The sequence below is a fragment of the Ailuropoda melanoleuca genome, chromosome 11 (genome assembly GCF_002007445.2).
Source record: "Ailuropoda melanoleuca isolate Jingjing chromosome 11, ASM200744v2, whole genome shotgun sequence".
Classification (NCBI taxonomy): Eukaryota; Metazoa; Chordata; class Mammalia; order Carnivora; family Ursidae; genus Ailuropoda; species Ailuropoda melanoleuca.
The window spans coordinates 78,109,865-78,239,426 of NC_048228.1; the positions used below are offsets into that span (position 1 = coordinate 78,109,865).

The following is a 129,562-nucleotide window of genomic DNA, read 5'->3' on the forward strand; positions in this document are numbered from 1 at the left end:
GTCATATAGAAATAGTTAGGTATACACAATATTATATGTGAAACATATCTCAATAAAGCTGGAAAATATAAAGAAATGGTTAGATTACTTAACTGGGGTGTTATACAGCCATTTTTAAATAATATTTAGGACCACATGAGGAGATGCTCATAGTGTAAGATTATGTGAAAATAAAAGGAACAAGAAAAACAACTTGGGATTATAAATGCACTATGATTACAACAACATTTTCAAAGACTGTCAGGAAACAAACCCAAATCGTTAAGAGGAATTGTCTTAGGGGGGATAGGATAGACAATAAATTGTGTTTATCCATTCCTCTATTTTGTAAATATTGGACTTCACAGGTTACAATTTTTACATTAGGAAATATTAAATAAAGTAACTTGTATAGACAGGCAATAAAAATCCCTGGAAGAATTAATATCAAATATAAGACTACGGTTTGCTCCCTATGGGCAGACTCAAACTCCCCAGTTTGATTGTCAAAGCCCTCTTAACATCGCTCCCGCCTATCCTTCTAGCCCGCCTCCCACCACATGTCCTGTTCCGGCCACAGCGAACACTCCTGAGTCCTCTGTGTGTGTTCTTGCCTCTGCCTGAAAAGCCTTTCCTTGTGTGCAAGATAAGCATCACTAGTTGTGCCAAGACTGATGGTTTCTCTCCAAAATCCCTTTCCTCAGTAATAGAAAATAATTTGAAAATAATTTTCAACTGAGCCCACTGCAGCCCAGGATTTAGGCTATATAGCCCAGCCTTTCTTTTGCTGGATGTGCTCATATGGGTTTATTCTGGTGACCACAGTGTGGGAGACGTTCAGGCAATCTCCAGGAATGTCCTTAGTCCTTTCCTTCTCTTTGTCCTTTCCTTCTCAGATGCTCAAGTTTGAAGAGCCAACTTGGGCCATGAGATGAAGGCCATGAGTTGAGCTTGGAGGAACGAGATAGAAGGAGGCTGGGTGCTGGTGATCGCATTGCTGCCACACCAGCCATGGAACACCTATCTCTGGGTTTCATCCGCACAGAACAGAGAGTTGGATAACTATCTTGGCCACCCCACTATTGTTTTGGGGTTTTCTGTCATACACAAACCAAATGCAAACTAACATATTAATTTGTGAGCTAAGCTAGTAGCAAAAATAGCTTTTAGAAAACGAATGACCACAGTATTACTGAATTGCTATCCAGAAGAAATGCACAGAAAGTTGGCAGTTTGGGGCTGACATGCAAAGGGAAACAGAAAGGCTGAAGAAGAGAAAGGGCTAGCAATGTGGTGAGAGGCCAGGGCCACCAATGACTATTTGGGGAGGAGATGGGGGCTAAGATTTGACCAAAGAAGTTTTAAGAATAAAGATGACTAGTGTGAAATATTAAGTCACCTATTATACTCTGCTACAACGTAGTCCCCTGATGTTACCAAATTCTCCGTAAAAATCTAATAGACACAACAGCCAGTCATGAGCAGGTTTTTTTGGAAAATCAAGAAAAAAGGGTCAAGACAGAGTAAAACAACCGCATAAGTGAAACATCAAAAGAGTGTACATTCAGGGGAAGCTGAACACAGAGCTTATAATAAGTAAAAGCTTCCCCCAATCCCCAGAAAAGTGGGTGGAAATGCAGTATTTCCAAAATGCAACAATGTTTAGAACCAATATTGTACATATATTAGCATGTTTTAATGCTATTTACATATATATGTATGTTTTACATATCATTTTTCTTTATACCAGAAACAGACTCATGTTAGACATATTCTTTTGCAACTTACTTTTGCTTTGTTTTAACCATCAATATGCCCAAGACACCTTCCCAATAAATTAACCTCATTCGTTAAGAACAGTATAGTATTCCATCATATGGAAACAGTATAATTAATTTGATGTAAATTATTGATGTAAATTTGCTTTTTTTACTATTGCAAACAGTCCATGTGCAAAATAATGTAACAACTGAATGCAATTGTGCATTAACAACAATTAAATATTCCTGGGATAAATGACTGGAAGAGACTTTCCAAGGTTTCAGAGCAGGTGTATTTTTTATTGTAGTAGCTATTACCAAATTACACTCCAGAGAAGTCTACCAGGGGTGTACGAGAATCCCTGTTCACCTGTGCTTTCACCACACTAGATGGTATAAACCTTTTCACTTTTTGTCAGCTGTAAAGTGGTCTCTTGCTAATTAATTAGTGCAGTTTAACATCTTTTCACATATTTACTGGTCATTCACATTTTTTCTCTCAAATGCATATTTATATCTTATGCCTGATTTTTTTCTATTAAATTGTTTCTTTTTGGGGGACCCCTGGGTGGCTCAGTCAGTTAAACATCTGCCTTCAGCTCAGGTCATGATCCCAGGGTCCTGGGATCGAGTCCTGCATCAGACTCCTTGCTCAGCGAGGAGCCTGCTTCTCCTTCTGCCTGCTGCTCCCCCTGCTTGTGCTCTCTCTTCCTGATAAATAAATAAATAAATAAATAAATAAATAGTTTATTTTTTTCATACTGATACAGAAAAAAAATGTATCTAAAAGATATTAATAATTGATCTATATATATTTAACAAAAATATCTCTTGGGCTCTCATTTGTCTCTTAATTTTGTCTATGGTGTCTTTTGCCATGCCCAAGATCTTAATTTTAGAAATGACTTAGAAAGATTTTGCCACTCCAAAATGTAAGCAAGATTTTCCTTTATTTTATGATGTATGACTCTACCAAAATTACATGGCAATCATAATAACTAAGAGTACAGTCTCTAGCCCCAAACTGCCCAAGTTCACGTCTTAATGATGCTGTCTAACCTCAGGAAAGTGATATAACTTCTCATGGCCTTGGTTTCCCCGTAAGGCACTTGTGAGCATTAAATGAGTCAGTACCTATTAGGTGCTCAGAACATGCTTGGCAACACGGGAAGCTTCAGGAAACATCAGCTACTATTATTTTGCCTTGTCTTAATGCCAGTAGTTTTCCTACGGGTTTTAATATCTGAAATGGCCCACAAATAAACACTCCAGAAATGCATCCAATCCTTATAATGGTCTTAACCTTCCTGCCACCTGCCTCCATCGGAAAAATGAAACTCAGCAACTGCAGACGGACAGAAAACTAAAGACAGCAAATAACAAGGGCAAGGCACCTCGCAGCAAACCAAACAGAAGTATGAGCGACAACACTCAACCAGCTCTAAGGAAATAGGAGGACGTAAGGCAGGAATTGTTTCAACTTTGAGTCTTGCCCTGATGGGTCTCTCAAGCAGCGGCGCAAACCTGTCTCATCCTATCTGGAACAAATGTGCCCTTCACATTCAAGGGAAGCCNGGGGAAGCCCATTTCCTACACATATTTTTTTAAAGATTTTATTATTTATTTGACCGAAAGAGAGACAGCCAGCGGGAGAGGGAACACAAGCAGGGGGAGTGGGAGAGGGAGAAGCAGGCTCCCAGCGGAGGAGCCTGATGTGGGGCTCGATCCCATAATGCCGGGATCACGCCCTGAGCCAAAGGCAGACGCTTAACGACTGCGCCACCCAGGCGCCCCCCATTTCCTACACATTTAGCAAAGTCTCAGGGACTACCTTGTATTCAGACATTTCCAAAGCTTTATTTAGTCCCGGGCAACTTTCTGTTGTTATTTAAGAGACCCTGATCGTTGCGGCTGGGAGACCAAGATGCGTCATTGTTTTTCGACGGCAAAGTGTGCCCACGTCTTGTTAACAATCCCGTAATCGCCACAAAGGCACATGTTGCCCACATACCGTAGTTCGTCTTTTGATTCTTGAATCCCTTCCGTCCCTGCGAGTACCTCTTTTGTGCCTAAAGCTGGTTTTTTTCTTTTCTTTTTCTTAATAAGTCAGCAAGAATCTTCTCTATAACATTTATGTATCACGAGGAACAGATTTGGTTTTATTTACCAACTCTGGTTATATTTTTATTTTCTAATTGATTTCTGATTTTATCTGTTTCATTTGTATTGACGGGGACAGGCAACAAAAAGGCAAAGACTGCCTTTTTTTTTTTTTTTTTTGAGAGAGAGAGAGTGCATGCGCAGGTCGAGGGCAGTGGGGGAGGGGCAGAGGGAGAGGGAGAGAGAGAATCTCAAGCAGACTTCATGCCCAGCACAGAGCCCCGCATGGGGCTCCATCTCACAGCCCTGAGATCATGACTTGAGCCTAAATCAAGAGTCGGTCACTTAACCAACTGAGCCACCCAGTCGCCCCAAGACTGCTTTTGAGTTGTGCTCATTTCTGAGCAAGCAAATCATTCCCCTGTTACTTTCTTTGATTTATTCTGTTGTTCGTTTTCTGGTTGCTCAAGTGAAATGTTTGGTCTTTTTCTTTTCAGTCACTCTCGTTTCCTAATAAAAGCATTTGGTTGTGGCAGTTTTATTTGAATTTCGAAGGACAGAGTGACCCCAGCAGACATCTAGGCTACAAATGATTTATAAAAATAGGGTTGTTCTCTCAAAAAAAAAGCCTGTGCGCCAGGTGAGTAAGGAGAAAATGGTAGAACGTTAGAACTGGGAACAGCCTCCGGAAGCGCTAAAGTCCTATGCCCTACAAATGGGGGCTCTGATCACAGGCAATGAGATAATTCATCTGATATTTCGAAAGTTGGATATTCTCACACTGAATCTGTGGTCTCCTTGAGCAAGAAGTCTTAAAAATCAAAGCACAGCAACCTCTTTCCCTCCCTTCTTTCCTTCTGCATGACACCAGATCACTTTTTATCCCACAAAGAACCTAGTTAACTCTTTCCTTTCATAATCAACCCATGTCCAAAATACTGTGCAGATGCTGTTTTCAACGTTGAGCTTCAGCCAGGCACTGCCCCAGGCTTCTCCTCCCCTCCAGATTGCAAACTGAAAGAGAATTCTGGAAGGCAGAAGAATAAGTCTGGTTCTCGGTGACACCTGGTTTGACTGTGAGTTTTAGAAGCAAGCACCGGGAGCTTAAATAATTAAAAGTTAACTCAGTGAAAAAAGGTATGTCACAATTATTTGGGCCTTTATTATGGTTCCTGTCCTCATATTTTCTTCCAGTCACCAGACTGACTTCATTGCCTTAATCCCGCAGTTCTTAAGCAAAGTTGGGGGACACAGGGGGTATGTCTATCGGAATCATCTTGGGAGCTTTTTTGTTAAAATTATACACTATCCGCTCCTAGAATCATAGACAATGATCTAATCAAAGAAGAAGGGAGATAACAAAAGATAAAAGGAATCTAAGAATCCAGTTTGGAAGTAATTAGAGATGAGGACAGACATTCATCACATTATTAGTGATGAAAACTGATCAGCATGAATGTCCAACAACAAGAAAATAATTTACATTACAGTAATTCACATTATGGAGTATATCTACAACTAATACTTTTAATAGCATGAGAAAGGTGCATGGTTTAACTTTCATTACAAAATGCAGGATACAAAAATACATATATAATATGATCTCAACTATTTAAATGTTTCATGTACATACGCAGCAAAAAGGTTAGACAGGACAGTCACCAAAATGCTAGTAGATTTTTGTTTTGCATGGGATTAATGGAGAGTTTTAAAATTCTTTTCTCTATACAGTTTTTGTGTTTTCAGTGTTTTTCACACCAATATTATTGCTTTTATATTCAGAAATAAATCATGAGATGTTTATAGGTAAAAACTTCCAATCTCTACCTTCTATTTCTTATAATCTGTTCTGGAGAAAGAAAATAAATAAGAAAAAGAAGGTGCGGAGGGGAGGAGAAAGTTGTAACTCAGAGAAAAGTATTGGTTTACCAGTCCTGCTAATACTCAACATACTTAATGAGAGTCTGATCCTGGCTCCACACAATGAGAACACAGGATGGCTAACTGGTCCACCCACACCGCTGTATTCTCACTGAATGTCAGCCAGTTTTCAGGCTCACTTTATAAGGGAAGGTGTTGGGAATATCCTGACCACCACTTTGAGCCTTTAAATACATTGTCTCCTTGCACAGAACATGTTTCGCTCCAGCTCCCTCTGTCAAAACCCTGCATAGGTACTTCTCTTCCATGAAGCCTTTCCTGGCTGTCCCAGTCAAAATAAAGCTTCTTTCTCTGTCTCCTGATAGCCTTTTCCCCATATCTCTAATTTATCATAAATGCCGCTTGTAGTAGAGCAATCATGTGTCCTATTGTCTTTCTGCTGTTCCACAAATGCTTGAGGGCAGGGACTGTCTCCCTAGAGTACCTAACGTGGTAAAAGTCACATTTGAGTCCTCATACAACTATATAAAAAGCAAAGCTCCTTGTCATCGTGCGGTACCTTCCAGAAAGTCCATGGGATTAGGGCAGCCAGTAGCCTTTTGCAACTTTGGGCGCAGATTTGCTCATATCCAGGATCTGAGCTATTCACTGAGGTGGGAAAACAGACAGGTTTCCAAAACCAGCCCCTGGGAGATGAGGGGAGTTGGCCGGATTATAAGAGAAGCCTCTACTGATGGTGAAAGTAGAACTAGATATATAGGTCAAGTCCTTCCTTTGTTCTGGCGGTGGGGGCGGGGTGGAATTAGGGGAGCAAATCGGCAGTATCAGAGAGGCGTCACAGGACATACTCTTGGAGATACCCGCAGGGAATACTGGGTGGTGCTTTTGCAAAAGGGCAAAACGTTCTTAGCTTTGGAACATCATGGAGTCAATATAATCATTCACTCATTTAGTCAACAAACATTAGTAGTACTGTGGTTGGGCCACGTGCTGCATATTGGGAGGTTATAACAGATGATAAATACATGCTGTGGGGAAGGGTACATGAAATGACCTCGCATACTTAAATACACACAGCTGAGCTGAACCGATTCAAACCCACTGTTCTGGTTTGCTAGGGCGGCCATAACGAAATACCACAGACTGGGTGGTTGGAAAACAGAAATGTATCGTCTCAATTCTGGAGACTGGAAGCCTTGAGATAAAGGTGCTACGGGGTTGGTTCCTTCCGCAGCCTGTGAGGGAGGGATCTGTTCCGGGCCCCTCTCTTCTTAGCTTGTGGATGGCCATCTTCGTCCTGTGTCTCTTCATATTGTTTCCCTCTATGCATATCCCTGTGTCCAAATTCCCCTTTTTTGATGAGGACACCAGTGTATTGGGTCAGAGCCCACCCCTATGATCCCATTTTAACCTAATTACCTCTGCAAAGACTGTATCTCCAAATAAGATCACGTTCTGAGGTACTGGGGATTAGGTCTTCAACATATGAATTTTGAGGGGATACAACCCAACCCATAACACCCACCCACATCTAACAGATAATCCAAAGCTAAACCTAAATGTCATCAGACACCCTTGAACTGCCTCTCTGGCCTTGCTCCATGGGGACTATCATCCAGCATTATCCCTGGGAGGAAAGGGAGCAGAGACACCAATCACAGCAGCAATAGGTAAGGTACAAGATGGCACTCTCATCCTTCCAAGGGGGCTGGCAGCCTTCTCCTGGAGCTTGGCTCCTGTTTTCCTGTCTAGTTCCTGGCAGCAGGGAAAGGCCCACAGCAAACAATGTTCATGATAGCACGTCCTGGCACTTCACTTTGGAGGGCTTTGCCAAGGGCAGAAGACAGGCTGAGAGAAGTTGAAGCCCAGTCTTTTCAAAATGCAACCCAGCCAGATAGGCTAAATATATATAAATGCCTCTCCCCCACCCCAACCTTATAAAGTCATTAAGCTGGACACCACTAATAAAATATGCCAATCTGCTTTATTAAAATGTTAAAACTGAATTCTCAAATTCCAAAAAACATTTAAATCTCTCAATTGTAAACATGTAAAAAACATATTTTATATCACTTATTCCCTAGTTTCAATAACTTTCCAATCCACCAAGGAGGAACTAAAGTAGAAAAGACATCATCGAACAACATGAGGATACTTTAAATACAGTTGCACTGTCTTCAATGGCTGATGACACCTTAACTCAGTCATTTAAGTTAATGCATTACTTGACATAGCTATTGAACAGGAAATTATCTCATTTGGTAGCATCTGGCCAAAAATATACAGCTGAAAAAATATATAGAATCAACAATTTCCAATAGAACACAAAAACAGATAAGGTCTGCTGAGCTCATGCATGTATCCTTACTAGAAGTGTTCCGTGTTAATTTTCTATTTTATTTGTAATCTTTACATATATTACCACAATGAACACTTAACGTTGGTGTGGTGTGTGCGTTGAGTGACTATGTAGGCAAAAAAATAAAAATAAAAATTTAAGGTTAATGATTGAGGGTGTATTAAAGACTCCAAGTAATCCAGTTATTAAAATTTGGTGTAAAAAAGATACAGGAGCTCCCTTTAATCCTCAAAGGTATCTGGTTAGTATTCTGAACCTCGTCAGAAGTATGAACCAAATGAAAAATACATAAAGCATTAACTACCAGCACTCCCTTGATGAAGTTATAAAGGATTCGCGGGCTAATTTCTGACCTCTAGTGGTAAAGTTGTAATAAGGTCCTCAAATATATTCTCCATCCTGAATTACTGCTACCATTCAAGAAAGAATCCATCTACAGAGAATTAAAAGGAAGACAGTCAACCACACTTTCAGAGGGCACCGATCTCTCTGGCCCTGGGTGGCTCTAGGGTATTAACGAACTCCTTGGCCGACTTCCATTTAAACGCTGATTTCAAGCAAGCCTATCCACGAACCCCAGACACAGCAATAGTTCTTCAGCTTGTGTTCAGACTCTTTTCTCTTTCTCTCCCCAACCTCTTCAGAGTACTAGTGATTAGGAAAACCCCCAAAAAAGCAAGCATGGAGAGAAAATAAAGATGTGGGTAACTGGCACCCAGATGAGTGCTAGTAAGTGCAGATACAGGACTTAATCATATACAATAAAGTGTTTTCAGAAACATAAAGTAATACTGATACACCAAGAGGAATATAAATTTAGACGTTAGAAAGCAATCCTTCCACTATCATTTATAACTAGCAAGACTTAAAATTTCGAAACCATAAAGTGATTGTAACCATTCAGACATCGACCAGACACCACTAAAGAGAAAGACTGCCAACATGATATTCTTTTTGAAATAATAGCAGAACAAATATCAAACTTGGACGGAAAACATCTTTTTCAAGAAAAACAAAACTACTTTCCCTGATGATAATAGGGTCATCATTTTGACTCAAGTCTATTTCTACTAATATAGGTGTTGAACTGGAAATTCCCCAATATCACTTACAAAAGCTCTATAGAGATGCTGTGGCTTTTTAGATCAGCGCTGAATCACAGCCCTTCCCGTCGTTCCAAATTTTGTCCTTCAGAATCTACATACACATGCAACATTGGCACACACACTCCCCATTTTTTTTATCCCTAATATTAGCACTTTCTTGTATTTGTACATATGTAGGTAGGTAGCTATGTGTGTACTTTTATCTTCTGGTCACCTCCGCCCTCCATCTAGGCCCTCAGCCAAAGTTAACTACCTGCTGTTTATCTCTACATGGCTTCCCTCCATTCATATAATCATAATATACACATATATCAGAGCTGCCATTAACTGTTACAAAAATAGAATTATAGATAGATAGATGATAGATTCTTTCTATATATATATATATATTAAAGATTTTATTTATTTGTTTGACAGAGACAGCCAGCGAGAGAGGGAACACAAGCAGAGGGAGTGGGAGAGGAAGAAGCAGGCTCATAGCGGAGGAGCCTGAAGTGGGGCTCGATCCCATAACGCCGGGATCATGCCCTGAGCCGAAGGCAGACACCCAACCGCTGTGCCACCCAGGTGCCCCAATATACATACATATATATATATATATAATTATAATTGTCTGTTTAACAATAATAAATCATGGAATACCCTCAGGTTAACTGGTATACATCTATGGCAAATTCTATTTTCCAAAAATAGCCACAACAATATATCCTGTCCCACATGTTGCTCCAGAAACTGCCCACTCACCTATAAAAAATGTGGAGTCAAAAAACCAAATAAAAATAAAATAAAAACTTGGAGTCTATTTCCCTCCTCTTGAACCTTGGTGGGCCTGCGACTGTCTTGACAAATAGAATGTGGCAGAGTGATGCTGTGTGACAGAATTCTAAGACTAGGTTAGAAAAGATGATAGAGCCTCAACCTGTTTCTATCTCTTTCTTCTTCTCCTCCCTCTCCCCCTTCCCCTCCCCTTTCTTTTTCCTCTTTCTCTTTTCCTCCCCCTCCTCCTTCTTGCCCACTCCCTCCCCCTCTGCCTCCCTCCCTCTCTCAGCTACCAAGTTGTGCAGAAGTCCAGGTTCCTCTGGGAGCCCATGTGGAGAACTTCTAGTAGACAGCTCTAGTTAAGGTTTCAGCCAACAAGCCAGACGGCCAGACATGCAAGTGAAGGAGCCTTCGGATAATTCCAGATCCCTTCCATGAAGTCCCCCTCTGCTTTCCACATGCGGCCTCAGACACCACAGAGAATAGACAAACCATCTCCACTGCGCTTGGAGTCTCTATGTGCCTCTTGCAAATCCCCGACCCACAGAATCCATGAGCGTAATAAAATTGTGGTTTTAGGTCAGTAAGTTTTGAGGGAACTTTGTTACAATATATTACTGGAAGAGAGCTGACTTGTCCATTCTAGTGGCTGTATAGTGATTTACAGCTTGCTATAATATGGCTGGTTTAACAATTACATTTGCAAAGGTGTTCACTTTGTTTCCAGTTTTTGTCACTACAAATAACCTTGCAATAAATATCCTTGAATATATATCTTGAGATTTACATTTTTATTTCCGTGACAATTGTAGAGTAGAATTGCTGTGTATTTTGATTTTTACTAGTTCTTTTCTTACCTTCTGGTTCATAAGGGGTTTATGGGGGGGGCACTTTTGATTTATTTATCTTTCTTTTCTAATGTCTTTTATGGTTCTTTTTCTAATTTATTAAGATGAACACTGAATTCCTGTATTTTTAATCTTTGCATACAACTTTTTTTTTTTTTAAGTAGGCTCCACACCCAGTGCGGAGCCCAACGCAGGGCTTGAAGTCACGACCCTGAGATCAAGACCTGAGCTGAGATCAAGAGTCAGATGCTTACCCGAAGAGCCATCCAGGCGCCCCTGCATAACGCTTTCTTTGGGTCTTGAAGGTTTGGTTATGCTGGTCTTCCTTTTTTACTTTAGAGTTTACAATTTCAATTTTAGTTTCTAATTTGATCTAAGAAATTATTTACAAGGGTAGTCTTAAGTTTCAAATAATTGGTTAAACTGTCTTTTTAAAATTTATTTCCGATTTCATTAATTTTCTTCTAATTTCATCAGAATGTGACCTGTAAAATCTCTACTTTCAAATTTCTTATTTTTTTGTGTGTGTGGAAAAGTTTATGATCAGTTTTGTAAGTAGTCAATGGCTATTTGGAAATATATATGTAATCTTTATTTAAAGAATGTAAGATTCTGAAAAAAATAAATAATGTAAGATTCTATATATATTTATTAAAGTATATGTGTTGATTATATGCCTTGGTATGATGTTACTTTTTTTCTTTTTGTCTACTAGGTCCATCTATTTCTGAAAACAGTATAGTACAAATCCACTCTAATTTCATGTTTATGAAATTATCTTTACATTACTAATAATATTTTTGTTTACATGTATTTAGCTATTATGTTGTTTGGTGCATATCTTCACTATGTTATGCCCTTCATAGGAAATGTTCTTTTTCCTGTTCATTAATAGTTCCACCTGGCTGATGTTAATACTGCCTCTCCTAGTTTTGTTTGTTTGCATTTGTGTGGTATTGCTTTTCCAATCTCTATATTTTAGAATATTTCTTTATTATGGTAAGTGTTTCCTATGGACAACGTATAGCCGGGGCTTGCTTTTAATCTAACGTGACATATCTTTGGATAGGAAAACTGAGTTCATTTACATTTAATATAATCTCTGTTATTCTTGATTTTATTTCTTCTCTCTTGCTTTTGCTTACTATTGAACATACTTTATGTATTCCCCTATTTAATTTATATTTACTAGTATGATCAAGTTATAATTTATTCCCTTTTTCCCCTCATTAATTTCAAAATTATATACTTTCCCATTCCATTAGTGGTTACCTTCCTTTTTATTTTCTGAAAAGATATGATTTCCCTACCATGTTATTCTATTTCCTGGTACTTTCCCTCCACCTCAGCAAGATAATACTTCTAGAATGCTTTTACTTTCCACTCCCTTCTCCCAACCCCACTCTTTGGGTTTTGCTGAGAAATTGTGCTACTTTTACTTCCAGGCTCTCATTAGTAGAGTCACATTTATCTTAAGAGTCTTTATTTAACACATATAGTACATATTCCCAGTCATTCCATTATTATCCACATATATTACAAGGCTCACTATTCACTCACCACTTTTTCCTTTCTACATCATGTTCTCCTTTCTTGAGATCTCTATTCTTATTAATTTGTTGTTAATTACAGCCCTCTTTTCATAGTTTTCTTGGATGGTGTATGAGTGATATATTCTTGGAATCCTTACATTTCTGCATTCCTTCCCCTCTGGCAAGTGAATGATGCTAGGCTGGAAAGAGACCTACCTCTTTGGTTACATACCTTTTCTCTTAATAGGGATAGACATTATTCCGCTGTCTGATGCCAGTCTGATTTTTCTCCCTTTGTAAATTATTTCTTCTTTCTGTCTAGAAGCTTACAAGGTTTTGCTCTTCAACCTTGGGGTTCAGGAATTCTGTCAGTGTATGTTTAAAGTGTGTGTCTTTTCTCATCAACTCTGCCTGAAACTTACAGACACTTTCAACTGCAAATACAAGTTTTCATTCAGCTCAGGAAAATTTTCATCTATTACATTTGGTTTTTCCCTTGTAATTCACTCTGGAACACCTCTGACCCACACATTAGATCTCTGGATTTGTCCTCTTTCTTCCAGCAGTTAGAGTATTCATTTAAGAATTTGAAAAGGGGGACACCTGGGTGGCTCAGTAGGTTCGGCATCTCCCTTTGGCTCCCATCATAATCCCAGCGTCCTGGGATCAAGCCCCGCATCGGGCTCCTTGCTCAGCGAGGAGCCTGCTTCTCCCTCTGCCTGCCCCTCCCCCTGCTTGTGCTCTCTCTTTCTGACAAATAAATAAAAATCTTTAAAATTTTTTAAAAAATGAAATAAAATAAAAAAGAATTTGAGAAGGTATATTAATGCTTTTCCTGATAATACTGGATCATCACCAACATAAGCTAAATTATCTGATAATAACATTTGGTACTACACTGTAGCCTAAAGTGAAATATAATAATATGCATATCATTTGCATACTAGATAACTCACTCTATCAAGGTTGGCTTTTTTCACTCTATTTTAAAATGTGCATCTAGGGGCGCCTGGGTAGTGCAGTCGTTAAGCGTCTGCCTTCGGCTCAGGGCGTGATCCCGGCGTTCCGGGATTGAGTCCCACATCAGGCTCCTCTGCTGGGAGCCTGCTTCTTCCTCTCCCACTCCCCTGCTGTTCCCTCTCTCACTGGCTGTCTCTGTGTCACATAAATAAATAAAATCTTTTAAAAATAAATAAATAAATAAAATATGCATCTATTTAGTTATGTCTATTTTTTAAAAAAATATTTTTGAAGCACTATACACACAGTCTTTTTAAGAATCTGTTCAGATAATAGAAGTAAAGTCTCCCTCTCCTGCCTCTGACACCACAGGCCCCCTAAGGCAACCTGCTCTTCAGTTTCTTACAAAACCTTTCAGAAATTCTTCATGTATAACAGGGACAACAATTATTACCATAGAAGTATCCATCTCTTCTTTCCATTCTCCTACCTACTAACAAAACATTTTGACATTTGCACACTGATCCCTTCCCACTTCCTACGTTCATACCTCCCACTGCCTTATTATGCAGATGGGACACACAGGAGTGGGGGACTTAGAAATGAAGAAGCAAAGAAATTGAGGTAGGAGATTTATAGCCAACAAGCCCAAGCCTACTCACTACAGGGAGAAGAAAAAAAAGAAAGAAAAGAAATGGAAAGAAGGGTAGAGGGGTGATAGATGAGGACTAGCACTGGCAGAAATATCGGGGGGGTTGGCAAAAGGGGGGAGACAGAGGCTTTGGGGTGTGTGCGTATAGGATTACGAGAGAGTGGGAGACAGACTAGATGGATATGCAGACTTAAAGAGGTGTTCATGCAAGTTATGTTTTATATACCTTGTGTTGTATAAAATACAAGTGTTTCACATAAACTTTTCGAGTAATACAAAGATTAGAATTACTTTCACTGTCTTATAAGTAAGCATAAGACCCTCTGAGGTTGTCATTTGAGGCCTCAAATCTATTCTGCTCATTCTATGTGTGGGTTTGCATTCACGTGTGTATGTGTATCCATATGTGTGTGTTTAGAAAGAGATGTATAGTATATAGATTTATCTACACGTATCTTTTTTTAACAAATTTTATTATTACTTTTTAAGTAAGCTCTACATCCAATGTGGGTCTTGAACTCACAACTCCGAGGTCAAGAGTCACATGCTCCACTGACTGAGCCAGCCAGCCGCCCCTACATATACGCTTTAAAAAAAAACACACACACACGAAAGTGTAAATACCTTGCTTCTTTTCCCTTTAAATATATAGATTGATTGATTTCTATCCTGCCTATGTCCTAAAAAGATTTGAGTTAGTTTACAATAAAATCATAGGCAAATTTTTAACATGACTCCAAGGACGAGAAGCAAAAAGTAAAAGGGCCAAGGGAGAAAATATATTCAGAAATTCTAGCTAATAGTTTCATTTCGTGAATGTAATAAAAAATTAATAAGGTACTTTAAAAATAGATTCCTAAGTAACCAAATCCAAATATTATTTTTGAAGAGAAGAAATTAATTTTACCTAAGAAAGACAGAACAATGAAAAGAAAAATTCAGCCCAGAGCTTAAAAAGACACTGAGAGCTTCTTACTCTGCCGTTCCATCCACATCCGAATCTTAGCAAAGAGATTCAGGAGACTGCCATCAATTCTCAGTTGTTTATACAAGCAGAGAAACTAAGATCAACCAAACTAGTGGGTAATTTCTTAAGTATATTTTATTGGGTTTTTTTTGTTGTTTTTTTGTTTTTATCCTGAGGGATAAATGATGAAAGAAGTGTGCAAACAAAACAATGAAGTCCTGCTGCAAAGAACTGTTTCGGAAAGGCCTGAGAAATTGTCATTTCCCACAATCCTCTCAGCTCCTCCTGATGACCCCATCCATCTCAACCCTCCAGTGTGTGCGAAATGGTAGATTAAAGCAGAATAATCCTTATAAATCTTTTCTCAAAGTGGAGTTGTGTTGAGTCAGATCCTATCAGTGTGAAGGATGGGGACCATGCAAATAAAGAAAACATGCTTTAATCCATCCATACTTTAGGCGGATGGCTTTCAATCTTCCCCTCCACTTCATTGCCTGTCACCTTCCTGGGCAGTACGTACCTTAAATGGATGACCCAGAAATTTGATATCACTTCTGTGACCTTCTCCACTCTGATAACCATCAACTCCATGCTCAGCCACAAATCAAACTGTGTTGGGAACAAATATCCACAGTCCTAATATCTTGAATTCTGATATTCTCTCCCTTCCTACAACCTCCTTCCACCCTCCCTCTCCCCAGTCTGTTCTTCACCTCCACAACACCTTCACTATTCACCTCCACCTCCCCACTCTATCAGCCCCTCTAGATTCCACTTGACTCCTTATCCAGTCTGTATCTCACAATCAACCATTTCAACTTTATACATACAGCACCCTGAATTCCTTCTCCCTTCCTTTCCACACTGACTCGCTGCCATACCTGTTTGACAATCACTAACCTTGCTTAACCCAAATGATGTCTGTTTTTTCCTCCCTTCTGAAAATCANCTTTCCACACTGACTCGCTGCCATACCTGTTTGACAATCACTAACCTTGCTTAACCCAAATGATGTCTGTTTCTCCTCCCTTCTGAAAATCGNCCCTTCTGAAAATCAGAGAAAAATCACTTAATTGATATAAAAAGCAAGTACCAGGTGTTGAGGATATACAGCTCTCAATCCAAAACCTGGTTCTGCTATTTATTAGCTGGGAAAGTTTGGGCATGCAACATCATCTCTCTGAACATCTGTTTCCTTACCTGTAAAATGGGATATTATCTGTTAGGACACCTACAGCCGTAACAGAAAATCCAAGCAAAAGGAGCTTATTGTCTTCCGTAATAAAGTGGTTAAAAATCAGTCCCAGGGTTAATTCAGTGGCTCTGTGATGTCATCAGGAACAAAGCTTCCTTCCTCTTCTGCTCCACCGTCCTCAGCACATTGACTTGGGCCTTAGGCCTATCTCTTCATGTCATTAAATTGGTGACTGCAATTCCAGGCATTACATACAGACACAGTCTTGCTGAAGAAGAGTGCACTTCCTCCCATGTGCCTCTCTGTATTAGTGAAGGAAACATTTCCTAGAACCCTCCTAGAATTCTCCTTGGGTCCCTTGGGCTTCGTCAAATATCCACCCTTTAGCCAATCACTGGCAAAAGGAAATGGGATCACCACGATTTCCTTCTCAACCAATCAGAATGCACCCTAGCAGGGGCTAGAGAGGGGTCGAGCTCTCCTAAGCATATTGCCATCGGATACCTAAACAAAAAAAGCTGTGATAATAAGAATATCTGTGTGTAGGCCAACAGCCTCTGCCATTTGGGCAATAATATCTGTTCCACAGGATGGTTATAAAGATTATACTGGAAACATTTGCAAAGTACCTAGGGATACCTGCCACATGGTAGACATGATGGTTTTTAAAGACGTCCACAAATTCTCTCACATTCTTTCCTTCAAAAAGTAGAGCTAATTCCCCTATCCTTGAATGTGGACTGTACCTAGTGACTGGGTTCTAACAAATAGAATCTGGCAAAAGCAACAGTGTGAGATTGCCAGCACTAGGTCATAAAAGGCACTGCAGCTCCTGTTTTGCTCTCCTGGGTTGCCCACTCTGGAAAAGCTGCCCTGTTGTAAGGACACTCAAGCAGCCGGTGGAGAAGCCCACACAGAGAGAAATTAAAGATTACCACCAACAACCGGCACCAATTTACAAGCCATGTGAAAAGCCATAACCACGGAAGTGAATTTCTCAGCCCCAGTCAAGCCTTCAATGGACAGATGCACCAAGGCACAGCTTGGTTGCAACCTCATGAAAAACTCCAACTCAGAATGACCCCAGCTAGGCCACTCCAAGAATCCTGAGAAACTGAGAATCATAATTTTCGTTGTTTTAAGCCACTAAGTTTGAGAATAGTAATTTTGTTGTTTTAAGCCACTAAATTTTGAAATGATTTTTTTACACAGCAATATATAACTAATACAGATTCTGGTAGCAAACAGGGGTTCTGCTATAATGAAAACTTTAAAATGCCAGAGTAGCTTTGTAACTTGGCAGTGGAAAGAAGCTGGAAGAACTTGGATGAGAGAATTAGTGAAGACTTAAAGGGCCCTGAAGAGACGGCCAGTGAGGGTGGGAAGGTTCATGAGTTTACTATGACAGACCAGGTAAAATGTACCTTGCTTTTCTCCTCCATAAATTTTAAGTCTGACCATTGCTGAGAGGTAGTATGAATCCTGATTAAATGCACAGGCCTTGAAGCCTGATTGCCATGATTTGAATCCTGGTTCCATCACCTCTTCTCTATATTAGGCAAGTTGCTTAACCACTTTATGCCTCAATTTCCCCCAGTAGATTTTTATGAGGATTAAATAAGTTGCCGCATGTAAACTATAAATGAATGAATGAATGAATGAATGAACGAACGAACGAACGATACAGGGTTTCTTTCTGTGTCCCATGGCAGAGTTGATTATGGTTGAGGACCTGCAAACCAGGATTGGGGTAGAAGCCAAGGAACATTACCTTGAGTAGCCAAAAAAAGAAAAAAGTCTTTGTGATCAGCTATCCCACTACAGTAGCATTTCTTTAGGTGTGGCCCACCTGCATTAGAATCATTGGGGTATTTATTTAAAATTTGGGGCCCTACCTTCAGAGATTGATTCAGGAAATCTAAAGGAGGGCAGAAATCTGTATTTTAACTGAGCCTTTGGTGGATGATTCCTGTGTTCACTGAAGTTTGAAAACCACTGTCCTGGGGAAAGGGAGTCCAGGTAAATAGTCCAAAGATTAATCTCTTTGAACCCTACTGTTTCATCTTTAAAATGAAGGCAAAATTGCCCATTCTTCTCCACAATTTATCCATTTGTGTTTTACTATACAAATAAGGTACATTAAATAATAATGCACATTATTTGCCATTGAGCGAAATTAATGCTCCTGAAAGATCCACTGTTTATCCTGGACTCATGGCAGCCCCTGGCATACATCTACATACCCTAGTTGACATACAAGCTTTTGTGATAACTGTATCAACCCATTTTTTGTGTCTGATTTGACAAGTACCATCAGTATTGTAAATATGGACATTTGATAATTCATCCTCTGCTCCGCTTTCTTCTAATGAGCCTTTTTGTACTATAAAGATGGAGAAATTTAAAACTACATTTCCTAGACCCCTCTGGCAGGTAAAAACCTGGATATAAAATAGTGTCCACCCACTAGATGTACTCTTATGAATAAACGTGGGTGGCAGAAGTAAGTTGAAGGCCCTCTATATACTGCTATGTCTCAATTCTGATAAAACATCGAGTCACGGAGAGGTGAGGGTTTTCAGCAACGGTTTTCTGGTGTCTGGTCACCAATTCTGGGTACACTGAGAGCCACGTGAGGCAACGGTGCCACGGCGGACTTTTAATTAGGGCAGAGGGAACAGGAGGTTAATTCTGCAGTGTTCTGGAAGCCATTCTGTGAGCCAAGTCTAGAGCTTACTTCTGCAGCTCTTCTGACTTTTAAAAAAATTTTTTATAATTATAGTTTTGAATACATTCAGAAGTAGAACCACAGACTAATAAACCCCAGCTTCAACATTTACCAACTTAGGTCAATCTTATTTTATAAGAACCCCCCACACCCACTTCATCTTATTTTCAAGTATACTATCCCAGACACCGTATTTTAGGTATTTCACCATGAGTCTCTTTTTCAAAAAGTAAAGACTCTAAAAAATATAATCACTCTGAGATGACAGAACATATTGGTTTCTGCGCCCAGTTCCTGGCACAGCGCTCCTGAGACCCTTGTGGTAATTTCCTAAGTGATAAAAACAGTAGGAGCATCTCTTCACTCTTTGTCTTTGACCCCATCTCTGACACCGGGCTCCTAAAACCCCTGAGTTTTCTAAGTGATAAAAGCACTAGGAGCATCTTTTCTTCTATTGAGGTGACTCTGGGGTGGGATCCTGGTTGGAGACTGGTCCCCAGAAAGACCAAACCATGATCAGAAGCTTGGAATTTTCAGTCCCAGCCTTCATCCTGAGATGGGAAAGGGGCTGGAAATGGGAGTTAATAATTGATCTTATGTGAGGAAGCCTCCATAAAATTCCAATACTATGGGGTTTGGAGAGCTTTCCAGATGGATGAACACATCCAAATAGGAAGGGAGATGCACCCCAACTCCATAGAGACAGAAGCCCCTGCACTCGGGACCCTCCCAGACCTCACCCGGTATCTCTTCATCTGGCTGTTCATCTGTGTCCTTTATCACGTCCTTTAATAATCTGGTATGCGTAAGGAAGTGTTACCCTGAGTTCTGTGAGCAACTCTAGCAAATGTATCAAACCATGAGAAGGGGGTTGTGGGAACCTCCCATTTATAGCCAAGTTGGACAGAAGTTGTGGGTCACCTGGGGACCTACTACTCGAAACTGGCGTCTGAGGTGGCAGGACAGTCTTGTGGGACTGAACCCTTAACTTGGGGATGTCATCTCCAGGTAGACAGTGTAAGAACTGAGTTGAATTGTAGACACCCAACTTAGATCAAGAGAATTGCTTGGTGTGGGGGGAAAACTCCACACATTTGGTGACCTGAGGAAGGTGTTTTGTGTGAGTAGTAAAAAGACACAGAAAAGAAACACACAGGGGGAAGAACTGCGTTTTTCCTATACAAGAAAGAGATGGGGGGGAATGAATTTTACCCTAAAATGACTACAGTATCATCATCCCTAAAATAAAGAGATAAATGGATAAAGAAATAGATCTTTAATATAATTAAGTGTCCAGTCAATGTTCACATTGCCAATCGTCTTGCTATTGTCATTAAAAAAAAGTTTTTTGCTGAACAAATGAAGTCCACAAATTGCAACTGGTTGATATGCCTCTTCCATCTTAATGTATAGGTTCCCTTTCCATCTGTGTGGTTTTTTTCCTTTGTAACTTATTCGAGGAAACTGTGCTGTTACAGCATCCCACAGTCTGTATTTTGGTGGTTACATCCCATGGTGTTGACATATTCCTCTGTCCTCTGTAATTCATATAAATTGGTTGTTAGATCTACAGGCTTGATCAGATTTAGGTTCAATTTGGTTTTGTTTCCACTGTTTTTTGAGTCCCCAATATATTAGATACCTTTTTGGGAGAGTAGAAGCTACCAAAAAAACCAAAAAACCAAAAAACCCCAAAAAGCATAATATTGTGTAGTCGATCAGATGGACAACTACAAGGCCTACCTCACGTCATTGCTTTTGCTTTACTGCCCTTCACAGATAGTGCAATTTTACAAAATGAAGGTTTGTGGCAACCCTCCATCAAGCAAGTCTAGTGGTGCCACTTTTCCAACAGCATTTGCTCATTTTTATCTGTCATATTTTGGTAATTCTCACAATATTTCAAGCTTTTTCATTATTATATTTGTTATGGTGATCTGTGATCAGTATCTTTATGTTACTACTGTAATTGTTGGGGGGGGGCACAAACCATGTTCACAGAAGATGGCAAACTTAACTGGTAAATGTTGTATGTGTTCTGACTGTCCCCGTTGGCTTCTCCCCCATCTGTCTCCCTCTCCTTAGGCCTCCCTATTCTCTGAGACACAGTAATATTGAAATTAGGCCAATTAATAACCCTACAATTGCCTCTAAGTGTTCAAGTGAAAGGAAGAGTCACATGTCACTCACTTTAAATCAAAAACTAAAAATGATTCAGCTTAGTGAGGAAGACCTGTCGAAAGCCAAGACAGGCCAAAAGCGAGACCTCTTGTCCCAGTTAGCCAAGTTGCAAATGCAAAGGGAAAGTTCTTGAAAGGAAATGAAAAGTGCTACTTCAGTGAACACATGAATAGGAGAGTGAAACAGCCTTACTGTTGATACGGAGAAAGTCTGAGTGGTCTGGAGAGAAGATCAAACCATCCACATAATTCCTTCAAGGCCAAAGCCCAATCCAGAGCAAGATCCTAACTCTCTTCAATTCTGTGAAAGCCGAGAGGTGAGGAAGCTGCAAGAAAAGCAGCAGAGGGTGGTTCATGAGGTTTGGGGAAAGAAGCTGCCTCCAGGACATCGAAGTGCCAGTAAAGCAGCAAGTGCTGATGTAGCAGCTGCAGCAAGTTACCCGGAGGATCCAGTTAAGACCACGAACAAAGGTGGTTACACTGAACAACAGGGTTTTGATGTAGACGAAACAGCCTTCCAACAGCTAATGCAGCTGGTGTCTTTAAGTTGAGGCTTTCTTTCATTTACCATTCCAAAAACCTAGGGCCCTTAACAATTACGCGAAGTTTACTCTCCCTATGCTCTATCAATAGGACAACAAAGCCCAGATGACAGCACATCTGTTATAACATGGTTTACTGAATATTTTACAGCCACAGTTGAGACCCACTGCTCAGAAAAAAAAAAGATTCCTTTCAAAATATGACTACTCATCAACAATGCACCTGGTCACCCAAGAGCTCTGATGGAGATGCACGAGATTGTTGTTTTCATGCCTGCTAACACAGTATCCATTCTGCAGCCCACGGATCAAGGAGTCATTCTGACCTTCAGGTCTTATTATTTTAAGAAATGTATTTCATAAGGCTATAGCTGCCATAGACAGTAATTCCTCTGATGGACCCGAAGAGAAAGGATTGGAGAAAGGATTCACCATTCTCAATGCCATTAAGAACACTCCTGATTCATGGGAAGAGGTCAAAATATCAGCATTAACAGGAGTCTGGGAGAAGCTGATTCCAACTCACATGGATGTAGAGGGATTCAAGACCTCAGTGGAAAAAACAACTGTAGGTACAGTGCAAACAGCAAAAGAACTAGAATGAGAAGTGGAGCCTGCAGATAGGACTATAATCTCATAAAACCTGAAGAGATGAGAAGTTGCTTCTTATGGATGAGCAAAGAAAGTGGTTTCTTGAAATGGAATCTACTCCTGGTGAAGAAGCTATGAAGATTGCTGAAATGACAACAAAGGATTTAGACTATAAAAAAAACTTTGTTGATAAAGCAGTGGCAGGGTTTGAGAGGACTGACTCCAATTCTGAAAGGTCAGCTGGGGGTAAAATGCTATCCAACACCACCACATGATACAAGGAATTCATCATAAAAGGAAGAGACAATCAATGCAGCAAACTTTTTGTCTTATTTTAAGAAATTGCTACAACCACCTCAAACCTTCAGGAACCACCACCCTAATCAGCCATGTTTGGTTAGTGATATCTTTTGAACATTTAAGTTAAAAATACATAGAACTGTGATTTCCTTTTTATTATCCCTAGCACAGGGTAATCATCAACAAAGATATGTTGAAGGAATGCATCAAGAACTGATTTTCACATTATTTGTATCCAACGATCAAAAATGATGTGGCAGAAACTGCTACGAATTCCCCTAATACACATTCTCTTTCCTCCAACAGAATGCCCTAATTTTAGCTGAACATACAGTAGACTGAAATAAAGACAATTTCTCAGCCTCTCTTGCAGCTAGATGTGACCACATGACTAAGTTCCAGCCATTAAGATGTAAATGGAAGTTTTGTATGGCAACTTCCAAAAATCTTCTACAAAAGATCACTGGCATTTGCCCATTGCTCCTTTTTTCTTTGTCCTTCCTCGAACAGAATGCAGATGTGATTATTAAAGCTCTCGCTACCCACCCTGGTTTAGGAATCGAGGACCACACGTTGGGTATGATGAGTGGTGAGCTAAAATAAAAGGATCCTCGATCTCCAAACTTCATGGAAAAGAGCACAGCCATCGGTCCTGCAGTCTCTATCTCTGGAATTTTATATGAAGAGAGAAATAAGCTTTTAGCTTTGTCATTGGGGAAAATCCCATGATACCACAGTTTCCTTTGTATAAAGGAGGAAGACACATTTATAAATGGCAGTTTTTCAAAGATATATACTGTGTAGCCACATCTCTCTTAGTTGGGGATAATAGGATATTATTTCTTTTCAAGTAACTATTCTTATCTTTATGAAAAATATAATTGCTCTATAGTGGGAGTCAGAGAACCCAGGTTCAAGTCTTACCTCTGCCCTTAATGAGCAAATGAGTCAACTTCTCTAAGGCTTTGTACACTGGGTAATAGGATTCTCTTGAGCCTTAAAATATGACATATATGGAAATGTTTCATCGTATAAACTACACACAGATAGTTGATGAGAATTATAAGATACCTGTGGATATAAACTCTGTCTCAGATTGTATCTCCAGTAACAAGTGTTCAATAAGTACTTGTTGAATAGATACTTTGAAGTCCTGCTAAATGAGTGAATTATTCTGCTTTGGAGTGAAAGTTCAACGGTCTTTAATATTAATTAAAGTATTAACTTGAGTTTCTTAGAGCCACAGTTCTTAATTTTGCCATCAGTCAAAAGATACAAAGGTATGAAAAAAATAAACCTAGCTAATCCATTTATCTAGGTCAAAACTGGACCCCGATTTGCTATAGCAAAATAACTTAAGAATACAAGTTGTGGTACAGAAATAAAATTCTTATGACGAAATTACGATGTTACTCATAAAGACATATTTTAACATTTAAACCACTAACCCTACCACATCAAATGAAGGACTTCCTCACACTGGACTGTGGCTAAAGTATTTTATTAAATTAAGTACGTAAATTGCAAATGGCTTCATAAGAAATTTTTAAAGCAAAGTTATAAAACATTTTCAATAAAAAAGTACAGAGTTAACAGCAAAATTACATATTCTTTATAGTACAAATAAAAACATTTCATTTCTGATATACTGTCTGAAAATCTTGTAATAGATTCTCCAACTGAGAGCTGCAATATTACATTTTAATGAGAAGTTTCACGGTTAATTCAATCGTTTGTTAATAACAGGTTCATCATTTGGACCATAAAAGTCAACTGCTCAACTTTAAAGAAAATAATAAAATTTGTCATTATATAATGTTACAAAAGGCTCTTCGGGATTCCAGCCTCATTTCTCTACTAAATTCCGTAGAGGCATTAAGTAATATGTAAACTTGAATTACATTTTAAAAATAAGCACCATTGACATACATTCTACATAAATTTACTTTACCTTTTAAATGACACTTTTTTGGCCACACAAACATTTAAATCTGTTTTCTTTACCATGTAAATAAAAATAAGCAATATTTAACCACTACACAGAAAATTACCAAACTTCACCTCATTGCACAATGGAAAAGCACTTAGAAAAAGCACTTGGAATAAACAGCACATATTTTCGTGTCTTTTTTATACATTTTGTCATTTTCTTAAATTGAGAGCAGTTAAAACATTGTCAGGGCAATTTCCTGAGTCTCAAAGTTTCCAATTTCCAGCTCAGAAATAACCAATCTTTCTATTATACATGTCCTTTTTCTAAGCACACAAAACACTTGAATTTAAAAAGAGAAAGACCAAAATAAAGACTGGGAGCAATCTAACAGAAGAATTGTTTAGCTCTTCTTCTCAATATGTGTTACAATGTACAAGACACTTTAAAGAATAAGTCAGAATTTCTACTATATAATAAATCCTATATCTAAAGGCCATAGAACTGCAAATAGTATGGAAACACTAATAAATTGATAAAAACTCAACTTGAAAATAATATAGAGACATATGAAGAGCCAATAAATCCAAGACAACATGCTTCCAAGTCTCATGTTGAAGTAATGAAGTGGATGAATTGAAAATACTGTTAAAGTGTCTCAAGTCCAACCCACTTCCTTTGTGGTTTCCACATTAGTTCTCTTTTTTTCTCCTGGTAGATACAGGTGAGACTACTGAAAAGATCTAACTGGTACTAAAACCTTCCAAACTACAGAAGTGTTGTACTTTTAGAAGATCAATACACTTGCAAAGAGCCATTCTAATGAATCACAAATGTATCAATACCTGAAAACTTCAAAAATCCCCACGCTGTCTTTACTTTTGACACACAGGTTTGGAAAGGAACAAGAAAAGAATTTCATAATCCCTCAACCTTTGGCATATAGGATTTAGAAATGGACAAAACAAGAAAGGAGCAACTATAAAATTTTCTTTCATAATTATGTGTTGTTTAAACTATACTAGCCAGTGGGGTGGGAGGCAGTTTAGAATTAAACAACTTCATAAAAACACGAGATGCTCAAAATTTGCCTATATACTTATAAATGATGATTAAGAAAAATACCCTAGATTTACCAAAAAATAAAGCCTAAAATTAACGCTGGTACAGCAGAAAACATAGCTTCTTTCATTTGGTTTCTGCCCACAAAATACCTCACTTCTTGTTCTTTTTGATTGCTCCCACGTTAATCATAATAACACTGAAATAAATCTAGCTGAAGTGCATAAAAGCGACACTTTTTTAAACAGGGTAAAGTAATATAAAAACATGGAAAGCAAGGATGCAGCTGCACACACTCAAATAACTACAGGTTTTAGCATTGTTATTCACATTTCTTAAATCATATTAATTTATACGTAGAAATATTTTACTTCAATAACAACTTTAGTTTTATAATAAGTTCTTGAATTGCTTTATTTTTAATGTATACAACTCTTCTAGACATTACAAAAAACATATGCTAAACTGTTGGCACTTTTTCTTTTTTTAACAAATTATTATCAAACATAAGAATAATATTTCAATACCACTCACTAAATAATAAACATATTTTTATTTTTGTGGAAATAAATGTAATGATACGGCTCTTTTAAAAGCATGCTTTCATGATATCTAAAAACGAGTTTTTGAGTTTTATTTTCATAAAAATGTCTGTTCTTTTGGGAAACCATTCTGTAATTCAGGATTCTTTCAGTAACAACTCAACCCTGTAATTTCTGATCCAAATGATTTTTAAGCTTATCAAAAAGCAACACAACCATTTGTTAAATTACATGTGTTGGAAGTATTCTCCATATCCAAAGTCAAATTTATTTAAGCCATTGTTTCATGTTGGAAAATTATACTTTACCACACTAAACTTGTGTAAATGAAATTAAAATTGACATACTAATAGGACTTTTTAGCTCGCACACAAAAAAAGAAGTCAATGACAGCTTCCCTTCAGAAAGTTGGCTCATTTTAAAAACAAAGGTAAAAAATTTGTATTGTAAAGATTCCTTTTAAGATTATATCAAAAATGTTTTATTTGCTTTAAATTAACAGAGGACTCTGACCTACTGCAGTTTAGAAATCATATGCTTCAAATATAAAATATAGCTTTTCAGTACCGTCTTAAATACCATTTACACAGACAGCTCTAGAAGCAGTTCTATATGACACCAATACTTGGTAGATTATCAAACCATTTCTCCTTCTCTAAAAACTTTTCTGCCTACAGAAGGTATAAAACTGTAATATAATCTCAGGCTCCAACTTTCCTCCTAGAAAATGCGCACACACACAACAAAAGGTAAGAGATCAAGATCATATACAAAATAGAAGAAAGTGCAAACGGCATGTCTTCCTTCCTGTAGGATATGGCAAAATGAAACGATTTTTTGTATTTAGTTTTGAAATCAAAAAGTATCCAAGTGTTTTTGTTAAATTTCTTTTATTACTACTACTACTACTACTACTACTACTACTACTACTACCTCTCCTTCTTTTAATACAAGGCTTTGATGCGTATGAACCAGGTCTCAAAGCACTTTAAAATACCTTTCAAAAATGCCTTTAGGATTTTACTAAATGTTAAACAACAATTAATACAAAGGTAACGTTTTCTCTCTGAGAAAGAATCAGAGCACTTCAAACTTTAAAACTGCAGCTGATACTTTTCTTAGACAATTTATAATCAATAAAAATTCTCATTAATATTTTTAACAGACAACATATTTGCCATTTGATTCAGTAAAAAATTAAATTTCTCTTGAATTCTGAAAAACATCATCATAATGTTTTTATTTAACTGGACATTTCTAATAAACACAAGTTTACAGTAAAATTGACTAAATTTACCACAAATAAAACTAATTTTAACCTACAAACCTTCACACTTCTAAGTCAAAGACGTTTATTTTACTTTAGCATGACTTTCAAGCACCCTGGTTTAATTTCAGAGAACCTACAGAAATGAGAAAAGAGTTATTTTAGGTAAAAATTTCAAACTGGTTAAGGAATATATCATGCATGTAATCAATTCCAAGTGTCTACGCTAAATATTTACTATCAAAGTATTCTTTATTAAGACAATCATCCAGGACTAATATCTATGCTTATGTACCTTTTAATCCATTGTAAAAATAAACAATCCTAAGGCTAGGGGTTACTACTCCTAACTTAGTAGTTATTTAAGATTTTTCAAAACTCTCCAGCCTGAATTTGACCTTCATGAAGAAGAGCACGCTGTATGAAGGATAAGATGATGTCTACATTACATTGTTTCTATGCACTGAGTACTAAAAAGAAATCTCTAATATAATCCGTAAGTCTGATTCATCAGGCCATGAAATGCTTCCCAAGTCCTTCGGTGTGAAATTTAAAAAACACTAGCCTCTACAATAGACCATTAATCCTAAAATGATAATGTTCTAGTCCAACTACTCCTTTTGTAACAGAAACTCTAAAATGTCATCTGTTTTCATGGTCAGAATTAATGCTACCATTTTCTATAATGTAGCCAAACAACATTTTATTACATGGCATAAAATATGCTACACTAACTAAAAGTAGAAGTAGGGGGAGGTTGGTACCTAATGATAAACATCCTCAGGGAATCTATCCATCAACAGATCTTTATTCTTGGACTTTTCTTGTCATTTCCTGTTATTGAATAATAATCACTTAATGAAAAAGGACATTTCATGTTTGTCAGTTAAGATCATTAACGGCACTTGACTTATGAAGATGTATAAATTCATATTGACTGGAGTGCTTCTGCTCAAGTTTAAAAAATTCAAATTATAATCATATTTTAGCAGAAACCCCCAATTCCTTCCAAAATCCACAAATGAATAATTAAATAGTAACTTTATGATACATATAATCTAATTATCTTGGATAATACATTATCAAAGAAACACAAATTATACTTACTTTCTGTTAGATTTTAAATTTATGATAGAAATAGTTTTGTCAGGTGATTACTTCAACAAAAAACATATTTGTCTTTCCTTTCTGGTTTTCTGAACATCATAAATCCAGCAGGGAATGTTGTATCATAATTTAAGCATGAATTTGTGGCTAATATCAGATGGCTAAATTTAGTTAACTATTTTAATAAATCATCTGAGCATACTATTAGTGTTTACTATCTGTATATGGGCAACTGCCATTATCAATAACAGAAACCTATACTCACCTGAAGCTATGGCTTGTGAGGTATTTAATGACGGCTGGTTTAATGCGAGCAACTCCTCCTTGGCTGTGGTTTCCTCTCCCCGTTATCACAGAGAGATAGGACTTACCACCATTCTGCTTAAATTCTGTTACAACAGGAATTGGAACGGTTAAAATTCATTTATCTTACATTCTCAATAGAAAACAAACCTGAACTACTCAAACACACACGAAATTACTTTCATGGGGATTTAGAGATTTATAAATTCAAAAAGCCCCAAAATTGAGGTTCTTAAATCTATGTTTCATCTCTACTGTTGAAGTATGGAAGCCTCAAAGCAGCTCATCCACCGAAACACAAGTGAAACTTCCTCCCTGTGGGAAAGGAGATTTCGTGTGCTACCAGAATTTCTCTCTAAAATAATGGTAATGACAACAATATTAATGGTATCTAACAATTATTACATACTTGGAGTCAGGCATTGCTTTAAGCAACTTAATTTACTAACTAAGAATCTTCACAATGACCCTTTTAATTTAATACTCTGAAGCCAGCCAGCTTTGGTCTGATTAGCAGCTCTGCCACCAAATGGCTGTATGGTATGAGCATGGACAAGTTACTTAGCCTATGGGATACAGTCTTACTAAGAAACTCTTCCAAGAGCACCCAGCTGGCTGAGTCAGAAAAGCATGAGACTCTTGATCTCAGGGTTGTGAGTTCAAGCCCTATGTTGGGTATAGAGATCACTAAAAAAATAAATAAACTTTAAAAAAAAAAAAAAAGAAAAGAAAAAAAACACTTCCAGAGAGATGATTTTTAAATATTAAATGAGCCTAGGCCTCTTATAAGAATACAACTCCTGCTCTGGATATGACTGTGTGAAAATCAAGTGTAGAAACCCAAAAAGTTAGTTAACAGCGGCAATAAAATAACAAAAACAGTGTTAAATAAGAGTTGATTTAATGAATTTAATAAATATTCGTTCCTCAGTCATAAATAGCACAAATTTGACCTTTAGCGTAAAATACATATACACATAATATATTCTATACTCTGCTCATTAAGTTGCCCTGAGACTCCAGTAGATCCACAAAGTTTTTCAAGTCTCCTATCTCCAAAGCAATATTTAGCCTCAAATTTAAAGAGGATATGTTGCTCTTGCATTTCTAATTCCTTCTTTGCTTAACATCTCCATTTTTCTTTCTTTCTTTCTTTCAAGATTTTATTTATTTATTTGAGAGACTGTAAGCAAGGCAGAGAGGGAAGGGCAGAGGGAGACATAGAGGGAGAAGCTGACTCCCCGCTAAGCAGGGAGTCCAACACAGGGCTTGATCCCAGGACCCTGGGATCATGACCTGAGCCAAAGGCACATGCTTAACCAACTTAGCCACCCAGGCACCCCAAGATCTCCATTTCTACTCTAGTCCATACCCATTACTTTAAGCAATATTTTGTTCAAAATTCAACTTTTCCTGGGTGCTGCCTACACAGGGTATTCACTTAGTAAAAAGTTTTTATGCTATACAATTATTACTTGTACAGTGTTCTTCATGGATGTGATATTACAGAGTTTGCTTTTAAAAAAAAATCAAATCTCTTAACTATCCATAATTCACTCTCATCACTCCTTCACTGCTGCTCCCCTTATCAGTTAGGGAAGCCATTTATATCACCTCATTTCTAAATTCACTGCTCTGAAAATGTTCCACAGTTGAATTGCATGCCTCAGATAAAAATAGGCATTCAAAGAATGTTTGTTGAATGAATTAATGTGTATGTGTATGTTTAAGGGTACGTTTAAATTTCAGGCTGTTCCTAACATTTTATCACCTTTAAAAAAATATTTAACTCATTTTTAAGCATAACTCAGATTTCTTATCATTTCATTTATAAATATTTCAGTGCATATTTCAAAAAGGACTAAAAAAAAATCACAATATCACCATCATATCTTAAAAATAGTTCCTTAATATCATGTTTCTAAAAATGGCTACAAGTTTCCCTCAAAAAAATGTTTTTACAGTGGTTGCTTAAATCACGGTTGAAACAGGTCCACACATTGCATTTGGTTGGTCTATTTCTGAAGTAACTTTTAATCTAAATGTTCTCCCTCCTCCTGGGTTTTTCTTTACAATTTGTTGAAAAACTTGGATCATTTATCCTAGATTTTCACAGTCTGAATATTGTTGATTGAATCCCCATGGTACCATTTAACCTGTTCCTCTGTTCCCTATAAAACCCTACAAGGTAGTAAAAACTTCGTAGGTGCTGGTGATGCATACTCCAATCAGAAGGCACATAAAGGCCAAATATCTTTTTTGTTGTTCACTCCCAAGTTTGACAATCATCTTTTACAACTAAAAGCAATGGAGGGCAGAGCCACAGGTTGTCTCCTGGATGTATTTCTATTCACAATACTACCATCTGGTGGTGACTGACAGCGACTACAGACTACCACAGGTGGCAATACTCACAAGGATGGGCCTGGTTTCACAAAGGGTTTGTATCTTGGGTCTGACCAAGTATCACCTTACACAAGTTATTTAACTCTTTAAAAAGAAAGATTTTTTTAATTGAGATACAATTAATATAACATAAAGTTCATGATTTTAAAATGTACAATTCAGTGGTTTTTAGTATAGTACCATATCATGCAACCATAAACACTAAAGCTAGAACATTCAATCATCTCAGAAAGAAATTCTGTACTTGTTAGCAGTCACTCCCCAGTCTATACTTTCTAGCCCCAGCAACCACTAATGTACTTTCTGTTTTATTGGTTTGTCTATTCTGAACATTTCATATGAATGGCAATCATATAAAAAGTGGCCCTTTTGTACCTGACTTCTTTCACAAAGCATGTTTACAAGGCTCATCCATGTTGCAGCATGTATCACTACTTGGTTTCTTTTTGTAGCTGAATAATATTCCATTGTTTAGACACACCAAATTTTGTTTGTCCTTTCATCAGTTGATGGACATTTGGTTGTTTCCACTTTTTGGCTATTGTGAACATACATGCACAAGTTTGTGTGTGGATGAATTGTGTTTTCAATTTTCTTGTGCACATAACTAAAAGTAGAACTGCTGGGTTATATGGTAACTCTATGCTTAACCTTTTGAGGAATGCCAACCTTTTCCACCATGGCTGCACCATTTAACATTCCCACTAGCAACATAAAGGGTTCAGAGACACCTGGGTAGCTCAGTTGGTTAAGCGCCTGCCTTCAGCTCAGGTCATGATTCCAGTGTCCTGGGATTGAGTCCCATATCGGGCTCCTTGCTCAACAGGGATCCTGCTTCTCCCTCTGCCTGTCGCTCCCTCCTGCTTGTGCTCTCTGGCAAATAATAAATAAAATCTTAAAAAAGGGGGAGGCGGGGTTCCAATTCTCCACATCCTTACCAACCCTTAACTATTTCCACTTTATTAAACTTTTTAAATCATCAGTTTCCTCATCTATAAAATGAAAGGAATACCTATGTTTTATTCAGTCATTTATTTAAAAGTTTTTCTGGGGTTTTGAATGAAATTCAACAATGATGATTCAATAATCATTACTGACTCAATTCCTGGCCATGAAGACAGAGTTTAATAATCAACTATACAATAAGCTTTTTATATAAATACTGTGACGCAAGAGTCCTGTAAGAGGCTTTTAATAGGGAGCCTGGACGTCAAGAAATGACAGTGTAGATAAACAGAAAAGGAGGAAGAGCAAACGCAACATGAGAATGGGGATGCAGGCAAAGAACAGATTACAAAGGGATTTGGGAGTTTATGCTAAATGTAACATGGCTACTTGTACTTTTCTATCATGATGCTAATTATTATGTAACTATCTGCTCACTGTCACCACCCTACTAGACAGCAAACTCCATAAAAATAGGGACCATGTGTCTAACTGCTCTATCCTTGATGCCTAGAATATGTAAGATAATAAAAATTTTTGTTGAGTAAATTATTTATTCATCCTTTACAGAATATTCTAACACTTCTCTAACAGTTTTTCTTTTCTCCATGTTAAATAATGTATTTAAACTTCTCTTAAATTTTTTCTTTCCTAATCTTTATTATTACCGTTTTCTAGATTTTCTCAAAGATTTCCAAAATTCTATTTAAAAAAACAAGTGGGGGAGGGGGATCCTTTGCTTTATCAAAAAATGTCTGCTAACAGGGGTGCCTGGTTGGCTCAGTCAGTTAAACGTCTGTCTTTGGCTCAGGTCATGATCTCCGGGTCCTGGGATCAACCCCCAAGTTGGGCTCTCTGTTCAGCAGGGTGTTTGCTTCTCTTTCTCTCTTGCTCTGCCCCAGCTTCCTGCTTGTTCTTTCTCTCTTTCTCAAAATTTAAAAAACCTTTAAAAAAATGTGTGCTGATAAACACAGAATGAACACGAATTATAAAACACCGTTATGCAACTACCAATATAATAATTGATTCAGTCAGTCAAGGATCATCAATGGATGCTAAAATTACTAGGTGAAATACTACAAGAGAACAGTTAGTTATTCACACAGTTGCAAAGTTATCAATTGCCAAAAACTACTAGTTAATTACAAAGAAAAGGTACATTTACATAGAGAAATCTAACAGAGTCCCACCTTAGCTAAAAAATCAAATTTAACATCACCAATAATGGGACAAACTGACCATATTAAGTCTTTTGATGTGTTCATCAAGGATGACTCAACATCACCTATGTAGTATTTTTGCCAAAAAAAATTAACTGAATCTAATCATGAGGAAAGAATCAGACAAAATTGTAGGTCAATCTATGAAAAGCTGGGAGTCTTCAAAATGTCAACAATATAGAAGACAAAAAATAGGCAGAGAACTATTACTATTTTTTCTTAAGTAATCTCTACACCCAATGTGGAACTTAAACTCACGACGCTGAGATAAGAATCATATGCTCCACTGACTGAGCCAGCCAGGTGCCCCAAACTATTTCTATATTACTGGAGGCTACAGACATGGGGCAACCAACTGGAACATATATATGATGTTTGACTGGATCTTGGCTTGAGGGGGGGNTATTTCTATATTACTGGAGGCTACAGACATGGGGCAACCAACTGGAACATATATATGATGTTTGACTGGATCCTGGCTTGAGGGGGATAAAAAATGGCACAGCTATACAAGTCATTTCCATACAACTGGAGAAATGTGAATGCGCCCCGTATATTAGACAATATTATTATAACAATGTTAAATACCTTAAAAGTAACAATGGTACTGTGATTATGTAGAAGAATGGATTTGTTCTCAAGAGATAAACCTGCTGAGGTATTTAGAGGTAAGTACCACGATATTTAACAACTTATTTTCAAATGGTTCAGCAAAAAGCAATTTTAAACAGATTAAGCAAATGAGGCCAAAGGTTAATAACTGGTCAATCTAGGTAAAAGATATATGGATGTTTATTATATGATTATTTCAACTTCTCTACGGGTTCTTAATTTTTCAATATAAAAAGCCAGGAAAAAAGATAGCAATAAGAGTATACATGTTGATATGCAAAGTAAAGCTCACTGTGACATTAGAACTAAATGTCTCTGAGTAGAGGAATGGATACATTATGATGCACTCACAGAATACCGTACAGCAGTCACAATAAAAACATGATACCATCAACATGAGTATATCTTGAAAACTATATTGGGTGAAAATAAACAGTTTGGTTGAAGGTATATTGTGAAACCTTGTACATTCATTTTTTAAAATTCACAAAAGAAATACTACAGACTGATAATTGATGAATGTACATACAGTAAAGGTATTTTAAAAACTAGACAGGAACCAAAGTGAAAGATGTTGATTTCCACTAGAAAAAGAAGGAAGAAAGAGAAAATGATTGGGAAGAATAGGGGCACCTGGCTGGCTCAGTCAGTAGAGCATGCCGACTCTTGACCTCAGAGCTGTGGGTTTAAGCCCCACACTGGGTGTAAAGATTAAAAAAAAAAAAAATCTCAAAAATAACTTGAAAGACTACAAAGGGAAGAGTAAAAATAAAATATAAAGCATACATGGTAAAATGTTATCACTTGTTACTTGGATTCATGAATACACAGGTGTTTTATTACTGTGAGTTTTTCAACATGGTTTTTAAGGTAAACAGATGAATTTCCCACCTCTATATTAATCATATTTAATCAAATATTTGATTGCAAATGATACATGTTGAATTGGTAAACCTGTATAAAGTATAGTACAAAGCCTCCCTACACACATATTACATATATAATTTATGTATGTATAAATTAACCAGAACACTATAGCTATCAGTGACAGGGCAGGGTTATGGAACTACGAGGTCATAGCTGAGGCATGGGACTCCATGTCTCCACAATAAAATGGCAGATAAAGAAAAAGCCAAATTGAGAATTCAAAAATACTCTAGTAGTGGTAAAAGAAGATGACTTCTAGTATTGGAGTCTGGAGTAACTAAAACAGATTGAATTTTTCTAAATGCTAACATCTGATAATGAAAAAGAAACAAGATAATTTAATGCATATGAAGTACATGATATTGGATGGAAAAAGATCCTCATCCAAAGCCCCTGGAAGAGGTAGAACTTAGAGAAGAGACAGGTAGTGGCCCCTCCTTGACCTGCAAAGACAAAATACAAGCAGAAAGGCAGAAAGGGAGCACCGCCATAATGCAAACACTCAGAAAGCCTGCCTTCTGTAATAATTCTGTAAAAATCCTATCACCTTATTTACTTCTGCATTTTATTGAACACCTATTGAACGGACATCCAATAAATATCTATTAGCTTTAATAAATGTCTACTGAACAAAGAAGTGTGATATTCCTGAAAAGACCCATTCATAAGTCACAGAGGATTCACAGATTATACCATGCCCTCCCTTTAATAAATATGGCAAAGGAATACAAATATAACTGAAATAGGGAGTCACCTAACTAGAATTTAAATAAAAACTTGAAACAAACAAATATGAAATAGGGAAATAAGAAGAAAATGTTAATGACCATGCCAGTGAGAACTGGTTTCCCTTGAAGAATGAACCTAATACAAACATCTATAAATGTGACATAGATATCCTCAGCCTGCAAATTCAGATTCTCCTGAATTGGCATGTTTACCAATATAAGCAAGAACTTATTTTCTATTAAAAATTTGTCATTACCACAAGTCCTACCTTCAGTTTTCTGCTGTAAAACTGTCATCAAATGTTCTATAGCTTCATCCACATGCAGCCCATGGAGATCTAAAACATTCTGTGGCAGCAGGGAGGCATTGACTTTCTCAAAAATCTCCACGGCAGCAAGGTGATTGGCTTCTTTCATCTTCTGCTCATGGAGACTACCCTTTTATTATAAACAGATCACCAGTAAACACTTTTGCAATTTGCTACTTAGAAGGCAAATGAGGAAACAAACAGTGCCCCAAATAAAAGGTAGAACAAAAAAGGGAACAACAAATCTAAAATTTTAAATAATGCAATGGGCTAATATGCAAGAATGCACCAAAATGTAGGTGAATTTTGGTGAATTAATAACATAGTTCTTAAAATACTAAATCATTTCTAACATATTTCCTGATCCAAAAATTATAGAAGAGGAAGACTTAAATAAACATCACCTATCTCAAGAAGGAATCCATTAGTTTATCTTTTGATAATCCTGATCTCATTCCTTTCAACACCTTGTGGTTACCCCTAAAGCCATCCCTCAAGGTATGTTATTGGGGCTCACAGGGTTATAACAGTTTGGTACCTTTCTCCACTCAATTACAAAAAGCAAACCATATGGAACCACAAAGCTAAAAAGGAAATCAGACAGGTTTCTTGTAATACCATGTCCAATAAGCCCAAGTCAAAATTTTACTTCCCTGAAAGGTATTAATGCAACTTTCTTTTTCTGACCATAAAAGTGATACAGTACTAAAAATTCAAACATGATAGAAAGCATGAGTCCCCTGTAATTCCACCCTGAGATGGTCAATATTAACGTTCTGTTGTCTTTCCTTCAGAAAACCTGTATCTGTTTAGAAGTAGTACTAAATAACAGAATTTATCCTAAAAGAAAATATGGACTGTCAGAATAAACTGTAATTCATGTAAGCCATAAATGCAAAAGCAACCATAGAAATAGAGCATTTCAAAGAAGAGGTAATTCTCAGAACCACACATTTCTTATATATTAGATAGCTTATGTCACTTATATAATCTACATTCTCCAGAATAACTTAATCTAGTCACAATAAGGGTATTACCTGCTTTAAGATTATTCGGACATCGTAAGTGACAAAGAAAGATATAATAATCAGTTTTCCTCTTTACCTGTTGGGCATAAAATGTGGCAACGTGTTTTTTCCCCATCCGATAAGCTTCTTTTGCTTTGCTGTAGCATTCCATCCTCTTCTGTTGGTGCAGGAAAGCCTCTGCCCTGTAGTCATTATACTCTGGGTACTCAAAATCCTGGAAAGATGGTTCGCTTGGTATATCTTCAGTCTCTTTTGATTTCTTTGCCTGTAAGATGTTATACAATAAATAAAATACAAAAAGAGTAGAAAAATACGGGCTTTTCCATCAGAAGATGTATATGAAAATTGGGCTCCACTATTTTTGACTTTTTTTTTTTTTGAGATTTTATTTGACAGAGAGAGAAAGCAAGAGAGCACAAGCAGGGGGAGTGGCAGAGGGAGAGGGAGAAGCAGGCTCCCCACTGAGCAGGGAGCCCAATGTGGGGCTAGATCCCGGGACCGTAGGATCATGACCTGAGCCAAAGGCAGACACTTAACCCACTCAGCCACCCAGGTGTCCCTATTTTTTACCTTTCTTCTCAGGAAAGAAGACTCTCCCCAGAGTCTACGTAGTAAGTCATGCATTTAGCGACTACATTAACTTTTTCATGGTACGAGGTACCTCTTCTTTAACCACTCTTATCTTAAAAGATGGTGAAAGTTTCTCTAAAATTATCAAAATATAACTAGGTCACAAAATCAAACCAAAAAAGAAAACACAAGATATTCAAAGAATAAAACTCATTTAACTAATGCAAAATTTTCCAAATTTTAGTTTGTAAACCCAAAGAGTCCATTGAAGGTAATAATGGCATATTTCAATTTATATATTTTAAAAAACAATCACTAAAATAATTAAATAATATTACTTTTAAAACAGAAAGGCAAGGACGCCTGGGTGGCTCAGTCAGTTACACATCTGCCTTCGGCTCAGGTCACAATCCCAGGGTCCTGAGATAGAGTCCCATGTCGGGCTCCTTGCTCAATGGCGAGCCTGCTTCTCTACCTGCCATTCCCCCTGCTTGTGCATACACGCACACTCTCTCTGACCAATAAATAAAATCTTTTAAAAAATAAAAAAATAATAAAATAGAAGGGCATATGCAATGTCCATAGCTCATAGTAAAAATCATAAGTAGGTTTATGGGGCAGTTTTCAATCAGCTGACTACTACCAACTAGTCACTATGGTAGTGTTGACGTTTGAGCTATGTGAAAAATCATCAATCAAGTAACTGCTATCCAAAATGGACCCTTAAACAAGCAAAAGTAACTCTAAAACACAAAGTAATGAAAATAATAATTATGCCTCAATACTCCCCACCAAATAGAAAATTGCACGTTTCTGAAGATGTCTCTAAAATATCAAAAGTTGGTGTTTTAAAAACAGCAAAATATAGTGACTTCTATATCCAATTTGTTTTTTCATTTATCCCACTCCTAAAGCGCCATTTGCAGAAAACTGCTTGCAAACAGCAATCTGATATATTTCTTAGCATGTCACTGGGGGGTGGGAGCGGGGATTAATCATTAGGATTTAAGTGGATTTTCTTAAAAGTTCAAAAGAATTCCAAATATCAGGTGCCATACCAAGTAACTTAATGAATGTTTTACAAAAACTCAATCCCAAAATTCCTCCAAAAATAAAATCTTCAATTTCTTAAACAAATCATGCTTTTCTGATAAAATTAATTGAAAGTAAATTGAATAGTGTAGGCTACTAAATTCCTAAAAGCTGAAAATTGTCATTAACTTAGAAATATTACCAAAGATTATAATGTACTCTACAATACAATCTTTAATAAAATGCCACTTTAATTTTTTAAGGTAATATCATTTGGTATATATTAAATATTACATTAGAATTATACATATGTATTATATAACACATATATCACTAATTGGCCATTTTTTCAAATTTCCTGCCTGTGAGTTGAGTCCCGAAGTCACAAAAGGTTGGGGGGAAAAACTGGTCTAATATATAATAGTTGATTGTATAATCTTTTTACTCATTACATTTGTTTATCTAACCCCTAGAATTCTAGAAGTATCACCATACTCCTAACTCATTACCAAAGTCAAAAATTTGTAAATAGGGGCACCTGGGTGGCTCAGTCAGTTAAGTGGCTGACTTCGGCTCAGGTCATAATCTCACAGTCCTGGAACTGAGCCCCAAAGTCAGGCTCTGCACTCAGTGGGGAGTCTGCTTCTCCCTCTCCCTCTGCCCCTCCACCTGCTCATGATCTCTCTCAAATAAATAAATCCTTAAAAAAAAGAATCTGTAAATATATACAGTTGATTTACTTTTGCAACAAATACCCAACCTATTTTATGAAAGAATACAAGCCTCTTTCACGTAAGAATATTCATAGACCTACATCCTTCTGTCACTCTCACCAGTACTTAATCACAAGCTTGTTTCATATTAATGTTTAAATATTCTATGAGTATACGGTTTGTATCTCTGATAAAAATCAAATATTTTGCAAGGAGGGGATAATAAAAATGCTTTCTATGACTTTTGAAAAGCCACAGTGCTTAACAGTATGAACATAAATATTTCATAGCATTAGAGTCTCTGTTGATGCTCATACTAAAAAAGGCAAATCACATTTGGTTCTCTGGGAAGAGACCCTTCATTACTTATTCTTAAAAAAGAAAAAAACAGTATATAATGAGAAATGCTTTCTCAAATAGCTACTCTCTTTCAAAATAAAACCACGATTTATTTTTATATCCATTTCATAGTATGTGGTTTATTATGATAACCCCATTAATAAGGGCCAAGTGAAATATATGCTTCCTAAGAATTCACCTAATTAGTGTCACTTATTCTCTTGAAAGTATGATGTACTGTAATACCAAAACTATTCCCATGGTAACAAACTTGTAAATTTTATTAAAGGCTAAAGGGAAAAATAGCAGTAACTAACAAAACACAGTTTTAAAATGCAAGTTTCTCGAAAATAGGTAAATCAAAATATTACTGGTACCATGATACCCCCCTTTAATATCTGTGTTCCCTTAGGGTCAATATCAAAGACAGAGTATTCCACTCACAAATCTTAAAATGTGCTTAAAATATTTTTGTATCAGTATTATGATACCTGCCTATGTTTTGTGAAAAGGGCTAAGAATAATTTCCAGAATGACTTAAGTCTACATTTTGGCCAATGTTTACATAACTCATAAAATCTCCTTTTCTTATCTGAACATATTCCAATCATCTCCCATTTTGAGCAAGCACACCTTCTCCCCATTACCTCCTCTATCACCATAATGATCCCATTGCCTTGCTCTATTATCAGGAGATAATAGGCATGTACAGCACTAACAGATTACATGAATACAAGAATTAACGGAGTCCTATATGTGAACAAAGTGATGGTGAAATAGTCAAAGAAAAAAGGGAGGATACAAGTTATCCCTGGTGGTCTTAATTAATAAGCAAGAAGAGCAGGATAATGAAGGTCTGTAAAAAAAAAGCCTAAAGTTAATACAAAATTGATATATAAAATCAATTGTATTTCTATGCATTCGCAATGTTCAATCCAAAAATAAAACAATTTCATTTATAATAGCATCAAAAAGAATAAAGTAACTCAGAAACAAATTTAACAAAAGACATGCAAAACTTAAAACTCAAAACTACAAAATACTCTTGAAGAAATTAAGACCTAACTAAATTGACATTCATGAACTGGAAGGCAATATTGTTAAGATGGCAATACATCTCAAGTTGGTCTACAGACTCAATACACTCCACATAAAAATTCCAGCTGGCTTTGAAGCACTTGGCTGGCTCAGTCAGAAGAGCATGTGACTCTTGATCCTGGAGTTGTGGCTGTAAGTTAGAGTACCAGGTTAGGTGTAGAGATTATTAAAATAAATAAATAAATAAACTTAAAAAAAATTTCCAGCAAGTTTCTCTACAGAAATTGGCAAGCTGATCCCAAATTCACATGGAACTGCAAAGGGACCAGAAGAAGCGAAACAATCATAGTTGGGAACTCACACTTCCCAATTTCAAAACTTACTACAAAGCTACAATAATCAAGGCAGTGTGGTACTGGTATAATGACAGACATATAGATCAATGGAAGAGAACTGACAGTCTAGCAATAAACTTACAGTCAACTCATTTTCGACAAGGGCGCTAAGAAAATTCAGTGGGGCAAGAACAGTCTTTCCAATAAGTGGTTCTGTGACAACTGGATATGACCTTGGACCCCTATCTCATACCATATACATGAATTAACTCAAAATGGATCAAAGATCTAAATGTAAGCACTAAAATTATAAAATTTTAGAAGAAAACATAAAAACAAAAACCAAAAAAATAACAAAATATAGAACATAAAAAACAAAAAAACTTCATGACCTTGGATCAAGCAACAGTTTCTTAAATAGGACACCAAAAGTACAAGCCACAAAAAAGAAAAGATAAATTGTACATCAGCAAAATTAAAACTTCTGTGCTTCAAATGAAGGACACCATCAAAAAAAATAAAAAGACAACCTTCAGAATGGGAGAAAATTTTGCAAATCACATGTCTGATTAAGTGACATATATCTAGAACATAAAAAGAACTCCTATAACTCAAGAACAAACATTTTTAAGGGGCATCTGGGTGGCTCAGTCAGTTGAACACCAAACTCTTGATTTAGGCTTGCGTCATGATCTCAAGGTCATGAGATGGAGCCCATGTAGGACTCCCCACTCAGCAGGGAGTTCTTTCCCTCTGTCCCTCCCTTGTTCCCCGCTCACACACATGCATACTCTCTCTCTAATAAATAAATAAATCCTTAAAAAAAAAGAATAAAGAAAACATTTTTAATGGGCAAAGAATGCAAATAGACATTTCTTCAAAGAAGATATACAAATGACCAATAAGCACATGAAAAAGTGCTCAACATCACCACTCATCAGGGAAATGCAAATCAAAATAACAATGAGATAACCACTTTATTAACTATTTATTTCCTGTTTCCTGATGCTTTGGCATCTGGGTCTGTTAACCCTTGGGGAGACAGTACCCCCAACCCTGGGATTGGCTAATTCCTAGAGAGAGCAAACAACTCATCTGCTACCATACCTTACATATGTAAACCAATCTCAAGCCCATATTCTCAACCACTTTCTTCATGGGGTTCTCACCCTCAGGGCCACCATCCACATTGCCTAATCACCCACACCAGACAGAAGAAAACCAGGGATAGTTCCTAGGTTCCAGAGCCTGCTGCAACTGCTCAAACTAGCCAATCCTAAACCTGCTTGTCTGCCTTACCCATTCCCCTCTCCACAGAAACCGCAAAAAAGGCTCTTGCCCACACTCCCCCTCTGCTCTGTCTCCTGACTGACTCTGGTGCCTCTCCATGTGGCCCTGGGTGGCAAGGCATGCCTCCTGTTTCTAGAGATCTTTTGAGTATAATAAATTTCTTCCTTCATGACATTTCCATGTCTCAGTATCTTACCATACCTGATTAAAACAAATCTTGGGTACCCTTAAGACAACTTCACACCCACTAAGATGGCTAAAAGGCAGATACTAACAAGTGTCAGAAACGATGTGGATAAATTATAATCCTCATACATAGTGGTGGGAACATGAAGTGGTACAGCCACTTTGGCAAAAAAGTTTGGCAGTTTCTCAAATGGAAAAATTTCTGCCCACATATTTAACATATTTACACCTAAACCCCACCATATTACCACCCCACTGCTATTCGATTAAGCCTCATACTCTACTGTAAAGAGACTATACAGAAAAAGTTAGAGAAATTCAAATGCTTGCCATATACAATGACATTGAAGAAAAAAACATAATCAGCTATAAATTCATTATTTTGAGCAAACAGATATCCTAAACCAAGTATACTATTGGTGGTTAAATTTCCAATCTAGTTAAAATAATGAGAAATAATCATAAAATTGTATCAACAAACCAATTACAGTTTCATATACAATTATTTACCATTATAGCAAAAATAAATAACTCTATACCTTTTTCTCCTTAGATTTCTGTGTAGTATGAGAAGTGACATTCTCATTTGGGTGAACAAACTCTTGTGCTACAACTGTTTTTACAGGGTCTCCTTCAAGAACACAGTTTAGAAACTGAACTGTGTGTTCTAATGAATAGCTGTAGAGAGTTACAAATATATATAATGTTACTTAAAAAAATAAAAGTTATAGGAAAACAGTAACATAAGCAATCCTTCAAACATTTCAGAAGAATATGAAAAACTGGTTTACTTCGAAGCTTTAAACATTGACATTATATGCTCATTATGCATCTCAAAGACTCAAGAATGACCAGAAGGAAACTATTAAATAATAAGCTCTCAAAAACTAATTTCTGTAAATGAAGACCAAAAGGTAACATATTGACAATTAATTTATTTCCTGATCTTTTATTCCAGGTAGATTATCCACAACCAATCTTACTTTCATCTCATCACCTATACTTCTTAGGTCCCTTGTTGGGTTCACACATGGTTTCCGTTTCCTTCAAACATCACTGACATTTTTTTTTGTGTCAAATTTCACTTTTTAGTTAAACCATAAGGTTCTAGACAAAGAAATTCTAAGCAGGGACATAGAAAGGAAAAAGTAAACCACTATCTTACCTCTCACTCCTAATTATTCAGGCATATTTTCATGGTGATCTTATAATATATATAATATCAAATTCTACAAACTGATAAAGACTTGAAACACTCATGTTCCAATTTCTAAAGAAACTCATTCCAAAGCAAATTACATATGACTTTATACTGCTATTATTTCAAGGCTATGTATGCTTCTCATCTCTTCCAATGACTACATAAAGAAGAGCTGACCACAAAGGAGTATTTGTGAAATGTGATAAACAGTGATCCAAAGTACTGTGATATTTTGCTGTTCTTCAATTTAGTAGACAACCCTTGATGGAGAACTATTTTGGACTACCACTTCAGCCCTCTGATATTGCTGCCTCAGATATGCTCAACAAAGAGAGGTTCCTAGGGGCCAGAAGCTACCAGCAAATCCCATCCTAAATAGCCCTTAAAATCACGGGCTTGCTTACTCATGGGGCTGGAAGACAGTATCCACCATTGATGGTGTTAGAGGAGGATGGCCCTGGAATATTACACCACACGCATATATGTAATCAGTAACTGAACCCACCTACCCTTCTGAAAGGTAAAGGTGAAGCTACTGCTAACTGAAAAAATTATCCAGCTGCTGGCAAACAAACGGAGGCAACTGACCACCTACCCTCAAGGGCCTGACTGATCCCATCACTCTGGGCATCCCCAGGAAGGACTCACTCAGTCCCCCTTACCTTGCCTGGGGAACCACAACTCTGAGTTGTTTACCATCAGGCCAGATTCATAAAAGAGAGTTGCCATATGCCATTGCCATACCCCTAATCTCCATACCCTTGGGAGATTTTAACACATAGCTCTAAGAAAACAGCCGGTTAGGTAGCAAAAATAAATAGGGAAATTGTTTATTGGAATAATACCCTTAAGAACTTGATTTAAGTGACATGTTTAGAACTCTACATACTTAGAGAATATTCTTTTTCAAAAGTACTTTCATGTAATATCTGTAAAAACTGATCATGTATAAACCACAAAGAAAATCTTCAATTCTAAAAAGAACTCTTCAGGCCACATTCTTGTACCTCAATACAACAAAACAAAATAAACAATAATCCTCACTCCACCTACCACCAAAGCCATCAAACCATTTAGAAAATTAAACACTCTTAAAAAAAATATTAAAAACTTTTGGGTAAATGAGAAAATCAACCTGAATTAGAGATTATTTTTAAAATAATGAAAATGAGGGACGCCTTGGTGGTTCGGTCAGTTTAATGACTGCGTTCGGCTCAGGTCAAGATCCCACGGTCCTGGGATCAAGTCCTGCATCAGGCTCCTTGCTCAGCAAAGAGCCTGCTTCTCCTTCTGCCTGCCATACCCCAGCTTGTGCTCACTCTCTCTCTGACAAATAAAATCTTAAAAAAAAAAAAGGAAAAAAGAAAAAATAATGAAATAAAATGAAAATACTACATATCAAAATCAAAATATTATATACACTATACAAAGAAAAATTCGTGCCCTTAAATGTATTTACTAAAGACTAAAAGGAAATAAACTAACCAAAGAGCTAAAAATACATCAACAAATTTTAAGAGAAAGGAACTATCAAAAACAGAAAAGAATCACCAAAATTAAAAACAAAAGTAAATGACCAGAGAACACAGATCAGTAAACCAAGAGCTTATTCTTTAAAGAGGGCCAATCTGATAAAGAGCAAAAATAGAACCCAGAGAAAAAAACATGAGGAAAGGAAAAAGGGATACAACCAAATACAAAATAATGTTTTTAATTATCAAAGAATATTATATATAACTTAACAATAATAAACTTGAAAATTAAGGTAAAACTGATTTTCTAGCAGCAAACTACCAGAAAAGATTCATGAAAAAAGCAATCTGAATAAAGCAATAACCTTAAAAGGATAGTGAAAGATTCTAAAGACCTTCTCTCTGAAAAAGCAGAACTCCAGAACTTTCAAGGTACTAATTTACTTAAACTTTCCAGAGTATAGAGAAAAATGGCAGTCTTTCCAAATTATTTTATTAAGCCTAATGCCAAATAAAACCCTGAAACCAAAATCTGACAAAGGTAGCACAAGAACAGAAAATCACAGACCAAACTCATTTAATTACTGTTGCAAAAATCTTGAAATCAATTCCTACACTGCATTTAAAGAAAAAAAAAAAAATGCGGGGTGCCTAGCTGGCTCAGTGAGTAGAGCATGTGATTCTTGATCTTGGTGTCGTGAGTTCGAGGCCCACATTGGGTGTAAAGATTACTTAAAATAAATAAATAAATAAACCTTTTTTAAAAAGGAAAAAATGAAAAACAAAAATCTGAAGATAAAGTAGGTTTTATTCTAGAAACCTACTATTGTGATTAAAATACACTAATAAACTAAAGAAAAAAATCTGTATTAGATTCTCAAACGATTATAAAAAGGCATCTATTTAAAACACCTCTTGGGGCACCTGGGTGGCTTAGTTGGTTAAGCATCTGCCTTCAGCTCAGGTCATGATCTTCAGGGTCCTGAGATCAAGTCCTGCACTGGGCTCCCCGCTGAGCAGGGAGTCTGCTTCTCCTTCCACCCCTCCCCCTGCTTGTGCTCTCTCTCTCAAAAATTGATTAATTTTAAAAAAAGAAAACTAAAATTTAAACAACAATGAACTATTTTACCCATTGGAAGAGCAAAAATTTTAAAGATTCTTAATATCCAGGGAGGGTTACACTATCAGTACATATAACTAATACAGAAAGTCTCTATAAAAAAAAAATTTGCCATTAGCTGTAAAAATTTTCAATGCGCACACTCTGAACCAGCAACTTCATTTAGGAACTAGGTACAATAGCATTCATACATGTGTGCAAAAATGTATGTTCAAGGAGGCTTAGTGCGCAACATGGTTTCCAATTTTTCTCACAGTCAAAAAGCCCATAAAGAGGAGCGTGTTCAAATTATAGTACTTCTGGGGGGGAAAACATCTATCTATGGGAATGACAACAGGGAAGGTTTTTTATGTGCTTTTGTTTTTGTAAAAAAGGAAAAGTTGAAAAGACTGAAAGAATACATTTTACATCTGGATTTTTATAATAAAGATGGCCATTAGAATCGAAAATAAATAAATACATAAATCCTTAAAGAACACTTTAAGATTACTATGGAATACTCTATGGACTTAAAAAAAAGTGAATTACTAAGTATGGATTAGAAAGATAAATACGAACAAAACTACGAAACAGTACATGAAACAACCTATTTTTGGTGAAATATATATTTATATATAGACACAAAAGCAAACAGATACATGTAAGCACATACATGTCAGTGGACCATGAACCAATTGCCAAGACCTGCTCACTTTCTATATTATGTACATTTTACTTAAACAGTTTATATTATGCCTGTATGATTTGTTATCAGAAAAGTTAAAATGATATGCTTTCAATGAAATCATAATAGAACCTACAGATAATCCTATCACTCACTTGTGGTCCTTGAAAATGTCCACCAGAAAATTTTGGTTAAGGGCTGGAAATATCTTAAAGAGCTGCTTCTCCTTTAGTTTAGTGGCACAATCTTTTTCAAACATAAGTGCCTCCCTTTTCTAAAACAAACAAACAAAAGAGACAAAAATCATCCTTCAGACGGAATTTATAAAACTAATTATGCTGATCCAAAAGCATGGTTATTTTGTTGCAAAAAGATTAGTCATTTAAAAGCAATCACAGACTTTCTTCACTGATTAAAGACTGAAATTAGTAATATAAGTATTCTTGCACTATTTATTCATATCCCATTTTTTGCAAAGTATTTGAAGTTGTTCATTTATATACATATACAATCACACATATACATATTTGTGCAAGTGTATATAAATATATACTCTCACATATACACACCCAGCACAGTCATATTATATAAAAAAAGTGAAGATATATATAGAGATATATAGATATATATATGTATGTATAAAAACAGGATATAAATAAATGAAGAAGTCAGAGTAGAGAAAATAAAAGTAAGAATATAGGATAAAGCTAGCAAGTAAAATTAGTACATAAATGCATGCCATAAAATCCTGTACAATTGCTAAAGGTAGGCCACAAATTCAGTTCTGAGCTTCTTAGTGGCCAAAGCAAAGGGGGAGACAAAGATTCTCAGTGTCCATAAAATAAAAACAAACCAGTTGCTCAGGAGAAGTACAGCTTTTTCTGGTACTGAGACCTGAGAGAAATTTCTCCCATGGGTCCTCATAAAAGGGACACTGTGTGATGCTGTGAACAACGTCCTCAAAAACATATTCTCCTCAATGGGCAGAAACTACAATGTACAAATAAGTTGCAAATTCAGGTTGACAGAAAATCTTAAAATTCACAATTTAAAAAATTTTCACAAACATATTTACTCCAAAATAACTGTATGAGAACTGTCACTGATTATTATTTTTTCACAAGTCATAATTGGATCTATTTAAATTGCCAAACTAGCCAACCTTCCTAAAATGTGCTTTTTAAATTCTAACCTAGGATTATGATAAACATTCTTAAAGTTGATTTCTAAGACAATTTGTTGACACTGTGATGTAAGTACATGATATTTTTGTTTGCTACGAAGCTGCTAACGTTTGAAAAATAACTTTCTATAAAATTTCAAAGGTGACTCAAAAAATATAAAAATTACAATAATCTAGGACAACCCTAGAACAGTTATTGTTTTTGAAGCCTCACATATTTAGGTCATTTATAACACCAAACAACAATAAAAGAGGATCCACAATAGGTGACAATCTGACCAGTAAAAGGGACTGGTAAAGCTGAACACATCACACATCACAAGAGTAATGGAAACAAGCCATCTCAAGAATTTAAAATATTTCATGTTTTATTTAAGATACACATTATAATATGAACATACTAAAAAATTCAGTGATCAGATTTACTAGCACTCTACCAGGTCATAGAGTTTCTAAACTACAAATTCTAAGGTCTCATGACTGAAAACTCATGACCTTAATCGTAATTATTCTACTCACATATTATGCCTAATGTTTATTTTATATTCCTTGCTTCAAAAAATACAAAGTGTATTTCTCCTTTGGAGACAAAGAGTGAAAAGAAAGCATCAAGAAATTCTCTTACTGAGGTTCTACCTAAGGAGAAGTATCCTTGGGACAAATTAAGCTTCTATTACCCAACCCGTAGAAAGATAAGCAAAAATCACTGATAGGAAAAAAAAAAAAAACAACAACAACACATTAAGTTGGGAAGTCAAAGATACTCGTCTGTCCACTATTATACTGAGAGACTAAAAGGCAGATTAGAACCACAAAGATAAGTTTCAGTAGTAAAAAATGGCATTTCAACAAAAGGTTTCAAACCATTTGGGCAAAAACTCTAAGATTTCCTTATTTTTTTAAGAAAATGCATTTCTCCAATAATTACACATATATTTCAAACAACACTTACATTATAAGACCCTACCAAAGAGATTGTTCCCTAGGTTATGTAAACACGCAAAAACGGTAGCATATTTCCCGTTATTTAACAAGACAACTGGGGAAAATAAATATGAAGATGGAGGAATCCCATCATTCTTCCTATGCCCCAATTCTAAGTATTTCAGCCAAATGTAAAAGTGCTCCTTTGAGTAGTCAAATGAGTATGAGAGAAAGTGAAATATTTTAAGATCACCATCTAAGAATTATTTCTTTTCTTTGAGAATTGTACTAAATAACCTCTAAGGTCTTTCCCTTTTGATTTCAGAAATTCTCTAATACTAATTTTCAGAATTCCAAGAAAGGCTAAGAAGAAATACAAAAGAAACCAAATTCAATTTATGGCTTCATAAAATTTGACATGGTGAATAAGGAACAAAAATAAAATTCAAAATAAAGTTTCTATTTGAACCTGTTTGATTAAAAAGTTAGAAAAAGAAGAGTACTTAAAGTTTCTAAATTTTTCTCTAAAAAACTGTTTTGTGGCGCCTGGGTGGCTCAACTGGTTAAGCATTCAACTCTTGGTCTCAGCTCAGGTCTTGATCTCAGGGCCATGAGTTCAAGACCCGCACTGGGTTCCATGCTGTGCATGGAGCCTACTTTAAAAAAAAATTGTTTTGAGGTTGGATAGTTCTTTAATAGCAAGAGAGACATTTCTTTTTACTAATTTATGAATAAAATTATCTTTAAATGAAAGATTTCTTTCATGTTTTTCAAGAATTAAAAAATTATAGAAATAAATGCTAAAAGTCAAAAAAATATGCAGCTCAATCACCTGCAAAATTAAATCTAAAATAATGATTTAACACCGACTGGCTTACTGCTATAGAATATCAACTAATCTCCCAGAAGCAAAAAATCCCAGCTTCAAACTTCAGGACAGTTTCAATGTTAACGTTAACTTCAATCAGGTTAAATACAGATTCCAGACTAGGAAATATAGAATCAAATGAAAGTCACAAAGTAAACATACAATCAACCTAGAGTCAGAGATAAAGGCTTAAGAGTTATACTAACTCATACCAAATCGTGTTTTTCCTGTAAGGCAATTTCTTCTGACATTATTTCTCTGAGTGATACTTTTTTAGTTTGAGTGTTCCAATGATCCAAAAAGGGTAGCATTTCAGGTGCTGCTAAAGTCTTCAGTAATTTTTTGCCTGTTCTCTGAGATGATTTTTGTTCAGAGTTATCAAGACCAACATGCCCAACCACGGAAGGATCTACAAAAGCAGTATAAATAGTATCAGGCCCTCATCAATAAACACACAAATTAACCATTACTCATTCCGTTACAACTACCTCAGAAAGACCAAAGAAACAAGATTTTTTATTTCTACCTTATAAATATAACTCTGAAGTTTCAAAATATGCCTTCGTATAATTGCAAGCAAGAAATATATATAAATTTAGGAATATTTCAAATGAGCAACGATTTGGGTATTATTGTAAATCAACTCAATGGTTCCCACTCTTTTTTACATCGCACTGACACAGAAACACCGACACACATACACTGGTAAACAAAGGGAGTTGCAGCCAGGTGGAAGCGACCCGCTAAGAGCAGCTCCGGTCAGCTCTGCTCAGCTACTCCGAGGACTGAAAGGATCAATATTTTGGCAAACCCATAAACCCTCTAGAGGCACACAACAAATACTGAACAAATGATATTCAACATAAGGAAGAACCTGAATATTCTAAGAAGTTCACAGTAACAAGATTTAATGTATAATACTTCAGCATCTCTAAGGGATATCAGCACATTCTGATATACTCCTCTGCTTTCCCAGAGAGTGAAGACAGCAGATACTGCCACCCACATAACTAACTCTGATACCCTGTCAGTACCTCTAGCTCTCAGATAGCTTTAGTTCTTGAAGCTACAACTAAAGCATACCCAAAGAAACTTCCACCTGGAGTCCTGGTATGGAGTGGACAAAAGAGGCATCTGAAGGAAACATGCACTACAGGAGGTCCCTGTTAACAGCTCTGCTACCCTGCACTAATCGTTGAGGACAACGCTACCTAAAAAGTCTTCTAGAATCAAATATTTCAATTTGGCAGATGTTTCAAAAGCAGGCTGACTTTTGTGCTCTAAAAAAATTAACATCAATAAAAATTTCAAATAACCAAGTAATAAGTGAATGATGCTCTCTATCAGACACGTGAGCATTTTATTGCTCTCAAACCAGAACAATTTTCTTTCCTTCAGAGCAATATCTTAAACAGGAAACACCATGACTCTATGTATTAGAGCACACCTAAGGTGTTCCACTGTACTCATGAAAGTTAATCACAGGCACTTAGTTTTCTTTTATGTCAATATTAAATGTTAAATATTTTAAAAGAATTTTTATTTGCAAATCAAAATTCTTGGGTAACAAATTTTGTAGAAGTACACTTAATAATGAGTTAAAATTCATACACATACACCAAGTTTTAACACCATTACAAGAACATCAGAAGTAAAAAATATGTACTTTACCTCGTATAAACTTGCCACAGGATACCTCTTCTTGTCTTTGTCGCTCCTAAACACAAATGCAGGACAGGGGATTTGCAAAGGAGGGTGCATTAGAAAATAAGATTATAATATTTTTTTCTAGAAATCACTTCTCCTTGTAAAACTATCAATCATTCTTGCTAAATCCAAGTAAAACAATAAAATTAGATAAGATTATGAAGTATGACTATATAAATATATTTTTCCACTTATAGAGCTCTTAAGCTGTTTTTTTTTAGACAGTTTTTGAAATTTAATCAATCAGCACTGCAAGTCTTTAGAGAGTAAAAAACTATTTATGATTTTTCTCTTTAAAAAAAAGTCAACAATTATACTGAGCTCCATTGTTAGTTATATAATTTGGCCAGTCTGGAAATAATCTAAAATACTGGAAAGAGAACAAATATCACTAATCTGTTTCCTGGAAAAATTTCACTCTCTCTCTCAAAGTCAAAATTCAATAGAATTCTTTCATACAACAGATTTTATTAAGAGCAAAGGTGAACACAAAAGGAGCTCTTCATAAAAAAAAGCCTACCAACCATTATAGATTCTTTCCATTTCTCATGAATCACTTTAGCCAGATTCAGATCTATATGAACCACACAATCCTCAACAGTCAGAGACCCTTGTGAGGGGGAAAAAAGAAAAGAAAATATAATCATTACTCATACATTTTCAGAAAATATACTTAACCACCTTACATATCATAAAACTAATTTGTATTATTAGTTACTAATCTATATTTCTAGTTCTAAATCTCTCGGAATATTTTTGTTTATGTACTATGTCACTGTTTTCACACTTCTTGGGAGGTGCAATTATACAATGCTTCATATATTTAAGTTATTCATGTCCATGAGTTTAAATGTATATATTCATTTCCATTAGTCAAGACTTTTCAAGAAGTGTGTCCTAAGAAATTAATCTTGCCTTAAGTATACGTGGAGTAGCACCACAGATTCAAAAACGTTCACCTGTGCAAATAAGTAAGAGGTAAATACCACAGAAAACTTTCAATATATGCATGGGATGAACACAAACTCCATATAAAAACTATTTCTTTAAATTATATTTTTTAAAATCCTCTACAAACAAATGTGTCAAAATTAAGGTAGGCAACACAAATTACTTTTACATTTCAGTTAACATATAACATAATTCTAAAATTAAGACAGAACCCTGAATCTGTATTCTATTCACACAAAGACACACACACAGGTAATCTATTTTTTCTTTACCTGAATCAATACCAACAGGGCCAAATAATTCATTGAGCTGAAAAGCCAGCTCAGGCGGTAATGCCAATTCCAGACAGTCTATGGTCAGAGATTTGGCCATCACTGGCATGGGACTCGACATCTCAGTTTTATCTTCCTCACTAACTACAGCTGACAAAGTACTCTCAGCCATTAGAATTTTTTCCATTTCCTGTTCATCTTCATTCATAAAATCTTCAGTGTTTGGAAATTTCACATAATCCTTTGGAAGATTTTCATTTTTCTTTATTTCAAGAGAGTCAGTAAAATCAACTTCTTCAGTTAATTCAAGATTTGAAGTGCTCAAGTTTAAAATATCAGACAAATTCAAAGAAGAATGTATATTGTCTCCGATCTCTGTGACTTCTAGGTTCTTCTCCATTTCATTCACATCTTTAGCAATAGTAGCTTTCAGAGTACCTGGGAAAGACTGCTTAATGTTATATAGACCTGGAAGTTGTGCCTGACTACTAGGAAGTACTTCATTAGTATTCTTTAGATCTAGAGTGGCATGAGGAAATAAACCTGTTATTAATCCAGGTTTTTCAGTAGTGATAGCTCTTATTTCTGCCTGCTCTGAGTTTCCTTCTTCTGAATCACAGGTGGACTGTATATTAGTGTTACTAACAGCAGTGCCATGGCTAAATTCTGACACAGAAGAATTAGAATGCTCCAAGGTTCCTCTTTGGCTAATAATTTCCTTCAAATTTAATCCCAGAGAAAATGGCCCAATTCGTGCTTCATCATATGATTTTTGGATATTCTCAAATTCAGTATCCTCACATAATTTAGTTTCAGAATCCAACAAAAGGCTTGTGGCCCAAATAATATCTTTGTTACACCTCTCATATAAGTCTTTTAGGGCTTCTAATGAAAAGGATCCAAAGAGTTTACAAAGAATGTTAAGATTTTCAGATTCATCAGCACTGGTAAGCTCGCTTTCTTCAACATAAGTGCTTTTGTCATACATTACCCTATATGGAATTGTTTCTTGGACATCTAATTTTGTGTTAATATTGAAAGCTTTTGGTTTAAATCCATCTAATCGTCCTGTTAATACTCTCACAGAATCTGAAACACTAATTTTATTCTTTTCTATTTTCCATAATAGAGCAAAATCCTGTGGTTCAGTCTGGGTATACATGCCTTCTTCTATTCCAGGGACTTTTTTAGATTTTCCTTCTGGAAATTCAGCTAAAGTTTGTGGTCCTACTACTCCAGGAATAGTTGGATCACTATTGGTAAAAGTAAGAGACAATGTGTGCTGTCTATGAATCTTTTTACTTGGACAAGTCTTATTCTCACAGGTCATTTCACTGGGTAGTGTTTCAGAATTTCCTAGAGTGGAACTACCCAGGGTTTTTAGTTCTTCAGGGTTTGTGCCCCAACAATGAGTCTCATGTGCTGTGTAGAAGGATATTTCATTCATACTACCTTTAGTTCCAAATTCTAGGTTAGGTTTCTTTAAACCATCCTTTGGCATTCTTGATCTGTGCTCTCTCTGAGCTAAGGAATCAGATGAAGGCCAGTCACCCACAATGCTGAAGGATTGTTTTTCAGTATTTTTATACATATCATATTGACAGCTATTGAAAGATTCTGAAGCATCATCATACTGTGACTTCTTGTCATCCTCTGTACTTTCATGCAGAGATTCTCGTTGCTGGTTATGATCTATACTCGCAGATAGAGTATTACCTAATCCTCTGCATGACTGAGGGCGATTATATTTTTTGTCACCTTGTACAGATGAAGCTTTTTCAGTTTTTCGGTTCCTTTTTGTCCTCTGACCAATAGTCTTATCAACTGGCCAGTCACCAACAAAATTTGATAGCTCATGTCTCGGGAACTTTTCCAAAGTTGACTTGCTTTTTGGTTTTCCAAAGGCTTTTTTCCTTACTGTGGCTCTTTCTTCCAATGCTTCACCAGGTGAAGATTTTTCATTATGAAATGGTATAGTATTTGAAAAATCATAGTCTTCTTGATTATTTTCACCATAGCAAATACTCGGTGACACTCTCTCTACAACACTATCTGCATCAGTTTTACCATACTCTCTCTCAGAAGCCAGTTCCACCTGTTCTCCTTTTTTACTTTTTTCTGTTGCTTGTACTTTGCTTTCAGAATCAGAAAAATACATGTCTGAAACTTCCTGAATGAAAGCACTCTGAATGGTAGGATTCATAACACTTATTTCATTTCTTCCTTTGTTTAAATCTGCATTAGAGAGATATGTAACATTCTCAGGTAATACAGTTTCTTTGGTCACTTCAAGGTTCTTCTCTTCAGTTAATTCTAGATGCTTCAAAGATGAGGATAAAACATTTTCTTCTTTTTCAGAGGTAATATCTTCATTGTCTCTTGGGCTGTAAGATTTTTTTTAAAGTATTATAAGGAAGTCTCTTAACATTGCCATTAACATTATGATTTAAATTAAAGAAGCATTCAACTGAAAGACAAGACACTTAACAGTTATTCTAAAACTTCTACAAATAAACTACATTAAAATTATAAAAGCTCCTCTTGATCTTTCCCTAGTAAATTATGAATACATCCCTTTACTGTAACCCCAACACCTAACACAATGCTTGGCATATAGGAAGCACTCAAACTTTTTTCGAATTAAATAGTAAACATGAGATTTTCAGTTAAGGTGTTCACAGCATTAAATATTAAAGTGACGATTCTAAATTTGTTCCCAGAAGAGAACACCACCTCCCTGGCTTCTTTCAGAACTATTTTAGCTTCATGTATGTGAAAAGAGGTCTGCCTCTATAACACCTGTCATATGCTACAGGATAATGCTTAAGCTTCATTTACAAAGTCACAAAGAGTCAACATGATTTGCACAACTAAGAGAAATGAGAGAAAGGAGGAAGAGCTGTCATTTGAAATGTCACCTGTTAAATTTTTTAAAACCATCCTCAATGTTAGTTTCAGACTTAGAGCCCTTTTGGCTAATCATTACACTTTCAACTTCAGTGTTTTTTCCTTAGTCATAATTTATCAACTCATCTTCCTTCCTTTCTTTCTTTTTAGAAGGGGAAGGAAGGGCGGAGGGAGAGGAAGAGAATCCTCAAGCAGACTCCCTGCTGAGCGCAGGCCTGAGGCTCCATCTCACAACCTGGGATCTGGACCTGAGTGGAAATGAAGAGTCAGAAGCTTAACCAACTAGTTGAGCCACCCAGGTGCCCCTCTCTCCATTCCTCCATTCCTTCCTTCCTTCCTTCCTTCCCTCCTTCCTTCCTCCCTCCCTCCCTCTTTCCTTCCTCCCTTCCTCCCTCCCTCCCTCTTTCTTTCTTTCTCTTTCTTTCTTTCTTTATTCCAGGAGCTCTCAAAGTCCCCACTCTCCCATGAAGCCTTCCTAAATGAAATCAAATCTAACACTGAGTTTTCTATATGCCAGATGCTATTTTAAGTCTTTTAAAAGTATTAATTCATAATCCTTATGAGATTTTTTTGAGCAAAGTGTTATTATTGCCATTTTAGAAATGAATAGCCGAAGTATAGAGAGATTCTATAATTTGTCAAAGATTACAAAGCCTTGGGATTTGAAGCTAGGAAACACAGCTCAGGGGCCCATGCTCTAAACCACTTTGCAACACAGCTCCTCAATAAGAGAGCACTTATGAATTTCCTCTTCCCAACTCCTTTTTAACAGAGCCTCACCATTCCTTATCACCAAAAAGTGTGGGCAACTTAGAGCTCTATTTATATTTAAGGTTATTCTTTGACTCACCTATCTATTCAATTGCTTATATGTCCTAAATGTTTAATAGAATCAGTACTATGCTGGACTACAAACTTTTAAAAGGCTGTGACTTGTATTACTTAGTCAAAGTATCCATTAATAATTAATTTTTATAATACTAACTAGAAAGGGTATTTTTACAAAAAACCTAAGGAAATTAAGAAGCGATGTGACTATATACAAAATAATGACAGGCAATAACAGATAAACACTGGAATAGCGGGCAGTAAATAAAGAAGGCAGGAGTATTCAGTATAAAGGTAAAGCCACAAAACCCTGAGGACAATGAAAACTCTCCCATCTCATTGCATATGTAACCACACTTCTCTTGCTAACCAAATACATCTTGCTTCAGGTAAGACTATATCCAAATCCTACAAATAATAAACGTCTACTTTTATTTTTAAAGTTATTTGGCAGTGATTTCACAAGCTCCAACCTTCTTTTTTAATTACATTTCAAACTGAATTTGTGTATACAGGGACTTTAACCTACCTAGTACTTCTGTCCTCACAAGAATAGGCACACAACTCAATACGTTCAGTTTTCTCTGGAACTGAAGAACTCATGATTATTGGCACTGAAACAAAACGCTGATAATGTTCCAACATTCTTGTTATTTTTTCTTTGCTTACCCCATGAATATTACGCCTAAAAATCCAGGGGAGAAAAGGGTAGAAGGAACATTGGTAATTGTTTTAAAAACTGGAACATAAAATGTCAAGAAAAACAATATTATTTCTAATATGTAAAAATATCTAAGCTGGTTTATTATAACACACTAGATAGTGTTAGGTTCTAATTTCATCTTATTCAGGATGTCTTAAATTACCATTTTTTTAATCATTCCATACAATCTTTTCTAAACATCATTTATCAACTTGGAAAAAAACAGCAGATCCTAATAACTGTAAAAGAAGTTATTCTCAAGCTCTGAAAAAAAAAATTTCATAAGAATATGACCATAACTTCAAGACTAATTATTAACTAGTAAGTACAAAAAAATCCCACTACAATCTTCTCCTTATGCCATTATGGCCGATTAGATGTCCAAAGGGCCTTCCTATTACAATAAAACTGTATCCTAAGTCAATTAAAGCAAACATATATTTTAATACATTTTAAGTTCAAGCAAAGAAAAAAAATTCCTGCTATATGAAGTCTCCGGATGTCCAAATATGAAATTTGTCATATTTGTGCTTTCACTCATGGGAGCTTATTCGCGTGTTTTTATGAACTCATATTTAGTTAAACCTAATATATGAGAATCCTTAGGCCTTAAACTGGCGTGCTTTCCTTCATACAACATCTGGATTTGCATCTGCCAGGAGGCCAGATGATATGCTTTAGTCCCTCAAGGATTTTGTCTTAATGAAAACAACTCAGTTGCAATATTCCTATCTTGGGTTGGATCCAAGGCTTAGTGTCTGGATCCCAGAGCTAATATTAGTATTTGCCACTTGGGCAAATCTGACTTTCATATTTACCTACCTCAATCTTGTCTGGTTTCAGATCACAGAGAAGCAAAGAGATAGAAAATATGAAAGAGAAGTTAAGAGACATAGACACAGAGGACAGAGCAAAAAGATAGTATACATCTAATCCAAGTCCCAGAAAGAAAGTATATGGGACAGAAGCAATTTAAGAAAAATGGCTGAGGATTTTCCAGAACTGATCAAAGACATCACTGATATCCCCTGATCTCAGAAGCCCAATAAATCCCAAACAAGATACATATTAAGAAATCTACTAGAAACATGGTACTGAAATTTCATTCACCAAAGATAAAGAGATGATATTAAAAGAAACCAGAAATTAAAGGGAAAAAAAAAAAACTAGTTATCTACAAAGAAACCAAGTATTAGAGTTACAGCTGACTTAACAACAATGGAAGTCAAAAGAGAATTAAATGTTATCTTCAATAACAGAAACTGTCAATCTAGAATATATACACCGAATGAAAGTATCTTACAAGAATGAAGGCAATAAAAGAATTTTCAGATAAAAAAAAAAAGGAGTTTGACATGAAGCAGAACTACACTGTAAAGAAAATCCTAAAAGATGAATGTCAGACAGAAGGAAATTCCCAGGTGAAATATCTATGATGAAAGAAAAATTAAGCACAACAATAACTATATGAGTGAAAACACACACTGTCTGTACATTCTGGACAATCACAGCATGTAAGTCAGAAGGGAGGTAAATAGTTAAAATGTTTGAAAAAAGTCCTTTATATTTGTGAGAAAAAGACTAAGAAAATGGTTTGACATTAAATTTAAGGTTTACATGATCAAAGTTTTAATGTAACCACTAAAAGGATAAAACTAGTGTATATCATTTCCAAATTAAAAGAGAAGGAAAAAAATAAATAAGAAAATCTGCATTCAGTGAAAAAAAATCCAAAATAAGGCATGATAAAAAGGGGGAAAAAATCAAATATATAATTTTCTGTAATAGGAGAAAAACAATCACAGGAAAGGTAAAATAAAGAGAAAGTGTACAGAGTGAGACAGTAAGAAACAAGACTAATTATATGAATAACCAAAATAACCATAAAAGAATTAAGCTTAAGAATGAAAAGCCAAAGATGGACAGAGAGGATTTTTCAAACCCCAGTCATACTGGTTATAAGAGATACACTTAAATGTAAAGACACAGAAATGTCAAAAGTAAAAGTATGGAAAAAGAAATAACACTCAAATCCTAAAAGGAAGCTGGTGTAGTTCTATTAATATTAGACAGATTAGACTTAATAACAAAAATTAATATTAAGGATAAAAGAAAATCACTCAACAAGGATAAAAGGTTCAATTAGACAGATACAAAAACTTTAAGCGTATAAGCACATCAAAAAATATCCTCAGAATACATAAAGTGAAAATAGCCAGATTTATAAGAAGAAAGGTAGACATACTCAACATAATAAAGGGAGATTTCAACACATCCCTCTCACATAGGTTTCCTCATTCCTCTCTTAAACATTAATCCGTCAAACTAATTTTTCTAAAAAGTAAAGCTACAGAAGATGTGAGCAACAGAATAAGCATGATTTAATAATATATTAATATACTATAACCAGTATACATTTTTATCAAGCAAACAGGAAACATTTATAAAAATAGACAATGAACTAGGCCATAAAATGCACCTTTTAAAATACCAGAGTATTAGTGTCACACAAATGGCACAATCTTACCTAGTACAGTTAAGTTGAAAATGAATTTCTTAAAAAAGAAATTTAAAAACCATCTGTTCACAAACTTAAATACATAGTTTTAAATAACCCAAGGGTTCAAAGTAAAATTAATCATAATGCAAACTACAGAATAAATGATAAAAAGAAAGTATTATATATTAATATCATATATTAAAATTCTAGGACCATCAAATTTCCTAGGAAAATTTATAGCATCAAATGCACATATAAGAAAATAACCTAAACCTTCAGGTGAAACCTTATAAAAACAACAAAATAAACAAAGCAAAATAGATTTTTTTAAAAAGCAAAGAAAGTAGAATAAAAGAGAAGCAGAAATGAAGTGAACATAAAACAAACTTATAATAGAAAGATCAAACAAGCAAAGAGATGTTTATTTGAAAAGGCTAATAGAAAAGCTGATCTCTGGTGAGAATAATCAAGAAAAAAAGAAGATACATATAACATATTCAGATTGAAAAGAGGAACTTAAGTATGTATGCAACAGAGATGTAAATGGTAAGAGAATACTATAATTGTTTTAATAAAGTCTTAATGAATTTGGAAACTTTGGTGTAATGGACATATTCCAACGGAAACTTCTCACAAAGAAAGCACCAGGTCCAGAAAATTTCATAAGTAAATTCTATCAAACATCCAAATTTACATAACTCAGAAAAGAGAAAAAGAAATACTTTCCAATTAATTTTATCAACCTAAAACCACAATATCAAAGCCAGGCAAGAAAGGGCAAGGAAGAAAAAATTATTGCTCAACCTCACTCATTTATACAGATGCAAAAATCCTAAGCAAAATATTAGAAAACCAAATCTAGTAATGTACCAAAAACATATAAGAAGGAATGAAGTACTGATACATGCCACAACATGGATGAATCTTGAAACATTATGCTAAGTGAAAGGTGCCAGGCACAAAAGGGCACAAAACTGTATGATACCATTTATATGCAATGTCTAGAATAGGCAAATTCATAGGGACAGAGAAGCAAATTAGCAGTTGTCAAAGGAAAGGGAGAATTGGGAGTGACCAATAGCAGGTACAGGGGTTCTTTTGAGGTGATGGAAATGTGCGCTAATTAGATAGTGGTGATGGTTGCACAACATTATGAATATACTAAAATCAGGTTGTCCTTTAGTTAGTATTGAAATTAGTTAAAATGACCAAGAAGAAAATACCCTGACCAAAATCAAGTTAGGATTATCTCTAAGGGAATATAGAGCACAAAGCAAAACACATTGTGTGTCCATGTCCTAAGTAACATTTTTATTTAAGTCAAACAATCAAGTAAACCAGAAAACCTTTGGGAGAAGGGCAAGGAGGGGGGAGAATAGTGCAATAACTGGATAGCTAGCCATCTGCTATCTTCTCTACCGGTACTTCCCTCACTTCCTTTCAGTATTCTAAGTCACCAGACAGCTACTATGATTTGTTCCTCCCGGTAGCACATGGTTCAAGTATGCCAAACCCCAGGATCTGTTCTCATTTCAGATACTGACATTATACTACTAAGTAATAAAGTACTGACTATGTAATACAACTGGAATGTTTCTGTTAATTAACTCAATATTAGGAACAAAAAGATACAAACTCTTCATAAGCTGAAAAAAGGTCTACAGGAAATACAAAAGTTGTTGTCAAAGCTGCAATGTAATCCATTTTCTTTCATTCATTATTTATAGGGAGAAAAAAACCTAGATAGACTTTCTATCACTGCCATAAATTAAAAACATGTTAAATAGTCTCTAAATTTTACCTTGCAAGTTCCTTTGGTTTGAACTTCCACCATGTGTCCGGTTCCCGGAAAAGGACTTTATATTTATGTTTTTGAGACTACATACAAAAAAGACAAATGTATTTAAAAATACTACTTCCATGAAATTAAATGCATTGTTTCCAAATTCGCAGCATGTTAAAACTGAAACCTAAAAGATTACCTATTGTGATGAGTTTGTTAAACTGGCAAAAGGTACAATCTCTTTGACCCAGCAATTACCTTCCAGAAAGTTATGCTACTAATAAATAATTACGTAAGACTGCAAATATATACACACACACACACACACACACACACACACACGCACACACAAGCTATCCAGTTGACCATTATTTGTAATAACAAAAGAAGACAACATACTGTTAATATGCAACTGGCTAAATAAATGAAGGTACAGCCGTACAATGCAAACACAGCAATTTTATTTTTTTCTTTAAGATTTTATTTATTTATTTGACACGGGGGGGGGGGAGGGAAGCAAGCACAAGCAGGGGAAGCAGCAGGCAGAGGGAGGAGAAGCAGGCTCCCCGCTGAGCAAGGAGCCTGACATGAGGCTCGATTTCAGGACCGAAGGCTGAAGGCAGCTGCTTAACTGACTGAGCCACCCAGGTGCCCCCAAATACAGCAATTTTAAAAATGCTGCATGTGTTAATGAGAAAAGGTCCCAATATAAACTGTCAAGAAAGTAAGATACAGAATTTTCACTTGGGTAAAAAAGAATTATTCACACATTTTTCATGTATTGAAAACTTCTAGAAAGATTCTCAAAAAATATTATTAAAAGCATCTACTTTGGGTGTCTGAGTGGCTCAATTGTTGGGTGTCTGTCTTCCACTCCAGTCATGATCCTGGAGTCCCAGGATCGAGTTCCATGTCGCGGCGGGCTCCCTGCTCAGCAGGGAGTCTGCTTCTTCCTCTGACCCTCACCCCACTTGTGTGCTCACTCTCTCTCTCAAATAAAAAGATTAATACATACATACATACATACATAAATCAATCTTTAAAAAAAAGCATCTACTTCAAGGGAGTAGGACTTTTCAGCATTCTTTCTTATAATTGGAATATTTATCATACTTGTATTACTTTTATAATTTTAAAAGTGTTTTAAATAATACCTCATTCTGTTTTTCAAAATTCTAATATGGCTATAATCCAAAAGCCATGCCCTACACTTGTACACTAGATCCATCTCCCCTCTCTACCTCAAGGATAACTGAGTTAAGCAATTCACCCCTCTCTTTGAGGTAGCATTAATTCCCCCCCACCTCCTACCCCATGCCCCCTTGAATCAGTCTCATCACATTCAGTTATTTCTCCCATCTTACTCTTAATCCCCTTTCCCCTGCCAGCAATTGCCCCATCTCCCTGCTTCCCTTTGCAAGAAAATGCCTCAAATAATTACTACACTCTGTCTCCAATTTCTCTCCTCACCTCTCTTAAACCCACTCCAACTGGCTACCCCACTGAAACTGCCCATCAACACCACAAATTACTTCCACACTGGTAAAATGCTATAGTTAATTCTCAGTCCTCTCTTACTTGACTCTCAGCAGCATTTGTCACAGTTCATCACTCCCTAGCCCTAACACTTTCTTCCTGCACTCTTGGTTTTCCTCCTGCCCCACTGGAAGGGTGTTCTCATTCTTTTTTGCTAGTCCTTTTTTGCACAGACCTCTTCCCACTTAAGTCCTTCACTTAGTCCTTGGTCCTCTATTCTTTTTTTTTTTTTTTTTAAGATTTCATTTATTTATTTGACAGAGAGAGAGACAGCCAGCAAAAGAGGGAATGCAGGCAGGGGGAGTGGGAGAGGAAGAAGTAGGCTCCCAGTGGAGGAACCCGATGTGGGGCTCGATCCCAGGACCCTGGGATCATGCCCTGAGCCGAAGGTAGACACTTAACAACTGAGCCACCCAGGCGCCCCTTGGTCCTCTATTCTTGATCTGTACTCACTTCTTTGGTAAAATCATTCCATTCCTTGGCTTTGAGTATCACCCATATGGTAATGACTCTCAGATACGTATCTTTAGCTCAGAATTCACTCTTGAACTCCGAACTCAGATACAAGTACCTATTCAACAAATTTAACATATTTAAACCTAAACTTTTGAAATCCATTACCCCACACCCACCACAAAACTATTTTATCTGAACCCTTCTCCATCATTACACAGGCCAAAAACCAACCCTGTGTCACTGAATTCCTCTCTCTCTTTCACATCCATCAATCAATGAGAAATTCAGTTGACTCTACTTTCAAAATATATCCAGAATCTAATCAGTACTCACTGTCACCTTCAGTGCCACCACGTTGGTCTAAGTCATATGATCTCTTACTTTAATTACCACTATAGTCCTCTAATTAATCTCCCTGCTTCCACCCTTGCCACTCCCGCCCCCACCCTTACCCCAAGTCTATTCTCAACACTGCACTACAGCAATCTTGTTAATAGTCAGATCATGTCACTACTCTGCTCAAAACCCTGTTATGGACTGAATGTCTGTGTCCCTTTAAACCCCATTATGTTGAAACCCCACTCCCACCATGTGACTGTGTTTGGAGACAGGCCTTTATGGAGATAATTAGGGTTAAATGAGAACATAAGGGTAAGGCTCCAATCTGACAGAATTAGTATGCAAGTAAGAAGAGACACGAGAGAACTCATGTATACACCATAAGAGAACATGGCAAGAAGGCAACCATCTGCAAGCCAGGAAAACAACTCTCACCCAGAAACCAACCCTGCCAGACCTTGACCTGGGACTCCAAGCCTCCAGAACTGTGAGAAAATAAATTTGTTAAGACACCCAGTCTGTGTTATCTTATGGCAGGCTGAGCAGATTAATACATCTTCCATGTCACTCAAGGTAAAATCTAAAATTCTTACAGTGATCTATGAGCCCCTATATAATCTGCCCTACCATCTCTCCAGCCACCATTACATCTCTGACCTCATCTCCCACTACTAATCTCCTCAATTGTATGATAAGATGCAAAGTACTCATTGCTATTTTCTATCATTCTGACAGAAAAGCTCCAAAAATCAACCTAGGTAAGAAGTGACAGAACACCCTGTAATGAGTCTACTCACTTCCATCTCCTCATCTCGGTACCAAATTTTATACACTTTATTCAGGGGCTGGCAACAGCCCCAGTCTCTAATTACCTAAAGGAGTGTCCTATAGCTCTTAGAATCAAATTAATTTTAAATGAATATACACACACAGAGGGAAAAAAAGAGACTGAATTTAAAGACTTTTTCAACTCCCATATCAACAGGCAAATCTTAATAATGTCATATTACTTGGGAGGATTCTAATTTATGTTAAGTTATTTGGTAGCTCACAAGGGGAACTATATATATATTTAAAGTAATAAGTTTTGCCAGATGCCACTAAGCATACCTTACTGCTTAACTACTTCTGTAAATGACAGTCATAATAGTAATAGACTGTTATCTCCAACCTATTCCACTCCCCCACAGCGCTCATTATCTTGCTACCAAAAGGAGCAAAAAGTGATCCTTTTCTCTCCAGTAACTGCTACCTCTACTTCTTTTTGAAGAAAAAATGAATTTGGCATTCCGTGATAAGCAGCAGTCCTTTATACTTCTAAGTAGAGTTGGGAAGAGCCAAAGAATCAACACTGGAAAAAAAGCTTCATAATTTCAATTATTATATAAGAAAAAAAGGGAAAGAAAAATACAATGGAAGCCTAAAGGCTAAATGAAAATCAGTAACACAGTAATGCAGAGACTTTTTTATTTTCTACATAGGAAATGAGTGTTAAAGAACTTCCTAATATGACAGCAGGAAGTTAAGGAAAACAGAGAAGTCAACTAAGGTTAAGGGGGAAAGCATTCCCCATGACAAATATGTTAGGCTAGAAATTAGGAAGTCCTGAAGCCAGAAAGCACACTGAATTTCAGTTCCCAATGTACTAAAATTGAGTCTTTGTTCCCTCTACTGCCCCTGCACAGGAGTAAAATCTCATTTACTCTCAAAGGACATTAATTTTCTTCAGAAAAATAGAGTCACACCTTCAAAATAGTACAAATGCACAAAACACAACAAAGAGGTACAGGCTGCATATGCTGAGTACATTAAAGAAGTACAACATTCATTAACTGAAGAAACATAAATTGAGCTTTAATGTGCTAGACATGTGTGTGCTAATACTGGAGGAATAAACAATACCCCATAATCACAAAAGCTTCATTCATTCACCATTTTAACCCAACAAATATATATTTACTATATGCCAAGCACAATGCTATACCCTGACGATTCAATAATGAATAAAACAACAGACCTAGCCTCAAGAATATATAGATGGCTTAGAGCCAAATTTAGACCATCAGCCAGTATTTGTACAGCCTAGGAGCTAAGGATAGTTTTTATATCTTTAAAGGGTCATTTAAAAAGAAAAGAAAAAAAAGATAACAGAAAAGAGACTGTATGTGGCCCACAAAAACCTAAAATATCTACTATCTGGCACTTTACAGAAAACAGTTAGTCAACCCATGGCCTATTGATAAAAGCAGCGTGCTTAATGCTATCACAGAAGTAAGCCAGGGTACCCTGAAAACAGAAAGAGTACTCCACTCAGCTTTTTAATAAGTTAAAGAATGCTAACTTCCTGAAAAGGTGACATCAAAGCTGGGCAAAAAAAATAATAATAATAATAATCTGGAAAATCTGGAGAACTAAGAAGAATTGAATTTATAAAAGTCTAAATTTATCAGAAGAGCAAAATCAAAAGAAATTTGGTCACTAACAAAGGACCACCAATTTTGATTCTGCCAAGTAACAGGAATAAGGAAAAATATTTTGGTGTATACACATATATACACACATACACGCATATACATATATATATCCATATAAACATAAAATTATTAATACCACTACTTTTTCATAAAAGACATCAAAAATGAAAATAATCACAGGATTTAAAAACTAAATCTCAGAATCTGAAAACTGATTTAAATTTAGCTTTATGCAAAAACTATTCCTATTTTTCTCATTTCGCTTAAGACTCAGTTACAGACAGTCCAAGGACTGTTTGCTTGAGATTTGGTTTTATAATTAACATCCCCCAACAATTTCAAACATACTACTATAGACTTATGACAATTAATGGTACAAACCAAAGAAACATATGGCTTCATTTCCCATGCCTGTAAGTTTGTATTGTCTATTATTATAGGAGACACCTTCTTCTCAAATGCTTCTTTTGCTGAAAAAAAAAAAAAAAAACAGAAAATGACAAATCATTTTTCTAACAGTATTAAGTATTCTCTTGAAGTTTTAAAAATCTGATCTTGTTTCCATAATTTGAAAATCATAGATATGTACTAATTTTACTCACAACTCTATTTTTTTTTTTAGGGGTGAGGGGCAGCGGGAGTGGGAGAGAGAGAATCCCAAGTAGGCTCCACACCCAGCTCAGAGCCCAATGCATGGCTTGATCCCACAACCCTGAGATCACAACCTGAGCCAAATCAAGAATTGGATGCTTAACTGACGAGGCACCCAGGCCCCCCACAACTCTACTTCTAAATATCTCTTTCGAGTGTATGAAAAAGTACAGATAAATGTTGGATAATAAATAATAAATAAATACTAAAGTTATAATCAGAGAAAATTATAAAATAAAAACTGCCTAAGTTTTATGTGCATTACATGTATAAACGGTGTAAGTGGGGAGAAAAACTATCATTAAAAACAGTATCATACTAAAAGCAACATGGTATCCTGGATAAGATTCTAGAAGAGAAAAGAACTTTAGTAGAAAACTAATATCAGGTATGCCTAGCTGGCTCAGTCAATAGAACATGCAACTCCTGATCCCAGGGTTGTGAATTCAAGCCCCACATTGGGCATGGAGCCTAATTAAAAACAAAAATTGTAAAAGATAATAATAATAATAAATTAAATAAATTAAAAATTAAAAGAAAAGAAAAACTAATATCCAAATAAAGTCTGGAGTTTATTTAACAATAATGTATCAGTGTTAATCTCTTCGTCTTAACAAATGTACCACGGTTATATAAGATGTTAACATTAGAAGGAAATGGGTGAGGGGTATACAGAAACTCTACATTGCCTTTGCAACCTTTCCATAAATCAAAAACTACTCCAAAATAAAGTTTTAAAACAAGCACAAATTATAAACACACACAAAAAGATGTAATGATTTACAATAAAGAAAACATTATTATATACTGTTGTGCAAGAGATTTTCTTTAAAAACTACCTTTTTTCCCAAGGAATTGGACCATTCAGGAAATTAATGATGAAGCACAATAAGCCTTACAAGGAAATTATGTGGAAGTTTTAAAAGTACTCTCTTACAACTCAATAATAAAAAGGCAAATAATCCAATTTAAAAATAGCAAACAATTAAGGAGCTAGAAAAAGAAGACAAATAAAACTCAAACCCAGCAAAAAGAAGGAAATAATAAAGATTAGAACAGAAACAAATGATACAGAAACAAAAAAAATAACAGATCAATGAAACCAGAAGCTGGTTCTTCGAAAAGATAACAAAACTGATAAACCTCTAGCCAGACTCACCAAAGAAGAGAGAGAGAGGACCCAAATAAACAAAATCACTAAAGAAAGAGGAGAAATAACAACATCACAGAAATACAATTTTTACAGAATATTATGAAAACCTGTATGTCAACAAACTGCACAACTTAGAGGAAATGAATGTATTCCTAGAAACATATAACCTACCAAAACTAAAGCAGGAAGAAATAGAAATTCTGAACACACCAATTACCAGCATGAAATTCAATCACTAATCAAAAAACTGCCAAAAACAAAAGTCCAGGACCAGATAGCTTCACAAGCAAATTCTACCAAACTTTTAAAGAAGAGTTAATACCTATTCTTCTCAAACTATTCCAAAAAACAGAAGAGGAAGGAAAACTTTCAAATTCATTCTATGAGGCCAGCATTATCCTGATAACAAAACAAGATAAACGCCACAAAAAAAAGAACTACAGGCCCATATCTCTCATGAACACGATGTGAAAACCCTCAACAAAATATTAGCAAACCAAATCCAACAATACATTAAGAAAAGCATACACCACAATCAAGTGGGATCAACAATACATTAAGAAAATCATACACCATAATCAAGTGGGATCTATTCCTGGGTTGCCAGGGTAGTTCAATACTTGCAAAACAATCAACATGATACATCCCATCAATATGAGAAAGGATAAAAACCACAGGATCATTTCAATAGATGCAGAAATAGCATTCGACAAAGTACAACATTCATTCATGAGAAAAACCATCTGCAAAGTAGGTCTAGAGGTAATACACCTCAACATAAATTTGCGAATGACACACCAATAAAGGGTTAGTATCCGAAATATATAAAGAATTTACACAAGTCAACATCCAAAAAACAAAAAAGCCATTTAAAAAATGGGCAGAAGACACAAAGAGACATTTCTCCAAAGAAGACATACGGATGGCCAATAGACACATGAAAGATGTTCAACATCACTCATCATCAGGGTAATGCAAATCAAAACTACAATGAGATATCACCTCACACCTGTCAGAATGGCTGAAATCAAAAGTACAAGAAACAACAAGTGTTGGTGAGGATGTGAAGAAAAAGGAACCCTCCTGCACTGTAGGTGGGAATGCAAACTGGTGCAGCCACTGTGGAAAACAGTATGGAGCTTCCTCAAAAAAAACTAAAAATGGAACTACTCTATGATCCAGGAATCACCCTACTGGGTATTTACCCAAAAAGTACAAAAACACTAATTCAAAGGGATACATACACTCCTAGCGTCAACGCAGTATTATTACCACAGCAAATCTATGGAAACAGTCCCAGTGTCCAGTGACAGCAGAATGGATAAAGAAGAGGTGGTGTATACACACACACATACTACACACACACACACACACACACACACACACACACACAACGGACTATTATTCAGCCATAAAAAATGAAATCTTGCCATTTCCAACAACATGGATAGAGCTACGGAGTATATTGCTAAGTGAAATAAGAAAGTCAGAGAAAGACAAATAACATAAGATCTCATTTATATGTGGAATTTAAGAAACAAAACAAGCAAAGGAAAAAAGAGAGAGAGAGACAAACCAAGAAACAGACTCTTCACCATACACAACAAACTAATGGTTAGGAGAGGCGAGGTGGATGGGGGGATGGGTAAAATAGGTGATGGGGATTAAAGAGTATACTCATCATGATGAAAAAAAGAATTTTTTAAAAAAGAACATAAGATACTTAAGAAAAAAGTACAATTTTTTCAAGGAAATATTATTTTCCCATTTAAATACTTTTTTAAGGGAAAGATCGTACCCGAGTATATTAAAAATTTTTAAATCACATCTTGAAAAAAAAAAAAAAACCAGACAATTCTCCAAAGAAGATAAACTAATGGCCAAAAGGACACACCAAAGAATGCTGAACATCATTACCCACCAGGAAAATACAACCAAAACCACAATGAAATACCACTTCACATCCACCAGGATAGGTATAATCAAATATACAGATAATAACAAATATTGGTAACAATGTGGAGAAGATGGAACCCTCATAAACTCCTAGTAGGAATGTAAAATGGTGTAGTTGCTTTGGAAAAACAGGTTGGTAGTTCCAAAAAAGTTTAGACATAGACATGCATGATCATACCAACATTATTCATAATAGCCAAAAAATGGAAACAACCCAAATGCCCACCAACTGATGAATGAATAAATCAAATGTAGCATATCCATACAATGCAATATTGTTCAGCCATAAAAAGGAATAGATTACTGATACATGCTACAACATGAACCTTGAAAATGTTACACTAAGTGAAAGAAAGCCATTCACAAAAGACCACATATGATATGATTCCATTTATATGAAATGCCCAGAACAGGCAAATCTATAGAGACAGAAAGTAACTTAGTGGTTGCCTAGGACTGGGAGAGGTTGGGGAGAAATAAGGAGTGACTGTTAATGGGTAAAGGATCTTTTTGGGGTGATAAAATGTTCTAAAATTGTAGTGATGAAAGAAATAATAATAAAAAAATAAAATTGTAGTGATAGTTGTAGAACTCTGAATATGCTTAAAACCATGTGATTCTTATCTCAATAAAGCTGTTTAAAAGAGTTCTGCCTATTAACTTAATATTATTATTGCTATGGCTATTGCAGTAGTGAGGGCATGTTGAACCACTGCTAAACACTTCTTTCTCAACCCTAACAACAATCATGGGCATTAAGTATTATTAAGCCCTTTTACAGATGAACACAATGGGCTTTGAAGAGTATAAATAACTTGTACAAGATTACATAGCTAGTAACTGCCAAATTCAAGACTATTCTTCACCACATCATACTGTTATCATTTTTTGTTGTGCATTTTCATATTCCTGAGTTCTCACTTTAATATTCAGTTCAAGAAAAAATACAGAAAAATTTAATAATGTCTGAAGATGGCAAATTCAAGAATCACAATCACAGTGCCATTATCATAAAATAAAGGCTAAAATATTGTCTATGTGTATTAAGAATTCCTCATGGGACACCTGGGCAGCTTAGTTAGTTAAGCTGCTGACTGTTGATCTCGGCCCAGAGTCCTGAGTTCAAGCCCCATGTTGAGCTCCACGCTGGCTGTGGAGCCTATTAAAAAAAAGAAAAGGAAAAAAAAGAATTCCTCATATGAAATTCAAACTATTTATAACTAAACATTTCATGATAACACCATCTTCAGTGAACAGATCGTTGCACTAATAAAAACAGTAAGGTTTTATCTCTGACCTCCCTACAGATTCAGTTTGAGGAGAGCCATTTTTACTCTCACACTGTCCCCCCCATAACAATAAAATCAATCTAGGAAAGAGTAGCAGTTAACAATACAAATTCCATTTTAGGGGGTGCCTGGGTGGCTCAGTCGGTTGAGTGTCTGCCTTCAGCTCAGGTCATGATCCTGAGGTCCTGGGATCAAGCTTAAGATCCCTGTTCAGCGGGGAGTCTGCTTCTCCCTCTGCCCCTCACTCCACTCGTGCTCTTTCTCACTCCCTCTCTCTCTCTCAAGTAAATAAAATCTTAAAAAGGGAAAATAACTAAAGGGAATTGTAACTTTCTAAAAATTATCTACCTCCCAAAAAACAAATATTTTATATTGCTCTTAATATTACCCAAAAATCTAATGTCTATTCTTACCACGATTCTGGTTCCATTCATGTGCTTCTCCTAAGTATTTTACATCAAACTGGTACTGACCATTTATGTAAAAATAATCATCAGTACTAAGAATAACTCCACTTGGATTATCCTCTTGCAAAGTCCTGTGAATGATAAATGGAATTATTTTCATTAATTTTTCTCCTAAATTCTCTCTCCTAATTTTTACAAGGTCATAATCCAAATAAAGAATTCAAGTATTGTTACTTAAAAGTGAGAATACAATAATATCCAGACAAGTCATTTTGGAAATCCTCTTAGCAGAAGTTTGACTCCCAAGAAAACTGACCTAAAACAAGTCTATTTTATTCCTTGAATTAAAAATCAATTATGGCTTTGTAACTCTATAATCAAAGTTGAACTTATTTTTTGCCCATTCAAATTAGTTCTCTCTCACATAAAACCATTTCTACTGATTTCAGAAGCTCACGGTCTTGGAATTATTTTTAAATTTTTCTTCAATCTCCCAAAATGATATTCTAAGATAGAAGAATTCAGTAAAAACTTCTGGAGAAAAGAGTGCTGCTATTAGCTACAAAGTAAGAAAAAAGTTATTAAAAAGAAAAGATTTTAGGGGTTACTAAACATCTGTATTAACCAACAACAGCATTTCACATATTCATACTCTGTCATAAATGTTCAGGTTGAAGCATTATACTTTTTTTAAAACTCAATTAAACCTCATACCTTGCCAAGAACGATTTTCCTGATCCTGGAAGCCCTCTGAGAAGAACAAGAACTAGTCCAACATAAGATGAAGTCTTCTTTCTTACAACCTGAGAAACTGGGGTTTCTTGTACTTGATAAGCACTTATTCCCTCTTTATTTCTCCATACCTTTGTTGGGGAAGTGTGAGAAATAACTGGAGGGGGAAACGTGTAGTTGACCGGTCTCCAGTGTGTGGCGCTGGTTACAACAGGAGCTACAAAGCCATGATTTCCTTGAAAGAGGTCAAAAGCAGGAATCACTGGATTCCACATTGGTGGAGGCGGAGGAGGCGGCAGCAGTAGAGGGAGAGGGGTAAGTACAGGGCAGTAATTCACATCTTTCCCCTTTGATGGCAGTTCAGTATGTTTGTGTGGCTTGAAACCGAATTCTTCAGAAGGTACAAACACATCAGGGACAGAAGTAGATTTCTGATCCCCACTTGTACCTAGTAAATCAAGCCCCAGATTTTGCACAGTAAGGCTTAAAGGAGCCTGAGGTTCGCTGGCATCCAAATCTACAGGGGCTGGAGAGAACGGAGTCTCAACACACTCAGATTCTAAAAGCTCTTTCTGTCTTTGACTGAGATTGCTACCACCCACCACAGTGTCATTTGCTACATTCAAAGAACTACTGAGAAGAGAATCTTCCAATGCCAATGTGTCATCCTTTATAAAACTTCTGGACTCATCAGAAACAGAATGTGAAATAAAGGTGTTTGAATTTAACGCAGAGGCAGAATTCTCTAAATTTTCACTGTTCAAATCCATATTTTGTGTAGAAAGAATGGGAGTCATACTACTTGAATCGGAATTTATAAATGCACTCGGGTCACTAAAACTATTTACACCTTGCAAAGGCAAAAATGAGTATACTTGGTCATCAGAAGAAGAGTTCAGTTTCTCAAAAGCGTTCTGTATTAAAGAATCCAAGTCTTCGGTTAGCTGCATGTCCAAAAATGAATCCATTTTTGAATCTTCACTCTCTTCCTCAGGAGGATACTTTTCCATTATTTCACGTCCCACAGAACTTACTTGGTTCTCAGAAGCAGCAAAGCTTTTTGAAGACGATTCTTCTACCTTGGCATCAGTGGCAGATAATTCTAATAGACAATCCATTGCATTTTCAACTGTACAAGAAGAGCAATATACATGTGTATTGAAAACAGTAAAATATCATTTGGTTAAAATCCATGTAAAATTATACTTTTTGCAATGAATGGAATATAGAAATTTATAAATATTCAAGTCATTTTTTAATTAATATTTTACAAATATACCAGTCTGGAGTAGTGAAAGGTTTGAATGATGGAGTCATGCAATGCTGTTACTATCAGACAAACTGTAATAAACTAGGATAATAAACTGCCAACAAGTAGATAATCTCTGATAAATGTGAATAAACCTAAATATCTATAAATTGTATCTAAAAATACCTATAACTGCATATATTATGGTTATTTCTAAGACCCCAAAACCAGTTAATTTATTCAACAAACACTTAGCTACTGCCTATCCTTTTAAATATTAAGATTTTAAGTACTCTCCTGTAAATCTAATTTGTTTATATGGTTTCTATGAATTTCACTTAATACAAAAAATAGGTATCAGCATGTACTACATATCAGACATACCCTGTTCAAAGTAAATAAGACATAGTTCTTACTACACTAAAGGGATTTTTGCAGTCTAATGGAGGCAATTAAAGATAATTAAAAGACAATTACATTATAATATAATAGAGACTAAATAATACACGCTTTTAGTAATACACAAATGCCATTGCAGCCTTACAGGAGAATAAGGAAAGATTTCACATAAGGTAATATGTGAACTGGGACTTGAAGATTAAAAACAAGCTTGTCAGACACAAAAGGGAAAGGCAAAGCCAGTCTTGAAAACACAAAGCATGTTTAAGGTATTAAGAGAAGGTGGCTGGAGTGTGGGTACACAGTAGTATGGTAGATAAAGGAGACAAAACTGGAAAAGAAGATTAAGTAGAATTGGAAAAAGTGCTATATGTCACGGTAGGACATATCAATTTTACTTTCTAGGGAAACTATCAGTCACCATATTTGAGCTAGGAGCTTTATATGTATCTCCTCAATGAACCATCAAATAATACTATGGGGTATAGTATTTCTAGCAAATAGATGAAGAAAATGAAGCTCAAAAAGTATATTAACTTGGCCCAAGTCACACAGATACTAAGTGACAGAGCCAGGACTGGTATGTCTGACTCCAATGCTGAGCTCTTTCTGTTATAACACAAATACAGAATTAGAATTGTTAGGCATTTAAAATTTGGAGTTTTGCTTATTTTTGTGCTTTGTTTTATGGAAAATAAATATGAAAAGGAAGCACAGCACAGGAGGTACAGCTCTGGTCTGGAGTCAGAAAACAAACACTTAAAACTCTACTTGCTGGCTATGACCCTTTGAACAAGTTACTTAACTTTCCTATGCCTTGATTTTCTCATTTGCAATATGGGGGTAATAAAAGTACCTACCTCATAGGGTTGTTGTGAGGATTAAATGAGATAATCCATGAAAATGTGCTGTGCACAAGGACTGGCACCTAGTAAGCACCCAATTAATGTTCCCTTAAGAAGAAAAACAAAGAGGGATTGGAGGGGCAAGCCTGGCAGAGAGACAAGTTAGGATATTATAGCAATAGTACAAAAGTTAGAAGCCCTAAACATGGGGAAAAAAAAGGAAGAAAGAACAAACGAACGCACGCAAGCAAACATAGATATTTCTACAAAGAAAATCTACAAAATAGAAAATCCACGAGGTCAACCAAAAAAATTAACGTGTATATAATAAAAAACGGTACTAAGTAAAAATAAGTAAAAGGTCAGGATATATGTATCACACAAAAGGAAAGTCCTTACATAGAGTGTTGGAAAAAATTAAAACAATGGTATAAAACAACGAAAAACACATGAATAAACAATTCACACAAGAATACAAAAATTAATACACAATCATGTACAAAAATGCTCAATAATCCTGTTTATTTAAAGAAAAAAACAAATTAAGAAAAAGCAAAATTTTATTCCTATTAAAATCCTGAAGTAACACTATACAATGCTGAAAAGGCTGTGATGAAACCACTATACTTTAACAGTGCTAGCAGTACGACAAATCAGCACTCCTGTTTGGTAGGCAATTTAGTGGTATGTTTCCAAGAACTAATAAAAACTGTTCTTACCTCGTGACATATGAAAACAAAATGCTGGGACTAAGGAAAAAAGCCAAAAGAAGGGAAAAGCAATTTATACCAAGATGTCCACTGCTGTATTAATTAGTCATGAAAAACTTAGATATAATTAAAAAAATTAGAACACAACAATTCAGGGGAACATTAGAAAGCTATTAAAAATAAAGATCACAGCAACACTGAAAAAATGCTTATATTAAGTTTAAAAAGCAGAATACATAATTAAATCAATACTATTATTCAAAATACTCAAAATATCAGTATTTATGAACAAGGTATAGAGAAGATCCTGCAAAAGAGAACTGTTTTTTGTTAGGATGTAAAGGCAATTTTTTTTTTTTTTGGTAATTCCTCATTACTATGTTAGTGTATGTGAAACAAATTTTAAACACCTCAACATTAGGAAATAAATGTTGAAGTCACACATAAAATTCTATACACTATCATTTCTGAGCATCATGTGGACTGCTGAAAACTGTTTTTTTGCATATGTATCATAACAAGCTGGTTAAGATATGCTCACATCACAGTCCACGTAATGAATAAAAATGGAAGTTCTCAAGCATTAGCAAAACTTCTCCAATCTAAAATAATTTTATTTTATACTAATCATGGCCAATAGCAACACTAAGCATCAACATTTAATTTATTCATTCAGTCAACTTTGATAGCTTGTCTATCTGCCAAAATACTTCTAAACAATTTATTACAAGTTATTAATAACACTATACTGAAGACTTTACCAAAAAAAACAAAAAAACAAAAAAAAACCCACAACTCAATTCTCACTAAAAAAGTCCTATGAGGCACATACTACTATTTTTCTCATTAACAGATAAGAAAACAGACCCAGAGAGCTTAGGTGGCAGAACTGGAAATATAACCCAGGTTTCTTGACTCCAAAGCCAGTATTGTGCAACACTGTTCTATCAGCATCAACTCCTAATCAGTTCTCATTCCCACAATTACAATTATCTTTTCACTCAATAAATATTTACTGAGGTCCTATCTGAATCACTGCTATTTTAGGGGCTGGGGATACAGCAGTAAAAACAGTTTATAAAATCTGTCTTTATGGAGCTTACATCCTAAGACAGTGGTTCTCAACTGGGGATGATTCTGGTCCCCAAGGGGCATATGATGGAGGTATTTTTAATTGTCACAATTGGCTGCTGACGGTTGCTACTGGACTCTACAGAGGATAGGCCACGGATGCTGCTAAACATCCTATGATTCACAGGAAAGCCACTCACAACAAAGAATAATCCGGTCCAAAATGTTAATAGTGCCAACCTGTTCTAGAGGGAAGATAAAAAGAAATAAAACATAAAATACGATATCTATACATACATCTTATATCTAGAACTGTATATTTCTTGAAAGCAGAAAAAGCTATGCTTTCTTCTTCATATCACTCGCAATAACAACTTAGTATCTTGCCCAGAGCAGGTGCTCAATAAATTAACAAAACAGAAATAAGGCAGTTATTTTTCTATATTACTACTAGTCACGACACAGTACATGAAGTCTTCTTATACGATGCAATGGGTTCAAACTAAACTTTTTCTCACCTTTGAAATCACATTCAGAAAGCATCAAATACACTACATCAGGATCCAGATCAGAAAACATCTCTGAGATACTGGTGAAGAGTTCCTCCTGATCAACTTTTGTCTCACACATGGAAGGAAGAGTAGTAGTTGGCTCCTCATGACTAGCAACACCGGATACGACAACTTCCTTAGAGCTTGCAGTCTTCCGAAAAGGATTTCCCCCAAGATTTTTCCTTCTCCTTGGCATTCTGACTTCCAAAACTAAAATGTTTCCCTTTTCTTATTTAAGATGTTTGATATTTAAGTCATACCTCAAAGAAAACACGGTTAAATATCTTGCACAATCCAGCAGTAATAGGACCTAAAATAGAAAGCAAGTAAAAACACTCAGACTATATAGTTATATTTCCATTTCTAAAATCGGAATGACATCTTTATTTAACTCTAAGAAAGTACCACCAACTCTGGTAGCAAAGCCAAAAAGCAGTCAGACAACTTCTCTCTCTGCAAAATATTCAAGTTTTGCCAGGATTGAACATGTTAAATATCAAGATATTAACAAATATAATGAATTTTCACAACAGTGTATACACTGTTTTAATGTCATTATTTCATTTTTGAAAACCATAAAACAGTATTCATAATGACAATGCCTACTGAACACCTACATTTGGATGTCCAATAGGCATTATAAACTAAACATGTCCAAAACTGAGCTCCTGATCACCGCCTTCACATCCACTCTTCTCAGTCTTTTCCGTCTCAATTGATACAACTCTATTCTTCCAACTGCTCAGGTCAAAAATCTTGGAATAATCCCTAACTCCTCTCATCCCACATCCAACCAGTAAGCCAATTCTGCCAATGCAACCCTCAAAATGCATCCAGAATATGACCCTTCCTCACTATCTCACTGCCACCACAGCCTGTTGCCTAGATTATTGTTAAGACTCCAAACCAATCTTCTTGTCCCTTCGGTCTGTCTTTCTGTACCAATCAGTGGGACTCAGTTAAACTACAGGCCAGATCACACATATCTTCTGCTTAACTATCTACTGGCTTCCCATCTCACTCAGAGTAAAAGCCAGAACCCTTTAAATAGCCCATAACTCAGACATGTGTTACTTCAGTACTGTCATCCCTAAACCTCTTTCCCTTGCTCAGTGTTGCTCCAGCCACACTTCGCCGCTTTGCTCTTCTTCAAACACACCAGCCATGCTCCCTGCTGGGAACCTTTACATTTGGCTCCCTCTACCTACTACTCTCTCAGATATCTATAAAAGTTTATTTCCTCAACACCTTCCTACCATTACTCAAATGTTACCCACTCAAGAAGTCAGTCCCCCAACACCATTCATCCTACTTTCCTTACTTGAATTTTCTCATAAGGCTTATCATCTTCTAACGGAGTATGTTTCACACATTTTTTTATTGTATTTACTACCCATATTCAAGTAAAGTGTAAGTAAGCTCCACAAGGGCAGGGACTCATTGTTCCAGAGAACCCCAGATAGTTTACTTGCGTTCTCCACTTGGATCTATCTAATAAACATTTCAAATTTAACATATCCAAAACTAAATATCTGATATTTCCCCCAAAATCTGCTCTATTNTTTCTCCACTTGGATCTAATAAACATTTCAAATTTAACATATCCAAAACTAAATATCTGATATTTCCCCCAAAATCTGCTCTATTTGGTCTGGCTACTGTCATCATTCACTCATATTCTGGGGTCCTAAATGCTCTCTCTGCTTCCAACCCTTGTCTCTTACAGTTTATTTTCAAGCCAGAATGATCAGCCAGGATGATCTTTGTACAAAATACAACATACATACATAAAGCAACACACAAGTCAGAATGAATCAAGGTCTGCTCTAAATCCTTAAGTGGTTCTCCACGTCACTCAGTAAAAGCTAAAGTTCTTACAGTAGCCCATCTCCCTGCTACCCTTTGATATACTCTTCCCCAGAATATTTGCACTGCTAACTCTCACTCCTTCAAATCTTTATTCAAGTATCACAGTCAATGATTTCTTCCTTGATTACCCAATTTAAAATCATGTCCCCCACTCCCTCTGTCCCCATCTCCCTTTCCTCTAACCACCCATTGTCTCTTAACACCCATTCTATAAAATTTACCTTTTAATTAAATTTACTGTGTCATAGCTCTCTCCATCTTCCAGAACTGCACTGTCAATATGGCAGCCACTGGCCACATGTGCCTATTTAAATTTAAATTAAGTTAAATTACACCTTTCTATATTAATAGCACATAAAGTAGAATTCAGAGGGGGAAAAAATTACCAGAGACAGAGAAGGACATTATATAATCATAAAGGATCAGTACACCAAGAAGGCACAGCAACCCTAACTGTGTATGCACCAAACAAAAGAACCACTAAATAAGTGAAGCAGAAGCTGATAGAACTGAAATGAGAAATGGACAGATCCACAATTATAGAAACTTCAAATCCCTCTCTCAACAACTGATAGAATAACTAGACAGCATATGAGCAAGGACAGAGAACACAGTAATACCATCAATTAAGGATAATCAACCCTTATAAAACACTCCACCCAACAACAGCAGAATACATTATTTTCAAGTGCCCACCAAATATGTACCAAGAAAAACCATATCCTAGGTAAAACAAAACCCAGCAAATTTAAAAGAACTGAAATCATACAAAGTGTACTCTCTGACCACAATGTAATCAAACTAGAAATCAATTAACAGAGAGATAACCGATAAATTTCCAAACACTTGGAACTTAAGCAACATACCAAATAATCCACGTGTCAAAGAGAAAGTCTCATAAGAAATTTAAAAATACATCGAAATGAATGAAAATGAAAACATACTGTATCAAAATTTGTAGGACACAGCTAAAGCAGCAATGCCGGAAATTTATAGCAAATTTATAACCAAATGCATACAACATTACAAAAGAGGAAAAGTCTCAAATCAATAATCTAAGCCCCCACCACAATTACCTAGAAAAAGAAGATCAAAACAAACCCAAAGCTAGCAGAAGGGAAGAATAAAGATAAGAGCAGAAATGAATAAAACTGAAAACAGAAAAGCAAAAAAGAAAAATCAATGAAACAAACTGACAGTTCTTTAAAAATAAAAATGACAAACCTCTAAATGACTGACAAAAAAAAAAAAAGAGAGAGAAGACACATACTACCAATATCAGGAACGAAAAAAAAGGATATCACAACAGAACCTTGTGTGATGAAAACTACAAAACACTGATGAAAGAAATCAAAGATCTAAATAAATGGAAAGACACAGCATGTTCACGGACTAGAGGATGGAACATAATAAAGATGTCAATTCTCCCCTAATTGATACATAGAATTCCTATCAAAACCCCAGGAAGAGTTTTTGTGGATATGGACAAGATTATTCTCAGATTTTTTTTATGGATATGGACAAGATTATTCTCAAATTAAATGGAAAGACAAAGGAACTAGAATAGCTAAAACAATTTTGAAAGAGAGGAATCAGTCAACTCAATTTCACAATTTGTTGTATCATTACACTAACCAAGGCTGTATGGTGTCAGTAGCGGGACAGACATATAGATCTGAAAACAGATTATAGACTTGGAAACAGAAGTGAGAACCTAGAAATACACCAACATAAATATGCCCAACTGGCTTTTGACAAAAGCGTAAAAGCAATTTAATGGAAAAAAGATAGTCTTTTCAACTAATGAAACGGCAGCAAGTGGACATCCACAGATTAAAAAAAATAAACTTTGACCTCAGTTTCACACTTTATAGAAAAATTAACTCAAAATGGATCAAGAACTTAAATCCATAAACATCTTAGGAAAAGAAAGAAAAAAAAAAAACAGGAGAACATCTCCAGGACCTAGAGCTAAACAAAACACTACAAGTATGATCAATAAAAGAAAAAACGGATAAAATGTACTTCATCAAACTTAAAAACTTTTGCTCTGTGAAAGACCTTTTTAAGAAAATGAAAAGTTACAGATTAAATATTTGCATACTATATATCCAACAAAGGACTAATATTTGAAATACATAAAGAACTTACCAAAACTCCACAGTAAAAGCCAAACAATTCAATTGGAAAATGGGCAAAAAGCATAGCACCAAAAGAATATACGAATGGCAAATAGGCACACAAAAGATGCTCAACATCATTAAGCATTAAGTAAACGCAAATTAAAACTACGTACAATGAGATATAACTTCACATCTATCAAACTGGCTAACATAAAAACTAATGACAACACAAAATGTTGGCAAGGATACAGAGAAACTGGATGGCTCATACTCTGCTAGGAATGAAAACAGTACAGCCACTTTGGAAAAGAGTTTAGAGGTTTCTTTAAAAACTAAACACGCAACATTATATAACAATTCAGCAATTGCATTTATGGGCATTTATCTAAGAGAAATGAAACACTAAGTTCACCAAAACCCTGTACACAAAGTTTATAGCAGCTTTATTCATTATAACTAAAAACTAGAGAACAATTCAGATGTCCTTCAATGGGTGAACAGCTGAACAAATTACTTCCATTGCATGAAATACAAGTTAGCAATAAAAAGGAACAAACTAATGATACACAAAAACAACCTGGATGAAATTCCAGAGTTACGCTGAGTGGAAAAAAGCCAATCCCAAAAGGCTATATATGGAACGATCCCATTAACATAACATTTTTGAAATGACAAAATTGCAGAGAGAACAGATTAATGATTGCCAAGAGTTAAGGAAGCGATGGGAGAGGAGGGCAAGTGGGTGTGGCTATACAAGGGTAAGTTGGGGAACTCTTGTAGTGATGGAAATGTTCTATATTAATGACAATATCCTGGTTGTGATACCATAGTATAGTTGTGCAAAGATGTTTCTGGGAACTGGGTAAAGAGCACAGGAGATTTCCCTGTGTTAGTGAATTAGAAGCACATGTTAATCTATAATCTCAAAATGGAAAGTTTAATTCTGAAAAAAAAATTCTAAGTAGACATACTACTCACATTTCAAATGCTCAATTTCTACATGTGATTAATGGTCACCATATTGGAGAGCAGAAATAGTAAACTTTTCTATCAGTGCATAAACTTCTATTGGACAGCACTGTTCAGGAATATAAGTTCCATGGAGCAAGGGAATATCCCATCTTAGGAAAATAAGAAACTATATAAGCAAAAAGTACAAAGAGGAAGTCATAAAGAAAAAACTATTAACACATCTTAGGAAAATAAGAAACTATATAAGCAAAAAGTACAAAGAGGAAGTCATAAAGAAAAAAACTATTAACACATCTAGACACATTTAAATGTAAAAGACCTATGTATCAGAAACAAAATTAGGGGAAAATATGTACAACATACAGCAACTGTCTCCAATTTTTCTCCCTCCACTCTTTCATAAATAGGGCTTTGCTTCCACCATTTCTACAACTACCCTAAAATTATCTTATCTATCAACAGTGCACGAGGGTTCCTTTTTTTCCAAATCCTCATCAACACTTATTATTTTTTTGATTTCAGCAATCCTGACAGGTATAAAGTGGTATCTCACTGTGGTTTTAATTTGCATTTCCCCAATGATTAGTGATTTGAGCATCTTTTCATTTGTCTGTTGCCTATCTGTATGTCTTCTTTAGAAAAATGTCTATTCTTCTGCCCATTTTTAATCAGATTATTTGTTTTTTTGGGTACTGAGTTATTTGGAGGTTCCTCAAAAAATTAAAAATAGAATTACCATATGATCCAGTAATTCCACTACTGGGTATTTACCCAAAGAAAATGAAAACACTGATTCAAAAAGATACATGAACCCCTATATTTACCGAAGCTTTATTTACAATAGCCAAGACATAAGGGCGCCTGGATGGCTTAGTCCATTAAACGTCCAACTCTTGATCTCAGCTCAGGTCTTGATGTCAAGGTCATGAATTCAAGCCTCCATGCCCAAGTATCCATGAATAGATGATTAGATAAAGAATGTGGGATGTGTACATACACACATACACAGTGGAATATTACTCAGCCATAAAAAAGAATGAAATTTTGCCACTTGCAACAACACGGACGGACCTAGAAGGTATAATGCTAAGTGAAATAGCCAGTCAGAGAAAGACAAATATAATATGATTTCACTCTTACGTGGAATTCAAGAAACAAAACGAATGACCATGGGGGGAAAAAAAGCCAGACTCCTAAATACAGAGAACAAAATGGTGGTTGCCAGAGGGGAGGTAAGTCAGGCGATGGGTGAAATAAAGGGGATTAAGAGTATGCTTATATTGATGAGCACTAAGAAATGCATAGAATTATTGAATCATTATATTGTACACCTGAAACTAATATAACACTGTATGCTAATTACACTTGAATTAAAAACTTAAAAAAATTTTTAAAGGGAAAAAAAGAGTGCTAGAGATCTTACACAACCAAAAGGTTCTGGTACCTTCTCCTATATTCATTTCAAAATACAAGCCATTCTAAACAAAAATAGTGAAAAAAAAGCCAAGAAAGGCTCTGATTTTCCCTGTGATTTATGTTGTTCTTTTTATGTCAAATATTAAATTGTTTTCCAAAAAAAATAAAAATTGCTCTTATCTAAATCACTATTGATGTTACATATCAATGATAAAAGTCAATGAATAAATTCACCAGGAAGATGTAACAATTCTACAATTCTAAGTTTGTATTCAACTTGTAAAACTGCTCCCTCTGTAACTATTAGAAAAAGGAGCACCCCCAACAAAATAGGAAAAAAAGAAGGGATGAACAATAAGGACACAGAAGATCAATAAATAGTTTGGCTTAACAGATCTATACAACAGTGGACCAAATAACCACAGAATATACTTTATTTTTAAGTACACATGGAATTATACTAGAAATTAGTAACTAAAATATAACTAGAAAACACAGTTGTTTGAAAATTAAGAAATATACTCCTATACTTGAGTCAAAGAAGAATTCCACTATGTTAGTAAAATGGTAACATCAATTTAAGATAATAGTTAAAGGACGTCTGGGTGGCTCAGTGGATTAAGCATCCAACTCTTGATTTCAGTTCAGTTCATGATTTCAGGGATGTGAGATCAAGCCCCGGGTCCAGCTCTGTGCTCAGCTCAGAGTCTGCTTGTCCCTGTCCCTCCCTCTCTGTCTCTCTCCCTTCTCCTGTCCCCCCCCCAGCACTTTCTAAATAAATATTTTTTTAAAATAAATAAATGAAAATTTTGTAAATAATTAGATTAATATTAATAGAAAATATTTTAACCAAATAAATATATCCAAACTTGTGAGATAAACCTAAGTCATGCACAGAAAAAGATGCATACATGCCGGGTGCCAGGGTGGCTCAGTCGGTTAAGCATCTGCCTTTGGCTCAGGTCACGATCCCAGCGTCCTGGGATCAAGTCCCAGCATCAGGCTCCCTGCTGAGCAGGGACTCTGTTTCTCCCTCTCCCATTCCTCTCCCCTCTGTTCATTCTCTCTCTCAAAAAAATAAATAAAATCTTTATTTAAAAAAGATACACACAAATGCATATATTAGAAAAAAACCAAGGATGAAAAATCAACTGTCCAAATATTCGATAAGCAGTTGGCGGCGAGTGGGCAACGAATCAAACCCAAAGAAACTAGAAAGGAAATAACAAACAGCAAATACAAAATAGAAAACAAATACACAATAATAGAGATCAACAATATCAAAAGATGGTTCTCTGAAATCTAAACTAGTTTAAAAAAAAAAACCACTACTAAGAATACCAAATCCCTGGCAAGAGTGATCAGAAAAGGGAGAGAGAAGGTACAAATTACCAGTATCAGAAATGAAAGAGGGGACATCATTATCAAGTCCACAGACATATTCAAAAAAGAGAGAGATCATAAACAATTTTATGCCAATAAATTTAAAGCTTTAAATGGAACGCACATTTCTAAAAAACACACATCATACCATTTCTGAAATAGATCTGATAGTCCTGTATCTATTAAAGAAATGGATCTATAACTTAAAACCTTCCCATAAAGAAAACCGTAGGGTCTAGGTGGCTTCATAAGTAAATTCCACTAAGTAACCTGTAATACCAATCTTACACAAACTCTTCTAGAGACTAGTCAAAGAGAAACACTTCCCAACTCATTTTATGAGGTCACCTAACCCTGGTATCAAAACCTTACAAGGACATTAAAAGAAAAAAATTACAGGCCTATTTCACTCATGAAAATAGATGCAAAATTCCTAAGCAAAATATTACAGTAGTAATACATAAATTGTGAGTGATATGTTATAAAAAATATAAAAATTAGTTATTTATAAAAATAATGTATCACAACTAACCTGAATTTAGATTATAAAGTTCTTTTAATATTTGAAAATTAATCAATGCAATACCTGGCATTACCAAAATAAAGCAGGAAAATCACATAATCAACTCAATATATGCAGAAAAACTATTTGAAAAGTCAACATCCTCTCAAACTACAAAAAGGGAATAAAGGCATTTACAAAACACACCCACACACACCCCTCATACATAATTATGAAATGCTAAAAGTTTACCCTCTGTAATCAGAAATAAGAAGATGACTGCTATCACCATTTCTATTCTACAGTACTACATTGTACCAGAGATGACAGCCAGTGCATTAAGACTTGAAAAGGAAATAAAAGTTGTAAGGACTGGGAAAAAAGTAATGGAACTATCAATATTCACAGGCAATACTACTGAGTACCTATTACCCAGATAATTTAGCAAAATTGCTAAACTATATTTCTCTACACCAGCAATTGGAAAATAAAAATTAAATTTAATGGTGTAAACCTACCAGCAGCATTTACACAGCTGATAAATCCCTCCCTGAAAGAACGTCCTAAGGACATTACCTTCTTTTAAGAACAGGGCCATTATCAGAATTTTCTCGTCATTCCACTTAGAAAAATGACCTGTTCCAGGGCTTAGCCCCAGTTCTCTTCTTTTCCGTGATTTACCCACTTCTTTGGTGACCTCCCCTAGTCTCATGGCTTTCAACATTAACAAAAATGCTAATAATTTATATCTCCAAGCTGCACCTCTTTCCTGACCCCAGACACATATCAAACCACCTACTAAATATATCCACTTTGTATACCTAATAGACATCTCAAACCAGGCATGTCTATAAAAGTGATCTCAATCTTCCAATGCAGACCTGTCCTATCTACAATCCTCCAATCTCAGCTAACGGCAATTTCTAGTTGCTGAGGCCAAAAAACTAAGTCATTTTTGCCTCCTGTTTCCTTTACACTTCATCTGATCATTCAGCAAATCTTGGCAGTTCTAAATTCAAACTATAGTCAAGTCATATGACAACTCTTATGTTTAATCATCTAAAGAAGTGCCAGGCTGTTATCCAAAGTGGCTGCACCATTTTCAATTTCCACCAACAATGTATGGGGGTTCCCACTTCCTTATATCCTCACCAACACCTGCTATTATCCACCTTTCTGATTATGGCCCTAATGTTATCTCATTGTAGTTTTTTAGTTGTTTTTTTCTTCCCTCATTGTACTTTTGACCTGTATTTCCCTAATGATTAATGTTGTTGACCATCGTTACTTGTGCTTATTAGCATTTGTATATTTTATCTAAAGAAATGTCTATTCAAATCCTTTACCCATTTTTAAAGGTAAGGGTTACTTGTCAGTATTATTCAGCTGTAAGGCTGCTTTATGCATTCTGGACATGAGTCCTTTATCAAATATCTTCTCCCATTCTGTGGGTTATCCTTTCACTTTCTTGATGGTGTCCTTTGAAGCACAAACACTTTTTATCTTAATGAATTTACCTATATTTTTCTTTTGTCACTTACACTTTTGGTGTCCTAAGAAACCACTGCTTAGGGGCGCCTGGGTGGCTCAGTCGTTAAGCGTCTGCCTTGGGCTCAGGGCGTGATCCCAGGGTCCTGGGATTGAACCCCACATCAGGCTCCTCTGCTGGGAGCCTTTCTTCCTCTCCCACTCCCCCTGCCCTGTGTTCCCTCTCTCGCTGGCTGTCTCTCTGTCAAATAAATAAATAAAATCTTTTTCTTAAAAAAAAAAAAACCAAAGAAACCACTGCTAAACAAAAGTCACAAAGATTTATGCCTATGTTTTCTTCAAAGAGTTGTACAGTTTTAGCTTTTATGTTTAGGTCTTTAATCCATTTTTACTTAATTTTTGTATGTGGTATGAGATAGTGGTCTAAGTTAATTCTTTTTCATGTGGATATCCAGTTGCCCCAGTGCCATCTGTTGAAAAGCCTACTCTTTCTCCAATGAATGGTCTTGGTACCCATGTCAAAGATCAACTGACCATAACTGTAAGGGTTTATTGCTGTATTCTCAACTCTATTTCACTGATCTATACATCTACTCTTATGCCAGTATCACATCATCTTGATTTGTAGTTAAGTTTTAAAAACAGGGGACACCTAGGTGGTTAAGCATCTGCCTTTCGGCTCAGGTAATGATTTCAGGGTCCTGGGATTGAGTCCCACATCGGGCTCCTTGCTCAATGGGGATCCTGTTTCTCCCTCTGCCTGCCACTCCCTCTGCTTGTACTCTGTCTCTCTGTCTCTCTCTCTGACAAATAAATAAAATATTTTTAAAAGTAAAATAAAATCAGGAAAAGTGAGTCTTTGAACTTTGCTCTTCTTTTCTAAGACTTTTGACTATTCTGAGCCCCTTGGATTTACATGCAAAATTTAGAATTAGTTCACTAATTTCTGCAAAGAAGCCAGATTGAATATTGACAGGGACCCTGTTGAAACAGTAGATCCTAAGTCAAAGGTTTGCTTTAAAGCCTCCAATACCTCTGCATTTCACATAGAGTAAAAGCCCAAGTTCTTAAAATGGTCTAGTTAAGATACTAAACAGTCTGGTTCCCCAATAACTCTTTCTAATCATTTCTTGCTACTCTCCCTCTTGTTCTTTCTTAAATTCACCCAGTATTCTCCTATTTCATGCCCTTATACTTAATTCATAGCCTGAAATGCACTTCCGCCAGATACCTACCTGACTCACTCCTTACAAGACTTTACTTACGGCACCTTTGCAGCGAGGTTTCCCCTAAGCATCCTATGCAAAACCGTACACACGCACATTCTCTCCATCTCCCATTATTTTTTTTCTCCAACGAAATTACTACTCTATAATCTCGATGTTTATTTTGTTTAATGTCTGTATATACCCTTACACTAGAAAGTCAGCTCTTTGAAGACAAAAGATTTTGGTAATTCTGTTCACTCCTGCACTGCCATCACTAAACTAAATAATGAGTACCAAAACTATATACCAATACCAATACAATGTCTAACACATAGTAAACACTCAATAAATTTCTGCTAAATAAAGGATTAAGGTAAGGAAAAAGAACTAAGAAGAACAGGTATAGAATTCTAAAAAGAAAGAGTAATACTCAATAAAAATTTTTAAAGTTTAACCCCATTAATAAAATGAAGTTAAAAAAATATTACTTGAGGTGCCTGGGTGGCTCAGTCAGTTACACGTTTAACTCTTGATCTCTCAACTCAGGTCTTAATCGCAGGATCCTCACATTAGGCTCCACGCCCATCCTCTCTCTTTTTTTTTTAAGATAGAATATTACTGTAATGTCCAATATTATTGTTATGTTGCCTAATAGATAAAAAATAATTTTTAAAATAATAATAGCCATTGTTGGCAGGGCTATAATGAAATAGGAATTCTCATACACTGTAATGAGAATAAACTAGTATAACCTTTCTAGAAAGCAAACTGGCATTATGTATCAAGAAATCTAAAATTACAGTTGACGTCTGAAAAATGTTGCGGGAGGTGTGAAGAACACCGACCACCCAGTCAAAAATTCACTGAAAGCTTCTGATTTAACTATTAGTAGTCTATTGTTGACTGGAAGCCTTTCGTAGAATATAAAGTCAATTAACACAAATTTTGTAAATGTATTACATACTGTTTGGTTAAAGTAAGCTGGAAAAAAGAAAACATTATTAAGAAAAATATAAAGAGGAGAAAATATATTTACGGTACTGTACTATAAGGAATTTGCATGTGAGTGGCTCTGGGCAGTTTAAACCTGTGTTGTTCAAGGGTCAACTGTACTTATATTCTTTGATCCAACAATTCCACTTTTAGGAATTCAACACAAAAAATAATCAGATTTACATATATAAATAGATATTTACGCAGAAATGTTCAAACTACAGTAACTTTTTACAAAGAAAACCTAAAAAACAACTAAGTAGTGAGAGAGGAATGATAAAATAATTTCTGGTGATAGTATAATTTATTAAATACTTAACACATGCCAGCTAGAATGTTAAGATCGTGATTTTACTTAACTCTTAAAATAGTAAGTAATATTATGCCTATTTTGCAAATAAGAAAACTAAAGACTAGAAAGGATAAGTATCAAGCTATGGCTCTTAAGTAGCAAAACTGGGATTGAACCCAGATTTGTTAGACTCTACTAAGTCCAGTATCCCTTTATATTCCTAAAATGGAATCTTATACAGTCATTGAAGACTATATTTTGGATATTTAATTGACAGGTTTTTTTAAGACAATGTTAGAAAAGAAAACAAGACACAAAACCAAATATAATTTATACAGACACCCAAATGGGACTAGATTAGACTGTAATATTAGACTGGAAAAGAAATCTCTGGGTAATGGGATTACAAGTAACTTTATTTTTAGCATACTACTCTTTTTATATACTACTTTCACATTTTCCAAATAATCTATAATATATACATACTTTAATAATTGGGGGGGGGGAACCAATCACTATTATCAAAGCTGAATCTTAGACTTCCCCTATACTTCCTCCAGCTGGCAAACCATACATCCCTTCCACCTCTTTTTCCATTGTTTCTATTTCTATGGAAAAAGATATAAACATGTAAGCAGCTTAAGTGTCCAACCAATATTTAGTATAGTGAGGAATCTCTATAAAAACATACACTACCACCCAAGTACCAGTTTTACTTTATATATCCAGATTATTTCAATACCATTTATTCACTTGATAATGTTCAACTCTTTTATCAACTGATCTTATGCATCTTCCTTTTTCCATAAAGAGAGCCTTATTAATACACTTGCTCAAACAAGATTATGTAGCTTCTTCACATACATACCTGACCTAGAGAGTGTATTCTAAAAGGATATGGGAAATAAGGATGGGTAAGTAAGGTTTGATATATTATAAGAAATGTGAAAAAACTGGCTCAAATGAAGAACCTAAAGACAAATAATATAAATTTTTGTTAATAACAGGACCATGAATATTTAAATTTCATATACACATTTTTCAAGCTCTTCTACCTCTATTATTTAATTTATTACTTAATTAATCTTCTACCTCTATTATTTAATTTTAACTGAGTATCATCAAAATATTTCAGCATGGTAAGCAGAAGTCTTATCAACTCGAGTTTTTTTTTTTTTTTTAAACAGATAAAGATATATTTTTTTTAAACATCAAAAAAAAATTCTGGGTTAACATGACATTTATAAAAGTTGTAGAGTGAACATGAACTCTAACAGTGGTACAGCAATAGTCAATACTGCCAATAAAGTGAATATACCACTAAACACCACTTCAAAAAAATCCTTCCTATTGAAAGCTATATCATCTACACTAACACTAAAAGAATTTCCCATGTCATTTTATGAATAAATCTGCTATATTTATATAAGGACTACTAATTTTAGATAACTTACCTTTACAGCAAAATACCAGAAAATAACAAATTTCTATAACAATCAAGGAAGATATTCTATTTAATATATGCAACATCAACCATCTAGAAAGAACAGGCCTAAGAAAATTGATACTAACAATCAAATTTATTAATACTTTGGCTCCTTAAAACCAACAAAAAAGAAAGAAAAACAAAAAGCATCTCTTTATAAGGAATATATATGGAAGTCATAGGACTCAAAACATTGTATCATCTCAAACAAGATCAAGAAACATCTCTTTCAGAAACAAATGCTACCAAAACCAACCAATCTATCTTTACTGGGGATTAAATTACCTACAAAATTATTTTAAGTGTACCACTGTGATAAGGGCAAGATAAATCCTAAATCTCATCAAAGTACCAAAGGATGTGTCACCAAAAAAAAAACAAAAACAAAACAAAACAGCATTTATAGAAAACGCAATCAAATTAAGGTAACCAGTAATCTTAAAATGTATGTATCTGACATAAGAACTATTATAATTGATCACTGAAGACATCCTCAATATCAATGGATAAGAGTACGGCTAAATAAATTATGGTAAAAATCACCCTTTAGAATACTAGGCAACTATTAAACAGTTTAAGATAGAATGAAGAAACCAGATGTGTGTAGAAACCAGAAAGACCTCTGAGACACATTCTTAAGGGAAAAAGCCAGTTGCTAAATAACATACAGCTTTTGGCCAAAGAATCCAGGAAGATGTAATTCTCTAGAGTTCTTCAATGCTTTCTATAATCCTTCATTACTTACTGCCAGGACTAGTCTTGCTTGGTTATTTTAGAGCCTCACACTGTTGGCTTTACCAACATATTTTCATCTATATGTGTTTATTTCCCCATTAGCCATGTTCCTTGATTACACAGATTATGATATATACTCCAATCTGACAGTCAGCCATAGTCCCATACATAAAATAGGTGCACAAATAATATTTGCAGATGAAGAATAGATAAAATATGAAGAAGCATTTTAGAAGCAGAGAAACTAAAACATTAAAGGGGAAAAGCAGGACTACAATACAGTTGTTTTATACAACCACAAGCTCTTTGAGAAATTCTAGTAACAAAATCTGTGATTACATTTTCCTCCTGAGAGATTTTTATTTTAATCACTCAAATGCTTGAGAACCTATGTGTAAAATATTCATACTATATGACTTTAATGACACTTACCATCTGTCTCACATTGATGCTAAGAACATGCTTATTAAGGCCACAATTGATATCTGCAAACTCTACAGCTCTTCCTGTTATCCAACATGTCTTCTTACTACAAAAAATGTATATTATACATTTTATATATAATAAAGGCAAATTTATATCAAACTATAAACCTAAATGAAATCAAAGTTCAAAACATGTAATACTTAGAATATAAATACATACGATATTCTACCGAGAAAGCCACAAAAGTAAAAAAAAAAAAAAAAAAGAAAGAAAGAAAGAAAGAAAGAAAGAAAGAAAGAAGAAAAAGACAAAAAGACCAGCCTCATTTGCCACCTCTGGAGGTAACTATAACTAACCCTCTGGAAATGGTTATACTAAAGAAAGAAACTAAGTATTTATTCTCCAGGTAGAACATTATTTCAAGATAACAAAATAGCTGTAATTGATGAGGGAAACTTCTTCATAGAAGATGACTATGCAAAAGGAATGTAGAATCTTAATATTTATAATGAGCAGCTGAACAAGAATCAGCAAGCATCAATGAAGGCTAAAATCATTAGGTGAAACCGGTTAATAGAGATTTACCTGTTGCCAAAGTGCCATCCACAGATGACTTATAGATGCAAAAAGAAAAAGATAACTTTTCCAAAAAATGATCTGGTTGTCACCCCCTCAGGCTGGTGATGAAGTGCAGCATCAGAATGATGGGACAACTAAACATTATGTGCTCTTAGTATGAAACAATATGAATACATAGCATTACTAAATAAAGTACTCTTCCAAAAATCTTCAACCTGAATCTGAAACACCTTTAGATCTAACTCCCAGTTTAAATATGAGGGTGGGAAAGAGTAGAGGGACAGAGGAGAGGGAGAGAGAATTCTAAGCAGGCTCCATGCTCAGCACAAAGCCCAATGCAGGGCTTGATCTCATAACCCTAAGATCATGTCCTGAGCCCAAGTCAAGAGTCCGACGCTTAACCAACTTAGTCACATAGACAGCCCCTAACTCCCAGTTCATAGAAAATACAGGGGATAGAGGAAAAAGTTATACTACACCATGAACGAATGGTCAGCAATACAAAAAATGTCAGACATTATCAACAGAGCTAACAAATCTGTATCACGGAGTAAGAGAGGGAGAGTGGTGGAGAGATAGGTAAGAGAGGCAGTTCTATAATAATAAAAAAAAAAATCAAGAGACAACTAAATGCAATAGGTAGCTCTTGATTTGAATTTGGTATTAAAAAAAAACAATAAAAGAGGTGCCTCGGTGGCTGAGTCAGTTAAGCATCCAACTCTTGATTTTAGTTCAGGTCATGATCTCAAGGTTGTGAGATCAAGCCTCACGTCAGCCTCCGCCCTGGGCATGAACCTGCTTAAGATTCTTTCTCTCCCTCTCCCTTTGCCCCCTCTCCCTAAAAAAATTTAATTAAAAAAAAAACATAAAAAAGGTTTTGGGAACAGTTGGAGAAATATGACTATGGTATGAGTATTATATATTAGGGAATTACTGATAATTATGCTAGGAATAATCATAGTTGCATAGCTATACCAGAGAATATGCTTTTTCTGGGATATATGCTAAAGATAATATGTCTTCTTATAATTTTTTTAAAAGAGTAAATTTCAAACTAAACCCTTAAACAAAACTGAGCAACGTCCAGAATATATACTCATAAATATATAATACTCAAAAAGGAAAAACCATGGGGCACCTGGGTGGTTCAGCCGGTTAAGCATCTGTCTTTGGCTCAGGTCATGATCCCAGGGTCCCAGGATTGAGCCCCACGTCAGGCTCCCTGCTCAGCAGGGGGTCTGCTTCTCACTCTCCCTCTCTCTCTGCCTCTCCTCCTGGCTTGTGCTCTCTCTCGCTCACTCTCTCTCTCTCAAATAAATAAAATCTTAAAAAAAAAAAGGAAAAACCAAAAAATAAATTTCACTTGCCACCATTAATTTACTTTTAAATGGTGAAAGAAATTTATATGTACATAACAGATATGTAAAGTAAATGTGACAAAATTTTTAACAATTACTGAATCTAGAAGGTGGGTATAAATGAGTTCAATGTACTATTCTACTTTTCTATATGCTTAAGTATCTTCTACTTATAAAAGTTTCTAAAACGTACCACGCTTCAAGTAAACTAGTTTGTCTAGTCTACAAAGTAAAAAATCCTTTTTTAATCCAAATATCAACACTAATTTGAAACTTCTAATTCAAATATGCCAAGTTTTCATAAAGCAGAGTAAAGGTTATATCTGCTTATCTAACCATATGTGTTCTGAGAAGAAAAATTCAATCACGCTATAAGTAAAGGGAAGGAAAAAAATGAAAGAAGAAATCTTTTCTTTTTTTAAGATTTTATTTGAGAGAGAGAGAGAGAGCACAAGAGCGGGGTGAGGGGCAGAGGGAGAAGCAGACTCCTCACTGAGCAGGGAGCCCCCTGGGTTTCTGGAATCATGACCTGAGCCGGAGGAAGACGCTTAACTGACTGAGCCACCCAGGTGCCCCTGAAAGAAGAAATCTTAAAGGATAAAACTGAAGGAGAGGCTCCTGGCTAGCTCAGTCAGGGGATCAGATGACTCTTGATCTCAGGGTTGTAAATTAAAGCCCCATATTCGGCGTGGACCCTACTTTAAGAAAATTAATTTTTTTTTTAATGAAGAAAAGGACCCTGAGCTGGGGCAATGGGCTATCTGCTCAGCGGCAAGTCCACTTCTTCCTCTCCCTCTATGATCCCTCTCCCTCTGTGATCGCTTTCGTTCTCTCTCAAATAAATAAATAAAATCTTTAAAAAAAAAAATGAAGGAAAGGACCCTGAATAGCCAACCTTGAGAAGTTAAAACAAAGCTAGAGGCTTTGTTTCCTGATTTGTTTCCTGATTTCAAAACATTTTAACAAAACTACAGTAATCAAAACAGTATGGTAATGGCATAAAGAAACAGAAGAAGAGCTGGAATAGAATACAGAGCCCAGAAATAAATCCTCACATATATAGTCAAATAGTCTTTATTTATTTGAGAGAGAGAGACAGAGAGAGAGTGAGCGAGCATGAGTAGGGGAAAGGGCAAAAGGGGAGGGAGAAGAAAACAGAAAGAATCCCAAGCAGACTCCAAACTGAGCATGGAGCCTGACCCGGGACTCGATCTTATGACTCTGAAATCATGACCTAAGCTGAAACCAAGAGTCAGTCACTCAACCAAATGCACCACCCAGGCACCCCTACAAGTCAAGTAATCTTTGACAAGGATGCGAAGGCTACACAATGGGAAAAGGATAGTCTTTTCAGCAAATGGTGCTTGGAAAATTGGATATCCACATGCAAAAGAATGAACTTGGACCCTTACCTGACATCATATACAAAAATTAACTCAAAATGGGTTAAAGACCTAAACCATAAGACCTGAAACCATAAAACTCTTAGAAGAAAACATGGGAGAAAGCTTCATAACTTTGGACTGGCAATGACTTCTTGCATATGACACCAAAGCACAGGAAACAAAAGCAAAAATAAACAGGACTACATCAAACTTAAAAAAAACTTCTGCACAGCAAAGGAAAATAATCAACAGCGCAAAAAGGAAATCTACAGAATAGGAGAAATATCTGCAAACCATATATCTGGTAAGGTGTTAATATCCAAAATATATAAATAACTTTTACAAGTCAACAAAAACCCAAAAAACCCTCAATTTTCAAAATGGGCAAAGGACTTGAATAGACATTTATCCACAGTGATTGATATGCAAATGATCTACAAGCATATAAAAAGATGTTCAACATCACTAATCATCAGGAAATGTTAATCAAAATCATAATGAGATATCACCTCACACCTGTTAGGATGACCACTATCAAAAAAGGGGGAGGGGAGCAGGGACAAGTGTTGGTAAGGATGGGAAGAAAGTGAAACCCTTGCGTACTGCTGGTGGGAATGTAAAATGTGCAGCTGCTGAGTAATATACAGAATTGCTGAATCACTATATTGTATACCTGAAACTAATTTCACACTGAATGTTAACTATACTGGAATTAAAATTTTTAAAAAAAGAAACAAAATGTGCAGCTGCTATGGAAAACAATATGGAGTTTCCTCCAAAATTAAAAACAGATTATGATCTATCAATCCCACTTTCTGGGTATATATCAAAAAGAAATGAAAATAAGATCCCAAAGAAATATTTGCACAATCATGTTCATCATAGCATTATTCGCAATAGCCAAGAAGTGGAAGGAACCAAAAATGACCATGCAGGGGCGCCTGGGCGGCACAGCGGTTAAGCATCTGCCTTCGGCTCAGGGCGTGATCCCGGCGTTATGGGATCGAGCCCCACATCAGGCTCCTCTGCTAGGAGCCTGCTTCTTCCTCTCCCACTCCCCCTGCTTGTGTTCCCACTCTCGCTGGCTGTCTCTGTCTCTGTCGAATAAATAAATAAAATCTTTAAAAAAAAAAAATGACCATGCAACGTAAATGTTCGTTAACAGAAAAACGGATAATGAATACATGGTGTACATACAAACACATATGATGGAATATTACACAACCACAAATAGGGAAGGCAATCTTGTCATATGCTACAACATGGATAAGCCTTGGAGACATTATGCTAAGTGAAATAACCCAGTCACAAAAATACAAATATTGTACAATTCCACTTATATGAAGTATCTAAAGAAGCCAAATTCTTAGAAACAGCAAGTAGCATGACCGTTGCAAGGAGCTGGAGAAGAGGGAGGAGAATTGTTTGATGGGATTAGAGTTTCAGTTCTATAAGATGAAAAAGTTCTAGAGCTCTACTGTATTAACAATGCACATATAGTTAACACTACTGTACTGTTCATCTAAAAATGGTCAAGATAGTAAATTCTATGGTATATGTTTACCAATTTTTTTAATAAAATTATAAGGGGTTTAACTACAAAGGGAAAAAAATAAGAGAAAGTGATTTAGCAGGGAAAGAAAATGTTCACTGAAGAGAGTTGGAGTCAGAACTAGAACGGAAAAGAAAATCACAAATAGAAATCCTGAGAAGTGAACTATATTAGTTACAACTACATAATCAATTATCAACTCTGGGTCCTGTGATAGAATAGGATCTCCTGGATCTTTATAGCTCCAGAAACTATATGCAAAGTACTCTACTACCTACTAGGATTGTACATATACTATATCCATCCCCTGCTCAACCACTTCTTTCCTATGAACCATCACCTATCAAAAAGCCTCTATCCTCTCCTTTCTGTCTTTAAAAAGTCTAATTCTAAAAAGTTCAAATTCCTGCATTGGAAAAACTGTTTCAAATTTTTATTTTCTTGGGGCACCTGGCTAGCTCAGTCAGTAGAGCATGTGACTCTTGATCTCGGGGTTGTGAGTTCCAGACCCACTTTGGGTGTAGAGATTACTCAAACATAAAATCTTTAAAAAAAGAAAAGAAGGAAGAAAGGAAGAAATTTTATTTTCTCAATGCAGCCAGAATTGATAAGCATCAAATTTCTTTTTTTTAATAAGAATTCTTTTTTTTTAAAAAAAGATTTTATTTATTTATTCGATAGAAATAGAGACAGCCAGCGAGAGAGGGAACACAAGCAGGGGGAGTGGGAGAGGAAGAAGCAGGCTCATAGCGGAAGAGCCTGATGTGGGGCTCGATCCCATAACGCCGGGATCACGCCCTGAGCCGAAGGCAGACGCTAAACCGCTGTGCCACCCAGGCGCCCCAGCATCAAACTTCTTAACTGAGACTAACCAAATTCCTAGTATTCCCTACAAAGTTTGTTTTGTAAAATAACAATTTACATTTGTTGTTTCAAATTCCCACTTACTGTTGACATCTTAATCCAAAGCAATCTTTCCCCTACAGATTTTTCTCTGATTTTTCTCTGGCTACTCCTTCTCAGTTTCCATTGATTCCTTCCCTTTTGCTCAGTCTTTCAGTGTCACTGCTCCCCTGGATTCTGTCCCCAACTTACTGCTCCACCAGCTTTTTCTAGGCTCATCTAAACCCATGATATCAACCTGTGACTATGACTCCAGCCCAGATTTCTCTCCAAAACTCCAACACACTTAACTGCCTGACAGACACAACCACTTGGATATTACACAGGCACTTCAAGCCTGAGAGGTCCAGCTTAAAATCCTTCAATGACTCTACAGCTTTCAAAATCAAGTTCTAACTCCTAGGGAAAGCACTCAAGGACTTCCATGATCTGGTCTCTTATGTACCCCTAGCTCCCTCTTCTTCTACTCCTCCTCAGGTACTCTCTATTATTTCTGTATCTAATTATTTGTTTCCCCACACAAAGTAGGACATTTCACATCTCTCTGCCTCACAAATGTTCTGCCCAAAAGTCCCTCTACACCATTCCACCCAACCCATATTTCTTGGCTTAATTAACTTTCCTTCAGAATAGTTTTCTGCTATCCCAAAAGCTGACGTGGACACACAGCCTCCACTGCACCCCAGATATACCTCTATCTTAGCACCTCTGTATTTACTTGCTTAGACTACTAGTTGATAAGCATCTCCCAGGTAATGTGTTATTTAGCAAACAAGAGCTCAATAAATATTTGTTACATGCCAGCACAAACCAAAAAGCCAAACTGATTCCTTAAAATATCAGACTTTCTGGGGTGCCTGGGTGGCTCAGTTGGTTAAGCATCTGCCTTCAGCTCCCGTCATGATGGCTCCCTCCTCCATGGGGAGCCTGCCCTCCCTCTGCCTCTATTTCTCATGAATAAATAAATAAAATATTTTTAAAACATAATAAAAATATTAGACTTTCCACTTGAGAACCTGGAATACTCAAGTACATAATATTGAGTATTTCTTTCTGATAAAGTACCTAGGAAAATAAATTTATAATCGGAAGAATGGTTAAGAATTATAATGAATACTCTTTGTGTCCGCCCAGAACTCCTTCTCCTCCCCTACTCCACCAGGGGTCTGTTTTCTGCTAACAGACCCCTGACACATAAATGAGCACATCACATGATCTAAAGTAAACGAAGCATAGCACCTCATCTCCTCAGCTGCAGGAATTGGTCAAGGGATGGACATGTGACCAAATCTACCTAAAACTCTTGTACATAGGCTCTAAATAAATACGCCTGGGCTGGCATGAACCAGGTCCCTCCCACCATGCGAAGCATATTCACAATAGGAGAAATGGCACAGTATGCGCAGACTTTTAAGTATAGGAAGGACCTACCCATGGGTAAGTTCCTACCTTAGCTCTTATAGCCATCTCTATCCATACAATTTCTGTTATATGGTTTTTAACCAGTAACTTTTCCCTTGAAATAGGCTATTTCAAACCGTATCTGTTACCTGCAATCCAAAAAGTCCTAAAAGAAAAACTAAATAAATGGAAATTTGATGTAAAGATGTATTTCACTGATGCTATAAAAGGGCGTACCTAGTATGCCTTTCCTAACTTAGAAAACTTTCATCCTGGGCACCTGGGTGGCTCAGTCGGCTAGGCATCTTCCTTCAGCTCAGGTCATGATCCCAGGGTCCTGCGATGGAGTCCCACATCAGGCTCCCAACTCAGCAGGGAGTCTACTTCACCCTCTACACGCATGCGTTCTCTCTCTCTCAAAAATAAATAAATAAAATCTTCAAAAAAAGAAAAGAAAGAAAGAAAACTTTCATCTATCAGATATAGTGTCTCCTTCCTTTCCCTACTAGGTAAACCCCAAAATAACTACTTAATTCCCTCCATGCAAATCACATCATTTTTTAAGATAGTCAATTCACCTCCTTCTTTTCCTATACCCTAACCACTACATGGTGAGATGACAGATAAGTGAACTATAACAATGTGATAATATAGAGTTGGCTAGGGAAATAAACAGAAGACATGGAACAAATACGAATCCAAGCCTTGAGATACCAAAAAAAAACCTTCCCCATAGAGTTATCATCTTGACTGAGACCTGAAGACAAGTATGAGATAACAAAACCAAAGGGGAAGGAAGCAGGGAACCAGACAAGGCATTCCAGAGGGAAGCTCCTGTACTCAGGCTTAGATTTAACAAACCTGGCATCTTAAGGAAGAAATGCCAGTAACTGAATATGACTAGCACACTGAAGGCAAAGGGAAAAAGTGAGAAAGGATGAAGATGAAGAGATGAATAGAAACCAGATCATGAGGATCCAGAAAGCCAAATTAAGAAGTTCAAACTTCATCCTAAAGATGATGAAAAGCCAAAAAAAGGTTTTTTAGCAAGGAAGTTATATGTGCAGCTGTGTCAGATAAATTACTCTGGTTACAATGGGGGGAAAAAAAGGATTGGGAGGCAATACTGGAAGCAGGACTAACCAGTTAGGAGGAGACTGCAGCAATCCAGATGAGAGATGATGCTAACCTTGAGCAGGATGGTAGCCTTGGAGATAGGGAAAAGGCACAGAGTCAAGAAATATTAAGAAGAAAGAATCCAACAGGGCTCAGTGATCAATCAGAATGTGAAAGCAAAAAGAGAGGACAAGGAATAGCCCATGTTTCTGCCAAATTATTATTAGCAATGTCTACTATTTACTGAATTCTTACCACACATGCATTATCTCATTTAATCTTCCCCTAGAAAGACCGAAATGAAACAGGCTATTCTGTACTTTTGGTTTGAGGATGGGAGACAGAAAGTTTTTAATGACTGCAGTTTAGGATATGCTTAGTACCGACGGTAGCATACAAATGGACAGGTCATGAAGATAGATGATACATGAGTCTACTTATCAGGAAAAGAGCTTTGGGTTGGAGACAAGAGAATTACCAGAATACAGATGGTAAGAGAGAGAAATATTTTTAAAAGTAAAATAGCTCCTCTATCCATGCCAATATTTATTTAATATCTACATACCTGAAGTAATTAGGTTGGGACCAGTGTTAGCAGGAAAAAAAAAAAAAAAGGAAGATTCAGGGAAGCTCAATTACTGGAGGGAGGGAAGAAGGAGCTCAGCATAGCAATAAGTGTATATTGGACATATACCAAAAGTTCAAAGGTTAAGGGGAGGAGGAAAGAGAAAACAGTAAAACACTCCAGGCAGAAGAAATAAAATTCAAACACAGAATTTTTTTTTAAAAAGATGGCCTGCTTTGGGGCACCTGGGTGGCTCAAGTGGTTAGGCAATTGACTTGGTATTAGCACAGGTCTCAATCTCTGGGTTGTGAGTTCAAGCCCTATGTTGGGGTCCACTTCAAAAAATTAATTAATTAATTAAAAAGATACCCTGCTTCAGAACAAGAAAAAGTAAATATTATTCATGTCAGTTTCCCAAAGTAATTCTTAAATTTAATGAATAGAAGATGTGTAAAAATGTTTTTCTTAAAAAAAGTAACATGGGGAAATTCCCTCTACTAAATACTAATGCATATTATGAAGGGGTGCCTGCGTGGCTCAGTTGGTTAAGCGACCAACTCTTCATCTCAGCTCAGGTCTTGATCTCCGCTCAGGTCTTGATCTCAGGATTGTGAGGTCAAGCCCCACACTGAGCTCCACGCTGGGCATGAAGCCCACTAAAAAATAAAACAATAAAATTAAATGGTGTAGTCACAAAAAACCAATAAAAGATTGAGGAACTATTATAAGAAATCAAGAGTCCAGAAAAAGTCCTACTATATCTCAAAATTTATATGTAATAATAAGACAGGCCTTCTAAAACAAGAAGATTAAAATTTTTAACAGTGGTAAATGGTTTAATAGCAATTTGTAAAACAACTAAGGTGGTATCGCCTGGAATTATGAATTTATGCTTAGAATTTATACTAAATTCTGATTACAAAGTTAATTTTAGAAATATTAGAAAAAACTGATTACCACATCTGTAGAACACTGAAATATAATCTAGAAATATGAGCAATGACAAAGGAAAGAATGACAGATTCATGTATGAACATTTTAAACTTCTGACAAATAAAAATAACCAAAAAGTAAAACAGCAAGCTAGAGAAAAATATTTTCAAGAAAAAAGACACTAATAACCATATATCTGGACCATTCTCAAAATTTTAAGAGAAACAGATGTAATAGATGATCAAAGGATATGAGCAATCCATGTTTAGAAAAATAGTGTCCACCATTAGTCTAATGAGGTTTAGTAAAATTGGTTCACCCAGAGCCAGGGCTCAGCCAAGTGCAACATGTGGGTTCTTCCTACTACTAATTCCACTAATAGTCATAAAAACCTAGCTGGTATAGCTAGTTTCTTCCCCCATGAAAATTAATGAAATGATTTTTTCAATTTTCAAAATTATGTGAGTTTGGAAGCACAACCTGAATCTGGATGTACTACTAAAATAATTTCTGGAGAACAAGGGTGAGATTCTTCCAGTCTGCCCACCTAGACATATTTTAAAACTTTAGCACAGTGGGTAGGAAGGTACTTAAAAGTACATTCAATAAACCAAAATTCAGAGTAATGTTAAAATCTGTATATGATTTTATGTAAATAAATTGAACTGTAATGTAGAGGGAAAAAATGTTTATGTGACAAACCAATATACCTTATTTCATCAATTTTAAGACATTTTTTACATTTCTGCAATAAGGACCATCCTAAAATCAATGGCATATCACAGTTACTTGGAGTTTTTTGGTTTTTTGTTGTTTTGGGGTTTTTTTGTAGAGGTACATAAAATAATCCATCTTACAACTAATAGGAGGAATGGTAGATATTTGGAAATGTCGTGATTTACCTGATAACTAAAGTTCTGTTTCAGACAGCCACAAGAAGAATATGTTTAAAGTAAGGTTTGGGGTCATAAAGATCCAGAATTGACTGAATCCTGGCTCTGCCAAATACAGTTGGCTGATGTTGGGACAACTTTCTTCACATTTCTCATATTGTCTGTTTCCTCATCTGTTAAATAGTACCAATAATAGTGCAAATCTCATAAAACTGTGAAAATTAATTAATTACAATTAATTACAGCAAATGTACAGTGCTTAAAACAGTGCCTGGCATACATGCATATATACACACACAAATATATAATATATATATATACACACGCACATATACAAACAGATATGTGGTAGGCACTTTTATTACTATAATGATGAGGCCGATAATGACTTCTGTCTTATTCATTGCCTGGCATGGTAAATATTTTTTAAAAACGTTCAAAATCAGGGGCACCTGGGTGGCTCAGTCATTAAGCATATGCCTTCGGCTCAGTTCATGCACCCAGGATGCTGGGATCGAGCCCCTCACCGGGCTAAGCCTGCTTCTCCCTTTCCCTCTGCCTGCTGCTTCCCCTATTTGTGCGTCTCTGTCAAATAAATAAATCTTTAAAATAATAATAATAAATAATAAAATAAAAACGTCCATCTCTTCTTTAATTCCTAAAGCTACTTCTAAAGGCACTTAACAGGGATCTATTAAGATTCAACATTTGAGGGGCGCCTGGGTGGCACAGCGGTTAAGCGTCTGCCTTCGGCTCAGGGCGTGATCCCGGCGTTCCGGGATCGAGCCCCACATCAGGCTCCTCTGCTATGAGCCTGCTTCTTCCTCTCCCACTCCCCCTGCTTGTGTTCCCTCTCTCGCTGGCTGTCTCTATCTCTGTCGAATAAATAAATAAAATCTTAAAAAAAAAAAAAAAGATTCAACATTTGGCCTGACATATTCTTCACATGACTTACAACATGAGTTTGCATATAAAAGCTGAAGGGAAGGAAGGCAAAGATGATAGCTGTTTCCTAAAATTCACATTGACTAATAAATGGTTACTGTTTTGCTTATCAAAAGACACGCATAACCAGGGATAATCCTGAAGACAGAAAAGGAGATTTCAAAAGAAGGAAACCCCTCAGATACTGTTTAAAAAAATATGCACGTACACTGATACTCATTTAGCCTCTACTGTGTACTAGATCCTATACGTACTTCAATAAAGGAAAAATATTCTTCTGCAATAACTTAATCCCACTTTTTCTATTCAGTCCAATACTTGGTCCTCTTTACTCTTCCCTTCAAAGCTATTAAAGCTTCAACAGGTACACAAACTGACATTCATCAGTACTGTATGCTGGGTTTCTGCACTGGGATTTTGTACTTTTTTTTTTTTAATATATTAGTCTTTTTTCATGAACTAAATTGTAGGCTCCTCGTACAAAAGCAGCCATTTCTTCCTTATTCTTCCCACCATCTCCACCACTACAGCCCCCCTATCCTGGCACAACCACTTAAGGGATAAAGGTTCTAACTAGCATAGGAACTAAAAATTGTTCATTTACAACATTTGCTGCAACATGGACGGCACTGGAGGAGATAATGCTAAGTGAAATAAGTCAAGCAGAGAAAGACAATTATCATATGATTTCTCTCATCTATGGAACATAAGAACTAGGAGGATCGGTAGGGGAAGAAAGGGATAAAGAAAAGGGGGGTAATCAGAGGGGGGAATGAAACATGAGAGACTATGGACTGTGAGAGGCAAACTGAGGACTTCAGAGGGGAGGGGGTGGGGGAAGGGGATAGCCTGGTGATGGGTAGTAGGGAGGGCACGTATTGCATGGTGCACTGGGTGTTATACGCAACTAATGAAGCATCAAACTTTACATCGGAATCTGGGGATGTACTGTATGGTGATTAACACAATATAATAAAATAAAATTTAAAAAAAAAATTGTTCATTTAGTTTCTGACCTTTAAACGAACGTTAGAAAACTGAATCACACCGAGTATCAAAACACATGACGTTTACATTTCTTAAAGCGTGTAAGAAGTCTTTCATTGAAAACTGAAGGATGGTTAAAACGAGTTATAAAAAAGAGCTGGGTGTTTGAGAGAAAAACCATAAAAATAATAAAAACGGAACGAAAAAGCTGATGCTGGGATGAAAAGATAACGTTAAAAAAAGAAAAGTGAGAGAAGAGAAGCATCTGCAAATCAGTCATTGTTTTCCCAGAGACCAGGTTTATCACCAGCATTTTCTTCTCTGCGTTCAACCAATCCCCACCTTTTCTGAGTTAACCAGTCTCCAGGCAAGCAGCGCTTCTTGATTGGCTTAAAGATGTTGAGTAGAAAAACCAGCCAATCCTGCCTTCAAATCGCAACTGTGCTATGGAGACATTACAACCACTGCATGGCGAGAATGTGTACAAACCTGTCCCTGCCACGAATATCAGATTCCTAGTTCTAAAGGCTGTTGCGAAAGAAGATGCTTTAAAGCCACACCAAGAGTGATCTGGCATCCACACTTTATTACTCTAGCTCTCTGAGGCGGGGAGCGGGCGTGGGAAACTGTTTACTGTTTTAATCAAAAGAGCGTAAGGAATAAACTGTGCCCCCGGTCAGATGACTCACTCTATCGAAGATGGATTTCCAAACGTACATCTCGGAGAGGGTCCGGACGACAGAGGGTTCAAGCAAGGTCCCAGAGAGGATCAAAGTTGCGGTGGGGGAGGGGGTGCGGACGAGGGTCAAAGAGACACAATACCAGGGACCCAGGATGTCTCCCCACAGTATCCAAAATTGGAACGTGTGGAGTGAGAGGCTGTGTTTGGATATGAAGAAGTGAGTAAATAAACGGGTTTGCTAGGATTACGTGCTCGGGAGGGTGGCCCGAAGTTCCGAGGAGGCTCCGCCTGTGGAACGCCGAAGGTGCTCGGAGGGGCACGAGGTCAAGTCCCGGCGGGAACCGACAGGGAAGAAACCCCGGGGGGTCGAGAGGGGGTGTGTCTGGGGCCTGGAGGCCCGCCCGGGACTGGGAGGCCGGAGAAGAGGCCGGGGCCCCCGCCTTCGCCCGGTTTCGGGCGGCACGCCAGGGCCCGCCTCCCGCCGACGCCTCACTTCCCTTCCGTCCAGGCGGCCAGGCCCGCGGGCCGGGCTAGAAGCGGCCTCCGCCGGCCCCCACGTTCGGGGATTTGGGCTTCGGTCGCAACGCCGCCCGCCGCTGCCTCAGGCCCTCCGCTTCGGCTCGGGGCCCCGGGATCCCTTACCTCCCGGACCCGCCGCCCCGCCTACCACCCGCCGGCTTTACCTGCTCCGAGAGCGGGTGGAGGGCGTCGAGGCCGGGGCCGCGTCGTCGAGTGCGCGACGCGGCGCCGCGGGTCCGCAGCCCTTTTCCCGCCGCCGCCACTGCGCTCTCCGGCGCCGCGCNGCAGCCTCGCAGCAGCCAGCCGCGAGAGGGCGGGTGGGCGGCCGAATGGGGAGGGGTCTCGGGAAGTAGGGAACGGCTGCCACGTCGTTCAGGTGGCTCGCCGCCCTCCGCCTCCCCCACACCCGCCGGCTCCCCGCCGCGACCTCTGGTTCGTCCCCGAGCTCCGCCATGGCGCGTCGGCCCGCCCCGCGGGGCCGGCTCCGGAGACCGGGGCCACGGGCGCTCCCGCCTCTCCCGCTCCCTCAGGAGAGCGAGTCCGGGCCTGGCCGATTCTGCCGCATCGGACCCGTCCTTCCACCACCACCACCAAAAATCTCCCCCAAAATCCTGCGTTTTCCCCTTCCCTCGTGGAACGGCCACAGGAAGGAGCAAGCCCTTTTCAACGTGTGGAGTTTTCGGGGAAGGCGGGAGCTGTTTTGAGCCCGTGAACGTTATCAATAAGGGGCCCCAAATGTTTGCCGAAGTAAACGGCGCGGGAAACCACAGCTGTTTTCAGCCCTCTGCACTCTCCCAACCCAAAAGCAAAACAGAAACACAAGGTCGTACTCGGTACTGGCCGAAGTGGGGGAGGAAATGAGAGCCGGGGTGGGCCCGCCGCGCGCGGGTCCCGGCGGCAAGTTGTGAGGGACCACGGGGCGAGCCAGACCGCCTCAGCGTTGCCTAACTGGGCTGTTGACTCGGGGCGTGTAGGGCCGCGGCGGCGCGGGCGGGCGCGCGAACTCCGCCGTTGCGCGCGCGGCGCTGCCCGCGGAGATTTCCGGGCGCGCCGGCCGCCTTGCCGCCGGGAGACAAAGGGGTCGACGGTGGCAGCGGCCAGGACGCAGGCTGCCGGCTCCCAACCTAAGCTGCCCACGTCGGTCAGAACACGCTGGCGGAAGCACCAAAACGTGGGCTTGTTTGCGAGGCGGCACTGCAAGCACTGACCTTTGCCCTCCAGTTAGAGCTTCGGTTTTCAGTGCCAAGAAAAAGCAACGATGTTTTCTTCCCTTTTGCGATCACTGTACTATTAATCTGTCTCCTACGCCTGCTCCGTTTCTTCCCCTAAACTCTGCTTTCTTTGGTTTGTTTCTTCTGTGTTCTGATGTGAAATCAATGTTTTCAGGTACACGAATTTTTCACCCTTGCTTTCTGGTGGTGGTGGTGGTGGTGGTGGCGGCGGCGGTGCGTGGTGCTTTTACTGATACATTTTTTTCTCCCTCTGTTCGACTCCCTTTGCAATTGCTTTTTACTCCACCTTCACTGTTTTTCATAGAGAAACAAAATAGCCTCCTGACAAAGTATTTCTTTGCGTCGAAGAGACAGACTGTCCACGTTGTAGTAATTGCTTTAAACTGAGTGGAAATTTGGAAAAAGTTGAAGTGGATTTTTATCTTCATCTGGGTCTAATTGGAATACCTACTCACACTCAATGAAAACATTCTAGTGGAGGTTTTTTTAGAATCAGAAATACTTAAGCAGAGACCTCGGGATTGTAAATTTTCTAATGAAACCAACTACACACAAAAATACAAAGAAAAAAAGGGATTTTTTTCCCTTTTGTAGGATTTTTTTTGTATTATTAAAGATCCTCGAGTCCCAATATTAAATTACAATACAAAAACCTTTATTAATGCTTTTATTAAATTTCAAAACAGCAAAAATTTTAATAAAGTACCCAGAATCTCAAGATACAAATAGCTATTGCTGAAAACCTAATATTAACTCTGCCTCTGAACAGCCATTAAGAGACTAATAACAGTGATAATATACCACTTTAGAAATGAAAGAACCCTAGTAATTATGACTTCAAACAAATCTAGCAAATTAGTATCAATTTTGTTCGAATGAAATATGTTCACCATGATAATAAAAACACATTTAAATTCTTGATTTTCCTTTGAACATTGTTAAAGATTCATCACTTCTTGTCTGAACAATAAGAAATAAAGTGTTCTTAACACTGGAAAATATATTTGAAGCCAAGACATCATCCAGCCTGAATTTTTTAAAAAAACGAGTGCTTACTACGCCAATAAAAGAAAAACATTGATATTACAAAATTCTGAAAGTCAGACTCAAATGAAGAACAAAGCAATCTTCAGTCAACATTCACAATGCCACCCTTCCTTTGTGAATATTTATAAAAATGTTCTCCTTCCTTATTGGTTTAAATTCTAAGCCAATAGGAAAAGTACAACACATCTTTCAAAGGGTGAGACATCGACATTAGGTTAAAACATTGGATAAATAGAATGTTTATCATGGTCATTCTCATTCAAGATCATGTATCTATCTTTTAATTTCAAAGAAGAAATTAAAGAATCTTTGAATGATCATCTTGATCCTACTCTTAATCACACTCTGCTCTCTGTAATCTTCCAATTGGTTACAATTAATTAAAATATTTAGTTCTCTAAAATGCCAGATGAATCTGAAGAATGACAAAATGCCTACAACCTAATACTTTAAATAAGATGAACACTGCCATTTCTTTATATGAAAGATGGCCTTTAAGGAAATAATAGTTTCTGTTTTAGAAAATGTCTTGGATTTTTATAAATAAAATGGCCAATGCATCATAAATAAATCTTTTATATTTGTCTAAAGCCATCTTTGGTCTATTTAATGGCTAAATACTAAACCTTCTTGTTGATGTTTATATTTATGTTTAGAACAGAAGTATGATTTCCTCCCAATCAAAAACAATCTCTGCTTTCACATTCCTATACTTTGATTTTGACTCAGAGCATTCTGCTTAATTATAATATTTACATATTTATAATTTCCCTTAGCAGTTCATCAATTCCTTGAAGATAGGTTCCATTTCCCATTCAATCTTTTATTCCTCACTGCCAAACTCAGAGCCTTGTACAAAATAAACACTCCATGGATATTTGCTGAATGAAAGAAGGAGCGAGCATTACTCTATAATGCAGCATATGGAAAATCAAAGAAAATCTGTCTCAAGATTTTTTCCTCCTCTACAAAATAGCTGATAAACTTGTTTTCATTCTCAATTAAACTTAGAATAGCACTGTTTTGTTGTTGTTGTTAAGTATCCTCCACATCCAGCATGGAGCCCAACAGGGGCAGAACTCACAACCCCAAGATCAAGACCCTGAGATCAAGACCTGAGCTAAGATCAAGAGTCAGACTTTCAACCACTGATCCACCCAGGCCCCTCTAGAATAGCATTGTTGCAAGAACTCTGTTAAAAGAAAGTAGGACCAACGTATGCTGGAACTCCTGAGTTTTTCAACTTTAAATCTGGTGGAAACTGGATAGTGGGTAATACTGCTGTTATCGAAAGTAAATAAGTATCAATGGACTTATCCTTATCAAGGATTGCTTTACCACACTCAACAGGAGCTGCAAGCTCTGTGACTTGGGGGAAATTACTTTAAGCCCTCTACAACTCAGTTCTCTCATCTCTCAAATGCATTCATTATATTCACTTTCTGATTAATTAAAATAATGAAACCACGTAAAAGTAAAGACTCAATAGAAGGTAGTTATTATTACTTGCAGATATTATGGACTCAATCATGAAGAAAAATTATTTTTGTCCAATTATTTATGAAATATAAAAGGCAGGCATAAAGCGGTGTTTAAAAAAGTTTTAAATGAGGAAACAAATAACCTGAGGGAAGCAATAAATACTAACAATATCTACCAAGAGGAGATAACGTTTGAGAATTGAAATTTGCTAAGAAAATAGATCTTAAGTATTCTACACACACATGCACCTACAAGGTAACCATGTGATTTGATGGACATGTTAATCATTTCACAATATATGTTAAATCATGTTGTACATACATAAGTATATACAATTTTATCAATTGTACCTCAGTAAAGCTGAGTGGGGGGCAGAATGAGGAGAAAAAAAGTCAACCTACTATTGAGAAACCAAAGAACAATAGTAAAAAATAAGAAAGCAAAAAAACAAAAAAATAAGCAAACAAACAAGAAAAAAATAAGGAGAATGAGGGCATTGCAGGCTGAGCGAAAACTTCATAAAAAACCAAATCTGCGTCTCAGAAACTTCACAGCTCCCCACTATTTATTTTAGCTTTTCTCAAAATTGTAAGAAACATTGTGTGAGAAAATATGTAAATGAAGGGTAAATAAAATATACATTTCTTCTAAACTGGAGGGCTTCTCATTGCATTCTGTCCTTTGCATAAATTCTCAGAGATTAATATGACATTGTACATTATAAAAGAGGGGACTAGTATTACGTATTTCCAAACTTACTTGACCAAAAATCGTTATCCATGGAGAGTATCTCAGGGCATAAAATTTTATATCATGCTTTGGGAAGAAACCCTCATCTATATGTTTGAAGATAAAATCTCAGCCCCTCAGCCCATACGTCCAAATCCTGCCACTAATCCTACAGAAATGGACTTCAAAGAGACCCTCAAGCCTAGAAACACTGAGGAATGCTCTCGAGAAATGTATCCTTGTTTTACCCAATTTCTCCATAAGTGAGAAGGAAGGCATGAGGCAGTCTCCAAAGGTGACAGGGGAGGGTCGAGATGGGATTGGCAAAGAGAGTATTAAACACACACACACACACACACACACACACACACACACACAAAACCCTAAGTGAACCAGAACTGCAGATTGGCAAGGAAAATTTTCTCGTTCCCAGGAGAACCCTGTGGGTATGACAGCAACCACAGTTCTGTCTTTGGGGGGGATTTTTACAGGAAGCCACACTTCAGTCCAGAAGCATATTGTGGTAGCTCCAGCTTTATGTAAGTGTTAGATTTCGTATCATTTACCAATAAGGAAATATTACATCCTGTAACCATTCCTAGTAACATCTTTCTGTCAGTCACATTACTCTTCCATTTATGACAATCATACACTTCCCAATATAACCTACTTCCAATGATCTTAAGCCCTTGGCCAGCAATCACTCATTTTCACTTACTTCTGTCTTTACAAATCCAGCTCAAATTCCTCTTCTCCCTTACAGTTCTCCCACATACCCCAAACATAATGAACTGCTTCTTCCTCTATGCCCACAGTGATTTGTATATCCTCTCTTACCTGATTCCAATGGTGACTGTTCGCGGTTGTGTAACTTCTCCAAGCTGTAAGCTCTCTTCCCCTAGGCAAGAAACCATATCCCCAGTTACCAGAAAAGGTTCTTTACACATTGAAATGTAGTAGACCCCTTTTAGGGTACCTTCCTTGCGCACAATTTCCTCTTAGATTTAGTTACCCCCATTCCGTAAAGTACACGCCAGGATTTTTTAAAAAATGACTCTACCTCCCCAGCCACAGTGAATTAACCAAGAGTAGGTGTCTTTATCCAATTAGCCCTACCTAGGAAATTTTAGGACAAAAACAAAAAGCATCATTAAAATCAAATGATAAACAAGGAAAAAATGGAATTCAAATCAGAGACAAATGACTGATTTTTCTAATATATAAATACCTAGAAATCAATAAGAAAAAGACCAATAATCCAATAGAACAAAACAAAGCATAAAAAAGATTGCTCACAGAAAAAGAAAAATTACTCTCAAATGTGTGTGTGTTCCAGTTTTTATTGCAGCATTTTTTGTAATAGCAAAAAAGGGGAGAAACCTAGATGTTTATCAATAGAGAACTGGTGAAATATGCTACATCACAACGTCAAATCCTATGGCATTCTCTAAATGCTGATACTGTACAGTTTCCAGAATAAATTGCTCAGTGAAAATGTGTATATGTTATACTGCCATTAGTGGAAAAAAACGGAGAGAGAATACCTAGATAGACAAATAGATAAATGTGTTTTATCACATATGCATAAAATAGGTCTAGAAGGAGCTGGAACAAACTGGTACCGTTGGTTGCCTTGGAGAAACAGAAATAGGTAACTAAAGGGAAAAGGCTGGGAAGACTTTTCACTGTACCTTTTTTTTTTAAGATTTTATTTATTTATTTGACAGAGATAGAGACAGCCAGCGAGAGAGGGAACACAAGCAGGGGGAGTGGGAGAGGAAGAAGCAGGCTCATAGCAGAGAAGCCTGATGGTGGGGCTCGATCCCATAACGCCGGGATCACGCCCTGAGCCGAAGGCAGACGCTTAACCGCTGTGCCACCCAGGAGCCCCTGTACCTTTTTGAAATAAAAGAATCTATTTACTATTTTTTAAAAATATTTAAGTAAGAATAAAATATTCTAGAGAGATTCAGTTTCTTTGTGCAGCTAAGCTTGCTCCGGGGTTAACTCAGGAGTTGGGGCCAGACATATTCTGCAAGAAGCCTGGGGAGCAAAGGAATCAGTCACCACAAGAATGACGGAGACAAGCAGAGAAGACAGATTGAGAGACGGAAAGAAAATACTATCTGGGCTCTCAAAGATTTGCTTGCCATCTTTCTTAGGGCTAGCTGCATCCCTCTCCTTGGTTTCTTTAAAACATTCCTTTTATTATAATAAACCTTCCCCTTTTGGGCCTAGGTTAACTTGAGGTGTTTTCTAATAGTGGTGTCAAACAAAGTTTAACTATTTAGTAGGTTTTTTGTAAATGCTTTTTTAAATTAAATGTGGGGGCGCCTGGGTGGCACGGCGGTTAAGCGTCTGCCTTCGGCTCAGGGCGTGATCCCGTCGTTGTGGGATCGAGCCCCACATCAGGCTCCTCCACTATGAGCCTGCTTCTTCCTCTCCCACTCCCCCTGCTTGTGTTCCCTCTCTCGCTGGCTGTCTCTATCCCTGTCGAATAAATAAATAAAATCTTTTAAAAAAAATTAAATTAAATTAAATTAAATGTGACATTCTCTATAATGAAATCCAATTGGGTTCTCAAAATTTGATTGTAGTATTTAAAAATTTTAAAAATAAAAAGAAACACACACACACACACACACACACACACACACACCTCACCTCTTTCAAGTTGAGAGAGGGCAAGATCAACAGACATTCTAAAAGAAATTCACCCTAAGCAAAAGCAGTGTTTGCTGATGGAAAATATAAACTGGGCCCGGGGCCAAGTAGCGCATTCCACCTAATAGACCTTCCCCTCCGATCCTGCCTAAGAACTGAGACTTCTAAGTGAATGTTTGGTGATAGCATTTCTGAAAGACAAAGTCTTGAATTTTGCTAATTAGGATGGAGTTTGAGGATTGTTAAAACAAGTTTGTTGGTTTGGTTTAAGCTGATTTGTATTTTAAAGGAAAAGCATTAGGGAACAGAGCAAGAAGAGCACCAATCCCAGTGCAATTATTTGAGCATATTCAAATATAAATTTCCAAGACCAGGACTACTTAACACTTTGAGGGTAAACTTTTCTGGAGGTGGTATCCATTTCTTTTAACATGTTTTCAAATCTATGGATAGTACTATTTATTTTATATCATCCTTCCCACTATTGAAAAGATGAGAAGTACTTGGGAAATTCCTAGAAGGACCAAAATGATATTTGTAAAGCAACTCCTAGAGTTAAAACAGCCTACAAATGAGGTTAAATACATTTTGTATGAGCCTGTATTGTAATGCACACTCCAAGAATTGTAGCATAGAAGCTTCATTTGTGTTTATAAACCTTTTTTTTGAGAGAGGGAGAGAGAGAGAGCGCATGCGCACGCCCATCAGCAGTGGGGGGGGGGGCCACAAAGGGAGAGGAAGAAGCAGACTCTCCGCTGAGCAGGGAACCCTACACAGGGACTCCATCGAGAACCCTAGGATCATGATCTGAGCTGAAGGCAGACACTTAACCACCTAAGCCACCCAGTCGGCCCTATACACCTTTTAATTAAGGTGAATTTAAATGGGATGATGAAATTATATCTGCTCTAAAGTCAGTCAGAATAATTACCTATATACACTAAGGGGTAGAAGAGAACAATTTATTTGTATCATTGAAATCCCATTGAAAAATTAAATAACATAAAATAAATATCAGGAGCTATTTTTTTTTCAACCAATATTTCTTGAGAATTCAGGGATATTGTAAAAGTAGAAGACACAACCCCCCGACTTTAAGGAGACTGTGACAATTTTTCTGAGATAAGACATATACATACAAAACATCATCATTGTCATTTTTACTAAGGAGAGTAGTAGCATGGTAAAATGGAAAATAATATCGGCTTTTAAATAGGTGTAGGGTTCACATTTTTAGTTCTGCCATGCCACTCAGGTACTCCTTACAGGGTTTTAATCAAGTAAACTAAGCAAGGAAAAAAGACTACGAACGTGATTTTTTTTCCTAGAAAAATGTTATTTGTAATTCCAACTTGCTTTTTGAATATAATAGTATCACCTAAAATAAATGCTTTTTTTTTTAAAGGATTATTTATTTATTTATTTATTTGAGAGAAAGCATGAGAGAGAGTGTACAAGCGGGGGGGGGGGCACAGAGAGGGAGGGAGAAGCAGGCTCCCCATTGAGCAGGGAACTGGATGTGGGGATCAGGACCTCAGCCAAGGCTGCAGATGCTTAACCAACTGTGCCACCCAGGCGGTCCATAAGTGCTTTTTAAATATGTAAAACAGTTCCAGATTTTGCTTGGGGTCCCCTGTAGATGTAGGTGTTTCAAAATATACCCTACATTGAACATTTGTTCATGACAGAGCATAGAGAATTCTCGGTTTTGATGGGTTGCTGCAAAAAAACCTGTTGAAAGAGGTGAAAGATCTGTACTCTGAAACCTATAAAACACTGATGAAAGAAATTCAAGACAACACAAAGAAATGGAAAGACGTTCCATGCTCATGGATTGGAAGAAAAAAAATTGTTAAAATGTCTATACTACCCTCCCTAAGCAATCTATACATTTAATGCAATCCCTATCAAAATACCAATAGCATTTTTCACATAACTAGAACAAACAATCCTAAAATTTGTATGGAATCACAATAGATCCCAAATAGCCAAAGCAATCTTGAAAAAGAAAAGCAAAGCTGGAGGCATCATGATTCCAGACTTCAAGCTATATTAGCTGTAGTAATCAAGGCAGTATGGTACTGGCTCAAAAACAGACACATAGATCAATGAAACAGAATAGAAAATCCAGAAATAAACCCATACTTATATGGTCAATTAATCTTCGAGAAAGCAAGAAATAATATCCAGAGAAAAAGATGATCTCTTCAACAAATGGTATTGGGAAAACTGGACAGCAACATGCAGAAGAATGAAACTGGACCACTTTCTTACACCATATACAAAAAAAAATTCAAAATGGATTAAAGACCTAAATGTGAGACCTGAAACCATAAAAATCTTGGAAGAGAGCACAGGCAGTAATTTCTTTGACATCAGCCATAGCAACTTCTTTCAAGATACATCTCCTGGGGCAAGGGAAACAAAAGCAAAAATAAACTATTAGGATTATGTCAAAATAAAATAAAATAAAATAAAAATAAAAAGCTTCTACCCAGTGAAGGAAACAATCAATCAAAAAGAATAGGAGAAGATACTTGCAGTGACATTATCTGATAAAGGGCTAGTATCCAAAATACATAAACAACTTTTAAAACTCAACACCCAAAAACCAAATAATCCAATTTAAAAATGGGCAGAAGACATGAACAGACATTCTCCAAAGAAGATATCCAGATGGCCAACAGACACATGAAAAGATGCTCATCATCACTTATCATCAGAGAAATGTAAATCAAAATTACCACCTCACACCTGTCAGAATGGCTAAAATCAACAACACAAGAAACAACAGGTATTGGCAAGGCTGTGGAGAAAAAGGAACACTTGCGCACTGTTGGTAGGAATGCAAACTGTGGAAAACAGTATGAAGGTTCCTCAAAAAGTTAAAAATAGAAATACCTTATGATCTAGCAATCTCACTACTGGGTATTTACCCAAAGAATACGAGAACACTAATTCAAAGGGCTACATGCACCCCTATGTTTACTGCAGCATTATTTACAATAGCCAAACTATGGAAACAGCCCAAGTGTCCATTGACTGATGAATGGATAATGAAGATGTTGAATTAATATATATAAATATATATGTTATATATGTTAATATATATATTAAACAATTTCCCTTTAATCATTTTCTTTGAGTGGGACACCTGCATGGCTCAGTCAGTGAAGTGTCTGCCTTCAGCTCAGGTCATGATCCCAGGGTCCTGGGATAGAGACCTGCCTTGGGCTCCCTGTCAGCGGGGAGTCTGCTTCTCCCTCTCCTTCTGCCTCTCCCCACTGCTTGTGCTCTCTCTTTCTGTCTCTCAAATAAATATTTTAAAAAATCTTTTTCTTTTACCTACAAGTTCATTTTTTTTCCTTCTGATTTTAAATTAAAACAAAACATTTTAGGGACCTCTGAAAGTATGCTAGACTCTAGACATTGGTCCTACTGTGCCCAGTGGAGAAGTTGGCCCTGGGCAACACACTGAACCAAAGAAGTCTTAAATCTTGAAAAAAGTATGTGCTCCCTGTGTGCAGGCTTGCTCAAGAAAAAGAGAGGGAATGAGGCAAGATGCCTAGGTCATTCTTCCCAAATTTACCAATCAGATATCACTCTCTCTTCCCTGGAATGGGTAAAGGGATAGTGAGAAGCTAGGAGCTATACCATCCTAGCTCAAGCCACATAAAAGAAAGTATCAGTAGAGAAAAAGCAACCCTCCCTTAGCAAGTCTGTCCTTACCATTGAAATGATTGTATTCAGTTATCATAATGCGATAATTCTGGCCTTTAAGATTACACATCTAACTCTTCTTGCTCCAGATTCCTGTTTATCAGAAAACTTTCTGATATACATTTCCATATAGATTTTCCTACAAAGAAAGTGCATCAAGCAGCTGATAAAACATACATCTGCTCTTTGATTTCATTTATCATCGTGAATTAGTAAATTAGCATTCTGATTTATATATTATTCTCACAAGAAATTGGTTGGCAGGAGAATCTGTGGGTTTGTTTAATTCATCTAAGTGATGCGACCATGTTAACCGAACCAGAAAAATCGAGATTCAACATCTAAACCATTGATGATTTAATCTAAGGTACTACAACCCCAGAGGACTCCACCTCCTTGATCAGCAAGTTTTTGTTAGCTGCAAATCATTTTTCCCATTCTCCAACCACAACATACCCCTCTGCCCTCACACTGTTTCTAATAATAGTGTGTCCTCAAATTAGATGAGTGGTGAGGAAAAAAGGGAAGAAATACTCTGTAAATTTTTTCTGCAACTATTATTTCTTTCCAGTTCTATCCAATGTTGGAGGATTAAGTATACATGGCTTTTTTCCATGGCTCATAATTAGGGAAGAATTAATCATTATCACTTAGATCTGTGTAAAAAAGCATATTCTTTACAACAAGTTATCCATTGGAAATTTTCATTTGGTCTTAACCACCTCCATGGCCAGACAAGATACCATCTTGGATCAAGATAAATAGTAACTGGTAACACAACAAAGTTTTGGTTTTTTTTTTTTTTAAGGTTTTATTTATTTTTCTGAGAAAGAAAGAGAGAGTGAGCGAGAAAGAACACAAGTGGGGAGGAGAGGGAGAAGCAGTTTCCTTGCGAGCAGGGAGCTTGACACAGGGCTTGATCCCAGGACCTTGAGATCATGACCCGAGCTGAAGGCAGCCGCTTAACCAGCTGAGCCACCCAGGTGCCCCCACAACAAAGTTTATAATGAAACATTTCAGTAGTTATAATCTTTCATTAAATATATATTGAGAGCTAGTGGTGTGTGAGTCAGTAGGCATCTAACATAACTGGAGGCTGAAGCACTATCTAGCTGTGTGTCCAGGAAGAGAAGGAAATAGATTTTGATAAATATATATTAATTTCCAACTCAACAACTGGGATTATTATCTCCATTTTCAGAGAAAATGGAGGCACAGAGAGTAAAGAATTTGCTTACGGTCATATCTAGAAATCATATAATCACGACTCAAATCCAAACCTGTTCAGTTCAATAAACATTTGTTGTGTCCCTACTATATGGCAAACCCTGTAGTGGACGTTGAGGGGACAGCCCTGGTCTTCCCTTGAAGAACTCCACCAGTTTCCTCACATCAATTCAGTAAATCTACCTCCATGACCATTCATGCTTTCCGCCAGCCCTCTTGGTTCCATGGGACAGACATACCTCCTCCCAACCCGGAGTACTTTTTACCCTACACTCTTGACCCCACCCCTCACCTTTATTCTTTTTTTTTTTTTTTAATTTTTTGTTCTGAAACAGTTTTACACCTACAGAAAAATTACAAAAATAGTGCAGAGTTCACGTATACTCTTCACCCAAGTTTTTTCTAATATTAACAATTTGCATAACCACAGTATGCTGATCAAAAACAGAAAATGAACATATAATACCATTAACTAAGTAAGCTATAGACATTATTGCAATTTTACTGGTTTTTGCCTTAATGTCTTTTTTTACTGTCCCAGGATCCAATCCAGGATCCCACACTGTATTTAGTTATTGGGTTTCCTCAGTCTCCTCTAGACTATGACAGTTACTCAATTTTTTCTTGTCTTTCATGACCTTGACACTTTTGATGAGTATTGGCAGTCGTTTTGTAGAATGTCTCTCAATTTGGTTTCTCTGATATGTTCTAATGATTGAAGTTCTGCATTTTTGGCAAAAATACCATAGAAGTGATACTGTGTTCTCGATGCATCATATCAGAGGCTACATGATGTCAATACATCTTACTACTGGTGTTATTAATCTTGATCACTTGGATAAGGTGATATCTACCAGGTAGTAAAATTATTATTTTTTCCTTTGTATTGATAAAAATCTTGAGTAACTTTGAGACTTTACAAAAATCCTGTTTCTTCTCAAATTGTCACTCACTGATTCTACCATGCATCAGTGGATCTTGCCTGCAGCAATTATTACTGCTGTGTTTGCCTAAGAGAGATTTATATTTCCCTTATTCAGTCTACACTTACTGATAGGAATTCTCCTGTGAGAAATAGTTATGCTTTCTCCCTAATTTATTTAATTATATTTACATCAGTATGGACTTATGGATATTTATTTTATTCTATGCGTTATAATTCAATATTATCACTGTTTTGTTTCTCAAATTGTTTAACTTTGGCCATTGGGAGCTCCTTCAGGCTAGTTTCTGTATCCTTTTGACCTGTTCACTTCCTTTTTTAAGCACTTCCTTGTTTTCTTGTGCCAGAAGCTATTCCAGGCTCCTTGAAATCAACAACTTCTCCAAGGAGCCCCCCTGGTTCCCTTTATTAAAGAATGGCATTTGGGAACCAATCTGGGTGCTCGATGTGCTCATTGCCACTAGGGTATCTTTTTTTTTTTTTTTTAAAGATTTTATTTATTTATTTGACACAGAGAGAGACAGCCAGAGAGAGAGGGAACACAAGCAGGGGGAGTAGGAGAGGAAGAAGCAGGCTCATAGCCAGAGGAGCCTGATGTGGGGCTCGATCCCATAATGCCATGATCACGCCCTGAGCCGAAGGCAGACGCTTAACCGCTGTGCCACCCAGGCGCCCCATCCACTAGGGTATCTTAATGAACAGAAGCCCTCTTAGTGAATAGAGCTAAGGAATTATGTGTATGTATATTAATGCACATATGCATATGTATATTTGCATATATATGCATATATATCCATGAATTTTTGTTGACATCATTGATTCCCGATCACAAAGTTTATTCTAGCCTTTCCTCTTCCTTTATTTGTAACTTTTTCTTTCTCCAACAATGAGAAACCCGGCTCTCATTATCTACAATATATTTACTCCTATGTTCAATCCTAGTACACACATAAAGTAATTAGAGAATTTTAACCCAGACCAATGTGAGAAACAGATTTACTCAGCACAGTATTTGTGTAGGTTTTTTGTCTCTAGTCTTACAGTACGTGGTCCATATACTGTTCACTTATATTTTTAGTATCTTTTTACAACTAACATCTTCGTTTATTAAAGCGTAAGTAGATTTCATCTTTTTTAAAGTTTTTATTTAAATTCCAGTTAGTTAACATATTACCTAGTAATATTAGTTTCCAGTGTATGCTATCACTAAAAATAGGAGAGATAAAGGTTTTCCCAGACAAACAAAAACTAAAGGAGTTCGTGATCACTAAATCAGCCCTGCAAGAAATAGTAAAGGTGAGGGACTCTTTGAGTGGAAAGACCAAAAGTGACAAAGACAAGAAAGGAACAGAGAAAATCTCCAGAAACAACAACAAAACAAGTAATAAGATGGCACTAAATATATTTTTAAGTACCTTTTTAATGCTTTCTTCTTATCAGCATTTAAAGACCTAAGCCCTCTCCTAAATGAAAAACACTGTTTTCTCATCTCTCATTTTCATTCCACTACAGTACTTAGGACTGAAGGCAGCTGAATAGTTCTATATTCACTATCTCCATTCTCTCCACTTATATTCATTCTTGAACTCATTGCACAGACTTCCATCTTTACTACTCCCCCAAAATTACACTTATTAAGATCACTTCTAATCTCTGAATCCTACAGCAGACAAATTTTTGCTTAACCTCTCAAAAAAATATTTCACACTGTCCAGCTCTCTCTTCCCTTGACACCAGGGTAGAGACTCTCCCCATTTTCCTGCTACCTCTCTGGCTAATTCTCTTGTTCTTTCCAAGTTCCTCTTTTTATGCCTCATATAGTGATGCTTCCCTGATTCTTTTCAGCACCTTCTTCCATTCTTACTGTCCTGTTCTCTGAATTATCTCAATGTATCCAATGTTTTTTAGTTACCATCTGTATGAAAATGATTCCAAAATCTTGAACTACAATTTAGATATTTCCAGCAGGCACCAGAATCATATACCCAAAGGCCTCTGAGCCAGTCTTTACTTGAATAGCTCAGAGAAACTTCAGATATAACAGGTTCAGTTACTAACCTGTCAGCAGACCTGATTCTCCTCAATAAACCTATTTTCTTTTTTTTAATAAGCCTATTTTCAAACATTTCCTAATTTTTATTTATTTGTATTTTTTTAAAGATCTTATTCATTTATTTGTCTCAGAGAGAGAGAGAGAGTACAAGCAGGGGGAGCAGCAGGCAGAGGCAGAGGGAAAAGCGGGCTCCATGCTGAGCAAGGAGCCCGCCGCGGAACTTGATTCCAGGACCCTGAGATCATGACCTGAGCCGAAGGCAGACGCTTCACCGACTGAGCCACCCTGGCGTCCCTTCAAACACTTTTTTTTTTAAATATTTTATTTTTTATTTATTCAACAGAGATAGAGACAGCCAGTGAGAGAGGGAACACAAGCAGGGGGAGTGGGAGAGGAAGAAGCAGGCTCATAGCAGAGGAGCCTGATGTGGGGCTCGATCCGATAACGCTGGGATCATGCCCTGAGCTGAAGGCAGACGCTTAACCGCTGTGCCACCAAGGCACCCCCAAACACTTTTTAAAACTCAATTTCCCTTCACTTAGTTTAAGACTTCAGAGAGAAATGAATTAATCATTTTTCATATCGAGTTTCATATTTTGTTCAGTAGTAATTCTGAAATACGATACTGCTGAAAACAACACACCTTCTAGTATTTAAATCATATTTGTCTAAAATCAAATAGAAATTTACTTTATATCACTTTCAGAGCAGGAAAACACTTACTTTTCTTGTAGCAATGAACTCCTTACATCTAAACATCACCTTCTGGTTTCTCTCAATAAAAAATAATTAACTCTTTTTATGTTCCATTTAGATTGCATTTCTTTCCGTTCCAGAAGTTAGAAATGTATATATTTAAATTTTGTTTAAAGTACCAACTAATGAGGAAAATCCATCTCTAGTGTTCCTTTAATTACACTTGCAATGTGTCCTGAAGTTTTCAAGCCAAAGATTCCTGGGCTTCCTTCATGAATTTTCTGTATTACACCCTTTGCTCACCCACACACAATTAGCTGTACTGCAGAGTAGTCTTTCTAAAATGTAAATCTGCTTAGGTCACTTTCCTATTAAAACTCTCCCTTTTGTGCTTCAAAAGACAACATCAAGAAAATGAAAAAACAATCCACAGAATAGAATTTTTTTGCAAATCATATATCTGATAATGGACCTGTAGCTAGTATGTATAAAGAACTATTGCAACTCAATAATAAAAAGACAAATAACCTAATTTAAAAATGGTCGAAGGATCTGAGCAGACACTTCTCCAAAGAAGATATACAAATGGGCAGTAAGCACATGAAAAGATACTCGACATCATTAGCCATCAGTGGAACTTTATTAACCACGGGCTTCTGAGGCTTTGACATTTGGGGGTCTTGCTGATGTTGAAGCACCTGTCTCTCCCAGGGTTATCCTACTCTTAGATAGTAAGGGACTTGCCTGCATATTCTTTTCATATGCAAACCAACCAATCCAGAGTCCATATCCCCCAACCACTCCCGTATCAGGCTGTTACGCTCCAGGCTAGTATTTCCCTACCCTAATTACCCCAAGGCCAGGTACCAGGCAACTAGGAGTAGCCCCTTCACCACTGCAGACTCTGTGGAAATTATTCAGCATAGCCAATTCTAACCCTGCTTACCCACGTCGCCTGTTTCCTTCCCATAGAAACCACAATAAAACTCTTGCCCACATTTCACCCCACTCCTGACCTAACTCGGTGCCTCCCCTTTTGGCTTCCTCAGGCAGGGCGTGGTGTAACCCCTTCTCTTGTGATCTGTGAGTATGACAGCTATCTTTTCAATGGCAATCTGATCTGTTGACCTTGCCATACTTCAATAATAGCAAAAACCACATTTTAAAACAGAAATGCAAATTAAAAATATAATGAGATGCCTCATCACACCCACTAGGACGGCTGTCATCAAAAAGAGGAACGATAACAACTGTTAGCAAGGATGTGAATTCACGAAATTGGAAACCCTCATACATTGCTAGCAGGAATGTAAAATGGTGCACCTAATTGGAAAACAGTCTACAGGTTCTCAAATTAAACATATGATTTAATTCATATGAAGCAGCAATTCCACTCCTGGGTATATACACAAGAGAAATGAAAAAACGTCCACACAAAATTTTGAATGTGAATATTTATAGCAACATTATTCAAAATAGCCCCAAAGTGGAAACAACCCTAATGTCTATCAACTGATAGACAAAATGTGATATATCCATGCAATCGAATATTATTCAGCCATAAAAAGGAATGAAGTATTGACATGTGGTGCAACAGGGATGAGACTTGAAATCATGGTAAGTGAAAGAAGCCAGTCACAAAGGAGCACAAATTATATGATTCCCAGAATAGACAAATCTATAGAGACAAAAAGTAGATTAGCGGTTGCCTAGGGACAGGTGAGATGAGGAATAAAAATGAAGGGATACAGGTTTCTTTTGGGAGCAATAAAAATGTCCCAAGTTGATTGTGGTGATAGATGCACAATTCTATGAATATGCTAAAAGCCATTGAGCTGAACATTTTCAATGGATGAGTCAAATGGTTTATGAATTATATCTCAATAAAGCTATTTAAATAAACAAACAAAAATTCTTTACTGGCTTCCCACTGCCCTTAAAATAAAAACTAAATCACTAAGATATAAAGGCAATAAGAAACCTGGGCCCAGCTCACTTTTCCAATGTTATCGGTCACTAGCCTTCTCTTCAACCTTCATTACTCTCCTTTTACTCTAATTCTAGCCATGCCTAACTTTTTTTTGTCATTTCCCCAAACATGTGTGGAGGTTTTAAAATATGTTTATGTAATCTTTGATAGTCCTCCTTTCAAAAAGTTGTAGCCTAATTTTCTTTTCCTTAAATATGGGGTAGACTTTGTGACTCACTTCTAATGAATAGAATGTTTGTAGAAGTGATGTTGCATGACTTCTGAGACTAGGTCATGAAAGACATTGTGGCCTCCTTGCTCTCTTTTGGATCCCATGCTCTTGGGAAAGTTGTCATATTTCAAAAATATTCAAGCAGCTGCTGGGGAAAGACCTTTGTTGTGAGGAACTGAGGCTCTTGCCCATAGCCACATGGAAGATCTCACAAGTCTTCCAGTCAAGAGCTTTGTTAAATATCCAGATGACTGCAGCCCCAGTCAATATCTTGATGACAACTTTGTGAAAGACCCTGAGCCACAACCACCTAATTAAGTCACTTCCAAATTCTTGACCACAGAAACTATGAAGAGATAATAGTTTAATTTGTTTCTTAAGCCACTAAATTTGGGGGATTAAAAAATAAATAATATTGTATGACATGCTACCCACTATCTCCAAGCCAAACATCATTAAGATATTTACCTCACTAACTTTCCATGATCTTTATCCTTCTCAGTTCAAAATAATTTTTCCAGTCTTCCTTAATTACTGGTTATGTCTCCCTGCTACTTGCTACCATAGCACAAATCCATTTAATCAAATTGTTTACCCCGCTACATCCTAAGTTCCCAAAAATCCATCTTAAGTTCAGTGAGGTCCCATATAGAATCTAACTTGTCAACACTGTGTTCCTAGCACCTGCCATAGTGCCTGACATATGTTAAACTATAAATAAATATTTAGAGAATGAATAGTTAAATGAATGAATGATTGAATTAGGGGCATATTAAGGAGGTAATATAAATGTAATGAGATAAAGAACCCATGTGTACAAAGCTGCTATGAGAGCACAGAAGAATGACATTTAATTTGATCTGTGTTGTTCCCTTACTGTGTAACTTTTGGCAAGTTACTTAACATCTCTGTTTTTCATTCCTTCTAATGGACAGTTTCCTTATGTATAAAATTGGGATAAAATACTTCCTGTGTCATAGGATAGTTGTATTAATAAGTTAACAACTAGTAGAAAAAAATAGTAACATCTGGGAATTTAGAAAAGAGCTCATGAGAAAGGAAAACCTGAGTAGAGTCTCAAAGCATGTGTGTATAAATTACGCAAAGAAAAGTTGGGGGTGGGGGAGGAAATCGAGGCAGAGAGAAATGCAGAAACAAAGTTTCAGAGGTTAGAGGTAACAAAGTGCATGCAGAAAACATCAAGCAATTCAGTACCACCAGAGTATAAAATGCAAGGAAGGGGAGTGGCCAAACAGGAGGCTAAAGAGATAGGGAGGTAGGGATAGCAACATGGACAGGCCACCTATGTTATATTACAAATTTGTAATTTATTCTGAAAAAAAAAATGGGACCATTGAATGGGAGTGAGTTGGTCGTATTTGCATTTTGGAGATATTGTTTAAACAAACAAGAGTCTACCAACTGAGCCACCCAGGTGCCCTGGACGTATTATTCTGATTGACTTAAAAGCTATTAATCTCCACACCCGCTAACGTGGCTACAATAAAAAATATGGACAATAGAAAGTGTTGGAAAGCATGGAGGGAAATTGGAATCCTCACACATTGCTATTGCAAATGTCAAATAGTGCAGTTCTTCAGAAAATAATCTGGCAGTTCCTCAAAAAGTTAAACATAGAGTGACCATATGAGCCAGCAATTTCATTCCCAGGTATATACCCAAGAGAAATGAAAACACAATTTGTCCTCTCAAAAATGTGTGCATGAACATTCATAGCAGCATTATTAATAATAGACAAAAAATGGAAACAAGCCAATGTCCTTCAAGTGATGAATGGATAGATGAAATCTGGTATATCTGTCCAATGGAACCACAAAACCTGGCCATAAAAGGGAATGAAATATTGATTCATGCTACAACACAGATGAACCTTGAGAACATTATGCTATGTCAAGGAAGATAGACACAAAAAGCCACATATTATATGATTCCATTTATATGTAAAGTATAGATAGGCAAATCGGTAGAGATAGAATGTAGATTAGTGGTTGCCTAGGACTAAGGCAGGGTGGAATAGGGAGTGACTGCTAATGGCTAAGGAGTTTCTTTTTTAGGGGCACCAGTCAGAAGAGCATGTGACTCTTGATCTTCGGGTCATCAGTTTGGGCCCCATGTTGGGTATAGAGATTACTTTCTTTTTCAGAGCGTGAAAATGTTCCAAACTTAGATTATGGTGATGGTTGCGCAACTCTGAATATACTAAAACCACTATATACTTGAAATAGGTGAATTTTATGGTGTGTGAATGATATCTCAAAAACACATGTTTTTTTCTTAAATAGCCAATACTCTTCCCAATAGAATATTTTGTTGCATGGTTATTACTATTATTATTACTGTATAAGTTTCTCTTAAATATATGCGACATAACGTGTCATGAAAGGGTTATACATTTTGATTTGCCATATTGCGTTTTGTGGCATTAAATTTTTATCCATTTTAATATAAAATTTCTGAAACAAAATGGTTTTAAAAGTTCTCAATCTAGTCACATCTTTATTTTAGTATTTTTTCCATCACATTGAAATAGTAACATTTTGCAGGACGCATTGCAACTGTAGAATAAGAAACATTAGAGATGGATTTTCCTCATACAGTTGGTACTTTAAACAAAACTTAAAATGTATAAATTTCTGACTTTTGGAAAAAGAATATTTCTAAAAAGAATATATCTGAAAAGGATATAAACTGTTTTGAGTACCAATTTTTATTTGTTAAAAATATGGTTTAAATACTAAAAAGAATATTTTAACAATGTGTCATATTTTAGAAATATTATTAACTAAATACGGAGAAGGATATAGTTAATTTATATCTGAAATCATAAACTAATCCAACAAAAAATATTTTTTTAAGTTTAAAAAGTGTTTCCTTGTTTATAGGAAACATTTACAAATACATGTAATGCTTGAAATGAGACCAAATAAATAATATAACATTTACTTAATTTTTAAGTGGGCCAAACCAACATATTTTATTTTATTTCTCCCCCAGCAAAACTTGAATAAACTATCTTATTCTCATTATGTCCAATTAAAAAGATAAACATCATAACACAATTTTTTTTCTCCACTCCAAGGTTATTTTATGCCACAAGTCCTGCTAGGTATTTGATGACCTCCAACAAAAAGAAGAAGTTTCAGTGAGAATTCTAAGATTGTCCCAAAGATTCCTGACCTGTGATGTATATGCCTTGCATATGTTAGCCCAGCAAATATGAAGGATATCATTCCCATGATTAGATAACCGAATTGGACTTTGAATTAATAAAAAAAGGAGATTATCTTGGATGGGCCTGCCCTAAACAGGTGAGCCCTTTAAAAGAAGGTGAACTGTCAGAGGGATGTTTTCCTGATCCCTTGAAGAAAAAGCAAACTGTCATTTTATGATAGGGAGCCATGTGGTAAGGACCTGAGAGCATCCTCTAGGAACTAAGAACAGTCCTAAGCTAACAGCAAGGAAGAAACAGGAACTTTAATCACAAACCACAAGGTATTAAATTCTACGGACATCCACAGTGAGTTTGAAAGAAGACCCTGAGTCTCAAATGAGATCACAGCCATGACCAACACATTGATTTCTGCCTGGTGAGACCCTGAGTGAGGACCAAGTGAACCCAAGCCAGACTCCTGACTGATGTAAACTGTGAGATAATAAATGTGTGTTCTTTTAAACTATAAGTTTGTGATAATTTTTTATGCAGCAAAAATTACTAATATAAAGGAGATAAGAGACAAGCCAGGTTCCCTTAGACTCTAGGGTGTAGTTCAGTAGTGTTAAGTTTATCCACATTGTTTGAAACACATCTCCGGAACTTTTTCATCTTGCAGATCTAAAACTTCATACCTGTTGAACAAAGCTCCCCTATCCCCTCCCCTCAGCCCTAGTAACTGCCTTCTACCTTCTGTTTCTATGAATTTGGCTGCTTTAGATATCTTGCATAAGAATCATACAGTATGTGATGCCTGGGCGGCTCACTTAGTGAAGTGTCTGCCTTTGGCTCAGGTCATGATCCCAGGGTCCTGGGATGGAACCCCAGCATTGGGCTCCCTGCTTAGTGGGGAGCCTGCTTCTCCCTCTCCCTCTACTTCTCCCCCTGCTCGTGCTCTCTCGCTCTCTGTCAAATAATAAATAAAATCTTCTTTTTTTTTTTTAAAGAATCATACAGGGACGCCTGGGTGGCTCAGTCGGTTAAGCATCTGCCTTTGGCTAGGTCATGATCCCGGGGTCCTGGGATCGAGTTCCTCATTGGGCTCCTTGCTCAGTGGGGTGCCTGCTGTTCCACCTGCTTGTGTTCTATTTCTCTCTCTGTCTGACAAATAAAATCTTAAAAAAAAAAAAAGAATCATACAATATTTGTCTTTTTGTGACTAGCTCATTTCACTTAGCATAATGTCTTCAAGGTTCATCCATGTTCCAGCATGTGACAGGATTTCCTTCCTTTTTAAGACTGAATAATATTTCACTGTGTATATATTTATACCACATTTTCTTTATACATTCATCTATTGATGTACATTTAGGTTCCTTCTACTTCCTGGTTATTGTGAATAATGTTGCAATGAACATGGGTGTGAAAAATATCTCTTTGAGATCCTGTTTTCAATTCTTTTGGATATACACCCAGAAGTGGGATTGCTGGATTATATGGTAGTTCTATTTTTAATTTTTTGAGAAAGTGTTGTACTGTTTTCCATAGTGGTTGCACTATTTTTATACTCCCACCAACAGGGTTCCATTTTCTCCACATCCTTGCCAATACTTGTTATTTCCTGGGTTTTTGTTTTTGTTTTTTTTTTGATAGTGGCCATCCTAGTGGTGTGAGGTAATATCTCAATGTGGTTTTGATTTTCTTTTCCGTAATGATTAGTGATGCCAACAAACTTTTCATATGTGTATTGACCATTTGTATACATCTTGAAGAAATGTCTAGTCAAATCCTTTGACCGTTTTTTAAATTGGGTTATTTGATATTTTTATTGTTGAGTCATAAGAGTTCTTTATATAGTCAGGATATTAATCCCTTATCAGATATATCAGATATATGATTTGCAAATATTATCTCCCATTTGGTAGGTTGCCTTTTCACTCTTTTGACTATCTCCTTTGATGCACAACAGTTTTTGTTTGAAGTAGTCCCATTTGTCTATTTTTGCCATTTTGTCTGTGCTTTTGATATCATATCCAAGACCACTGGAAATTCAGTGTCATGAAGACTTTGACTCTTTAAATCTTAATAATGCTCTCCAGGGGCGCCTGGGTGGCTCAGTCGGTTAAGCATCCGCCTTCAGCTCAGGTCATGATCCTGGGGTCCTGGGATCGAGCCCCTCATCAGGCTCCTTGCTCAGCAGGGAGTCTGCTTCTCCCTCTCCCTCTGCCCTTCACCACTTCCCTTCCCCTCCCCCTCCTTGCATACACACACACACACACACACTCTCAAATAAATAAATAAAATCTTAAAAAAAAACATCAAAATACAAGCTGACATTTTTATTACTGAATTCAACAGACATATTATTTGGTCAAACTGCTATAGAAGTTTCTAAATGCTTGTTCTCAATTTCCATGATTATCTGGACACAGATAATATTAGTTCAAGAACTAACTG

The 129,562-nt window shown here is 36.5% G+C and overlaps 1 protein-coding gene across 13 annotated transcripts; it reads right to left on the minus strand.

The window, feature by feature from the left end:
- Positions 1 to 20,098: 20,098 nt before the first annotated feature.
- Positions 20,099 to 106,216, minus strand: N4BP2 (NEDD4 binding protein 2). Of its 13 annotated transcripts, none has more exons than XM_034671923.1 (19): positions 102,816 to 103,302; positions 92,128 to 92,224; positions 77,489 to 77,538; positions 72,386 to 73,532; positions 71,678 to 71,802; positions 66,597 to 66,685; positions 61,429 to 61,505; positions 56,954 to 57,109; positions 52,690 to 55,073; positions 51,991 to 52,076; positions 51,431 to 51,476; positions 49,972 to 50,168; positions 46,940 to 47,058; positions 42,867 to 43,005; positions 36,901 to 37,089; positions 35,758 to 35,926; positions 28,613 to 28,736; positions 22,986 to 23,106; positions 20,099 to 20,364 (listed from the first exon to the last, which is right to left on the minus strand). In XM_034671923.1, the coding sequence occupies exons 4-18, from the start codon at positions 73,519 to 73,521 to the stop codon at positions 23,034 to 23,036; spliced, it is 5,109 nt and encodes a 1,702-aa protein (XP_034527814.1). In that variant the 5' UTR covers positions 73,522 to 73,532; positions 77,489 to 77,538; positions 92,128 to 92,224; positions 102,816 to 103,302; the 3' UTR covers positions 20,099 to 20,364; positions 22,986 to 23,033. The 13 variants fall into 13 exon arrangements, with proteins under 13 accessions (XP_034527814.1, XP_034527804.1, XP_034527805.1 ...); XM_034671913.1 differs by having other exon boundaries at positions 77,196 to 77,538; XM_034671917.1 differs by lacking the exon at positions 20,099 to 20,364 and adding an exon at positions 27,301 to 27,376 and having other exon boundaries at positions 20,371 to 23,106; positions 77,196 to 77,538; positions 102,816 to 103,301.
- Positions 106,217 to 129,562: the final 23,346 nt, after the last annotated feature.

Excerpts from the sequence above, each read along its gene's own strand:
- N4BP2 (XM_034671914.1), bottom strand. The coding sequence starts at position 77,424 with ATGCCAAGGAGAAGGAAAAATCTTGGGGGAAATCCTTTTCGGAAGACT. Across the intron at positions 71,803-72,385 it reads GGAAAATCGTTCTTGGCAAG|GACTTTGCAAGAGGATAATC; the intron begins GTATGAGGTTTA and ends TATCATTCACAG. Across the intron at positions 61,506-66,596 it reads TGAAGCCATATGTTTCTTTG|TCTCAAAAACATAAATATAA; the intron begins GTTTGTACCATT and ends TTTTGTATGTAG.